The sequence below is a fragment of the Diadema setosum genome, chromosome 18 (assembly GCF_964275005.1).
Source record: "Diadema setosum chromosome 18, eeDiaSeto1, whole genome shotgun sequence".
Taxonomy (NCBI): Eukaryota; Metazoa; Echinodermata; class Echinoidea; order Diadematoida; family Diadematidae; genus Diadema; species Diadema setosum.
In genome coordinates this window covers 5,112,422-5,256,600 of record NC_092702.1, presented here as the reverse complement: position 1 = coordinate 5,256,600, position 144,179 = coordinate 5,112,422, and the positions used below count along the sequence as shown (strand labels likewise).

General features: G+C 38.1%; 3 protein-coding genes across 3 annotated transcripts; all 3 read left to right on the top strand.

Annotated features, from left to right (window-relative positions):
* The first annotated feature begins 30,737 nt into the window (after nucleotides 1-30,737).
* On the top strand, nucleotides 30,738-32,831 carry LOC140241946 (uncharacterized). The gene has a single exon (XM_072321693.1). The coding sequence runs from the start codon at nucleotides 30,738-30,740 to the stop codon at nucleotides 32,829-32,831; it is 2,094 nt and encodes a 697-aa protein (XP_072177794.1).
* Nucleotides 32,832-58,956: 26,125 nt separating this feature from the next.
* Nucleotides 58,957-130,477, top strand: LOC140241945 (solute carrier family 28 member 3-like). Its single transcript, XM_072321692.1, has 11 exons — nucleotides 58,957-59,085; nucleotides 97,019-97,117; nucleotides 100,921-101,204; nucleotides 109,993-110,149; nucleotides 113,606-113,800; nucleotides 122,050-122,211; nucleotides 122,865-123,121; nucleotides 124,460-124,628; nucleotides 126,778-126,936; nucleotides 127,629-127,809; nucleotides 130,368-130,477. The coding sequence occupies exons 1-11, from the start codon at nucleotides 58,957-58,959 to the stop codon at nucleotides 130,475-130,477; spliced, it is 1,902 nt and encodes a 633-aa protein (XP_072177793.1).
* A 9,911-nt stretch (nucleotides 130,478-140,388) lies between these two features.
* Nucleotides 140,389-142,821, top strand: LOC140242083 (retinol dehydrogenase 8-like). The gene is made up of 4 exons (XM_072321842.1): nucleotides 140,389-140,653; nucleotides 140,982-141,161; nucleotides 142,049-142,142; nucleotides 142,509-142,821. The coding sequence occupies exons 1-4, from the start codon at nucleotides 140,389-140,391 to the stop codon at nucleotides 142,819-142,821; spliced, it is 852 nt and encodes a 283-aa protein (XP_072177943.1).
* Nucleotides 142,822-144,179: the final 1,358 nt, after the last annotated feature.

The window sequence follows — 144,179 nt, the reverse complement described above, 5'->3', positions numbered from 1 at the left end:
TCCAGAAAGCGATTTAGCTGTCACCTCCCTATACTCTTCCATTCGACCTTTTCACCTCTCGTTTCCGAAAGCACTCTCAACTATTGAGAGGCTGCCGTCCCCAGATGACGTTTCCATGACAACGACGAACGTCCGCAAATGGATGAGCGGCAAGGACTATGGGGGCTTATCCGGAACAGTGTGTCGTATGCCACTACTGCTCCAAGGAAAAGGCTTAAGCCACTTCCGCCTTTCACCCTCAGGTATCCGGTTTGGGAGTGGCGATTTCCAAGACTCGCGTATACCCACTCGCATCCCAACGTTTCTCTTTCTCGAGAGTTTATTGTTTGATCCATTCATCTATTTACATGTTTATCTACCAATGTATCTGCTGATCTATTGATCTTTCTGTCTACATACATCTTCCCGTTGTCTCTTTACTCAGCCAGGTCCCTGAACTTCTTACACGAATGTCAACAGAGTGGGCCTATACATTTCTTTTAAATCTATTACTACGTTTTCCGTAGTGTAGTGTGATCAATAAGCGATCATTTATTTTTTTTCAATACACTGAATATTATAGCCTCTTAGATCGAACATGGCTCATTCAAAGAAAGAAACATTTTACAGCACGGCACCTCTTAGTGCGAGAAGGGTTAAGCGCAGTCTGACACATGATGCATGATGATACGTTCTATTCTGACAGAAAGACATTAGTATGCAAAATAAGGGGCACTCGGGCACAAGGCCATAGTGAGAAAGCAATGCAACACAATTTAAGGCAAACACGAAAGAATGTGATAGCCTCTGATGTTAATATCACTGCCTTTTTTGTCTCGTTTTAGCGCACATTTAAGCTTCTCTTAACAATACAATACCTGCCTTTCAATGTCAATTTGAGAAATTATGGCGTACAGTCTCAACTTAAACTTCAAGACATCATAGCTGTCGCTGTGTTACTGTCACTGTATCGGTGTGTGCAGAGTTCCGAAAAGATTGAAGAGCGTTGAGAGGTACCTAGTAATTTTGCCTCGCCGAATATACATCGCGCGTTATCAACTTTTCTGGGAAATGTGAAATCGATATTGATTCACCATCGTGTTTTGAGGTCGCCATGACAACAGGAGTGAATCCGCCAAATGACCTTGAACGGGTATACATACTTTAAACAAACCGCAAACATGACAATTTTTAGAGGGGGAAGAGCCAACTCGTTGAGACCCCACCCCCCACTCCTAATGAGGTGACAAAATGTATTATGCAAAGTGACATTGACGCAAATTGATGAGACAGAAGCTTCAAAACGGCATACACATTGAACTGGGTGAAATAATCGTTCCCTTGAATATGAAGCTGTAAACATGGAGTTCCAAGGTCTAATATGTAACGATGCTTGGCAGAAGTAATGTTCTCCTATATATAGACTATTGATTATACAGACTCCATGAATTTTTCACACAATGTCATCAGGCTTATGAAAAGGCGGGATTGGAAATCACTGCCTTTTTGAGAATGAGCCATAAAAGCTGACTCGTTGGATAACAACCTATAAATACATCTCAAGATCCCGGGCGTCGCTACCGCATCGAACGCATACGCAATAAAATAAGCCGATCGGTTTACCGCAAAAGTCACGTTAAGCCACAGAACATGACAACTTTGCATTGACTTGACAGAGTCGCATGAGGACGCAGCTCTGAATTACAATTATTCTCTGCTACTCCAACGGTAGAATCGAGCTATTTACTGTCCACGTGAACAAAGTAGGGAGCTTTATTTCAACAAGTGTGTGTGCCACTTTCTCAACATGACGTTTAATCAAGGAAGAGTCCACTGCGTTATATTCAAATAGTAGAATATATCGATAAAGGTTTGCTTACTCCCGTTAGCAAGTACGTGTACGTTTCTATGTCAAGTACATCCATTCACTGTTGCCTCGGCCTTCATGACCGTGATAGCGGTCTCATCCTGGGTAAGGAGGGAAAAAACGATAGGCCTATGCGGAGTTTATACTTGCACGTCTTTGTAAATACTTCTCAAGAAATGGGAAGAAAGTCGTGCAATATGGTAATAACACGAGCAATAATGATAATAATGAATTATGGTCTTTATCCAGGGAAGCCTCTCCAGTGTTATTACTGCTCTATCAGAGGGCCCTGCCATTATCACCAACATAGTGTTGCCAATTACCTCATTTGTACAACTGAGTCGAGAGGAACATGGTGGGTTAAAAAAAGTCTTGTCCAAGGGCGTAAGCACCTGGACTGGATTCGAACTCAGATCCTCCGATGGAAAGACAAGTCGACAAACCGGGAGTCTTATCCGCTGTGCCATGTGTGCAAGTGAACGTGCTCATTAGTTGGAGTGAAATGTGTATGTGTCCCACTGTGATTGTCGGTGTTTATTGTGTTTTGACAAAAGCGTTTCCCTCACGACCAGAATGTGATATGTACAGTATAATAGAAGCTGGTAACAATTCCGGGGGTGTCGAAGCGGGCCGCGCGGGACATGCTCGTTTATTGCTTTAAAGGACAAGTCCACTCAATAGATATGGTAAAGTCAAAGTGTAATCAAATCGGTCAAAGGATAAAAGAAAACAGTTATATCGGTCATTACATCATTACGTATAGCTCAATGGTTAAAGGCGCTGTCTCTGGCGCCAGAGACGTAAGTTTGGACAAGTGCAAGTTCGAACCCCACAGGATGCAGAGCCAATGACACAATGATCTTACCAATATCCCATTGATCCTCATGCAAGATACTTTGGCTCCATCATTATGGTGGTGGTGGTGGTGGTGTTGGGGGTAATAACATTTTTCTTTATAATTTTTTTGACTAACACTAAGATTTATCAGCAACTGAGTCACGGTTATGTCAATTCTGAGTTGAAAAGAAAAATTAAATCATGCGATATGAAAGGGAACATCGTCGGTCATATACATGTGTTCATAATCAGTATGATTAAAAGTCTAACAGCTTAATAGAAGGGATTCACTTGTGAAAGAAATAAGTTGTGCAGAAATCTTATCCAAGCAAGAAGATAAGACCCCCCCCCCCCCCAAAAAAAAGAGATAGTTGAGCTAAAGACATTTTCCGAACATGCTGATAACAAACACGTAAATTCTCCATTTTGAACAGTGTGTTTATTTCTTGATGTACATGAGTAGGTTAAAGGGATATAGGAAAGGGATGGGATCTTCTTCATTGGGATCACGCAAACAAGGGCAAATCATAAGTTTGACTGCGCCGTGGTATGACATTTTCTATCAGCAAATTAGATATCCGCCATCTTCCCATTCGACCTTAGAATGAACTCCCCCTGTCGAAATCATGCCAAGCTTTTAGTCTGGAAAACACAGTGACCCTTATCTCTTTGCTCTCGAGCCAACTCGTTTTCAGAACAAACGCTCTATCGGCGACAGATGCCGAAAATCACCATTTCCCTTTCCATGCTCGCGGCTCGGTTGGGCAGTCGTCCCGGGGTACATGGATATGGCTAGTTTGGTTCTCCAGACGATGAGTTTGCGTTGATGGTGACATTGCCGGCAGCATGCTAACGGGGAGCGTCTGAGGTGAAAAGACTAGGAGGCAAGTGATGGAGAACGGCGCGAATGGCGCAGCACCCTCCCTCCTTCCTCCAACATTCCCGCGAAACGAAAGTGCACCCAAGTCCAAGGACAAGGACGGCTCTCGGAAGGCGCCAAGTTGAGAGAGAGAGTGGAAGAGAGAGGAGAAAAGCGGAGATCGGTGCATGCGATGGTCGCTTCAATCACCCCATTTACCGGTAGGGAATCGTGAATTCCGCAATCCCTTATTTAAAGTTATTTTCCCCTTCGGTTAAAGCGCACGCTTATATGTAAAGAGGCAGGACTCAGCAGTGGAGATGGTCTCTTCTCCATAAAGCAATGGGCGTATGTGGGCGTATGTTGGGTCAGATACAGCACTAATTGGTAAAAACAGGTCAGAAATTACGAGGAGGGAAGATGGAGGAGGAGGACACAAAAGAGGGACCAGAGGGGTGGGAAGCTCACCCCTCTGGGGTAACACTCGGAGCAGGGAGATGGAAGAAAGACTTCCACCTCCCTGCTCGGAGGAGTGAAAGAACTGTCTGAAAGGTGGAGAGATGTATAGTGACCGTGGGTCAGACGGAGGTGATGGTGATGCGATTAGTAAAATGAAGAGGACCAGACCAGGCGAAGGCCCAAAGCTGGAGAAAAAAAAATGGAGCTGTATGCCAAGGTGAAACTTTGCCAAGCATCTAACCTCGACAGTGACATACCACATCCAAGATATTTAATATGAGTTATGAAAACGAGGGCACATACAATGGTGCCCACGAGGAACGCAGCACGAGCAAAGGGTGAAAAGGTTGAATCGAACGGGGACACAGTGAAACTTGGTCATCGAGCGAAAGAAAATGACTGACGAGAGATGACAGACAGAAGACGCGGTTGGAAATCGTAGACAATTAGCGAAACAAAGGGGAGAAGATATCAAGGATACTTGGCAACTACAGTTGCTCTGCCGAGCTAGGAGTGCTAATACAAACACAGGCCGAGAACATTCGCTATTAATGTCGAATTAAGCGACATGTCAAACAGGGTGGCAAGGGGGTTTGAAGGTTGCGAGTCCAACATCGTTAACGAGGATCAGAGCGGGGAATACGGAGGATGGGAAGATACCGGGGATGTGGAGGTTTTAATTAACTTAGCAAGTGACCTGGTAAACGAGAGGGAGAGTGCGGAGATTGGCTGGGTGGGAGTTGGCGGGGGGGGGGGGGGGTGACGTGAAAGAGTGATTTTGTAGACCGGATGGTGAAATCATGCAGCTCCAAGATTTTATCATATAGAGCTAAAACTCCATGGTAAGGTCCAACAGCAGAAGTTGTGGTAGAAGTTGCTGTGAAGTTGTGGTGGGATTAGCGGAAATTAGATTGCCAAGTGATCACTTAAAGAAGAAAACACAGTAATAATGGAAGCAGTGATGTTGGTGTGTCTTCCTCCCATCTGTTAGCAGGTTGTGCAACTCATGTTGTAGATGCAGCAGCCACTATGGTAATGACGATTATAGCAGTAGCAGTGGAACTTTGAAATACCTAGCTGCATTTTAGAGTGTAGCTTGCAAGAACAGTAGATACAACAGCACTGGAGTTTGTTGCAAGTATCAGCGTCACAAGAATAGAAAGTATTGAGAACAGCAGTTGAGGAGCAGCAGTCACAGAAGTGGTAGCAACAGGGTTCAAGAGAGGAGGGTTCATCTGGAATTAATTGTTCTCTTTATGATAAGATAAGAATATTAGGGTAGCGGTATACTGTTTAACAATGTTTCCATTTGCAAATTCGACATTGCACGGTCTACCAGAGTATATGGGGCTATGGCACTTTAAAAAGTATAACTTTAAAAAGTATACGGTTGAACGCCGAGTGGACGCTCAATGATTCATGAAGCGCACATCTGTGAGTGTACCATACCAATAGATAGTAGTGTTTGAATAAACCATTTAGTAAACAGTTTATTAGGCATGGTGATATTTGCTCATAGATCTCCGATAGTGACAACGTAATGCCCCAAACTTTTGTATGCTGGAGTCTATTTGATTGCGGTTTCTTTTGCTCATTACGAAGAATTTGAACACCATCACACAGTTCAGTCGGCAATATGAAAGAGTGCCTTTAATGGAACGCTTGTCACGAAAATGAATACGAGGGGAAATATTACGGATGCAACAAACCCAAACAGAAAGAACCGTAATTGTTGTCAAGCAGGCAATAGAAAGTGGTCGCTGTGGTCGATTTGTTGTTAGTTGTTATTGCTCTTGTTGTTAGTTGTTGTTGTTGTTGTTGTTGTTGTTGTTGTTGATGGTAATGTTGTGGTTGTTGTAGTTGTAGTTGTAGTTGTTGTTGTTGTTGTTGTTGTTGTTGTTGTTGCTATCAATCATTGAAAACATGGGTAATAGAGAGAAAGCGTGAACTTCTGACATTTCTCGTGAGAGCTGTCACGGTGCCAGTATAGAAGATGGCCGCAGATTTTGATAGCGCTGGATGAAATGGAGCACCGCTTCCGCTCGCAGGGCACAAACGGAAGGGGCATCAATGCGCAAGGTTAGCTTTGATGCAGGACTGCCAACAGAGATGGGTAGGGTCTCCGGGAAAAGGGGGGAAAAAGCAATAAAAGTGGTCTTTGCTCCATGGATAACACTGATATTGAAAATGTCAATTTTCCCTTAGTAGAATCTTCCACAAAGCTGCTGTTAATACCTTCGGAATCAAACAACCTCTGTGGCTTTACGCAAACATATCTCATTTAGATTTGCAAATCAATATGTTGTAATGGTTTTGGCCCTGTAGATCACAATTCATTTCTTCAATACTGAACGGTGCCGTCATAGCGTACTGGAATTGATTTCATTTTCCGTGGGCCCTAAGGACATCCACAGTTGATACCTCCTGATGTCGATTCGTAAGAAGCAATAATTTCCTTAGAAAAAGAAACACACACACACACACACACACACACACACACACACTTAAAAACAAAAATTAACACAAAACATGCTCCCCACTAGCAGAGTGTAAATTGAAGGTTGCGAACGTCGATTCAAAGGCGAAGTACATGATGTTTGCTGCCCGCTACGGTACGACAGAGCTTGGGGGAAGTGTGTTGAAACATACGTTGTCAGCTACCTTAAATCGAATCGAACGCGATGGCCTTTAACGCTCATGCACACCTTGTCGGATACTAATTGACATAGTGGGCTATAACTCAGAAGTTTACCAAGGTGTTGAACGGCACAGGTCTCGAGGATATTTTTGTTTTTAACGAACCTCTATTTCATCAATCAAGCACGCGTATGGTTAATATATCTTCGTGTTTTTCATCATGGTGTGTCTAATGATCTTACATGGAGTTATGTCACTCGTGCGTACCGGAAATCGACAATTTATTTCAACCTGTGTGCATGTGTGTGTCTGTGTGTGTGTGTGTGCGTGTGTGTGTCGGTGTGTGTGTGTGTCTGTGTCCGTATGTATGAAGACGGATCAACTGTTTTAAATATTGTGCGTTTTTGTTCCTTCACACAAGAGTGATGGTTTACAAGCGACTTTACTTTCAATTGCAAAGAAAACCACAAGATTGTCTTTAATCTGGCAAATATCACCGTATATGTTTCTTATAAGCCTCTGAGTAATCTTTAATGGGAAGTCAGAAGTTGGATCTAAATCAGCAAAATCAATATAATTTTGAAATAATTCGATTTATTTAACGGAATCAATCCACGATGAGAAAGCTGCCACACAGGTATTCCACCAAGCAGCACTGACCGCATGCTGGCGCTATTCACTTTGTGGTCATTGTCTTGCAATGTAAGCGACCCTGTGGTACCACAATGTGTTGGCTAACTGGATCAGAAGTTGCGACCATGTCCTGTAATGTTAATATCCCTAATCTAGCAGAATTGTTACATTCTAATATGGTTTATACACCAGGCGTCATTTCATCATGTTTTGAGATCAATTCATGATTGGAAGATATGTTTCTGCTGGACATAATTATCATTATTAATTATTCTCTGTTCATGATTCCGTTGACACGCCACATTCGATTGACTTTTCGTAGCTTTGTATCTTGACATTACCATAGCCATTACTTTTTGTACAATTTAGTTCGACACCCGGTGAATGGGCAAATGATGTTCGTTATTCCGAAAATTCGTTAATCCGAAAATGAAATAAGGATCGTGTACTCCGAAGGTTCCGAAACACATAATTTCCTATGCCTAGATTTTGGATTATCCCAAAAGAAGGGTGTCGTTAATTCGAATATATTTGTGGCGGTAGTCTGCGGGCTCGTTATTCCGAAAATGCAAAGAAGATGCGCACATACGAACATTAGGAATTACGAACCTTATTCCGTTTTCGGATTAACGGACCTTCGGAATAAAACCTTTGGAATAACGAACTTATATAGAGTATTGATATTGTGTTGATGTTATGATGTAAAAAGGAATGTCCCTGATTTGTTATTTTGTGTTTGTTGAACTGTTATAGTTTGTCATTCTGTTGCAGGGCCCCCTAGGATAACAGTGTTTAAACCACTGATGGGGCTACCCTGGGTAAAGAAAACTGAATAAATAAATAAATAAATAAATAAATAAATAAAACGAACTGTAACCGAATGGGCATCCAAACGTTTTGCTTTGTCGGTGCGTGTTTTGAGTTGTAGCAAGCCAACCCACTTTGAACCCCGTTGTGATTCAAGGGGGGGGGGGGGGTATCCCTGTAACGTACTTGGAAGTCATTTCACGCTTTCCTGCCCGGTCGTTTATACGAAAATGATGTATCAGACAATACCACGCAGATATCACCAGGATGTATCACTAAATGGCAGATATTATTCTAAGTGAAAAAAAGTAGTCTAAACGTCTGAATATCCCGCATGTCGCGACCCTTCGTTGTTTTCGAGTGATGGTATTAGGTTTCAGCAGAAACAGAATTACCATGACCATCTTTAACTACGCAAACGATATTTAGTTCCAGAGAAGAAATGTGTCATTATCTCATTACGTATTTCCTTGAAGAGGCACCCCATGGTACCCTATGACCATAACAAACTGGACAACCGGTTTCAAAAACAACTATCGACAACACCTCGGACCTGTCGGAGTCACACAGTGAAAACCCATGTACTAATCATCCAAGCCAGAGCTGCAAGGGCTTTTGCACTTATACGAAGAAAGCTTGGGAACTGTGATCAGAAACAAAACATATAGACATACAAGCCCGAGCTGGAATGCTATGACCCATGGCTTATGAGCGACACATGGAACCCTTATACGCAAGTCAGATGACCTTTGTCCTTGACTACGAGAGGAAAGAGTGTGACCGCCATGCTGGCACCCCTTGGGTGAGACACTCTACAACATCGACGTCTGCTCAGACAATGCAATTACTTTTTTTTTTTAAATCTATCACAGGCGTCTGTGGTTACAAAATGCTCTTTTGCTTATTCCGAAAATGAAGCAAAGTTTGTTATTCCGAAGGTTCGTTAATCCAAAAACGAAAAAAAAAAAGAAGAAGAAGAAGAAGAAGAAGAAGAAAGGTTTGTAATCGCGGAAGATTGTTAGTAAGCATCTCACTTTTTTTCTCATTTTCCAATTTAATAATGAACCTCATTTCATTTTCATTTTCATTTCATTTCATTTATTTTCGGAATAACGACGGTTTTGGGACATCTCTTCTAGCCTCTTTGTTCGTCTAATCAAGCATACCATGATAATATCAGCAGTTGAGCTCATCCTTGGTAGGCCTACTTGATATTTGATGAGGTAAGTCCTGTCGCAAGCTCCAAGAAGCTGTACTGTATGGGATGAACTACACAATGTGTCGTGGGGAGGTGCCACGGTGATTATGACCTCTATTTACAATGCTAGAGTGTGCGTTGTGAGGGTAATCATTTGGTAATAATGCGAATGCATCCGTCTTTTAAGAATGAGAGATCCAGGAGAAGGCTTCAAAGCTGAAATACATGTAGTGGGTAGAGCAGCCATTCTGAATGTCAGGATGTCAGGTTGTCAGGATGGTGGGATGCACGATTTGACCAGGTGGGCGGTTCCAGATCCGAATTGTTCTTAGGAAGAATGCGTACTTGAATGTATCTATACGGATGCCTTCGGTATGGCGAACTTCAGGTCATGATCCTTCGATCCTTGCATGTTAGGTTGCAGGGGTAACTGTTGAAGGCCCTGGGTCAACGGACGAGGACAATTCGAGTCGACAGCCGCCATTTTGATTTATCATAAGTCGCTTGGTATCGTCAAAAAAGAGCTCATCGGTCTGTACCCGGCTTTTTCGCCCGTCCCCATTCATGTAGGGCCTACTGTGGATAAAATCAAGAGTGACATAGCTGGCATTTCAAACAGAGAGTGCTAAAGATACCTTCATTGGCGTAAATAAACACCGGTTATTCAATGTTTACGTATAGCCATGATACAAACAAACAAAACATGAGCGTACACATTCGAACTCACGAAACCCTGATAGCTAGGCCGAGCTTCCGCCCGAATAACTGACGATGCTTTTGATCTCTCATAGCAGCGGGCACTGCGTAATTCATCAAAATTAATGATTCTTGGAAGAGTAAGGATGGACGTAGTAAGAAGCTGGAAGGGAGTGTCCCGTCCCACCTCCCTGATCGAATACATGATTCCAGATGACGAGCGTGGTAAAATCGTAGCAATCAGAACACACACGGGCAATGCTGTCGATTCGATCGTTACCATGCTTACTGTGTACTGAGACAAGCCGGGGATGTTTTATGTTAAGTGTCTCTGATCTGTGCATAAAAGTGAACAAGTCTGAGCCCCACCCATCACTTTTTCGTACGAAAGATTTAAATCTAGAATTTTTGGCAATACAAGAGAAGAAAAGGCCATACAAACCTCGTAAAATCTACTCCGGTGTGATGATGAGGGTGAAAGGATGAATACTTCTACAACAAAGGATGCGCTCGAGCGCTCAAAAGCGAACCAAAGCGAACTTAACCAAAGCGTACCGTACCGAACTGTGCCAGATGGGAAGCTTTCGAGCGCTCCTCTGGCACGGGTACGGTACGGTACAGTTCGCTCGAACGTACCCTTATAACCTCATCTAGAGGCTGGTCGCGTTTTTGTTTTTGCTTTTGTTTTCAGTCTATAGTTTAGGGAAACTTTATTTGTTTCGGCGTATAAGATTCAGAAAACACGTGTAGTTTCGAAGTGTTAAAACGGTATTTTTGGATCTCTCAGCGGACTTTGCAAGATTCCAGAATGGAGTGGAATAAGTTGGTCTAAAACACGGAAGACACTGAATGTTTCGTGCATTTTTATGAAAATTGTCAGTTTTTATTTTTTGACACGTGTGTCTACGGAGAATCATTTCCACAGATGTGCGGTTTTGTACTAAACATCCGTAACTGAAGGAGAGTGTTCCTTTAAGCTTGTAGATGTTGTCCACGATCTGACGCAATGGCTACATGCGCTGTTCCCAGGGAAAGTTTAATTACGAGGTATACTGCACGCTGTCGAGACGGTAATTGGCCGAAAGATTAACGCTGCTGTATGACATTTCGAAAATATGAAATATTATTTAGACGACTCTAAAGCTCTCTAATGAGTTGTGGAGTTGTTTTTATCGTGAAATAATGGGGAGATGGAATCCCTGGATCAGTATCAACAGCGTGCCCTGTTTATCCGTTGCTATTTTTAACGCATATTATGACAACTTACTCTGGTCGTTATTTTTCTCGACGGCGCTGTGGGCATAGATTTATTGCAAAACGACCATTAATGAAATATCGACAAAATCAACTGATATATTGATTCACGTACATCGTGTATTCCACAAAGTATTTCCCTCAGATAAAATCCTCGACACATACTGGTACGAACGAGTGTTGCATTTTTTTTTTAATTTAATAGTCTTAACAAAGGGAAATGCATGTCGAAATTTAAAAACGTTAAATCAAATTGTAGTATACCTGGCAACTTGTATTGTATGAACAAGGACTGACACCATGAAGTGTAATGTGAAAAACTAGAGTGAAAACTTCGAGTACTTTGTTGTGCGTATGATTTTATCACAGATCTAAGTTAACATAGATTGGCATTGCACTATTAGTATTCACAATTCAGCTGCTTATCTTTTAACTCGTGTTACCATAATAATTATATGTGAGAATCTTTTGCTGGAAAATGCATGGTGCATGCCATTACGAAATCAAGTTTCAGCTTTACACGCAGCGTAGTGATACGTTGAAATCAAGGGTTGGAACATCGACAAGTAATCTTAACGTTGTAGAAGAATAAATCAGCGACTACTTGAGGCGATTAAAATCATCATGACTGTATATAAATTATGATTACAGGAAGGATATTCTCCGTATAACACGGCAAAGAGAAGGAAAGAAAGGACAAATATAGAGCGAAAAAATGGAAATATAAACATAAATTTAGCCAATTTATGCTTTGTATAATTTTGGCATTGTATAATGTTTTCTCTGTGCTATTTCCGTGTGAAATGTGAAAATGAATTGAAATTGAAATTGAACTGTAATCTAACTGACACAATCATGGCGGCACGCAAAACATTGGAGCTCGGGATACGAGAAAGGGGAAGGGAAGTTCAAGGCTCCTACCGAATCGTCACCTCGCTATCAATCAACGCACCATAAATTACTTAATCAATTGCGCAGAGTGTGGCATTGGGCGAGTGAAGCCTTTTAAAAGCCTTTCTGTTTGCTTGTTTGTTTGTTTGTTTGTTTGTTTAATATCCGCTTGTCTTTTCGTCGAGTATATTAAAGATTGCGGTTTCATTCGGTTTGTTAATAAATTGCAATAATTCCGTACCATGGACCAAGTCATTTGCATAATTAGATCTGTAGATGAACATAATGGGTGGATTATACATAATGGGTGGATTTGAGGGACAAGTGGCAACCGTGTGTCAAAAATAGACATCTTTTTGAAAGTCTATTTCAACACAACTTCACAAGTGAAAATTTAACTGAAATTCTCTCTCCGGAAGCATACTCAAATGACGTCATCGATATGGCTACCGCGATAACCATTGACAGTTAATGAGACTTGCAGAAAGTCGCAAGCCCTGTTACAAACCTGACCTGACCATATGTTAATAAATTTTCAAGTTGGCACAACTGTATGCCAAAAACCCGTGACGTCTTTACAGTCATCATCATGCAAAATCTGACTTCCAAAAAATAAGTCGTTGCCATGGTAACATTACTCGAATACACTCTTTTGGGAAAATTGTGTGCAAAATATTGACCTAAACTTCAAAATAAGTGTGAAGAAATGTTAATCCGTCTATAATTGCAAGCATTTTTTAAGTACTGGAGTGTGAAATGCAAAAGCTCATTTTCAGGCATTTCCATACCAATACCACTCTTAATGATGATAATAATCATCACTGTGGGAGTGGATATGTGATTCAAAGATTCTAGAGGGCGTTGTTGCATGAACCCAGGCTGACACATCTGCCATCCATCCGGACATCTGAATAAATAATTAATAAAATGGTGCCAACAGAATTGTTATGACGTACAAAAAAGAAAAAAAAATGCCAGTCCAAGTTTGTCTCTTGATTTGGCTGTGTCCCTGGCTGGTTCCGCCAACCAGGTGCGGATCCATTAATAGACATAGTTTGCTTGCTAGCTATAGCCAGATGAGTGTAAATACGTGATCGACTTTGATTGACAGTTAACTGGCTTAATACATCGTCCATCTTCATAATGAAGATTGCGGAGAGCATTACGTCATCAACAGCGCCCTCTTGAATCCCAGGTCCGTGTACCTTTAATATGCGCTCCTATGTCAAAGATGATAGAAACATCGCATTTTCCGTTGTTTCTGCTGCTCAAGTTTTATGTTGCCATAAAGACAGGGCTAGCGGCCCTGTAACATTACTATAATTCAGGGGGAAAGGAGATATCACAGTTTTCAAGACCTACCTCGGAAGTTGTATCACACGCGATAAAATGAATACTTTTCTCAAAAATGTAATTTCCGAGTAAAGAATATTGCACATAATAAAGGGTTAAGGTGAAATAGGCGCTTTTAGGCAGCCATTTTGAGCAGGTTCCCGAAGATGAATTTCCAGTGCATTTTATGTGAGATACTGTCAGGGCCTACAGTTTAAAAAAATAAAACATCTCGAAATTTGGTTGTTATACGACAGTTGCCACTTTGATCACTTTAAAGCCACATTTTGGCCATCATCAACTGGCCTATAACACTATAAAAGATCAAATATCAATCACTTCATGATCACTACAACTGTCCTTTTCACGGCTATTTTGTATTTTTAGTTATCATCATATTTCAAGTTATACCCAACAAGGAATCGTTGATATTAGATTTCTTATTGTCTGTCATTCTCATGTCTTCGTCATTATAGTTTCACCATGCAACCATTCACATATAGGCCCTAAATAAATAAATATATATATATATATATATATATATATATATATATATACATACGTATAATTCTTCCTTCATCATTTCAAGTCTATATCATTATTGTCCTATTTTCAAATACATCGTCATCACCTACCATTACTTCTGAAACAATACTTCAGTTTTTGCTTCCAAGCATCTTTTTCTTTTTATTGTCTACCTCATGTTCCACGTTTTGTCCAATTTTGATCTCGAGAGAGAAGTAGGCCTACTACATGAAATAGTCAATTTGAGACGGAGATGAAAAATATCAGCAAATATGAATTATGAATAATGTATAGTATGAGGAACCTGCGGAAAAAAAACAAACAAACCAGAAGCTTTTAGAATGTAAGCTTCAAAGTGATTTAATTTGGTACAATATGTTAATGACGAAGAATGACGGAACACACAAAAACATAAAAACGTCGATAATGTAATAAAGTTACGTAATGCAAAAAAAAAAAAAAAAGAGAGAAAGAAGTATCATACAGAGTTCACCATGTAACCTAAGGAAACAAAACTTGGTAACAATGTCGTCAAAGAGTACTTTTCTTTTCTTTGTTTTTCCCCGCAAAGCCATCTCTCTTTTGTCCTTCGCGTCTTTCCTTTGTCTTTTCATTCCCTGGGGGAAACAGACCTTTGTGCGACGTAACAAACAAAGACATAAATCTCACTCGTAAAAGTCATTATATCCTCCAGGAGGCATTTATAAATTCCAACTATCATCATTTAAGGGCAGTACAACCAAGGAGAATAACAACCCAACAAAAGTGTTATGATATGCAGTATGAAAAAAGAACAAAACAGAATACAGTGCTTCAGTGAGAACTTTAAGATATCAAACGAATAAATCAAACCGGCAGTGCGTTAGATTTGACGCATATTGATGGCAAGAATAATGTTCCATTGTCTTTTATTGCTGCGTGTGTTTGAAGGGCTTTACTTTGTTACCGTAATCACTTTGGTCTCCTATTGGCTGCCTGCTATTCTAAAAATTGCCTTCAAAAAATGCCAAGGTATCAGTAACTCCTTGAAAGATGACAGGACGGTAAAATTATGTTCCCCCGTCGGAGAAGACACTTTCAATTTCTCTCAGTCAAACAGTGCGTTGTTCGGCTATAGTTGCTATTTTGAACTCTGAAAAAAATAATAAAACAGCAACGATAGATAATGGTCCATTGTGTAGCTAAGTGGGGAGGTCATAGAAAGTTCACAACACCCAAGATGACTTTGCGTGTGTGTGTGTGGGGGGGGGGGGGGAGGGTTCATGTCAGTGCGTGTGTTTGCGTGCGTGAGTGTCTTTCAGGCAAATGACTGAGATTGCTCTAATGCTCCTTTTTGTTTCGTTTTTTGTTTTTTTTTTTGTCGAAACATAATGAGAACGCGATGCTGTGTAATGACTTTTCAAAAAGGGGTACTTCTCATTCGCTTTCATTTTCGTATTCTTTTTCTTCAATTTTGAGTCATCATAATCAACACTGCAAACAGCTGAAAGATATTCGTGTTGTACATGTTTGATTTGATTTGATTTGATTTGAAATTGATTTATTCATTTTCTGTGTGTCATTGATTTACAATGTCTTATTTTTAGCAAAGCCATCGCACAATATAATTATCATATGCTACACAATACACACCATGGGTATTTCTTACAATTTCAACAAGTCATAGACACATATCATAGTTTAACAGACTAGTAGTATAATTATCATGTTGTAAATAACCTGAACGCGAAGTATTACCCCTCCCTTATTTTCATAAAACGTATAATTCTATCCGTGCCTGTAGATGCGAAGCACCGTAAAAGAAGATTAAAGTGTAAGTGGCACTATCTTTTATAGAAAGGTATGGGAGATATTCTTACATATTCTTACATTTACTTTGCGACTGCGCCAAAAGTCGAGCATTTCTTGCAGTGAAGACTGAAGAGAAAGAAGGGGAGATCGTGACACATGAAAATTCAGGTGTATAACATTTTGCCTTAGATATTTTTCCTCGATTACTTCGTTGTGTTGTTGTTATGTCATTATAATTCAAAATAATGTGTTTTTTCGCATATTTTATTCTGAAGGAAATAAAATAAACGAAATAGAACGATTTTTTTTTTTCAGATCCCCATAGAAATCGCGTATGTAATCCCTGAGATTATTATAACATTTAGACTGACTGCAAACCCACCCTTGAATAAGATTCTGAAAATGCGGCGGAACATAGAGAAGTGATATCGATGTCTTTACATTATTTTTTGACAAGGAGAATTAGTTAAAGATATCCTTATGTTGTCTATCTGTTCTGATATAATTGCATATATTTCTATAGCCATATGTTTTCTTTGTTTTGAATTATAATCTGATGATTTTGATGATGTTTTTGTCAAGCAATATGTATTGTAACTGTTTTGTCATAAAATATGAGAAATGGACTCAATTCAATTTAATGAAATTCGATAACTGAAGGTGTAGTATCCCCTCCCCATAAAACAATACCTGCATAAATCACGATATCATTTCGGTTAGTGATATCATTTTTATCTCTTTAATATCTCCGTGACGGAGATACACCAGATGTCCTCTTGGCATTAGCTCGTACAACCATGCGTCTCTCCATCGACGCACAGTCCCTTCCGTTGGAATAGTGGCGTTCCCTAAAAAAAGTTTTTTGACACCAAATGCGAAAGACTGTTGGTTTGAAATGATAGCAGTGAGTATGATGATAGTGATCATGACAGCAATGAGGATAATTCTCGTTGTGTGATTGTAATAGTAAACATGGCTAGACAATGATAAAGAGGTTTGTATGGTGGTCGGATTGATGATGATACAGTGCTCACCGCTTAATCGGGAGGGATCGGGAGACATGTGTTTTTTTTCTCCCGTTTAAGCGGTGCTCCCGCTCAAGCGGTGGCTGGTATCGGTCCGTGCAAACCACACAGCATGAAGCCCAGAATGTTGAATATTACACTTAACTATTATATGCACAGCTATTAAATCCTCTGATAACCACAACAAGTACACTTGCGCTACAACACGCAGACACAAAACAACAACCAAAAAGACACAGCAGTCTCATAATTTTGGCAGATACATTATCGGAACAAACCTTCATTCATTTGATCCACAAAATAATCCTTTAGACTTCACAGTACATTTACTTATGCATGATTTTGATGATGATAATGCTGTCAATGAAAGCACCTCCGATGATAGCTTATAACAATAAGACGTGGGAATGTCTTATTTCCTTTCCTTTTCCAGCGGTGAGGATTGAACAGAAAGAAAGGGGAAGAAAAGAGGGAAAGATGTTGTGAACATGTTTGTTTGTTTTTTAATCTTCTTGGAATGCAGACTATGTCTTGAACACGTCCTCAAAAATGAAATTACCATTCTTACTTTATGTCTAAGAGTGACGGTGAGTTAGCTCAGTCGGTAGCGCGTCTGCCTCACGATCCTAACAAGAACCCCTGTTCGATACTCGGCGTCCCACTGAGCAATGTTGAGTGTAATTATACCGTCCCCTCTAGTATGAGGCAGAACACTCTATCTCTCGGATAGGACATAAAATGGAGGTCCCGTGTGTGAGAGAGCAGGGAGGTGAGAGAAAACACCTCCCTGGAGAGAATCACAACTCATGCACATAAAAGATCCCACTTCATTTATTCATCGCAAAGAGTAGGGTGTTTAACCCGGTGAAGTGGTGCCGCCTTACATCCAACTCGACCCCATGGAAGACAAGCTATTGTGGCTGAATATGGGCTATCCAGCCATCTTCTTAGATGGAAAATGAAAGAAAGAAAGAAACAAACAAACAAACAAAGAATGAAACAAACAAACAAACAAACAAGACTTTGACTTGAATGATGTAGCACATTCCTCAACATCAGCTATCGCTCATGAATCTCTTAGCTCATTCCGCTTAAGGCCCTTAAAGATGATTGGCAATTAGAGTAACAAATCTACAGGGTAAACGTATAAGCACCGCCCCCTTGCAGCATCCAAGACATTTAAACGCATTTCCCGCGTAAAATCGCAGCACGTCCACGCATTGTAACCGCACCCACACACGCCCTTACACAACCAAACAGACGGGTACTTAGCTGGATTAGCCGCTATAGAAAGCACGGAAGAAGCAAAACTTTTCTCTCTGCATGCCCATGCACTAACTGGCAAATCTCACTTTCAAAAAAGATATCGATCGCGTTGATTTCGCGCGGGTTTCCTGGTGTGACCAAGCGCGGAACAGACGACACATGGAAGCCGTTATCGACATCGTGTTGAGGAAAAGTTCAATTTCAGGACGGCTTCTATACTCTTGAGTGCTCGACCCCCATTCACGTCTGCATCTGAGCGGATTTCAGCTGTCTTGCTCTCCTGACAGCAAATCATCCTACGATCCCAAGGCCTTGCGTGAGGTACTAATTCACCACTGGGATGCCATTATATTGGGGTCCCGGGGTAAAGATGACATTCATTAGATCCTACTCGAAAGAAAACTAGCATGACGCGAAATTTGTATTCCTTTTCTTCGTCTAGTTCTCGAAATCTGGTTTCTTTCAAAGATACAGAGACACATTTACCCGCTGATAATTGTTTAGAGGGCCCAAAAGAGACCCCACCAGGACAAGGGATCTTGGATAATTTTCGTTGCACTTTCGACGGAATGGTTGGAAAGGTGACAATTATTTAGACAAAGTACGCAAAGTGCACACACCTTGCCTTTCTCGAAAATCATAATCGTACACGTAACAAAAAAAAAAAGAAGAAAATTCGAAATAAATGCAACCACACAATGTGTACATTATTTTCTTCCCGTTTGTGTCAAAACATGAAATAGATACATTATGTGTGCGGTATGTATTCTTTAAAAAAAAAAAACAACTATAAAGCCTTTTTGATAGATAATTATTGCTTGGTGCAATATCATATGAATATATATATATATATATTTATTTATCTATTTATTTATTTATGTAGTAATATATATTATTTCAATTTCTAAAAATCTTCACTGGATGAGACAATGGTAATCTGTCACGCTCTACGGAGTGCCCAAACTTCGGCAATCTATATTCAATTCAATTCAATTCAATTATATTCATAGTTTAAGTATCTATAGTTTTAGTTAGCACTTATTTTTAGAAATACAAGATAACAAAATTAACTATGGGAACGAGGAATGATCAATATGAATGCCTGAAATATGTATAATTCTCTCTTTGAAGCAATGAACAGATAGTGAAAAAGGGTACCCATGCAGTTCACTATATCATTATAGTGTGGTTATATCAGTGATTTGATTTCTAATAATGAATTAATGTATTAATATATCAAAATACAGTTTATATTCATATACAATACATGTTAATGTACATAATAATGAAGATTTCAATGAAATGAATAGATTTCAATGAAATTAAATTCATGAATGAATTCAAGAAAAAATCAAATAAAAAAAATCAAATTATCTGTATTACAGAGAGACAGCCAAGCCCTAGAGAATGAAAGAAAGAAGAATAAAGAGAAGGGTTGTTAAAGAGATGGTAAAGTATTGGTGGAGATGAGAAATGGGCTTTTAACTTTTTGCGAGATACCAAGAAAACACTTATGATATAGTACAGAGCATACCATTCTAAGAGTAATTCAACGTTTATCAGATGAAAATCGGGTTTGGAATGACTGAAACATCCAAAAACAAAATAAAACAAAGCGATCGTAATAAAGTGTGGGTCCCACACTTTATTAGAATCGCTCTTATTTTTTTTTTTTTTTTGGATATCTCAGCCATTTCAAAACCAATTTTCATCAAATAAACGTTGAATTCCTCATGGAATTACATGCTCTTTCATAATTCATTAGAGGTTTCTCATTATCTCACCAAAAAAAAAAAATGTTAGAAACCTGAAATTAGGTCTCAACCAAAACTAAACAATCCCTTTAAGGCCACAAGAAATAAAGCGTGAGCCACGCAGCGAACCTTAGAATGCAACAATGGGGAAACGGCTGAACGAAAGCTCCTCAAACCTCCTATAACGATATAAAAAAGGACGCTAGCTGCACAAGATGCTTCATACAGCATCTTTAAGTGACCCATGCTTGACCTGTGTGACAAATATGATAGGAAATTGAACCAAGCGGGGAGGCGACTTACGAAGAAAGAACTTGAATTGTGTTCGCATCCACTAACTCGGATGATATTGCATGGTTTGGCGATGAATCACGATGGGAGATGATCTGTCGATTCGAAAATGCGGAAATAATTTTCCCCGAGTACCCCTTCGTCCCATCCTTGACTCCCACCAGATCTCCTGAGATGCTTTCTGGCAGCAATTTGACACTAGGCAAATTCAATATCACCACTTCTATTTGATAGGAAGGGAGATAGGATACTGAAAATTCGAATCTCTGTCGTTGTTTTGAATGTCGCCCTCTCCCGTAAACGGTGTGAGCAGTGCTTCGTTTCCTTGTCTAAAGGTCTTAACTTATACATGTATTACCTTAACATTTTGTGGCATGCGTTAAGTCAGCAAGTTGTTTTAAATTGACGTGATCCTTGCATGAGAATCCATCCCATGCAAGAAATGTGTCTTCAAATATTGAAGAATGACGGAGGGGCGAGTGAAATAGGTCGAAAGAAACGAGAAATGTTATCATTGGCGACGTCTACATAGATGTACACACAACTCATCTTGAATAGGCATAAAATAACACCTGCTCGTATTTGTTTCGTATTAATATTGGAATAAAGTCGAACATTCTAGTTCATCATTAGACCTATTTCAACTGATACATCCAAACAGTACTCAATAACTTTGTCCAATTGACTTTGTGTTACGTTCATGTATGAAAAAGAAGTGCAGAAATTAATTAATCAATCAATCGTTAGTGACTGTGTCCATAATAAATTATTTCAAAGTCGAAGTTCAAAGTTCAAGTTTATTTTCATTTCCATAAATAAACAGAGAAAACGCTATACAATGCATAAGCAGAACATATTTGTAATGATAAAAATTACAAAACGTAAATTAACAAAATAAGTGTGATAGTGACAAACAAAATGAAGAAAACAATTGTATATATATATGAAGAGTTTGTTCGCAAAAACCGATAAGTCCATATTTGCCAAATGAAGATATTTGCGATTAAAGGTCAAGAAAAATAAAGAGAATAATAAGAAAATTTTTGTTTCTTTTGACCATAACTTCAAAAATATACCTTTATATGTAGTGACAATTATATCATTTAAAAGGTACTATTTTGTACTTTATCACAGAGACCGTACTTCAAAATCTTCAAAAATGAACTTATCTGTTTTTGCAATCAAACTCTTCATATATATATATGTATATATATATATGTATATATATATATATATATATATATATATATATATATATGCATAGTACAGATTAAATATGGATGGGAATAGAAATGGAGGGTCCAACTAGAAAAAAAAAGCTTGTACGATGTGGAACCCTCAGAAAATACATTAGAGAACGGAAATCAATTAATTAACGCTTAACTTATCCATTAATATTAATGTATTGATTTCGTGACTCTGAAGTCATTTTTGCTTTTGAATTCTTAATCAATTCCTCTTATAGAAGGACAGTATCAAAATGAGTGCATTTCTTTCATCTTGGGAAGTAGTTGTACCTGGTAGTACAACAGGTATTCTGAACATTACTTAATCTACAGTTATCTCCATCATGATTCATAACACACCCATTGTAGTAACCATGGTAACAGCGGGAACCAATAGAAATGAAACAAAATAACAAAACCATTCGAGGCTTCTCCATGAGGACGCAGCAGAATGCATACTGTCATGTGCTTCCTGCACCTTCTTTCATTTTGATGCGCCCAATGTTACTGAGGGTATAGTCTCTTTACTGCTCAAGAACCAGCTGATTTATTGACCCTGCCAGTCAACACTTTATATCAAGACGTGCATCGTCTTTGGACGTTACACCGGACAGGATTCGAACCCGTAACCACCTGTGTGATGAATCAAGAGTCTTATCTATATACTATACCACAAAGAAACAATGTCACATGACACGTACTCAACGACCTGCACGACACTGGATTTTAATCTTGTGATGCACACACACACCGAAGAAAAATATTCTTCCTCGATATGTGTCTTGAAGTGAAATAAACCTTTTTTTTTCCATCACATCGTCCTGAAAGGTGATTAGATCATGTATTCATCCCTCACGTTCATTGACAACAACAAGAAAAAAAAAGACTTAGGCTGTTACAATTCCTACCCTTCAGTACTTTTGTTCCTTTATTTTGAAGGTACGTCACTCATTATTATACGATCATTCGCAGCTACGTATGACTGAATTGCAGATCCATACTGCTCTTCCGAATGAGATAAAGTTGCAACAATTGTGCAGAAGTGAACCACAGAGGGCGTAGTGTCACTTACTCCTGAGAAGGAAACTGGAGTAACTAATACACATAGTCGGTTTCTCTGTTGGAAACCTTCGCAGTGTGCAGCAAAAATCCCGAGTCTGCCAACGCACTAGAAAAATCTATTCTATTTTGTCCTTCAAAAATTCTCTTTACCTTGGGTGAAATACCTTTGCAGGCTTAACCTTATTTCTGTCTTTCTTTCTTTCTTCTCCCCGCTGCCTTTCACACAGCAGGTACCACAGAGAGCCGATAGTGAAAAAGTTAGAAACAGGAATGTAGAGTTGGTGTTAAGGTTTATTTAATTTCATTATTGATTGCGCATTGTTGAAGCTATGCGGGCGCAATCAATGCCACTCAAAAGATGGGAAGCAAAGATTTAACTCTCGAGTTTTGTTTTGGACTTCTGTTCTTCTTTTTTTCCTTTTTTTTTTTTGGCTAGCCTTGTGTATACTGCAATTTTGCATCATTATGCAACGTCCTGTTGATAGCTTTCGCTTCCGTGCGTCTGCGCTATATTTACTATTTACTATTATCAATTTCCACAAACAAATAGGTAGCGCCTAAACACAAGCAAAGAAAAACTAGCAGCAAAAAAAAAAAAAAAACAAACAAACAAAACAAACAAAAATCCCAGTAAAACTAACAAGAGATCGAATGAATCTAAGCCCAAAGAAAATATCAAATAGCTGTTATCAAGAAATCGTAATGAAATTATGGGAGGCTTCCAACAATCTATACTTGCCGTCTTGTCAAGACTCTCTGTGCAGCTGCTATTTTTGTTTTGTTTTGCTTTGTTTTTGTTTTGTTTTGTTTTGTTTTGTTTTGTTTGTTTGTTTGTTTGTTAGGTTTTTTTTTTTGGGGGGGGGGGGTGAAATTCATCAAATTTTCACTACAGAACGCATTTACAATGATATTAGCTGGACATTATTCTTGTACTGCAATAGGATTATGATAACCCTCCCCCTCCCCTTTCGTCTGAAGCACTGGTTTGTTTGTTTGTTTGTTTGTTTGTTTTTTTTTGGGGGGGGGTTGGGGTATTTATTTATTTTTCATTCATTTTAGATTTTCTGTGGTTCTGGTCATCCACTGAAATATATCGTATCACAGTCCGTGTGTTGGTCTACTATCAGGTCAGTATTAGACGTGTCGGGCGTGATTCGACGGGGCAAACCCGTCCGATGAAGGGACTTAGTAAATGATGTTCTTGGCCCGTTTGAGAACAGAAACACAGTTCAGTTGTGACTACTCCTACTACGACGCAGCATTATGTGACGTCATAATTAAGCGACATGCCAGTAAGTTGTTGTTATCATTATTGTTGGTGTTTGTATTAGGTGGGATAGCATGTGCATTCTTTTTCTCTACTCTCCACTTTTTCATACAAAACCAAAATCTCAAACTAAAAAATAAGCTGCAAATGATAGTACATGAAATAGTACCATTACAAATCATGATGCATGCACTACTACTGATGATAATCATGTCGAAAACAATGCTAGTGATAATGACAATAATAATAATGATAATAAAAGGGACATCTTTTCAGTGAGAAACACAAATGAATTTAGCTATAATCATTCAATTTAGATCCTGCTCCCTCGTTCATTAAAAATATTTCACATAGTTTTAACCAAGGAGGTAGCCTAGTCCTAGTACCTTTGTCATTGGTTTTAACTCTGATGCAGGCTTATAACGCGTATAAAAGGAACAACAATTATGATTACATGCAAGAATCGATAGAGATGACCGATTCATTTTCAAGAGTAACTTTAAATTCATTTCGATTTTTAAAAACGAATTTCCTCTTCCTACAGCATCGATTTTACGAAAGAGATATACAGAGCAGACCCCGGGGAAGAGGTTGCCTACCTCGGCTCTCGGCAATAATGGGCCTAGGTAATCTTGCCACTGTCCTAAAGTACACAATAGGTACTGAAGATTTGCATATTACGTCATCGCGGCTGATAATTGAAGACGGGCGACCAAGAAGCACTTGCAAGAAAGCTTCTCCACGCACCGATGATCAGCAAGACGGAACGAAACCTTCCTCAATAGGTAGGTTATGACGTGTTGTACAGGTATTTCAGAAAGGAAGAAAAATGGCGCTCTCGCTCTATTTCTCTCTTAAAGTAGACAACATTTAAAGAGGAAATCGTCGTCGCTACAATCTTCGTTGTTCCGCATCTGAATGTCTTCATGATCATGGAGCAATTCGTGGTGTCAAAATGTATTCCCTTACCGCATTTGCTTTGGAGAAATACAAATCAGTTGATGAGGCCAACACCAGTAATGTGTTACTGTTTCTACAGCCACAACGCTCCGGTATATACTGTCTGATATATACCAGTTAGTGTGTATATACTCTTGAGGCTCCATGCGGCTGAAGAGGTTGGTTTGTTTGTGGTACGTATGCTTTTTAGTTACATGGTTCTCTTGATTATAATCTCGCCTCTTTAAATTAGGAAAACAGCAATTATGAATTTAGAGATTCAGGTAAGAATGCTTCTTTCAAAGTTGGTTGATGGCAATTTGAGAGTAATTTGAAAATATTCTATTTCTTCATATGCTTGGCCAAATGAACTACAATTAAGGACTTTTCGAGGGTATTTATGATTCTCTTTGAAGAACCGCAGTCCTATACTCAATAGTCATTCCGTCCATTTGCTGAATGTTATTGCCTTTAAGAAATGAAAATTAATTTCGATGCACTGTGCATAATATTGTGTGTATGTGTGTGAGTGTGCGTGTGTGTGTGTGCGTGTGTGTGTGCGTGTGTAGTTTGATAATCTGCAAAATAATGCTAGGAACAATTAAGCTGTGTTGTTCATAAACATGTTTACGTATACGGATCTTCTGCGAATTGTGATCCCTATCTTAGTCATGAATAGATAAGTCCATTAAATAAAAGGAAACATAAACTCTGAGGTTATCGATTTCTGATATATCAGTCAACACACTTGAACCCTGGTATTTCACATTTTTGTTTGTTTATCTGTTATCTGCAAATGGCGAATACTTTATAATAATGATAATGATAATAATAATAATAATGATAATAATAATAATAATAATAATAATAATAATAATAATAATAATAATAATAATAATAATAATAATAATAATAATAATAACACCTAAACAGGTAGGAGACACGCTGAGAGACAGCCGAACTCTATTGCTGAGTTATAGGAGAGGAATTTAGTGTTGAGGGTAGACGTTTCTTGGTTTGAAGTTTCCTCAAGTACCTGCCGTCAGGAGTCGAGAGGGTTCTTTAGTCCGTGTTGCGTGAGAACGAACACGTGTGTCCACAAGCAATATGTATCTAAGATAACAGGTGCTCATGAATCAATGCGGTCAACTGATATACTGGCAGCCACTTGTAATATTTCTTTACCTAAATGACCTCATAATTACGATGCACAAGTGAACGAAAGTCTCAGCCAGCTCTCAAAGAAATGATGAAAAGGGGCTATTAGTTTTTAGGTGTCATTAAAATCAACACGCTTGCATGGATTTCATCTGTGGCAAAACTGCTGGAACGGGTCATTTTAGACGTCACATGTATTCCATCTAAACTTGTAAATATCGCGGGTCTAGGCAGATTTCTCTTCTCAGTTACAGAGGCATCATTTGCACATGGAACAAAAACCCAGCTCTACTGCTTCAAAATATTTCTATAATGTGAGTCAGGGATAGAAACAACCTATGTAAAAATTTGAATCAGTATACAATTTAGTACTGTTAAATATACAAAATGTGGACACTAGTTATAATAAAAATGTTTCTAAATTGTCTACAGATATGGTTTAGTGAGAAAAATAGTGATGTCTCCTAATATTTTAGGCTTCATCGCTTTTTTTTTTTTTTTTTTTTTGCATGGTAGGCTGTTTTGCGATACAACTGACCTACACCGTACACATATGCATGCATCAAATGCAATACTTCAACATTTTTTTTTTAAATCACTGCTCCCAATGGTAAACTGTACCCTTAAAGCAGAAACATATCCAGACATCTTGTAAATGATGTGACTTCCCGTTTCCCATGAGAAACATACTTCGGCAATGCACTCATTCTGTATGTTAAGTACAACTGCAGGCAACATTTCACTAATTTAAGATTATCGAAAAAAGTAGTGTCATATCATAACTATTGTTAATCGCTTTCTTGCTAATTGTTTTGAAGCATTTACAGATACTATGACATGTATAAGATTTTATATGCGTTTATCGAATCAAGAGCTCAAGAAAATACTAGTAATTTACGAAAACCATAGTTACTGGATGAAAGAGATAAGGGACACTCCAAAGGATCAAAACACGAATCAAAGCACGATGTTCCTTTGAATATACTGGAGAAGTGTATTGAGCGTAACCATCAATTTTATCCACTAAAGAGAATGACGTCTATTCGCACAATACAATGCACTCCCTCCATAACGAAGTCCTCACGACTGGTGGTTTTCTTTCGTTATATCGAAATTTCGTTTTAACCAAACAGCACAGTGTATAAAGATAATCATATTTATAGATGATAATTTTGGGACTTGAATTTTGGATTTGTTCACGAGAATTTCGTTATAACCGTGTTCGTTATAACGGGAGGACACTGTATTAGCGACCATTCTGATTGATTTTTGGGGTAACTACAGTGTATGTAAACGAATTGAGGATCAGCTATGTGGCGAAAAACACGCGAAGATATTTCTCTTTAATGTTTTACTTTTGGGAAGTTACACACTTATTTTACATAAATCATCCGTGTATATACGTTGTAGCATAGCAATGGGTCATCGAGAAACGGTGACCAAGAAAACAAAACTCGTGTCTGTTTATCTTATCAGGGCTGACTTCTTAGTTTCCCAGTTTATCAAAGAAGCGGGACTAATCTCAAAGTCCGTTTACCGTTATGTACAGTGTAGGTTTATATTCAATCTGTACGGCCAAACGGTCTGTATTTGCATAAATAATTATTAAGGTGACTCAATTAGCTGTAGATTAAGAGAGGTAAAGCTCTCTGAACTCGAAGGAGATTATCTTCGAAGTCCATAGCTCGAAAACGCTTCTGTCAGCTTGAGCTTTAGCTGTACTGCACCCCAAAAAGGCAGGTCAGCATCGTGATCAAAATCACACAATTCCGTGTACACCTGCAATGCGATGCGGGAAACATTAATATTATTCATCCAATAGCCTTGGATTGGCACAGGACTCGCTTCATACAAACTTAGAAACAGGTTTCTTGATAATTCATTATACTCTACGTCTGCTACGTAACCATTGACAGTAACATTAAAAATGACGATGATGATAATGTAGATGATTGATAGCACCATTATCATTATCATTATCATATTGTTTGGAATTTTGGAAGAAAACTTAGATTAATTTTTATTCTTCTCAATCACGTTTCTTAAATCACACTGGCCAGTCCCGGTCCGGGAATAGTGCCTGGTCGAACTTTGCTAAAGTCTATGATACATGGGTGAGCATTTTGCAGTCTTATCGGATTGACCTCTCGAACACGGGATTGAGGAGGTTAAACTTAGTTTGACCCTGTGATCATATCCGTATGGTGTGTGTACATGAGTATGGATAATCCTGAATGCATAGGCGTGTGGACAGTTGCGTGTCTGATTGATGAAGTCAGTTGTATGGTACGGAATGTAGTTCGCACCTACAGCAGTCGGAGACCATTTGGAGACTCATGTTAATAATACGCGTTTTAGAAACAAGTTACAGAAGCGAGTTCTTTTTAAAGTGGGTGGAGCCCCTCTATGCTTGGTTAAAGGGATCGTACAGTTTTGGTTGAGACCTAATTTCAGGTTTCTACCATTTTTTGGTGAGATAATGAGAAACCTCTTATGAAATATGAAAGAGCATGTAATTCTATGAGGAATTCAACGTTTATTTGATGAAAGTTGATTTTGTAATGGCTGAGATATCCAAAAAAGAGCGATTCTAATGAAGTCTGGGACCCACAGTTTATTACGATTGCTTAGTTTTACTTTGTTTTTGGATGTTTCAGTCATTCCAAACCCGATTTTCATCAAATAAACTTTGAATTCCTCTTAAAATGGTATGTTCTGTACTACATCATAAGTGTTTTCTTGGTATCTTGCAAAATGTTAAAAGCCCAATTCTCATCTCCACCAATACTGTACCATCCCTTTAATCCTTTGTGTGCTTTGAGTGCCGATTGGCACAGAAAAAAAAAATCATAGCGTTGTACAAAGTCCCTGGCTCAGAAAGGGTTAGCTTGTTACTGCGTAGCTTCCAAGGAGACCAATCAACATTTTCTAAGAAATCCATGTCCATTAGAAAAGGACAGCCCTTGCTGATGAGAATCAAATTATTCAAAAACACTTGAAATCCGGAAATGAACGCTTGCAATATTCATCATTGTATAATGCGATCCCTCTGAAATTTAACACTGTATCATCACCTTCGTCGATAAGAACGTGTGTTGATAAAGAGCCAGAGTTCACTCATCGCAAAAGCTGTTCTAAGAGTCGGTGCCATCATCTTAATATAACATTTGTAAATGTAAGACCGCGAAAGAAGCATACGATACCATTCATGAACTTGTCCCCCGTCTTCCACAAATATGAATAGAAAATCTGACTTTTCTAAATACAACTGTGAAATCTTTTAAGTTTTTTTTTTAATAGTAAATAACGCAAATCAGTCCTAAACAAACGGCGGTAAAATGTGAACAGGAAAGTTGATTGGTCCTTTTAAGTCACAAGTTTCTTATTCCCAAGAACACACATACACGCGTGGACGCATTTCATATTTATTAGATTAAAGCGCTAAGGTTTCTATATATTCAATCTACACACAGAACAGAACTTGACAGAGACAGCAAACAAAAACATAAGAAACCGTTTGATTTTACCTTCCAATTAGCGATCTTAAAAAGTTGCTACGTGATTGGAATTTCATCCCATTAAAACTATAAGAAGAAGTGACCTTAATTCTCTGAGACAGAAAGTCATCTTCAGAGAGAAATAAAGAAGGTCCTATTTTTTTGGTTGGTTTTGTTGAAAACGTCCTTGGTGATAGATAAACCTTTTCCTATGGATATAGTTGTGTTGTTATGCAAAATCTTCCTTATAGTAAAGTTGTCAGCCTCACTCTAGCCATGTTATGCAAAATCTTCCTTATAGTAAAGTTGTCAGCCCCACTCTAGCCCTTCTATACGACTTTGCACAGAAGAAGAAGGAGAAGAATGAAAAACCAATAGCTTCAATCAACCCAATTAATCACACAAAGAACGGAACAAAAATATTCACAACGAACCAGCCGAAATGCTGGCTGGGCAAATTCATTTCGTAGGTACTCGTTTGCGTGCTGTTTAAAATTCATACTACCCACAAACTCTCTCAGGGACAGTAATCCGAGTGAAAAGCTGAAGTGATAATTTTGTCAAGGAAATAACAACAAATGATCTTTGAAACTTACAAACAAACATGATTTACTGCTTCATTGCGATATTAAAGGACTGGATTATTACTACTAAATGCTTGTCCCACGATGTGATAGCGGCATGTCTGCGCCCAAGTCTCTGTTTTAATTGCTGTATGAAGGGCAGTGTAGAGTCACGTATCTCACGCTTAATTCAATATTGACGTATGCTAGATTGGCCATTTTCGAAAGATACTTTATCAATTCTGGTGAATTAGAGTCAGATGATACGTGTGATGAGCTACAGTCATTAATGAATACATTATTCCAAGAGATAGATCATGCATGTATGTCTGTGCTTGAGTACCCTATGTGTTTCCAACCTGTTAGTGATACTAATACGTTTTATGTAGAATAATCATAAACATTAAACATCCCACAATCCGCATGATTTATCTACCACTTATGCATACCTTAATAGGAATAGAATTTGCCTTTTAAAGAAAACATGTTCAAACAAGAGAATTAGAATCATCAAAAGTATGTATTCGTTGATTGTAGCTATGCTACTATTTTTAAGTTATTGTGCTCTTTCTTGTATTGTATGTACTCCCAACTACATCATGTACATGCTACGTCTCTAAGATGACAATTACCTTGCTTTTTAAAGTACCTGTTTTTATGATGTCTATACCCTGCGACCGGATAGTGTTCAAGCGATTTACAATCCAATCTAATTACTAGGACTTAATGATATTGTTTCATCAATAATGATAATGACACTTACAATTAACGTCTTGCTTGTCAATGTCTTTTCAGATGGGACATTCCAAGTAATTGCGACAGGTGTCAGAAATCAGAGGTACTGAGACCACTCAGCGGAACTGGTGGATACCACTAGACGGAACTGATACCACTTGGCGGAACTGATACCACTTGGATGCCAGCATGATTCTCAAGAGGAATGTCCTCCACACCCTCATTTTGCTCCTTGTGTGCATATACGCAGCCAAAGTCTTCGTGGTGATGTCCTACTTGGACTCATCCAAGGAGGGTCTTATGGGTCAGGGTCGACTCCATGGGGACAAGGTTGTCGGGTCCAAAGGCGCGGATCCAATCGCCAACCCTGGTGTAAGGTCGATCCTACAAGAGAGCCGAAAATTTGTCGTAGCGGAGAACTCGGACTTGGTAAAGGATGACGGAAAGCCAGATACTGAGCCGAAGCTAGAGGCCGATGCCGCTGGTGGTGTGAAGGAGGGTGAGGGCGTCGACGAGAAGGAGGGTGATGACTTTGCGGGGATGAACGCAGACCTGTTCGCGGAAGTCCTGAAGCAACAGTACGACCACTCAGCAAAGTGTTCCGACGAGAGCCTGTTCCTTCTCCTCCTCATTGCTTCCCATCCCGAGAATCTGAACTTCCGCATGACCATTCGCGAAACATGGGCGAATGCGCCGGATGCGGAGACGCAGGGAGTTCTCGCCATGTTCACCATGGGTCGACCGAGGGATCGCCCCGAGCTCGAGAAGACTATCGCCGAAGAAAATGATCGTTATGACGACATTTTACAGGGTAACTTTGTGGAGGATTTCAGGAATTCGTCTCTGAAAACACTGAGCAGCCTGAAGTGGGTCACATCACATTGCTCTTCCGCTAAGTTTGTGTTTATGGGAGATGACCACATGTACTTAAATCTCGACAAGCTGGTCAAATCTCTGAGGGCAATTCGTGGCCAGGAAGGTAACCATGGCATGTGGCGTGGAAGAGTCAGGACATCATCAAAAGCCGTAAGGGAGGAGAGCAGTAAATATTACGTGTCGGAACGTGTATTTGATCGGCCTGTCTATCCTCCTTTTTGTACGCTAGATGCTGGGTTTGTCCTCTCCATGCCTGCCGTCCATGAGCTCTACCGAGAATCGTTCGACAGATCGATAGTTCCATTTGGAGATGTGCATATCGGGATCGTCGCTGATGAATTAAAGTGGAGTATTATCGAAGATGATCTATTCAGCTTCCACGATTACGAAGGGGATACGTGTGAACTAAGCAAATTTGTGACACTGAGAGGATTCAACACTCCAGAGAACATACGAGATGCTTTCGACAAGCTCCACAATGAGACATTCCTGAGGGAATGCCCCGATCCTGATTTAAACCTCGTTCTTTCTATCAAGGCAAACAACAAGCCGTACATAGATTCCGTGCTGAAGATGGTCCATGATCATCCTAGATTTTGCTTCGATGAACTCGGACGACCGAAAAAGATATTTGTGCTAAACCTAATCAGCTCGCTCCCCCGCCATTTTGAATCCCGTCAGGCCATACGAGAGACATGGGGCAGCCAGGAAGAAGTGAATGGAGAGCGAATCAAGACCCTCTTTTTGATGGGTCTGACCCAGCAGGACACAGAGGAGATCCAGAAAGAGGTCCAGAAGGAGGATGATGAATATGGTGACATCATCCAGGCGGGATTCAGGGAATCCTTCCATAACCTGACCCTCAAAGTCGTCCTAGGGCTTAAGTGGGTATCGGAAAACTGCAGACATGCCAACTACATCTATAAAGGCGACGATGACATGTTCGTCAACTTCCCAAACATCATCAATTATCTCAAAAAGGAGAGGAGCTCTGGCAAAGCCATGACCAAGTTTTTCCTTGGCTCCGTACTCTTTCGAAGCGTGCGCATCAATCGTAAAGACTCCAAGTACTTTGTTCCTGAAAAGTTTTACAGCGGCAGGTACTTCCCGCCCTATTGCTCGGGTGGAGGGTACATTCTGTCGTCTGACACTATGGGGCCGATGTACGAGCAAGCCCTGAACACCACGTTCATACCGATCGACGACGCCTACCAGGGAATCCTCGCGAAGAAGGTGGGCGTGGTCCCCGTCTACAATGGCGGGTTTAAAAACTGGGGGGAGAAGAGCGACACCTGTTCCCTGAGAAACGAGGACCTGATGACCATTCATGGTTTCAAGGACCCGATCTCAATGTACGCAGTCTGGAGGAACTTCACCGACTTCTCTGTTCAGTGTGACGCTAGGTGACATAGCATTCCTGGGCGCGTCCATTCCTAAGTATTTCCACGAGATCAGAAAGAATGCTATTCGCCTGTAGTATATAAAAAAGTCCCAATCACTCTTCTTGATTTCAATAGAAAGTGTTTTTCTTGTTTCTTTTTTTTTTCCAATTAGTCGTGGCTGATATAGAAAATTTAATCACCTACCATGTCAGGCCCCGTCTCAAACTTACATAATCAGATTTTATGTGAACTGCTTTGACATCATGACAATGGTGGACGGTATTCACATTAGCAGCACTATGACTGATACCAAAGTCAACATCGATACAAAATGGAGCTGGTCACGTCTTTATAAACAAGCGCAAACTGTCAAAGAAACTATACGTTGCTATATGTTTACAACAATATCCAGAGCGTAAAACGCGTTTCCGCCTACCTGTTTATATGTTTGTATACATATTGCTATCAGTGGCTTTTGATTGCACTGTTTGACTACAGTACTGTATCACAGATCTGTGTGACATTCAGTAATACTTTCCTAACAGCACTAAGTACTTAAAAAGTAGTTTGCCGTCACATGAGGCTTGGCATTCATTTATCAGTATTACACTACAATTCACTTTGATCATGGATCGAGGCTTTATTTGTGCTATCTTCAAAAACCTTGCCTCTTTTTAAAACACAATTATTGATGTTAATAAAAAAAAAAAAGACGTGGCAACGTGAAGCGAGGAACAATTTGAAGACGTACAAATTAGAGATCTACCAGTGGAGGGGTAAAGTAATAACATCTATGACAATATACTGGATGTATAGACCGTTGATGTTGCCAGAACATGGTATATTTTGCTCGTAAAGTCACAAGGCCTACTGCAAATGAATCTGTCAATAGGGTTGACATTTTCCGCTTTCAGGCAGTGCGTATGGTGATCAACCTTTATAACAACCAGCGCTTTGATAGTGTCAAACGTATCTTCTGTTACACACTCCAGGAATTAGTTTAGTTCAATCTGCTTCCCAACGGAAGCGACATTAAGGCAATATTGCATCACAGTTCCGCGCTCCAGTCACCTCTCAGTGTCGTGGAAAAGGATAAAAGTTTCTCGCATGGTAACAGCATGGCGTCCCAAAAGAAAGTGATCGTTCTACGTGTACAGTCTGTATCATAGAGGCTTTACTTCATTACAGTGTATTGTCCTTGCCACGTGCTCTTGCTCTCTTTTTCCTTTAATACTCATAGAGTGCCAACAGAGAGCGGTCTACAAGTGTGACATAATGTACCTAACTTTGAATATCCTCTGTTAAGTACCTGTAACGCGATATTTATCTATCTTTCTTCAGTTTCTATGTAATGTGCATTTACTAATATGTATTGTCTGTAATGTTTGCAAGTGCATTGACACTGTGTCATTCCTAAGGTATACAACCTAAAAGCTGATGAACATGAAAGATCAGACCATTTCATATACAATCATGCAATAACTCATAATAATACAGCAAGGTCTCTTTGTTCAGGTTATGCCAGTGGTATTGTTAGCTCCACTGTTTGGTGGAGGGCATTCTGATATCCGCTGGGCCGTTTTCGGAGAAGAAGGTTCAACGGAGAATGTTGTTTCTTAAAACTTAAAAGCTTTAAAACTTAACCAAACTTCATGAGGTGTGAATATGGAAAAGAGTTTGCATTGCTCTTTACCTCTGTTTACCTCTTTTTGTAATGTTCCAGTTTCGAAGGAAATACAAAGTGGCCTTTGCTGGACGGAATGGTCCACTCAAATAATTATTTATTGAACCTTCGAAAATGTTGCCCCGTCTGGTTTTTACATTCTTTGTATATATGATTAGAAACATCGATATGATATGATAAAATTTATGACAGTCACGTCAGGAGATTTTGTTTTGAAAGCTGTGTGAACAATTTTATGTGAATCATCGTAACGACGACGGGCTCTTCAACTACATACATGTACGTCTAGTTATTTTAAGACGACGGCTTCTAGAATTCACAGGTGTACATGTACTAGAATTGACCGGGTTGAGGTGGGATCTTTTTAAAACGATTGATGTTGTCTACACAATTTAGGTGTTCAAGGTAGACTGTTTGGGTCTAACCTATTATCTGCTCTTACACATTCCATCTCTTACACTAACAGCGGATAAAGTGACATCTAAAATGCATTGTGATGATTACGTTTAACAAAATGTGCTCAAATGGTCACTTTTTAAAATCAATATATCGCTGACACTTTACTAAGTGACCCTAGAGCTGTTGTTTTTTTCAGGACTGGAGGAGTTTCGAGATAAGTATTGTGCTGGAACACAAAACTTGATAGTGAACTTTGTTTAATGTTTCTTTTTTGTTTTTTGTGTTTTGTTTTACTCTGGATCAGTGTGATTGCCCTGAAATAATTAATTTAGCCACACATGTACTCAAAAGGATTGTTTTAAATAGTTTTTTTTTTCTTAAAAAATAGTATCGTGTGTAATTTATGTTCGATTTCCGTTATCATTACAAGTACATTTATTATCTTATATACGCCAACTTTTTACTGATATAATTTTGAAGAAAATGTCATCCTTGTTTTCTTCATATCTCTTTCTTACAGGGTGTTTTGTTTTTGCTTGTTTTCATTCATCGTAATTTATGTTATGTGGTACTTGCAAATGATATCGTGTTCTTGTTTTATTGATGTTTTTACCATTTTCATAGCCTTAAGGCATAAGAGGTCTGAATTTTCAATTTTGGTTCAAAGTGCTAGAAAAAAAAAATCATCTACCTGAGAGCATTTGTAATTATGAACCGGAGGGAGAACGCTTCTGGAATTGTCCTGTTCTTTCAAGCAATGTTACATTACGAACAACAGCAGAGCTAAACACAAATACGCCTAAGAGTCGAATCGTAATAGCGCCACCAATTGTTGCTTGTCTGCCCTTGAGTGATTTAGACCAAAGCTTTACAAACAGTGTCCTGTCGTTTTAAACATGATAGACGATTCATTATGAACTTGGACGTAAACCTACAGTGAATAAAACGATCGATGGTGACGTAAACTTAATTTAAAACAATAATGATGTGAAGAAAAATGGTACTTGAGGGACTAGATTTTGTATTTGATACATTTGTTGCTGAAATTGCCCTCTATATTTTCACAGGAGAAACATGCATGTAGCGTAAGAATTAGATAGAAATAAAATGATTACGTTGTGCGCAATTGATTGAGAGTCAACGCGCTTTTTTGCTATGGACACATGTGGTTATGATGTAGCGATGATATTTGTGTACTTTCAAAAAAGAAACGGTACAGTGTAATAACATTTTTCTCTCCTAAGTAATGAATTGTTTTATCTATACTTACTAGTACCTTTCTTCTCCTCTCTCTCTCTTTGTGTGTGTATATATATATATATATATATATATATATATATATATACATACACAAAAACACATAACATATTATGTACATACAGTATGTATATACATGTAATATATATATATATATATATATATATATACATACACAAAAACACATAACATATTATGTACATACAGTATGTATATACATGTAATATATATATATATATATATATATACACACAAACACAAAATGATATGTACATACAGTATGTATAACATGTATCATATATATATATATATATATATATATACATATACAAACACAAACACACACAGATATGTACCTACAGTATGTATATACATGTATTATATGTATGTATATATATATATATATATATATATATATATATATATAAAGAAAAAGATATAGATAAGGTTTTGCCTTTTCAAGATTGGAAAGATAAAATAAAACCTGGAAAAGTGACAAATAAGGTTACGTGTTAAAAGAAATGATAAAGAAGTTAAAGAGTAAGCACAGGGGAGTGAGAAAGATAAAATAGAGAGGAGGAGGAGGGGCAGGCAGGGAGGGGCAGGCAGGGAGGGGCAGGCGGAGAGGGGCAGGCAGGGAGGGGCAGGCAGGGAGGGGCAGGTATCAAAGCAGAATGAAACAGACAAAAAAAAATTGCAATGACTGGGGTGACAAAAAGTGAGATAGTAGGAGGGAGAAGGAGAAAGTAAACTGATTGAAGGATGAGAAAATTGTATGATTACGAAAATGCAGTTAAGAGAAATGTAAGTTTTGGAATCACATGATAATGCAACAGACTAATGTTCATGTTGTTTATGTACGCAGACAATCTTGATCTTTCGTGATCATACATCTGTATTTCTTTAAGTATATTGCTGTACTAAGTAAACGTATTTATATTAAGATATCATTTTGTAAAATCTCTTTACGATGAGGTAAAAGGAGTCTGGAGGTATTTTTGTCTGTGCCCTATGTCTCTCGCCTGCTTATCCAAGGTGACAACCTCTAGGCGTGTTGCATGTTACATTGTTTATCAACGTCATAAAGAATGTCGAACAAAAGAATAAATGACAGAAGCAAGTGCCGGTGTAGAAATAGAATAGATTAATGAATTGATGAATGTATTGTGTGTGTGCGTGTGTGAGTACGTGCGTAGTGGGTGCTTGCATGCTCTGGTGAGAATAATATAGTAAAGCATGAACATTCTAATGCCGATAGTGTGTGTGTCTGCTAGAATTTGTGTGTGTGCGTGCGTGTGCGTGTGTGTGTTTTTTTATGTTGTTTTTATGAAATGACTGGTTTGAAGGTTAATTTGGAAAAAACAAAAATATTGTGGATAGGAAAAGACAGGGATAGGGTAGGGGATCCTTCGTTTGGTAATTTGGTGAAAGAGGTGAAGATATTGGGGGTTTATTTTTCGACAGATTTGAAATTGAGAGAAGAAATGAATTATAAAGAGATACTTATTAAAATAAAAAGATTATTAAGTTGGTGGAAACAAAGAGATTTATCTTTGATGGGTAAGATTCATTTGCTTAAAACACACGCATTATCTAAATTGATCATCGTCAATTGTTGTTCATTCGTGGGTATTTGCAGAGGTTAAAAAGATTTGTTTTGAATTTTTATGGAAAGGAAAAGATCGTATTAAAAGGGTTATTTTGTATCAAGATTATGGAGAAGGGGGACTTAGAATGATGAATTTTGAGTTGTTTGTTAAAGCTCAAAGAGTAATGTGGGTGAAAAGACTTTCGTGGAGAAAAGAATATGACCTGGAAAAAGTATTTTAAATATGTTTTTAGGTCAGTAGGTGGTAATTTGATTTTTCAGTGTAATTTTGAAATGAATAAGCTTTCTTTGGAAGTTCCGGAATCTTATAAAGAGATTTTACAAGACGTGGCAAGATTTGGGAAGTTTGAGAGACTTAGAAGAGGGGTTTATGAATCAAACAGTATTCAATAATAGATTTTTTTATTGAAAGGTAAAATGATATACAATGAAAATTTATTTAGGAAAAATATTTATAGATTATGTCATTATTTTAATGGAAAAGGTATACGGCCGATTATTTATTTTTAAAAAGCAGGGTTATGTAGTGAGGAGATTGAATATGTTTGGAGGATTTGTAATGTAATTTTGAAAAGTGGACGGTTTAGTTTATCCTGGGTCAGCAATAAAACTTTTCAAGTGTATGATATTTGGTTAAAATTACATGGAAAAGAAATTAGGATAGATTTACACGCATTTTGTAACGGATTTGCAACATTTATATACATTGGAAGTACGAGATCAACAGAGTAATTTTGTCTTCTCCTCAAAAGTAACCCAAGATATTTTTCTTCGACCCAGAGTCACAACTCCTATCCCAAAGCTTAGAGAATTTCAGTTTAAACTTCTTCATGGTGCACTTTATACAAAAGTTAATCTGTTGAGATTTGGGTTTGTTTCGGATTATCTCTGTTCTTTCTGCAAAAAGAGCACTGAGACATATTCACATTTATTTGGGGAGTGTATTAAATTGCAGGGTTTGTGGCAAATTATTATTCAGAAATTTAAAGTGGGAATATATATATGAGGTATACCGAGGATGATAATCCTATGCGATTACCTTTTTCTGTTTTGAATTTGCCGTACATGTATCTGCGAGTTATTGTCATATCGTTGTCGGGTTTTGTTTTGTTTTGTTTTTTTCCTCGTCTCTATTGCTTCTACCATTTCCACATCACTTCCATATTATGAGTAGGAAGTATTTTATTGTATGAGAAACAAATGGCAATTTATATTGCAAAGTTATTCAAGTGTGAATAAAACCTGAAACCTAAGGGCTGAAGGCACGGGGGGGGGGGGGGGGAGGGGTGAATGTTGGCGTTGTGTGGGGATGTGTGTGTGCATGTGTGTCTGTTGCCTCGCAAATGGCCTTGTTTGTTTGTTTTTTTTTTCTCTGAGAGAAACAGTGAAATATGCCCCGTTTTGTGTTTTAAGCAAATGATCTATTATGTTTTGCGGGCTTGTGCGAGAATGTGTATTAAAAAAAAAAAAAAAAAAAGCGGATTTCGTTTCCTTGGTGTAGAGAGTTACAATGCAAGATTTGATATTAGTTTCCACAATGGTGGTGATACTGCATTTTGTCTTTATGTAGTGTAAGATTGACGTTGTTGTGTACAATGTTTGTGTAAAAGCAGTTTGTCTTTGTATTAATGTTTTGTTTTGTTTCTGTGAACATTTCTGTTTCTATGATATGAAATGGTATGAAATTCGAATAAAGAACTAGACTTGGAATTTGTCAACACTGAAAAAAAAAAGTGTGTGTGTGTTTGCACAGGGAGGTGGGAAGAGCCATCTCCCTGGTGTGTATGTGCATGTGAGTTTATGCTTGTATGCATACAAGAGGAGAGCGATAAGCAGATGGACAAAATGCCGGAAAGATGTTCAACGCACATTCACAGACATATAAAGTAGATGAAGACATCCCACAGGATACATACAACTCCCGCGGATGTTAACAAAACAGAGCGTGTTTATTGTGTGCTGTAGTAAATAGACCACCTTTGCGCCCCTCATGGCCCAATGAAAATTCAGGCTCGAAGTGCCTGCGGAAATGAAAGGCGGATTAAATGAAGATGGAGTAACCAGTTGCACGGGGGACCCCTGCTCCTTCGGCAATATCATGTTGGACATTGCGAGGAAATCGTGTCGCTCATAATATAATACAAGACTACATTCCCAGGCCGATGGAAGGCTTCCACAACATAAGGGGGTGTCAGGGATAACGACACTCCCTGTAACTTTAAACACAAAACGCACACCATAACCACAAAATCGTAGTGCTGGTAATGATCTTATTGATTGTAGTAATAATGATTATTATGAAGAAATGAAGACCAAGGAAGGAAAAGTAAAGAAATGCGATGATGATAATTATAGTCTTATAATCTATACCACCGACATCAACATTACGTCAATAACAATAACAACGTAAAAATAATTTCATTTTATTTATTTTTCATTTCCAAAAAACAAAAACAAAAACAAGTTACAAAATCATAAACAAAGCGTTGTTGTCTGAATACAAAGTTGATTAAGCATTTACAGCAGCACGTGAATTGGTGATATAATAATGATAACGAAACAAACTTTAAACATAGACATAAAGAATTACAAACCTTGTAATAGTATTCAACTATACCAAAAGAATGAATGCAAATAAACGAAAGGAAGTAACAGCAGAAAGGGAGTAGCAGTTGAAAGTATAGGCTGACTATATTGGTTACCATGACAACGAGAGCCGGAGTGTCTTCCACATGCTGGTATTGAGGAGAGTAATGCATGGATGAGTATTCGTCCATCTCCCAATTTGTTCAAATCATCGACGTATTCAGAGCGTGTGATCTTGTCTTGGTGCATCCACCCAAGGAGCTACTACAGACATGTCTGTAGTAGCTCCTTGATTCACCCTATACCGTCCGATCGGACTGCATGGGGGTAAATTGTGTATTTGCATTATGTTGAGTTCGGCTAAACAAGTGCGAATGCGATAGAGCAATTTATCTGCATTCTATGACACTTTCCATGTTCCACTGGCATGTACGGTATTCGAGGTGATTTGATAAAAGTTGAGAGCATATCTTATCTCTTATTGATAGACAAATACATCTATACAGTATGTCATCATGCATTATCACGTGTAATGTCGTAGGGACAAGAAGGCGAAGAAATGCTTAATCATTTTTTTTTTCTTTGTAACAATTAAGGTAAATTGTAACACATGAAATGCAGTAGCAGTGGTCCTATTCATCGAATTATTTGATATGCTTAAAAGTTTCATGAGCAAATCAAGTTTTCTTTCAGGTGATAGTACAGTGTCTTGTTATTACTCTGTCTCTCATTTCTATGTACAATTTTTGTATATTTTATAATCGATAAATTGAGTCGAAAATAGAATCTGAAATTGTCTGCATATTTCAGGGTACTTGTCCAGGTTATGTCGTTGAAAGAATTGAGTTTGCAATGTTCTTGTTTCGCAATACGATAGTATTGACAAAAAAAAAAATGTATAGGTACATTCTTCCGTTCCACTCCACCTATGGACATCCGCAGTTACATCGACACCTCGTTTTGTTTTTGCTATCAAACATCTTAGTTTTCGCCCTTTGGCTATTTTGAGCTCATCACATTCAGCATCCTGTTCCTCCCATGCACCCTCCCCCTTTGCTTCCCGCTCCCATGTCCGCCCCTTCCACGATCGTCCCCTCACGCGCCCCGGCATACCCTCTCCCTGTCCCGCTGCACAACTAAATCAGAGAGTTGTTGATTCCGACTTCTCAACGGAAGAAAGGTCACCCAAGTTCCCCCCTTGATGTGTATAAGGTCTGACGATGTAATGATTTTAATGCTCTGGAAAGCAGCTAAGCGTCCCAACGAGGGGAAGGAATTTTCTCCTCACAACCATCTCATCGGGAGGAGAGGGAGAGAAAAAAAAACAACAACAACAACATGAAAGTTGAATTTGGACGTGAAAAAGTGACAACGGAGTGAAAAAGCAGAATGCAGGAAAATGTATTAGGAGAGCATTCTATCCTTGTTGTCATCATGTCCACTTTGAGACCACTGCATTGCATTTTGATGTTTTTTTTTGTTTTTTTTTTTGTTGCTTCGAAAAGTTGAGGGGGAAACTTAAGAATGATGTGAACAGATTTTATTTCTTTCCCGGGCTTCGATTAAGGAACCATTGAAAACGCAGCCACAGCTTGGAGATTGAGACACACTGCAGTCTTCTGAAAGAGAAAACAGACAGTGATCGAAAAGACGAAAAGCCAATGAAATTTCCAGATCATGTGAGAACAACATCTTGAAGAAGAAGCAGTGCTTATAGGTGAGGAGTAACATTGTGCCCGGCGTGGAAATAGAGAGCATCTGCCAAATTTGTTTATCTTTTTCTCTTCCCCCCTTTCTATCTATCTATCTATCTATCTATCTATCTATCTATCTATCTATCTATCTATCTATCTATCTACTATCTATCTATCTATCTATCTATCTGTCTACCAAGCTATCTATCTATCTATCTATCTATCTATCTATCTATCTATCTATCTATCTACCAATATATATATATATACCTATCTATCTATCTATCTATCTATCTATCTATCTATCTATCTATCTATCTATCTATCTATCTATCTATCTACTATCTATCTATCTATCTATCTATCTGTCTACCAAGCTATCTATCTATCTATCTATCTATCTATCTATCTATCTATCTATCTATCTACCAATATATATATATATATACCTATCTATCTATCTATCTATCTATCTATCTATCTATCTATCTATCTATCTATCTATCTATCGACCAATCTATCTTTCTTTCTTTCTTATGTTCTTATCTTATTATGTTCTTTATCTCTGTTTTATATCCATGGTCGTACAGTGATGATCTCATTCCGTTTTCTGGGCCCTGTTGCATAAAAGTTGAGATCAAACATAAGTCAGAAAATCAAACATAAATCTCAAAATCTCTCAATTCTGATTGGCTGTTACGTGACACACATTTGAATTTCTGACTTAAGTTTGATTGCATCTCTTTATGCAATAGGGTCGAAAGTCCCATAGATGTCCCCCTGTTGTGAGTGGCGATGTCTCTGAAAACTATGTTCCAAAATGTTCCTGGGGTATACACTCCAAATACGGCCATGTGAACCCTGGGGTACACTTTAGGACAATAATGAGATCACTGTTCGTCGCAAAGAAAATTGCCGCCTCTTGAAACTATCGCACATGACTGGAGCCGTTCGCAATCTTCCAGACCATCGGTTATCGGTTGCTTCGGCAGTTCGGAGGGCGTTATGCGGAATTGGGGATGGCCGGTGTACTATAGATACCGAACAAGCACCCCTGTGATCGACAAGGATTCCGACCATTCGCCAGCCTGGAGAAGGAAGATGTGGGAGGACGTCATGGATGAATGTTGGATGGAAGTCCAGGTCTGAAAAGACACACGTCCTGGTTGCTCTTTTCCTTCTTCTTTTTTTATCACAGCAGAATCAAGATTATTATTTTTTTTTTTCGAGATGGAGGTGGACGAAGTGCGGGTGCGAATGAGTCGGAGGGGGAGGGAGAGGTCGATGGACATCAATTCCCAGGACTCGAGTGGCGATTTCAGCGATGTCATGAGCAACGACACGAAAAACACAGACATTGATGACATGGTTGCCATAGAAATGGAACAAAACAGAGAGGGAGACAAAGCAATGACAGGGAATCCAAAGGAAACGGAAGCCCAGGTGAGTACCGGCATACACTTTCCTTTGCGCTCATGGGCACAGCGTGTAGAAATCGGGTCGACAACCCACTTTTTTAAAATCATCATCATCATTTTGTAACTATGGAAAGATTTTCTATGGTCTGCGTTACAGTAGTCTGGCATCGGGATTTTTTAGTAGTCAATAAATCAAATATAACTGTTAGCATTTTAAGGTGACTTAAAACAGACATCGTACGGATTGCTTTCTAAAAAGCATTTAACCATTTCTTTAATGGCCACGTGAAGTTAATTAAGATTAGATTTTACTATTGAAAATGAAACTATAACAATTCTTCTGCCTGACTTGGTTGACCACATGGGCACACAGGTGCACACACTGCATTATGTCAACGTGTCTTACATGTCATCTCTCATCTCTCCGTGCAATGCCACATTTGTTAACACAGTGTGAATGAAATTGCTGAACGTTGATGTATATAATTGCAAAGCATGTCCTACAAAGAATAAATCAAATCAAATCAAAATCAAATGAAATCATTATCAAGAAGAAAAAGGAGAATAGGGTCAACAACCAAGATTCAAAGAGTAAATTTTATATAGTATAAATTTCATACTCACACTCACTATCGTGAACTTCTTTAAAGAAAAATACAAATTGAAACACTTGCATCAATCTTCTTGTCATTTGTGGATATATCAAATGGGATATTTGTCTTGGAGATCGAATATATGGAGCTTACAATACCCCCTGTGTGTGTCTCTCTCTCTCTCACTCAGTCGATTTCTCTCCGCTGATTTAAGGGTCCCTTCATCCTTTATGGATTATTTTCTATCTTCCCCTTATCTCTTTGAGTCCTGCGATGAACTTTATTTCTTTGTCCCCTATTGAGAATTATCAATAAATGGGCAGTACAGCATACATCTTAGTGGAATTCCCTCATGATAAATAATATGAGCTCGTTTCCATGGAAACTAGCTCTAAAAATAAATTCGTCTGTCTGGCCGCCTGTCGGCGAGAGCTTCTGAAAAAAAAAAAAAAGCTGGCTTCCTCAAATGTCAGAGATTATTCGTCCATCCGTTTTCAGTCTGATCAAGGTACTTTCCGAAAAGCTGTGGTTTTTTTTTTTTTGGTGTGTTTTTGTTTTGAGTCAGACAAAATGAAGTTTTTGCCATATGCCGTCCTTTTGAGAATAAAGACGGCGCTTGACTGTAGGAATAATGAAACTGGCAGTTGGTGACGATGTACTACGTTACGAATCCTATATCAATCGTATATCACTTAGTACTACTTACATGACTTAGCAATGAATTACGCTTAATCCAAGACAGATTTTTTAGATACATGAGTAATAGATGATTCATCGACGGAAATCCCACAGATCTGTCTACTACTAGTATCATGCCAGACACATGAAATTTCCCAACTGTAGAATGACATCCAGTAGAAAGCAAACAAACAAACAAACAAACAAAAACAAGCAAACAAACAAACAATTCATCACAAATCAAAACATCACATTGCGACAACAAAACATAGTTGTCGCAATGTGATGCCAGAATGACTCTGTTTTTTTTCTTTTCTTTTGTTTTCGAAAAGTATGACATGATGTATGTTTTGCCCACTTTTTTGTTTGTTCTCTTTAAGGCTGTTGTATCCTAAAGCTATATGCTTATTTGACGACAGTCTTTTGCATTCACATTCTTAATATATGCGCCATAATTCAGTCAGATCATTTGATTCACTATATCCCGAGTGGTTCCCAAATGACATGTTCTCTTATTCTTTTCTTTAATCTGTACATGTATATCTCAGTTATGTTCAGATGTACACACTGTATGTTTTATTGTAATTGATTATAAAAAGAAATGGCTGAACATATATATATATATATATATATATATATATATATATATATATATATATATATATATATATATATAAATCATATATGTATAATATATATATATATATATATATATATATATATATATATATATATATATATATATACATATATATATATATATATATATATATATATATATATATATATATATATATATATATATATAACCTGTAAAGCAGCGCAGGTTAGATTGGAATAGTTCTCATGTTTTGATTTCAAATTGTAATTTTTCTCCACCATATATGTTTGTTGCCAAGTTTTAAGGGTAGCTTCTTTCGTGTGTGCGTGTGTGTGTCCAGTCAAAAGCCTCATAAGAAACCTCAGACACGTCAGAGCTAGAAGACTTTTTTGAATAATCAAATATGCTCGGCTGAAAGCAAAACAAAGGAATATGCACCTGCTTTTAATATCCCCGCAGGAAAAAAAAAAAAAAAAAAAAAAAAAAACACTTCCCCGGGAAGTCTTGTTTGAAACAAGCGTCTCCCTCCATCAGGTGGGGATGGAGTTGTCAAGGAATTTCACCCCCTTCAAACTCAGGTAAACTATGTACCTACCGTCAGACTGGCAGACGCGGTTTTTTCCCCCTTGAAATCACTTTGTGTTCATGTTCTGATTATTCTTCGATGAGTTCCGGACAGGACCATTTTGATCGCAGGTGTAAAACCTTGCACAACACCACATGAAGCGACATCCGGTGATGACAGTCTGGGCTAAAATAGCCCCTTCGGAGCAACCTCCTGCCACTTAGGAAATTAAAAAAAAAAGGCGAGCAATCGCAATCGGAAGAAATTGTCGGGGGCGTGGGGTTGTGCCTTTTTTACACTCGACCTTTGAGTGATCGATTTTGTTTCATAAGACCTTTGATAAACTTGTCAAGAATCACGTGTTATGGCATGCGCTTATAGGCTGATGTTCGTTATTCGGAAGAATCGTTAATCCGAAAATGAAACAAGGTTTTTGATTCCGAAAGTCCGTTATTCCAGAGGTTCATTAATCAGAAAATGAACGAAGGTTCTTATAATTATTCGAAAATGAAAAAAAAAAAAAATTGCGTACTGACGAATATTTGGAAATACGGATTTTATTTCGTGGTTTTTTTTTTTGTTTTGTTTTTTTTTGTTTTGTTTTGTTTTGTTTTTTTTTCATTAATGAGTCTTCTGAATAACAATCTTTCGGAATAACGAACTTTATTTCATTTTGGGATAAATGAACCTTGGGAACAATGTAATTGTAACCCTTCTTCTAACGTTCGTACTCCAGACCCACCCTCTCTTCATCTATCCTTCTTTCCTCTCCCTCCTTCTCTCTCTCTCTCTCTCTCTCTCTCTCTCTCTCTCTCTCTCTGTCCTATCCTGAAAGCTATTTTCTGATTGTTCTCTTCTGTTCCTGGGTAGGCCCCTTTTAAGTTTATGTTGAGACATTCATAATTATTACATTATGTGTAATGTTCAAAGACTGACATCTGGCGCGATTGCAAACTAATCAGTAACTTCAGAAAGCGATCTCGTACATAATACACTTCAAAAAAGTATTTCAATTCCATTTTTTTTTATATTTACGACATTTTAATATTCTCTTCTTGGACTGCTTATACTGCCATTGTCATATAAGCAATTATGTCTTTAGTGTGTTGTATTTTCTTTTGATTAATCATCTAGTACAAAAGCAGTTTGGTCTTAAAAATTGTTGAAAAATTTCGATGATTAAAAAGTGCAAAATAATAAATGTGTCTTATGGAAGCCCTTCATTTATTCATATGTTAATTCATTCATCTGTTTATTTGTCACTTAACCAAGCTATCGAATTCAAAGTACATGAATCTATTTACCTTTGAAATCTACAAATGAAAAATATCTATTGTTCAATAAGTACATTGTTACAACAATAATGTTCATTCAATCGTGTATTCATTCAGTCAGTCACACATTCATTCTATTATCTTATCCCAGGACAAAATTCTGAATTGTATTGTGTCCTGATTCGAGACAGCATCAACTTTCATTTGTCGGTCACAAACACGTATTATTTTCTATTCGTCCACGTGTTTGTATATCTTCCTGTCTACACGGACCACTGATCCCTAGCAAATATCCCTTTCCTATATAAAGAGATCAGTGACGCGGACAGGAATTAAAGACAAATCAGTTCAAAATAATTTCCCATTATTTCTTACTGCAATTAGTGATTAGATCTTAAACTTGTTATTGCTACTGAAGTTTGTGTGTGTGTGTGTGTGTGTGTGTGTGTGTGTGTGTGCGCGTGTGTGTGTGTGTGCGTGTGTGTGTGTGTGTGTGCGTGTGTGTGTGTGTGTGTGTGTGTGTTTTATTAGGGAATCAAACAAGATCACAGTGTATGCATGAAATTCAAATGACTGCAAAACAAAGCCACTGAACAATAATTACTATAAACGAATAAATTAACATATTGTTGCCATACATCTAAAAGAAATAGCAAAAATCGAAGGTAGTTGAGGATGGTCTTATTCAAGAGTGAGACCTATTAGAGATGTTATTGGTGATGAAGTCGTATAGGTTCACCGCTTTATAATAATTTTATGCAGTCACCCAAAGAGCCGCTCCATGAGGTAACGGTGAATCAACGGAATGGGCAAAGGGCGCCAGCTACCGCTCAGCTGTTCGGGGGAAGAGTACATTCTTACTACATTTAAGTTTCACCGTGACGCCAATTCAAGGGGAAAAAAAAATCATGTGGCTACAAACAAACAAATAGAAAAGCCAGAATTTCTTTAAATAGGAGAAGTAAAGGGAAATGCTGCAGCTCTTTCAAGATCCTTGCATTTACACGGAATTGATATTTCAGTGATGATAGGCTTATGACTTAATGATAATAATATTATGCAAATCAAATGAAATGATGATATCAGAGCCCCATAACAAGTCCTCCACTGCCCTATTCAAAATATTCACTGTAGTTATTTTTGACATTAAACAGAAATAATTTAAGAAAATCTGTGTGAGGTAATGGATGATTTTTTGCTTTATAATGAACGGGATGCTCATAAGACCATAATAATGATCGCCCCTTCTTTTATCATCTATCACTACATCACTACATCTATCACTCTTACATAAAAATGTGAGGAACGTAAAGCAACCTTTCTTGCTCATTTTATTGTTGAATTTTGACTAAATTTCGTCATTCTGTTCGTTCAGCTTTGTGATAGGCATGTATGGAATGAGTACTGTTTATCCCTTTAAACGTTGACAACATGCGGGTTTTGCGGGTTGTCATCCTCAACATACTTAGCATGAACAACTACAGAGCATAGATTGGAAGACGATCACGTCCACCAAAATACCACAATACATACCAAGAGCTGATTCATTGCATCCGCGGAGCATTTCATCCAGTCGGCAGATGACTGAGTAGGAGTGGTAGCTTAAAGGGGAAATATTCAGTCCCAAAATAAGAAAGAGTAAAATATCATGAGTAAACGGTAAAATTTTGATCGAAATCGAACGGTAAACGGTAAAATTTTGATCGAAATCGGGTGAAAAATAAGGAAGTTATGACACTTTGAAGTTTCGCTAATTTTTCAGGAAACAGTTCTTGAACGGTCAATATGAATATGCAAATGGCAAAGTGAGCATGCCATACCCTCACAACTTGCCATAATATAGTTTGTACATAAAATTTTGGAATTTCCAGTTTTTCATTCAAACGCAATTATGTCCAAGGCTCAAATCCTGATATACCTAACTGATCACTATTCTGAAGTTATTCAACCAGGAATAACATCATGTTTTAGACTTCAATGACAGAAACATTGAATTTTCGTCATTTTTTGTACACGATCAATGGAAAATTGTGAGGGCATGACATGGTCAGCTCACTCATTTGCATATTCATATCCACTGTACGAGAACTGTTTTCCAGAAATACGCAAAATTTCATGACTTCCTTATTTTTCATCCGATTTCAGTCAAAATTTTACCATTGAATTCGAAAGATTTTACTCTTATTTATCAGACTAAGTTAGTTTTGGACCGGATTTCCCCTTTAAAGAAACCCTTCTTTCTTAGAGTTGTATATTGTCTTAGTTGATCGTCATCATTGTATGTCTTTGTCATTAACGCATCGTCAAAACGGGTGCACGTCACGAGACCGACACCCACGAGTCATACAGCCCACGAGTCATACAGCCCACGAGTCATACAGCTCACAAGTCATACAGCCCATGAGTTATACAGCTCACGAGTCATACAGCCCATTAGTTCGACACTAAGCTAACAAGGCCCACGATACCGACACAGTAAGCCCCGTGTTGTATCTGTCGAACTCGTGGGCTGTTTTTACCTAGTGTCGAACTCATGGGCTGTATGAATCGTGAGCTGTGTGACTCATGGACCTGTTTTCAATATCGAACTCGTGGGCTGTATGACTCGTGGGTGTCGGTCTAGTGGGATGACCCCGTCAAGACGAGCAATCATGATCAAAGTGATCCAATATCAGACCAGTGTTACGACCACACAGGGAAACGATGCACACAGACACTCAATATAATGATGATGATGATGATAGTCCCGTAGAAGGAAATAGCGGCATGCTGCGTGATGGGGGATACCCTAAATATCTATTACTTGGAAGCTTGAACGGAAGCAATGTAATGAAAACGCTCTTTATTTCACTGAAACAAAAAGTGTCCGTGATAAACTGGTGTTATCTTGTCATCTATTACCATGCACACTTCCTATTCGCATTTTCTGCGGGTACGATGAAAAGGATTTTTTTTTTTTTTTTTTTTTTTTTTTTTTTTTTTTTTTTACGAGACATGATGATGTCCATCAAGTCATTTTCTATGAAAATTATAGGCTACGCTACTCACTTGGATGTCTAGAGAAATAACAGCGTAATCTCATATGACCAGTAGAAAGCACGTCATTCATTATTGTCGGGGCAGTCTCTTTACTGCTTCTTATAAACAATCCTGTGGCAGAGATTTGTGCATGCCTATCTTGTATGTAACGGGAATATCAAATTTTAACAATATGTTTAAACCTACATTATCATTTTAGTTCTACTTACCGACACAATACAGCAACATGTGTACATTAAACTTAAAAGAAAATGAAAAAAAAAAAGACTCAGACGAACCGCATGACATGAGTTTCGTCAAGATGTGACAAAGAACGAGAAAAAGTTTTGGAATTTCAAAGTTTAACGTGCTTTGCAGGTGACGGTGAAAATGGCTGCGATTAGATTATGCAAATCATAGGTGATGACGTCATCACCTGACAATTCTCATATTTTGATTTTTGCACCAAAATAGAGGTATCATGAACATTATGTGTCTGCTGATGATTCAGCAACTACAAGCACTCTCCTTTACGTCATCATGGCTGAAAGTTATAACAACTCAACAACAAAGAAAACGCAGGGGAAAAAAGGAAAGTAAGTATGAGTCAAACAATACAAAGTTTCCTTTCTTAGTATATTTAAAAGAAAAGAAGTTTCGTTAAAATTAGTGTGCCTTTATAGGTCAAAGAGAGAATTGTGTAGAACTGGCACCGCCTCATCTATGTAAGTAGTGTAATGACTAGTTGCTACCTACATCACTCTTTCAAAACTAAAATAACAACAACAACAGCAGCACCAAACAAAGCATTAGCAAAATATTTTAATACTCTAAGACTTTAATAATATTCATCTCTCGCTTGGTTTTAGATGAGATTTTGATGAAGCGCAACTTCTCTATATTTGCATGATTTAAATCGAGTCCTTAAAGTCAGCTTAAACGTGGCGCAGGAAAGCACTTGACGTTTGTTACTCGCTTGTAGAATAATAATCATCTATGTAGAAGAATGCTGCTAGCGTATCAAAGTAAGCAATAATGAAGTCGATATACCAAAATGGTGACATTTTCTTGTCGATTCAAGATAAAATAAACTGATGATAGTTTAAAGTAGGCCTAATGTTCAGGTAAACAAAACGAGACGCACTTTCATTATATCTGTTTTCCAGCATTCTTTATACTCTCTCGCTTCACTTTCGAATTCACATTTTCCTGTAAAATGTACGCAGAAAATCCATATTTAAAGGGATGGTACAGTATTGGTGGAGATGAGAATTGAGCTTTTAACTTTTTGCGAGATAGCAAGAAAACACTTATGATATAGTACAGAGCATACCATTTTAAGAGGAATTCAAAGTTTATTTGATGAAAATCGGGTTTGGAATGACTGAAACATCCAAAAACAAAGTAAAACAAAGCGATCGTAATAAAGTGTGGGTCCCACGCTTTATTAGAATCGCTCTTTTTTGGATAATTATCTCAGCTATTTGAAAACCAATTTTCATCAAATAAACATTGAATTCCTCAAGAATTACATGCTCTTTCATATTTTATAAGAGGTTTCTCATTATCTCAACAAAAAAAAAATGTTAGAAACCTGAAATTAGGTCTCAACCAAAACTATACAATCCCTTTAAAGGTATTGTTTACCACTGGAAGCAGTGATTTAAAAAAAGGTTATGACTTATCACATTTGATGCATCGTATTGTGTAGTTTAGTTGTATCACAACACAACCTACCAAATAAAAAATTGCAAAAAAAAAAAAAACTATTAAGCTAAAAGGAGATATCACCATTTTCCTCAACCAAAACTGTAGACGGTTTATTCTAGAAACAATTTTATTACAACTATTGTTTACATTCTGTTTATTTTAACAATACTTAACATTGATTACACTAAATATCATTTTTACATTGGTTGTTTCTATCCGTTAGAGCTCTTTTGAAGCACTGCTTCATCTGCAAATGTTGAATAATGCCTTTAACTGTGACTGCTTATAACGCTCTTCCGTCTCCTTATCTGGACAAAATGGCGATTTTTTTTTCTTCTTCTTTTCCAGGGATGTGTAATGTCTTCGGACAGGGCGCGGGAAATCAAGTCGGAGGATAATGCCATGATCGATTGAGCTTGCACTTAGCGACTAATTCAACGAACACGCGATGAAACCTAGGGAACAAACTGCAGGGAAGAGAAATCGGGGGATTTTGTTCGGAAAGCCAAGGTTAGACTGGCTGGCTTTTATTGTCATCTGATTCGAGGAGACGGCCGCTCCTTCGATGTGATAACTTCGCATAAGTAGTAGTTCAAACTAGTTTATGTCTTCAGATCATGCAGTATTATGAGTGGGGTCATTGATTACCATTTGTGTGAAAAACAAATCCAAAATGAGGCTCTTTCCTTTTGTTGTGCATACTTACTTTTTATCTGATTGATTGTATTAAAAATATATATGATATTTTCTAACAAGAAAAACCTCTTCGATTGTAATTTAACAACCAGCTCTCATAGAAAAATAGGTCGAAATATTTATCGCGGTCTTTTGTTTAAGGCGTTTTCAAGTTCAGAAGGGGTGTTAGAATAATGCTGTGGACACCGTATTCCGCCCTACAGTTTGGATTCACAAACTGGGCCTTGAAAAATCACGTATATATTGATTCCCATTGCTTTGGAACCTGAGAACACAGCTAATGCAGTCATAAGGCTGTGTATCTTTACCCTTTTTGTGGTGAAAAAACGGGAATTTAGGGTCATTCCGTCGAAATTGCACAGAGAATCAATGAAGTAGAATTTACTATCAAATTCCATTGAACTGTGCATAAAATAATTACAATATTGTATTTGATAAAATATGAATATATGTATAATTTCGTCATGCATTGTATAATTGCAGCTCTCCAAGCCTACGATGGTAAGGGAGCCCCCCCCCCCCCCCAAAAAAAAAAAAAAATGTGCACGTGTAAATCAAAATGAGAGAATGATTCTTCAAACAACAAAGTCATAGATTTTGAATGGCGTAAGTTTATGAACATTCCGTTGAGTGTATAACGTGTAGGCCTATTCCGATTTGGCGACAGTCCTTACCACGCGAATTATGATGTCCCTTACGTTGCTTCTTTTTTGTTGAAGCAAACTTTTAAGGATATTTTGTTTACAATCTAGCATAATGATAAATGAATTTATAAAATGATTATGCTCAAAATGTCACGTCAAAAACTCTAATAAAGATAAAAGGGCAATTAGAAGGTATTCGTGATGTTCAAAATTGAATTGTCAAATCTTCCTACTCTTGTGTAAGATGTTGTTCAGATGTTTACCAATCTTTTGCATACAATATATTGTTTTTATTCAAATAGCTTTGTCTCGGGATAAATCATCTTTTTGTGAGGAATTCCTTCACTTATGACAAAAACCTCCTCCTTTTGAGGGTAGAAAGACAATGTCGTATGAATACACCTCGTCACGTTTTGATTAATCGAAAGAGAGTATGGAAGTTAGGCTAGCACTCATGAAGACAGCGAGACCCGACGAAGAAATTTCGTGTACGGAACTGGGAACAACACTGGAAATTCAATTGATCAAAAGTAGAAAGCTATGACAATGATCAAGGAATCATCAATAACTAAACGTATAATTTCGCTTCGTGAAACCTGTTGTCCATGCTTCTTGAAGCGGGATTTTTATCCGAGGCTGCATTTCCTTCCGCCGTATATATGCCGCTGCGGGTAATTGAGTGCATCGGTTCCGGCCAACGCCATGGCCTGATGGCAGCTCTCGGGGATCCAATCAAATTGAAATTAGATTGGCTCGCTTATGATTTGTCCGTTTTCATTAAACATTCGATTGAGCCGCTTCTTCTTTGATAGCAGCCGCGGGCGCACCTGGATGGGACAAGGGCTGGAGATCTGGGTCGGGGTGGGAAGGCGCCGTCACGCGGCGCAAACGGGGGCTGGGGGCTTGGGGATGGGGGCGGGGATGGGGAGTGAGGGGGGCGTTGCTATAGGAGCGCAGAATCTCACAAAAAGTATAGAAGGGGTCATCCGAACAGAGAGAGGGTGAACGGAAAGAAAAGCGGAGAGAGAGAGAGAGAGAGAGAGAGGGAGAGGAAAGTACTATTCAGGTGGAAAAATATGCGTAGTTGCTCTTCTGAAATCATAATTGTATTTTGCCAGCGGAGACTGCATGCGTTATCACCCCACGAATATACCGAGTCGTATATAAAACAGACTCCGCGATACGAAATGATTCACAGTTGAAAAAGACACACAGCTCAAATATCAGTGATTCATCCATGAACTGACTTAAAATGGCTGTCTGTTTGATACTTCTGTTTCATTGATAGATTTATCAAAGCACAGATTATGGCGCGCTGATCTGTAAGGTTCAGACCAAATCCTCAGAACAACCAAGTCCGAATATAGGAGACCTAAGGAAAAAGTCTTTATTTTCGAAAGAAAAGAAAAGGTAAAATGGTCATGTTTTAACATAATGTTCTAATCTGCACCCCTTTTCTTTTTTTTCTATGCATTGTGAAAAGGTGCATTTAAAATAACATTAATGTATTGCTACATAATCATTTTTTTTTTTTTTTGCATGAGAGGTATTAAAGCCCTTTGAACGCTGTGATAACAATGAACTTTAAGGAAGGACGCAATTTGTATCCCCACTTTCGAACAGGAACAAGAAGTGAATTAAACGAAGGAAAAGTACGTCTCTGGTCATGCCTTTCATTGTAATGTATTCTCGGTTATAGTTCGTTATTCCGAAGGTTTGTTTATCCAAAAATGAAATAAACTTCGTTATTCCGAAAGTTCACTAATCCAACGAAATAAGGTTCGTTGTTTCAAAGGTACATGATTCCGAAGGTTCGTTAGCTAGTAGGCCTATGTTACACACTTTCTTTTTATCTTTTGATTAACGAAGCTTATTTCATTTTCGAATAAAATGACATTCGAATGTAAAAGCTTTGTTTCGTTTTCGGAATTACGTACCTTCGGAACAACGAACCTTTGGAATAACGGCCACAAAGTTCGGATTAACGACCCTTTTTCATTTTCGGTTTGTTAAATGAACATCTTGGCATAAAGAACGTGTGTTTCGTATTAACGAACCTTCTGATTAACGAATCTTCGGAGTAACGAACATCATCCGTATTGTCGACCAATGTCAAAACAATATTATATGGGAAATGCGTCAGGATTTATGTCACTCGGACTTGCCACACTTAGATGAAAATAAATGGATATGTCAGGCATTTCACAGACCAGTTTCCTTAATGCTAAGTAAGTTCATCATTTGCACCAATTACCTTATAAAAAGTTGTCATATATTTTGATGATTTCGTCAGGTTTGTAATCACAATCCTATCTTGTGATGTACAAACCTGACAACCATAATGACCGTCTTTTATCAGAGTGTCACGCATAGCTAACACCGGAACACCGTCATATTCGCATAAGAGAGTGTTAGCCTTGTTCTTCAACTTCATCGTGACAATTTGATGTGATGCATGAATACGTTATCAGTTTTCTCTTAAGTGATATCTGAAAGTACAAATAGTCTTGGGAACATGATATACACCTCTATCCCCCCCCCCCCCTCAAAAAAAAATAAAGAAGAAGAAGGAGGAGGAGGAGGAGGAGGAGGAGGAGGAGGAGAAGAAGAAGAAGAAGAAGAAGAAGAAGAAGACGAAGTAGAAAAGACAAAAGAGATCATAAACGTGTTGATATACAGCGCATCGGGGCTGAAGAGGTCATAAAGGAAATAACCCAGGATATCATAAATTCAACAATTAAACCAGATTTCAACGAATGTTTTTATGCTTCATACTACTATAGTCTAAAAACATTGATCCAGTATCGAGCTTATTAAAGGCTTTGAGTGTGTATTTGCGTTCTTAAGACTGTAGTCTTGTCAAAGGCTTTCCCGCTATTGTTAAACGCTGACAGCATAAAACAAGAGTAAAACGAGTTAACGCCTATACGAGCGTGTCAGTGGGAAGGCCTTTTTAGATATGCAAATGTGATTACTATCTTCATAAGAAGGGAGGATATTTACCATTTGCAGATGAATAAAAAACCCTGCTTTAGTGCTTCAAAATAGTTTAAAAATGTGAGTCAGGGATAGAAACAACCGATGTAAAAATTTGGATCATCAGTATAATCAATGTTAAGTATTGTTGAATATACAATATATTGTGAACAATAGTTGCGATAAAAATGTTTCTAGACCAAACAGTCTACGGGTATGGTTTATTGAAAAAAAAATATCGATATCTCCTTATATTAACGTTTAGGCTTTATTGCGAAATCTTATATGGTAGGATTTTTGTGATACAACTGACCTATACTATGCATCAAATGTGATATCTCAGAACATTTTTATAATGAAATCGCTGCTCCCAATGGTAAACAATACCTTTAATGGGCATGCCACTCGCACTCGTTATTAATAGTGACCATGCTTTTTGTTTGGAACCCAGTGATTTAGGTTTCATTCCGATCAACAAAATTGCTACTTTTTTGTTTCTTCCGCCAATATTGAGTGTATGCAGATTTCTAGGTTTCTTCCCCTTTATCTGTATACAACTGTTCTTCAAAGTTCAATACTTGTACAGTATTTGATTCACGCTCCAGTTGAAGGTCTATATAATTATACATAACTTGATTTGTGTAACTCATGTGCATGATGTTCCATGTATTTTCATGATGGATAAATCCACCTAAACCTGCTGGGCACCTTTGAAAAAACTGTTTGCATAATTGAATAGATCACCTCGGTAGGGTAATCTAGAGAAAACAAACAAAACGAATAGATATAGATAAATTCGTTAATCGGGTGTTATTGCAAATTATAACGTACATAAGCTCCTTCAACCTGACCCCTGAAGAAATTCGCTCCAGTCTGGTAAAGTCCTCTTGCTGGTGGGGCTCGGGCCTCGCTGGTAGCTTGAGTCTATCTCCCACGACAACCCTCTTCTCTCTTCTCTTGCAAAATATTATAACGAGAGAGTCTCTGACAAAGACTATCCGGCAGACCGGAAACCCGCCGATACGCATTATTATCCTTGGCGTATACACTCCTTTATGCTCACATCCTATAAAGTTTGACAGGTAAACCGGCCTAGATAAATAACATATCGGTCCATGTGTATGGCATGGAGATAGAGCAGTTGTCTGCTGATGGTATGTTTGCATAGACCCTACATCGTTATTCTGTCTGAATCCGGCCTGACAACAGTCCTTCCTTTGCGCTTTGTTAGCTAAGTACACTCACTTGGTTTGACAGCAGTGGTATTTGACTTTTCGATTCACAATGTAGTATGAAATTGCTGGAGATTGTCCATGGTGGATTTTGTTTTAGCCTGTTTCTCCGTTTCTATGAAAAAAATCCCCCCCCCCCAAAAAAAAGAAAAAGAAAAAAAGACAGTGATGTTGCATTTTTAATGCAACATCGTAATGTTATTCTTTGGTTTTCTTTTCCATAAAATTGTGTTTCCATAATTATTGTATACATATCGAGTGATGTAAAGTGGTGATATGAATCCTTATCGAATTAATGATTGGCCGAGAGGTATCACGTGACCAGTCTTTTATTTTGTCTCAAGGCTCAATTTTTCTTTTCACCGGTCGATAGTGTACTAATGACCGGTGCTAACGACCGCTCGTCCCGTGACTTTAATAGAGGGGCAGCGGATAATGTTTTGAGTACGCGCTGCGCGCAGGAGGCGCAAAATTGCTCTTTGCGTGGTGCTGGCTTGATTATGATGCTGCGAAAATAGATATCATGGAAACTCGTGAATCATGGAATATTTTCTTCGTGCCTTCACTTATCGGTCATCGTCTGAACAGTATTCCTAGCAAACGTGATCTAAAGATGGGAGTGAGACTATGTTACACATGTTAATTCTTCGTTCCATAAAGAAAAAGAATATAATTATATATATATATATAATTATTTGGTCCACCTGCCCCTTTTATTATTGTTCTCTGCATTGTGTGAAATTGTATTCCATGTTGAACTTGACATTATCAAGTATCAAAATCAAGAAAACAGAACTGAGAGAAGTTTAATTAGATTAGAATTATATAGAGGTTAAAAAGGAGAGATATGCAAATTAAGTTCTCGTCTTTTTAAAGTGTGTTACATGAAGAAACACTTAAATCATTATTTTGCTATAACTACAAACCAACGAAAGCCCTTCCTTTACAGAATTTCTCTCTTAGATCCGTTTTTTTTTTTCCTATTCTCTTCCAACCAACCTAATTTGATTGATGGATTTCATAACTGCATTAATGAAATTTACGAAACTGTGTGGCTATATTTGGGAAAATCTTTGATACGTTTTCTGATGTGTTAATTGGAGAAAGAAAAAAGGTTGAAGAGCCATTAGTAAGAACTCTGATTAAACACTGGCCTGGATCATCCAGGGTATCTATGACACGCGCATGCGCAGAATGCACTTCTTTTCCTTATTCTTTGTTTTGTTTTGTTTTTGTTTTAGTTCCGCAGTCATAATATGACGAACAAACCAAAACAACGCACGGGTGGCACGCACGTGTCTACTGAAGCACATTACGATTGAAAACCCATCGTTTGGTACCCTACCCTACCTGCCAGTAGATACGTATAGCCGCCACGCAGAAACGGGTTAATCGCAGTTCAGGCAGTTTAGTGGTTAGAAAGTACCGTGTGGAGCGCAGTGGCTGTGTTCTGCAGTAGACTGCTCTTGCTTCTGAGCTGGTACTTGACGTGGAGTTGGATTTTTCTTGTGGTATAATGGGGTCGAAATACGTTCCCCATAAGGTGGAATACCACCAAAACTCGTGTGATTACGATCCAGTTAACTGTGTTATTGAGTTGGAGGGATCGGATAAGCTTCCGGACGGGAACATTCCCGACGCACAGGCAAGTATGTTTGTTATTCAACTTTCCTAAACGCTGTATAGCTCCACTTTAACACTACAGGACGGTACAGCCAAGAATAATGATGTAGGTAGGTTCATCTCTCCAAAACGTCGCTTAATGTATTTAAATGTGTTATGCGTGTTTCATCTCGATTAGCAAGCCGACATAGATTTTGAGCCCGAATTTCTCATAATGTACCACTGAATTCCTTATCCATCAGGCGTGCGTCTTCGTGAGTATTGTGTGTGCAGTGCGAATTAAATTTACTTGAACCAGTGAGGTTTCACTGCTCTGGTTCAACAGTTGTAAATAGCATCAGTTGACGAGTTGACTGACAAAATGACATCATCAAATTTCAGGCTTGCCTGATGCAGCAACTATAAATATATGGCATGATTCTAGGTAATTTCGATTTGCAAAAACTACATAGTAGGGCCTACTGGGACAATGAAGTAGACTATTAGTACAGTTACTACTACTAGTAACTGAACTAGACGGGTCTGTTTTGTTTCTAGCTATGCATAGATCCTCAATGAATACAAATTCAACACGCAAATCAACTGGGGTATTATTCAGCACAAGATTGCTAAATACCCCATGTAGGAACCACTTATGTGCACAATCATCGCATTCATTCGCCTGATGTTGGAGCTATTGAAGTAAACTAACAAGCTTCCCCCATGTTTACTCGACCATGTAGACACAGTCACCAGGGTTGTGCTGATAACCTATGTCACGATGACTTGGTCTGTTGGACCAATGAACTGAAAGAAGGGTGGGGGGGGGGGGGAGGGGATCAATACAGAAAATATAAACATGATAGATAAATCCCATCATGCAAATGTTCCTAGGTTCTGTGGAATGGATTTCTGAGCCGGCATATTCATGCTCTATCTGCATGCTTTATATCAAAGCTCAACTGCCCCTATCCCAGATTTTGTTCAAGTTCTCAATGGTCTAGAAATGCAAATGTTTGTTTTTCAGCCAGAACATTTACAGTACCAGTACAGCAGGGAGTGAATTTCCTGTGCCTGTGAATCAGAACCTGCCATTGCATTGGCTGAAATAGAGAAGAAGAGAAAGGGGGGGGGGGGGGGTGGAGGTTTATCAAAAGGGTTCCAGCGAAATATGCACTGAAGGAGTCCATGATTTTTTGAATGAATGACATATGAATGTATGTGTGTGTGTGTGTAATGACCTGCTTTGATTTGATTTGATACTGAAGGTAAAGCCAAGCATGTCCATGAAGCAAGCCTGACTAATTTTGCTGGATATCATCAATTCCATACCGTCAAAGAAGAGAATGTAAAATATGACACAAGAATAACAAAACAAAAGTTTGAACTGCAGCAGGTTGAGAAATGTAAATTATGTTTTTACAAGTTAAAGAAAGCACTTTTGCCACTTCCCTATGATTTTGATAATCTGTTAATCATCTCATAAACATAATTTTCTTTCAATATGATCAAATGGCAGATGTTCTTTATTGAATGAAAGGACAGTTGAGGTATTTGTACTGTTCTCTGTCTTATAGTCAAATTTTATATTTTCAAGAGGTTCCCAGATTTATTAGCCTTTCAGCCCTTTTGCCTCCAGGCTGATAGTGTAAAAAGTAGAATGACTTTTCCCTTAGCCCATTATGCACGTAACTCAACTTGTTAAGGTTTCTCATCAGCATTCAGTTTATTCCTCCAAACTTGGCCAATTCACAAAGTTGGCAAGCCCACCCAGGTGTAGCAAAGGGCCTCAGTTCAACAGGAAGGCCATGGTAGCACAATAGGGATAAGGATTTAGATAAACTTCTTTTCATTAACAAATTATTATTGGCAGACATCTGTGCCAATCGGGGAAGAGAGAATTTAAAGGTCCAGTTTACCTTTGGGAGCAGTGATTTAAAAGATGTTCAAGATATCACTTTTGATGCATATATGTGTAAAGTCAATTGTATCACAAAACATCCTACTGTGTAAAAAAAAAAAAAAAAAATGGGAATAAAGCCTAGAATTTGAATACGGAGATATTACTATTTTTCTCAGAAAGCCATAACTGTAGACAGTTTAGTCTAGAAACATTTTTATTATAACTATTGTTCACATTGTGTATATATTTAACAATACTTAAAGGGGAAGGCTAGTAACTGATCAGTGGGAATCAGTGGAAATGCTGGGAGATGATTGTTCCAATCCTTATGGGATTCATTCAAGAGTTCATTGTATATCTAGTGTGTGAAAATGATTTGCTTCAGAACGGTCTCATATTCGAGTAATGTGCAGATTAATGCTCCGTCACTGACCAGGGATGCTAACCTGGAAGCATTAAACTGCACATTACTTGAATATGAGACCATTATGAAGCAAATCATTTTCACACAACAATAGATATACAATGAACTCTTGAATGAATCCCATAAGGATTGGAACAATCATCTCCCAGCATTTCCACTGATTCCCACTGATCAGTTACTAGCCTTCCCCTTTAACATTAATTATACTGGTTCAAATTTTCAGATTGGTTGTTTCTATCCCTAGCTCACATTTCATAACTATTTTGAAACACTAAAGCTGGGTTTTTGTTTCATCCTCAAATGGTAAATAATGCCTTTAAGCATGTGTGCCAGTTGGCAAACAAAGCACACAGTATGGATGAACTTATATGGAGTTTTGACAGAACCATCGACATACATGTACAATGTATCTTTGGTGATCAGAATTATGGAACATCAATTAGCTTGCTTCCAATTAGGGATTTTACTTTACCAGTGATGAACTTTTTTGGGGGAAATATGCAGTTCCCTGATAGCAATGAGTTGACAGTTAATTATTGACTTGTTTGGCTTCTACACTGAAGATCTAGAAATAGAAATGTTGCTCAGTCATGGAGAATGAAACATTGTCACATATCTGTACATGAAGAGGACATGATCAAGTGAACAAGCAAGCATGAAAACATCTTCTAACTTGAACAACCCCAAACTTGATGTGGGTCCCTGCGACCAGAATGATTAATGTTTGTTTATTAAAGAAAAGCTGTGATATATCAGTTGTGAGATTGACAAAACATTGGTCCTTCATAGCAGCTTTCAAACTATAGTTTGCAATTGTGCCATATGATTTCTCACTTCATATGAGACTTTCAGAAGAAAGAAGTTAACACTGTGCTTACATTTTTCTGAAGACTTCCCTCAAACTGTGCTCAGGCTTTTGGAGAATGCTGCAATGCGTACAGTAAGTCCGTGTTGATTTAAGTCATCATCAGATGTCTATTCATCTCTTTGAGTTAATGTTGTTGTTATGCAGTTGGCCTGTTTTCACTACTGAGCAAAGTTGTTACAGAATTTCATACAGTTTTCCGCAGTAGGGTAAGGATGAAGTATTAAATGAAGTTATGCATTTCTACCCCTTTCACTCCCCCCCCCCCCCACCCCACCCTGCAAGTAATATCAGTTTTATATCTTGATGCCCTGCTGGCCAGTGCAGCAGACAGCTACCAAATCTTGGAACAATTTCTTGAGTGCAGCAAATGCCTGTCAGTTTAGTGCTGAGATTTGAAGGGTGAAAAAAAAAATTAATTTGAATAGACATGAATTATCCAGGGGGTAGAGAAGCCCCCGCGTGGTTTCGCATTGGGTGAGAAAGGACATCACCATGAGGCATGAAATTTTGAATGGTGAGGTCAGTTCAACAAAGCATAGAAAATTGATATGAAAAAAAAGAGAAAATTCTAATTTCTTTTTTTTTTGGGGGGGGGGGGGTGGAGGGGGTATGGAGGTAAGAAGGTTGAGAGGAAACTTATTTCAGCTTTTCATGCCAAGCTTCTAAAGCCTGTAGAACAACAACCATCGATCAGAGTGTTCCCAGCGGTGGTACACCAGGCGGTGTGTGGGACCCTGAGTAACTTTGCCTTGCCCTCTTGACTCTCAATTATTGGATGTCGGTGGAAACATTTAGGAGAAATATGATTTTCTGTCAACTGTGAAGAAAAGCTCCTGTTGCGTCTTTCCTATTTTTTTGTTTTGTTTGTCTTTCTGCCTAGATCTGAAACAAAATTGGATGATAAATTTTATAAACTCTGAGTACCGGTACATGTTTATAAGAGATTTATATCTGTGGTTTGTACAGAAAACTCAGAAAGAGATATCAGGGTGAAATTGTGTTCTGGTGTTATGTTCTTCCATCCCTGATTTTTTTCTTGTTTTGGTCTTCTCTTTCATGATGCCTCTCCTCTAACTCTCTCCCTTCTAATCTTCCTTTGGTTTTTGTTCTTTTTTGTTCCTTTTTCCTTTCATTCTCCTTCTTCTACACTTTATTTCTTTTTTCTCTTTCTTCCTGATTATTTCATCTTTGACTCATACTCATGCCTAAGTGGAATAGAAATGGTTATTTTTGGTTAAGGTACAATGACATATGTGTACATATGGTGCTTGAAGTGTGCAATATGAAACACAAAGATAGCTATGTTTGACCATATGAACATAGATATCATAGTTGTATAACCTTTGAAACTATTACTTGACCCATTGTCCGAAGTTGTATGTTATATCTTTCTCCACTAATAAATTATATCTTTCTCCTTAAATAGAGAAAAATAAATTTAAAATGAGCCAGAATTCTGTAGCCTGATTGAATAGTGTGTATGACTTTTGGTTGTACGTGTCACAATCAATAATGGAAATGTCCAAGCATTGAACAGATTTCTGCATTACACCTACTTATTTTTACGTTTTTGCCTCGGGGATGCCAATCATTTCTTTTACTTGCCTCACCAAACAGCTGGTCCTGAACAACCCAGTTTTTGTGATCATTAACCTCAAGCTGCAATAGGTCACTGTATCAAAGTGAAAATGGATGTTGCCGGCAGTCCTGTCAGGAATAGTTTTATCTGTGGTACAAAGTTGTACATCTGCCATTTTCCTCTCAGATGCTTATTATGCAAGTTTTTTTCTTCAAGTGCAACCATCAGGCATATTGCCAGTGGTCCTCTGAGTATAGTTATCAGATTGGAACTCTTATTTTTTTTTTCTTTTAAGTGGGGGTAATACAAGAGGGAGACCACTGGTTGCTATTTCGGCTCAATAAATCTCGGCAGGGTTGAGGAATGGACTTGTGGCAGTTTCTTCCTCCAGCACTTTCTTCCGCCATCTCTTCCACACAGAGGAAGGGGAAAGAAGATAATAGGCTAATGGCCATCACTTATTGGTGGAATGGGCGATGCTGGGGCTTTGATGAAGACCTCGAATAAGACTGGCGGTGAACCCGCTGCCCTGGATGCTAATAAAGCTAAGATGGCATTTGACAGGCTAAATTTGATGATGATTGCACTGGCCTTCATCCTTGATCGAATTAAGACAGGAGCTGCCAGGGACGATGATCTTTGGCTCCTCACCTCCTTACCAGCATGTGGCCTTCCCTTGCTCTGTTGGAACCATGGTCTGTGGTAGGATGGTGGTTCGGAGGAGGTGGTGGGAGCATCCCTGGGTTAATTCGTGTCAGAGGTCTGTTACAGAACACAAGATACAGTCTTGGTGTGCACACGTTTAGTGAAGCCAGTACATGTGGTGCAGTTGAGAAGTGTAGTGGTTTCAGACTGAGTAATATTGGGTTTTGAAGATTTCCGGTAGACATGTCAGGAACTTTAGCTCTTCGTGTGCCATCTTTGTGTGACATTATTCTGAGATTGCAACACACAAACACTTACGGAAAATATTCTGTTTACATACAAAGCCATGTAACTTTATTAGAAATGTTTATAGATGCTAAAAATACAGTACAGCAAAGTTGTAGAGAAATTACAAGCTCTGCTCTGATGTAACTTTCTCATGACAAAGCTCTGGCTATGATGATTTCAGTGTACTGTGGCATATTGTAATTTATCAATCAGTTTGTACGTGAATGTGTGTTTTAACAAAATATGCGAAGTTGGAAAGCCGTCAGCTCGGACTAATCTGCTTATTGGTGCCATGGGTAGCAGTATTCATCACATGAATTTATGGCTAATCTGACCTGCAGTAAAGCATCGTCACAACAGCTTTTGTCCACATGGTCTATCCTGTTAATGCACAAACATAATTACGGTAAATGATTCTTTAAATTACCAGCTCCCACACTCTGGAATTCACTACCTCTTTATACAATTACTAGACTATCTTCCCTTGATTCTTTCAAGAAGACCCCGAAAACCTACTTGTTGAGTCACTGATTATTGCATTTCCTTTATATTTTATGTTAAGCTTAAATGGAGAATCAATAATTATCATACGCTTTATAAGGATGAAATGTTAATATAAATATTAGTGATATTTGCCATCATGATAGATGGAATAAAGTGGAAACCTGAGGAGGTTAGAAGAGCTGCCATCACAGCCATAAAACTTATATCATAATCTTATCAAATTATAAACATCTCAATTTGACTTTTGATTGCCTTGAAACTGAGTCTTGTGAGGGGAATTCTGTCAGTGTAACTGGATTTGAGTGCTGAAAGATGCCCCCATGTGTTTCAGTATTCAAATGTTCATCTGTGCAGACTTTAAGGGTACTGAATGAATATGACATACTGATACAATGTGTATCAGCATGTTATTTATTATTGTAGGATGGCGTATAATGTAATGTGTGTATATATATTTGACATAAAGAAATGTAGATGCCATGTACGGAATTTGCCATATGATCTCTTTGTATGTGTGTGTGTACCATGTGGTGCCCTACATGTATTTGCTGTTTGGATGACTGACATTCCAAAATATACTTGGAATTGTGCACGTTTCCATCAATCTGATTTGATTTTAATAGCAAATGTTGATATTGGAATTACAATCTGATTTGATTTTAATAGCAAATGTTGACATTGGAATATGTCCATGTACAGCTCTATGCATATTTTTCTTTAAAGTGGTTGATATATTGAGGATTTACCTCCTAATGAGAAATTTTGATGATAATAATTATCTTGGATTTGAAGTGTCTGCTCAAAGAGGGTTCACTCTCATCATGTTGACATATTTTTACAATTCAGATATAAGATATGTAGCCTCCTCTCATATAAATTATAGGCCTTACTGTAAAAGTGGAAATTTTTGCAGCATTTAAATTCATTTCGCGCAACCAGAAACTAGTATGAAAATAAAAGCACATTAATATTTTTGGTCGCCATATGTTCCAGTAGTTGATGTCTTCATTCTGTAGAATCAAAAACACACAAAACCAGGGGTCGCACTTAACTTTTTTTTTTTTAAATAGCCAGGCGGACTACTTAGAATCAATTTTGACACTGAAGCAATATTTTGGCTAGTCAGACGGACTAGTAACTTCAGAATTTTATGATTTTTAGCTAGTCCGACGTGATTTTGGGTGGCCAATGGCCAGCGGACCATCGCCAATTTTGAACCCTGAAAACCCTTCTTATCCTGCTGAGCACGAAAAATTAGTCGTGCAAAAATATCCACTTTTACAGTATCTGTTGGGTTTTTTTTTTTTGGGGGGGGGTGCCATTGTGTAAATGATACCTTGTGTGAAAAGGTTAAAAAAAAGAAGTTTTTGTAATGACCACAATAATGTCTGAGGTTGTAAAAAAATCAACAGGTAAAGACCTCTGTTTCATGTGAGGTTTTAAAGTACCTTAAGATGAATTAGGTCCCTCCCCCCCCCCTTGTGTTCGGCATCCAGATTCAATCAACTCATTCTTTTATCTAAAGTGCTAACGTTACATCCACTTAAATGGCATTTTTTGCATCTGTGCGTGTTGAACGTGGGTGAGTTGTCTTGTGCCGCTGCTGTAACAAATTGAGAGGGGAATGTGAAATTGGTTTTTTACAGGGGCTTGCATTACGGGATGTTCTCTTCTTTGGGGAGGATGGTGGGTGGGGGGGGGGGGAGGAGTTATTTGAGGCAGGCCCGTAGATCTAACGAGGAGATTGAGAACACCAAGATAAGGCCGCTGGAAGATGGATGATTACTCTCGAGTTATCGTACATCACCCACTGATGAGCACCGCATCCCTCCTCCAATGCCACTCCAAATTTGCCCATCTCAAAATATTGCATCCGTGATGATTACACTTTGTAATTTTCCAATAAAGAGAGAGGGGGGGGGGAGCTGTTTGCCTGCGTTGCTTCCACGCTGCTGATAATAACAGGTGTCTCTTAGAATCCAAAGTGCCTGTCACGCCACCAAGAAGGTGGGTTTTCAAAGTCGTTCATGGTACAGATTCACGGGTAAGCCGTGAAAGCAGGTGCTCCTCCTAATATCCTACTTGCCAGTCAGATTGCCGTATTCACCAGCCATGCCTAACTTGGTCAAGGATGTTATGGTGTGAGTGATTTGCCTCTACGTAATTAAAAAAATTGAAAGGATTTTACAAATCAGCACATCCCTTCCTACTTCTACACAGTTTCAAATAGATCCAGATAAGCTATATACATGTATACACTGTAGCTTGACATAGACATACTACTGATACATTGTACAACCTTTTTTTTTTTAAATTTAGGCATACTAGGCATCCTTTAGGCATATTACCAAAGCATGGGAATTTTTATGGGAATTCTATCTTACCGTTAAGTCCATTTTGAAATTTTGAAAGCTCATCAAATATGTGAATGGGCTGTCTCCTCAAAGCTTTCCATGGGTAGGTGTGTTGGGGAGGATGTGAAATATCAATGTGTATATTATTATTATTATTAGCAGTAGTAGTAGTGTATTATTATTGTTATTTGTTAATATAATTTTTACTGTTATTATTGTTATTATTATTATTATTATCAATATTATTATTATTATTATTATTATTATTATTATTATTATTATTATTATTATTATTATTATTATTATTGTCATTAAATTATTATTGGTTTATTACTTGACTTTTGTATTGCATACCAAGTAGATTGCACAAAGTCCCTTGTATCAAATTGCCTGTGTCGGAGTAGAATGAAATTTTCATCTTCAACTTCAACATCACCTTGCAGTTACTGTCAGCACAATCATTGTTCCTTCTTTGTTTTTTTACATCTTTCCCATGCCCATTTTGAGCTACTTGCAAGAAAAAATGTAATGTGATTATATGACATCAGAGTTAGTGGATGGGACTTAGGCTGATTGAAAAGAAAAAAGTGTTTTATAGTTCTTTAGAGCTATGATTGAATTTGATTTCATATGAAGATAGTGTTATATTAATGGCATTACTTGTATCACATTTGCACTGGTGCTTGAAGCATACATATATCTTGAATGTATGCTGACACCAGGCCCACTCCCGCACACCCCAAAATAATGTTTTAAGCTTGTTTCCTGCAACTTGATGTAAAAAGCGATAATTTTTATGTGTGGACACATAGAAATCACCGAGTGTCATGACGATGCAAAAATCAGCTCATCTTGATTTTTGCAAGACCCTCGCCTGCTATGATTTTCCTCCTGCAATGTGTGTGTGAACCGATAGCGGTAAAGAAAAGAGAAGTTTTTCCAATCCCATGATGCAGCTTGATACCTTGAGGCCATGTGAAGAGGGTGAGCACTGGGGTCATACTGGGCATGTGTAGTTCCGAGATTTGACCCATTGAAGACGGTTTTATTTTGCTATACACGCATTTCCCATAGACACCTGCACGAGTATACTCGGGACTCGTCCTCAACGTGTTAAAGTACTTGGCTTGTGACCTCGCGAGTTTTGTGGGATGTTTGCGAGCGACTATGTTTAAAGTTGAGTTTTGCAGCGTGATCCCAAACTGATAACATTTGTGTGTGAATGGGCCCAGCATCGCAAAGGCAGTAACTATCACTGTCCCAAATACCCAAAGGGTGTTGTCATTGCCCTCTGGACAAGTCATTAACGTCCTTTCAACTGTATACATGAGAACAAGGAGGAAAGGGGAAGACAGGTTTTGAAATCTTGTCCACCTCGCCAAGACATTAAACACCCCCACAAGCCATTAGCTTTCTAGGGATAGTGAAGATGCAAACAATTACTTGTAATGGTGTAGCGATATCAGATTTCAACCAATTGCAGTGGCACTTACGATTTGGGGCTGGCTAGCGGTAGAAATGAAAATGTGATACAATGGGTTAGTGGTTCTTCTAATAAGGGAAACAGTGAAGACAAAAAAATCAAAAATAAAAAAAGATGCCAGGTAACTACTGTAAATGCGAAAATATTTGCAGTACATGTACATTAATTTTCGTGTATTACGCACTACTTCTGGCCAGTATGAATTCTAAAGCCCATGAAAATATCTTCACAATTTTGTCTGCACATTCTGAATGGGTTGATGATTGCACACCACAATTCAAGATCCTGTGAATATGTTTTTGAGTCGCACAGCGTGAAAAATCAATCGTGAAAATATTGACATTTGCGGTAATTCTCAACTCTTCATGCTGATATCTCTATTCATTATGTTCTCATCTATTTGTCTTAGTGTATGTGATTTCCGAGTGCAGTGAAACCAAAGGTCAATAGCCTATTGTGTTTTTTATTATAGTGCAGCTAATCTGAGGACAAAGATGTGTTAAGCAAACATCAATGGTCAATGACTCACTGTAAACATAGTACAGTATGTGTTTTCGGAGTTATTTTCCTGGTCATTGTAACAGGAGTTAGTCTATTTTTTTTTTTTTTTTTGGGGGGGGTGTTTTAAATATATGAGCGACCATGTGTATTCTATACTTTGAGTGGCACTCTGGAAAATTAATCAAACAAATCATTTCCGGATTTAGTACAGCCCATGAGTACAGGCATGTACAATGTACAGGAATGCTTGTGGATAGATGTTTTAAACATTGGATGAGAAGGGACTGATGATGCCCTTCCATGCCATCTTTAATTCTCAAAAACTGTTGAAGACTAGATGGAAATGTATATGATACAGCAAAATCAGTTCATCCCCAACGGGTTGAAAGTAGATAATTTCAGAAGATGAAATGCCAAATTGAGAGCTTGTACAAGAAGCCTTAAAATAAGCTTTATTGAGTATAATTAGATAGTTGAAGATTTGGGGGATATAATGTGTGAGATTGTGTGTGAGATGTTGAGAAGTTCATTTTCCTCATTTTACATTTATAAAAAAAAAAAAAATCCTGCCTGTAACAACTAACTCTGACATAGTTTTACAGAATCAGAAGTCTCTTATAAAGATGTTTGGTGGAGGGAAGACTGATGAGGTACTGGCTAGATTATCAGAAGAATCTTTGCATCTGTAAACCTTTTTATCTTATCAGAAGAATCTTTGCATCTGTAAACCTTTTTATCTTTTTAATACCTTTGCATTTCTTGTACGCTTTTTTTTCATTTGCATATTACACCTTTGCATTTCTTATACCATTGCATTCCTTATGCCTTTGCATTACCTACAATACATCTTTGCATTCCTAACACCTATTCATCTTTCATACATGTGTGTTCATTACACCATTACATTTCTTACACCTCTGCATTATGTACACCTTTGCATTCCTTACACCAGTGCATTTCTCATACATTTTTGTTCATTCCACCATTACATTTGTTATACCATTGCATTACTTAAACCATTGCATTCCTAACACATTGGCATTTCTCATATTTTTGCAGACATAACACTTTACATTCCTTATGCCTTTGCATTCATTACACCATTGAATTCCTTACCCTTTGCATTTTTCATACATTTGCATCCCCATTGTACACCTTTTCATTCCTCACACCTAAAGTTGCATTCCTAACACCAGTGCATTTCTTATACCTCGCGTTCATTTCATCTTTGCATTCCGTATACCATTGCATTTCTATAAACACCATTGCATTCCTTACACCTGCCAACTGAATGTGATGATCCAGTCTTCCAGATACGCTATCTACTTTGTCTCTTCAGTTTTCACAAGTATTCTCACATTCCTCATTGTTTCTCATCAACATACATATTTGTAGTTAACTGTAACTTTAGTCCATCCTCAAAGTGGTCATTTTGTCTATCATTTATAAGGCAACCTTCTATTATCATCATACCGTACATTGATAATAAATTATTATGTAGTCTGTTTATCAGGCTGTTTCTCACCTCAGCACTGAGTATACTTCTAAATCAGAGGGGCTTTGTGTAACTTAACTGGAAATTAATGTTGTTTTGAGCTTACATCTTCATTAGCCATTACATGTAGCTTGCATTTTTTGTGGATTCAAATTGATTTTCAACACCAAACATAAATTTTCAGTGACCCAAAGTGACAGTGATTGATAGGTGAAGGTATTTAGAGTCCAATATTCCCCACAAGATTTACATGTAGGTCACTTCCATCCCACATTGCTCATGGCATTTATTCAGAGCATTTGCGTGTCAATACCTCACGAATCCAAGCTTCACTACAAATGTCAACTTTCAAGAGCTCTTCTGCTTTGTAGTACATACTGAATAATACAAGAACTTTTTACATAGGACTATTCATCCCGAACCTCCCTTAAACAAACAACAAAACAAAAATAAGTGATGATCCCCTTAGGTGATAAAGCATTTCTTTCACTTTTGTCACAGATAACACTGTATGTAGAACACAGCTTCATGTGTTGTTTTCATAAATAGTAGTGTGTGCCTGAAGCAAGATATTCGATCATGCTCATCTTTTCATATTCTTCATCTTCTGATCAGCAGTAGATGGTGAAGTAGTGGATTACAGTACGTGTCCACTGCCAGTTGCACTGAAGCTGCTTTCTACTGGTCTGTAATGTGTATGCATCACATTACGTATTTATGAAGTGTGTAGTGTTCTATTCTGGTACTCCTCATTTAATCTCTGTTGGTCCATACTTCATTCAATGTCAGGAATGCACCATCGTCCTCATCAGTCATTCCGTTTTGGTATCTGCTGGTATCTTCTGCCGGTATCTGAATCTCCTACCAACAAATACGCAGAGCTTGATGGGGGTTTGAATGGAGTTTGGTATTTATACCGCCGGTTCCTTCAGCAGGTTGAGAGGATCGGAATGCCAGTGGAGGAGGGGTGCAAACATCCTCCACCTTTACTTCAAGAGGGTGTGTGGGTGCATGTGTGTTTGTGTGTGTGTGTGTGTGTGTGTGTGTGTGTGTGTGTGTGTGTGTGTGTGTGTGTATGTGTCTATTTTTATGGAGGGGACAAAAGAAACCACAAAACTGTTAATGATAGACATTGTGCAGCAGTATATTTGTCTAGTGATGCAGCCTTTTTATGGTTTTCAACCTGCAGACACAGGATTTCTTCAGGGTCCTATTTCCATGACTGCTAGCTATTACATATTGAAAGTAGGAAATTGCAGCTACCATGGCAACAGCCAAGATTGCTTCTACAGTAAGAAGTCCTCTTGAGCTTTTGTCATAATAGCAGCACATGATTTTTGTGTCAGACTACATAATACAGGATCCATTAGATTTGAGAACATGATTTCTACTAAATGTTAAACAGGTGATCACTGTTATCAGAGGGAGGGAATAATAGCTATGAAATGTTTTATTTTCATTAGGGTACGAATGCTATAGAGGGAGGTTACACAACAGAGCTTGAAATCTTTTTTTAATTTGTAGTAACTATGCTGGCGTAGGTCGCCAATTTGTATAGGGCATGTCACAAGAGGCCTATTAACATTCATGAGTTATAGGTTTTTGAATTGCATTGCAAAAAAGAGACTTTTTTTTTTTTTCAGGCGTATGTGAATTAGCCTAGGGATTAATGCTATGATCTTTAGGCTGAAATGTAGCTCAGAGGGAACAGTTCATGCTCTTCGAAATTAAAGAGAAATGTGAGAATCTTGGGTCTCATGGTAGATTGAATAGATTGGAACATTTCAAATGTGAATTTGGTTTGTTTTGAGAGTATCCACAGAGGATCAATCCTAGGTTATTATTGAAAGAAAAAAATAAAGATAAAAAAATAAAGATTGGCACAGACTTGTGCTGCATTTCATTTCATTTTTTGAAATGTCCTTTTTTAATAATGTGTGCTTATTCCACAAATTACAACTCCAAAGAGTTACCAAGAAGCTTGATAGTCTGAACAGTTAATGTTCTTTTTAGTAGTACAAGTTTGTAGGTATGATAGCTCATCAATTAACACTTAATAGGTACCGACAATGACTGCATGCCGACCAATTTCATCATGTCCCTCTAAACATTAATGTGGCACATTAAGAGTTGATTAGAAACCTGTGTGCCTGTTAAGAGCCACTTAAAAGATATGTGCATATTTTGATTAAGTACAGAGTGTGCTCCTTTGCTAGTTGACATATAACAGCAGATAAGAGTCAGGTGTTATTGTCCCCCTCTTGGTCTTTCGCTGTGTAATTACTGTCAGCACCAGATCAGAGCCAGGTGAATTTTGTGAAACTGATGTGTAAAATTTTATCCCTCACCCCTTGCAACAGACCAAATCATCTCGCAATTGCAGAATTTGAAATTAAACATTAAATGGTATCACAATGCATCACCTATTTGGGACTTGTATTACCAGTACAGACATACTCTTCTGGTACTGTTTGTTGTACACATTGAAATTCTTTTCAAGTTTGAAATGCGCTATATAAGAATTTGTTATTATTATTATTATTATTACACTCAAATCAGATGCCAATGTTCTGTTCATCTGGCAACATACCTGTAACTACAGCATATAATAGAATTACACACAGGAAATAAAAAGGAAGTTAATGACACTTGCAGATCCCCCTCAAATATGTGTGTTAGATTTTGACATAGGAATGTATGACATGCATACATTGAAAATAGTAGGACTTTAAAAGCGAACATGTCCATGTTTTTATGATTTCTTTGTATATTCTCTAAAGGAAATAAATGAGAGATTTTTCTCTTTTATGGAGATTTACTACATCTAAGTGGCAGTGGATTAAATCCATATCATATTAATCATATCATGTCACATCTTGTCATATTGCACCTGAACCCATTAGGACATGCAATGTACTATAAAAGTGAGGATACCTCGGCCCCGTTTTATCATAAGATAAAATCGACTTTAAATTTCCTTACCACGCAGGGTGCCATAGACTTACAGTGAAAATCAACTATACAATCAATTTTAACTCTTCATAAAACAGGGCTCTGTAAGATTGCAACCATAAATAATATGCTTGTGCTTTTATTGTGATCTTAAATGCTGTATTTATGCCATTTTTCCAGTAGCATACAATAATCCATCCAAACTTCTCTTGCTGTTGTTGATTTTTTTTTTTTGCTATAAAGTTAGCAAGCCCACTCAGGTGTAGCAAAGTGGTGTAACTTAGAAACATCCATATTAAGCACAATGTATTGTATTATTATATTAAAGTGCCTCCGATCAACAAGAAGATCAAGGTGACACATTAAGAATTTAGGAGATTACGATGTAGGTAATCTCTATTAACTGACAATTAGTTTCCAGATATTTGTGCCAGTTGGATGAAGAAAGCATCCCAGTTTGCATGCCCATCTGCAAACAAAACACACCAAGGGTTAATTAAAATGAAAAACGTGTTTTAAGATCCTTCTTGTTATGAAAAGAAGCATCTCAAGGTATTCTTTCTCATGTAGCCTTATTCCAGTCTTTCTGTGTGAAAAATCTTAAATAATTCACTTACAATACTTAACTTTGATGAAAAGTTATGAAAAGAAGCATCTCATGGTATTCTTTCTCGTGTTGCCTTATTCCAGTCTTTCTGTTTGAAAAATCTTAAATAATTCACTTACAATGTAACTTTGATGTAAATAGAACATTGGACAATTAAAAAGGTGAGATGAGATTAATGCACTTCCTTTTCATGTTAAAGATGGAATTTGAATCTGTGTCAGAATTAGTGCAAATTTCTATGTCCCTTACATTAGGAAATGTGAACTACCGTAGACAATATGATATCAGCTGGCTGAGAACCAGAAGGCCACTATTGTGTTCTAAGATTTGAGCCAAAATATTTTCATGAAATGAAAAGATTATTTAATCAAAAGAGGGTAGACTCATAAGCATTGTTCCAAATATTTGGTAAATAGTTCCCTTGTGCTATTAGTTTTTACATTTTACTGAAAATGAAAATAATCTAAATTGACACAATAGTGTAGAAGACATCAATCTCTATAATGTAATACCAATACCCCCAAAATTATGTTAGCACCCTTCTGATTCTCAGCCCATGATATCTTGTAATTGCTGTATAGTTGCCATGGATGTAGATATGATCTCTTTTTGTATTTTACATCATATTATTCGATTTTTGTGTCCAGGCACTAAGCTTAATTTTCGTTAAGCTTTTTCCTCAGCCTTCAGTAATCCATACATCCAAACTTGACCTAGTTGTAAAGTTAGCAAGCCCACCCATTTGTAGCAATGTGCTTCAGTCCAACAGGGAGGCCATAGCAACACAAGAAGGATTAGCAGGCTTAGTTAATCCCAATTCGTTGACAATTAGTTCCAGACGTCTATGTGAATTGGCTAAGGAAACACCAAGCATGCATGCCAACTGATTGTCAACTGCATGTCAACTGAACTACATGTATATCTGATCCAATAGTGATATGCTGAAAGAGACATATGAAAGAGATTTCTTAAAACACTTTGAGAAAAATTAAACTTTGATCTGTGTGGGTGTACATGTAGATCTGTTCCAATTTCTATGTATGCAGTCACCTTCATGCAACCATACAAGGTCATAACTATCAATGGGACACTAGGTTAGATTATATTTACCTCCGCCAAGGAAGGAGGAGGTTGTTATGTGATCCTCAGCATTGGTTTGTCTGTTTACAAACTAACTCAAAAAGTTGTGTAGGGATTAAAATAAAACTTGCATAAAAAGTTGATATTGACACAAGGAACATCTCATTCAATTTTTGAGTGATCCGGGAATTGTTATGGATTTTTGGAGGATATTCATATTTTTGCATATAAAGGTCAACGAACTTGGGGTTCAAGCTGTGCTTATTGGAGATTTGTATGCACACTAAAACGCGTGCTCTGCTTGGGCAAGGCGCTTTGCTGTATGATGTAAACAAAATGCTTCTATTTGGGGAATTGCATGCGTGTAAGAGTAGAAATGAGTTGCTGGCTTTGCGAAGATCTGTGCTCTCCAAGTGCTTTTCTAGTTTCTTCTATTCCAAAAGTACTATTGTATGTGATTCTTGCCCGATTCCATTAAGTCATTAAAAAAAAAAATATTAAGGGATGATATAGTTTTGGTTGGGATGGGAAATCAGGGTTTGTTTGTTTTTTGTGAGATATTAGAAACCACTTATATGAAATAGTAAAGAACATAAAATTCTAAGAGGAATTTAAAGAGTATTAACCTGCTGAAGACAAGTCCCGAGAATACTTAGGGAGGTGTCTATGGGAAATGCATGTTTTAGCAAAATCCGTCTGTCTTCAATGGATTAAGACCTCTTTGTTTTTGAATATCTCAGCCATTTCAAAACTGATTTTTATGAAATAAACTTTTGATTCCTCTTAGAATTGTATGCAGTTTAATATTTGATATAAGAAGTGGTTTCTAGTTATCTCCAAGTGTTAAAACCTGAATTCCTATCTCAACCAAAAGTATACCTAAGAGGAATTCTCCTCTGAACAGTCCATACATGTCAGCAAAAATTACCAGGGTGAAAGTGCCAGTACTGAAACATTCTCTGATTTTTCCCATGTAGGCATGTTGTTTGGAGAGTTCCTGTGAAAAATCTATAATCTTTCTCGCTTCAACAGATATGTTCACCTCCTGCAACCCCCATCCATCCATCTTATCTTTTTCTTTTGCACTGACTGTGTCCATTTGACATGTTTCCATGACAACTACATTGATTGCCCTTTACTTTCCAGATCCTCTATGTGAGGTACAACTGTAATGCTGTTTAATCTTTGCCTTAGTCTTTATATTTCCTTTCTTCTCTCTCTCTCTCTCTTTCTGTCACTGTCTACCTCTTTTTCTGTGGGGGGGGGGGGGGGTGCTGATTTAAGAAATGGTCTTTGGCTCGATGACAAGAAGAGAACATCTTTTTAGGGCAAGGCCACGAGGTAATGAAGGTTGTCAAATATTGGAGATTGCTGCAGTTCGGAAGGAAAAAAAAAAGAGTTGAACCATGTCAACCCCCACGGAAATGAATGCATGACTGCTCAGACCTGCATCTGTACCTGTATGCAGGAAATAACAAACTTGCAATGATGATGAGAGTAGAAGCATACAGTAACTTGTGCCTTCTTATCTCATGGAAGTCTACTATACCGTATGTCAAAAAAAATTACAACGGTACCCTCCACAATGATAGCTTTAAGAATAGTGAATCAATCCAAATCCAATTTCAGGGTATGAAACTATAACTCATTGCCAACATCTTACAGAAACCCCATTCACTTTGCTTCAATGGTTAAAAAGAAATGAGGAATTTTGTAGAGGATATCGGGAATCTCTTCCCTCCAAGTTTTGTCTATTGCATTCACACACAAGATCATCAAAGTGCTAAACTTGGATGAATCAGACTCATGACATGCTTTACAGCAATCCACATTTCTCTGTGACCGCTTAACCAAATCGGATGGGGTTTTCTGCAAAATAGAGCTAAGATGTTATATTTTAAGACCCTGAAGTAACATTTAGACAGTTTAATCATATTGGGTGTTATTGAGGCGAAAATCTGATTGTAATTTTTTTTTGGGGCATACTGTATAGCTCACCATTTTTCAGCTTAGATGGGAATTGCAATATAAAATCTCAATGGGTGCTGTTTGATGCAGTTAACGTAGCCCAGTGCAATCCAACCAAAGAAAAGTCCTGACTATCCCTTTCACAGATATGAATGATCAAACTTTCACAGAACTCGTCTTTGGCTGCATTTATCTAGCCTGAGAAAAAATAAATCATGTTTTCGAACATGGTTTGAAATGCGATTCACAGGGTGCCGCATTTATCTAACCATCATAATCTTGATTCGAGTGATATCACTGCGCAGCTGCTTTCCATAGTTCGTCCCAGGAAGTAAAGAGTCAACTGTGTACCACCAAACATGCCTTCATCATTCACATACAAGTAATGGGTGGAAAACACCAATGGCGTTTGCTTTTCTCCACAACTGGAAACAGCTGGGGTTGACCGTAAAGGCATCTACCCATTTGCAGATGAAACAAAAACTCAGCATTAGTGCTTCAAAAATGTTCTTAACCCGTTGAGGACGAGTCCCGAGTATACTCGGGCAAGGGTCTATGGGAAATGCGTGTTGTAGCAAAATTAAACCGTCCTCAACGGGTTAAATGTGAGTTAGTGCTTCAAAATAGTTCTAAAATGTGAGTTAAGGATAGAAACAATCAATGTAAAATTTTGAACCAGTATAATCAAAGTTAAGTATTGTTAAATATGCAAAATGGGAACAATAGTTATAATAAAAATGTTTCCAGACTAAACTGTCTACAGTCATGGTTTAATGAGAAAAAATGTGATATCTCCTTGTATTTTAGGCTTTATTGCAAAAATGTTATATGGTAGGATATTTTGTGATACCACTGACATACACATATGCATCAAAAGTGATATCTTGAACATTTTTTAAATCACTGCTCCCAAAGGTAAACAGGACCTTTAAGATACTGTATATGCCGAATATTTCGCGAGGTTTTTATTTTCGCGAATTTCGCGAGTCGGGTGCTATTCGCGAAATTAAAAACATGCGAAAATATTGACTCTGATCCCGATGTGGACATGACGTATGCGTGTACATTTCTCCGTTCAGCGCAGGACTCCACGATCACGAATTTAACCACTCGCGAAAGCGTCGGGAATTCCCGGTTCGCGAAAATTTAGACTCGCGAAATATATGGTGTATACAGTAGAAACATGTTTCAAAATGACATAGCGTTTATCTACTCGCAGAAAGGCGATTGTGGTTTCATGCATTTCAGAATGCCATTTGAATGGCGTTTCAAATCGGCATTTCTAGAAACGTTTGAAAACACATTTTCATTTATCCAATGCCTGAGGATGCCTCAAACACATTTAGGATCAGGATTCTGCCTCAGAAAACTTTTACCTGCTTAGATAAATGCACCCAGAATCAGTCAGGCCTGATTCCTTGCCTTATGTTTGGTGTCAGATGAAGCCTCGGTGTGTTAAATAGTTTTATGATTTTGCCTGACATGTGATTTTGGAGATCTTGATGAATCATTGACCATGATGGATAGTCTTAGTATTTGCTTTGAGAGTTCTTAACGTATGGTAAATAACATAACATTTTTTTTTCTCTCTCTGTGAGGGTAGGTCAAACCAGTGGTTCTGAACCTTGAAGACTGGTAGGGCCTACCAACAAACAAAATGGGGGCGTGTCAAAAAACAACTTATAACTGATGGACCAGCATGTTGTACTGGCATGATACAGGAATCAGGATAGATGAGTATTGCTGCTGTGTGTGTGTCTGTATGTGTGTGTGTCTGTGTGTGTGTGTGTGTGTGTGGATAGCCTTATTTCCAGACCTTGTTAGGTGAAGAGAAATTAAAACAAATCGAAGTTATTTAGAGTAAATCTAATAGGCCAGCTAAAGTAAAGATTCGGTAGACTTTGCATGGCTACTTCTAAGTGTGTATTTGGTCATGATAATTTTATTGAGTCCATGAACAAGGTGTCCTATAGTTGCCGGAACAAACCTTCATTGACGCAAATGCAAATTTCCTCCCCATCGCATTTCAGGTTACCACCTTATATATCTCAGAAATGTGTTGATGTTTCAAAGGGTTAACCCAGTCGGCAATCAAAAATCAATTCCAAGACCATGATCTCTGATTTTTATTTATTTATTTGTTTATTTTTTTTTTGGGGGGGGGGGGACGGGAGGGGGGAGGGGAGGGGAGAGGGTTATAAGAGGAATATCCAACAACAAACTTGCAACCTAGATTTTCAGGGTAGGGAAGGAGCCAAGAGAGGTCCCAGGAAGAACATTATACAGGGCTGGCTGGCCTATCCTTCCTCGCTGGCATCAACCTCTGTTATCAGATGTTGGCCAAATAAGTATGTTGTCCTTGTGGAAAGTTTTGATTTCTAGAACTGAGCGATAGGCAAACGGAAGCTATTTCCCATTCCAATAGTGGTATAACCTCCCCTAAAAGCCCACAGCTGTGTCTGTCCTCACTCTGATCCTGTACGATCACTTTCTAGGCGTCTACTCGATTGCGCTCACTTGTTCCATAGGCCCTATGTGTGGGGAGTCAGACCCGCAGCTGTTGAGCCAGAACCATTTTTTTTTTTTCTTGAGCTGATGTGTGATAGAGTAGAGGAGTTGTAATGGAGCTAGCTTGGGGGGGAAGTTCGCTGATCTGTGTTGTGCTTCGCACCAGAAGGGAAAAAGTGAAATGGGATTGGCAATGTACCAAATGACACTCTGGAGCGGGGCTCGCTGCTTGCTGGCTGTCCTGAAAGGGTAATTCCTGCCAAGTTTGTTTGGGTTATTGAACACCTTGTGAGAGAGAGTTTGACATCATAGTGGACAGAGCCATGACGACAACGACGGAGGGAAAGGGCCAAGATCTGGCGAAGGTGAATGGCGTACAGGATGCGAGTGTCGGCGTGGAGCTTGATCTGCTTGAGCCCGGGATAGAGGACATGCAGGTTGGCCACTTTTTGATTTGTTAGATGGCACGAAGGGGCAAAGTATCCCCCCAGATCCCTGCCAGCAGATTAACATGCACTTTTTCAGTCCAACAATTATGTCGAGATCGTGGACCTATATTCATTGTCCGTAGACTGAGGTAGTGTTATCGTTCACTTCCATGTTTGCATGCCTGGCAACTCGCTGCGCTATGCACACAGTGCCGATTGTGATACAAAACACTTTTAGTTTGTTTGACACACACACCCAGCAAGTTTTTTGTTGCTAGTTTCCATGGTGATTTACCCTTTGACTACATGTATGTGATATATATTACAGTAATGTGATACTTCAGACAGAATGTTTGCTGGAGACTTCTATTGCTCCATAGTGAAAATTTGACCTATTATGGTTTGGAGACTGGCTGCAAAACTCAATATTAGATCTTATTCACAACGTGGAAGCTAATTTACAATGATTTTTTTTTTTTTTTTTTTAATCCAGTTTCAGGCATATCGATTGCAAATGTCAAGCCTATTGTCAAGCTATGGTATGTTCATGTATTACGTACATTTATCTGTAGGTAGGACCCTACTTGATTGTGTGCTGTTTATGTTTGTTTGAGTTTAATCCATATGAGGTTGTGGGGAGCTATCAGTGGGCCTAGTAACAGTGTACCGGTAACACTAACTATCGATGAGCAATCCTAAATTCATATGAATTGAATCATGCTGTATAAAATGGTACTATGCTTTTACCTACATGGTTCATTATAATGATGTCAGGTGCATGGTTGCCAGAGGTAAATGTCAGAGGTCAAAAGTCATGGGAAATTGAACACTGATATAGGTCCTTCTTTTGATTACATTCACACTTATGATTGATGTACCGTAGACAAGCTCACCCAAATATGTGGATTGAAAGACTGCAGCAATATTGATAGAACACGTCTGTGAAGGTTTGAGGAAAATCAGGCAATTCTTTGAAAAGTTTTACAAATTCATTAAAAAAAAAAGTTTCAGTGTCATCCTGCAGTGACGTCACAAACCGTTGTAGTCTTCTCATGTGGCAATGGCAGCACTGAAACTTTAAAAAATTCATCATTTTTGAATGGATTGTGGGATTTTGTTCCAACTTTCACTGATGTCTTTGGGTGAACTTGTCCTATAAAATATGTTGTTATACTTCTGCCTCTGCCATTTTCAACCCCCCCCCCCCTTATCTCTGACCTTATTGTCTCCAACCCTATTACTTCTGACATTACCTCTGGCATTTTATTTTTCAGCACTGACAATTTGACCACCAACACTTACGTCTCTGATATATTTTATGGAGCACTGATTGAACAATACTGTAAATGCAAAATAGATGAGTTACAGATTGTGAATCTGAGTTTGTAATTTCACTTGTTTACTAATTTTTTGCTATTCATTTCTTTCTTTTATGTTTTATCTGTTGGGTTCATGAAGTCAAAATGTTGTGCCTCCATAATAGAAGAGCATTGCTATTGTAGATCTTTTCTCCCAGAATGATAGGAAACGCAGTGGTAAAGTTACATAGCTGACAAGAAAGATACACCTTGCCTTTACTTACCATGCCAGTGTGATACCAGCACAAAAGTCATTTCAATCCTGCTGTGCTGTGTAAAAAAGGTCACATTACAGGGCAGCAAGGCATGACAAGATTTGTTATGAAATCCGGGATGTGTGAAGGAGAGTAGAGTATCTAATGATCCATTTTTTTTTTTTGTATGATGCGACTACAAACCCCATTTAGTTTTGACACACACACACTACTGGTCAGTTCACCCAACCCTGTGAGGAACTACACATTCGGAATATAACATGTGTGACTATTAAAGATCAGTTTGGTCTGTGATAATGCAAAACTTGTTATGGTACTTTCTGGAGATGAATTTTCCATGATAGTATCTCTGCATCATCACCAAAAAGCCCACAGCATACACAGAATGATATTCTGCCCATGGGAGAACATTAGAAATACAAGGAAGTGCCGTTCTCATTGCAAAAATTTTGAAATTTGGGTTGTGTCTTTTTGATTCATCATTGTCGCTGAAATAAATTTAAAAACTTGGGTCACAATTATTTGCATAGAGCTGACTTGGGCATGTACATGATTAATGGTAGGGCCTCGGCTTGTACTACGTTGCAATGCCAATGCAATAAGCGTGGCACCCCTCAGCTGGTAGAAATAGCAAGGAGCGACACAAGCGGTGCATTGTGGGATATGTAAAATTTTGACATTTTTTGTGGTTCCATTATCACTGTACAACTTGGTGTGTATAGATCTGCAAAAAGCTGCACTATTAGTACACAGGTGTGGTGCAATTTGGATTGTGACCTAAGTCGCGCAAAATAACACAATCCTGATCATGACCTTAAACAATGCTCGTGTGATATTTAATTGCAGTGAGAATGACACTGTAGTCTACTTCACTTTGTTGTGATCATGTTTATCCAACCAGTAGGTGGTATTTGACTTATCCATATAGAAAACAAAAATCAGAACATCGCTTTTAATCGGTGGGTATGGTGTCTGTGGCTTTTTTTTTTTTCTTTCTTTTCTGCTATTAATGTTATCCCCCGTCCTTTGCTCCTCTGAAGCAAACATGCGTGGTGTCTGTTCAGTCAATTGTGTTCTTTGTTCATTGTATTCTTGGTCCATGTGACCAAGCGTCGGAGAATGCTGGGCAAAATGAAAGTTCATTGGGTGTTTAATTTTAAGGGAAATTCTAGATTAGTCAAAAATACATCTAAAAAGAGAAAGTTGATATATTTTTTTCAAGCACAAGAAAGAAAATGCAAAATCAGATAGAAATAAAGGAAGTTAATGATATTGTGAAGTTTTGCTGTTTTTGTTCAAAATGGTTCTTCAACAGTTGATATGATGGTGCAATTGAGTTAGCTGATATGTGATCACCTCACAATTTTCTATTGGGTGTGAACGACATTAAAAAAAAATTGATGAAAATTAAAGTTTTTTACTATGAAGCTGTAAAAACATAATATAATTCCTCACTGAAGTTCAAGGTAATGATCCATCAGATATATATCAGGATTCAAAACCATAAGGCAGGGTTTAATTACATTTGACCCCCCCCCCCCCCCACCAAAGGGGGAAAAAAAAGAAGAAGAAAAAAAAATTTCAAGATTGGGTGTACAAACTATATGGTAAGTTGTAAGGCAGTGACATCTGGAACTCAGTCATTTGCATATTCATATTGACTGTTCAAGAAGTGTTTTGTAAATATCAGTGAAACTTCACAGTTTCATAACTTCTTAATTTTTATCCGATTGTGATCAAATTTTCACAGTTGTGCTGTAAGATATACTCTTTCTCATCTGACAAACTTTTATCTATGATTCCACTTTAACCCATTGAGGACAGACTGATTTTGCTGCAACACATATTTCCATAGACACATGCCCGAATATACTTGGGACTCATCCTCAATGGGTTAATAAAATGTAAATTGACAGATGGGCATGATTATTTAGAAAAAGAACAAACAAAATGAGAGACTGTAATAATCACAGAGAAAGTGGTAGTGCCCCTGACTGGTCTATTTGTAAAGAAGCTGTGCCCCTTATTCAGGGTGAATTTAGAGACTAGAAAAGCAAGAATTCAAACAATGGCTCGAATGTCATTAGACACAAATGAAAATTACCAAATTCTACAGTTACTCATGTCTTCATGAGAGATGGATATTGCATGGTTCCTTTCACATAATGCAAGTTCCATGAAAAAAACAGAACAAAACAAAACAAAACAGACAAGTCTTTCGTAGGCCTGCACAGGAATCTTTTTTAGATTTCCACTAGTGTATCAAATTTAATGGGAAGAAATTATTCTTGACATCAAATGACTTCAGATTTGTCATTATGTCACACTGAAACCTTTAAAAGTATAAAATAATTGTTGCTGTGAGAGATAAAGATGAAGGGAAAATGACATGTATTGTACATTCTGGGTGAAAACAGACAGGAGAGTTATTCAACTCTCTGCATGCCATATCAATTTCGTGTCCATTGATTTTTGTGTGAAATTTATGCACATTTGACTCATTGGCAGAGAAAGGGTTTATGGGCTCAAAAAATGGTCCAGCACCTGTGCTACGCAAATGAAAAGACATGGTAGTGGAGTGATTGCAGGAGAAGTGAAAATGAAGAGTTTGTTTGCAAAAACCGATAAGTCCATATTTGCCAAATGGAGATATTTGCGATAAAAATAAAGGTCGAGAAAAATAAAGAGAATAATAAGAAAATTATTGCTTCTTTTGACCATAACTTCAAAAATATACCTTTATATGAAGTGACCAATGTATCATTTAAAAGGTATTATTTTGTACTTTATGACAGAGATCATACTTCAAAATCTTCAAAAATGGACTTATCGGTTTTTGCAAACAAACCCTTCAAATATTCATGTTTCTCTAGATGGTAACATGATATTTGCTCCTGCGACAATTGCTCCAGTCTCATTTTTTCCGAGGACATAGGGTAGGGTTGTGGTAGCTAGGGTTTTAGGTTTAGTTTGATGTGAGGATTAGGATGAGGGTTAGGGTTATGTTTGTGGGTAGAATTTATGTTTGGCTTTAATGGTGTGCAGATATTTCATATGAGCAATTGTCGCAGGAGCAAATGTCATTAAACCCTCTTGGCATTGCTACCAAAATGTTGTCCATTGAGAAAAGCAAACCGCCAGATCTTCCAAAGGGCATGATTAATTTTAGTCATATCTGCAATGTTTTGCTCTGCTCTGACCTACCAGGACCAACCCTCAGATTATTAAAACTGAAAGTACAGTTCTGATATCACTGTTATTACAATGTATATATATATATAGATGAAAACAAAACCGAAAACAACAGCAGATGTAATATGCTTTGCTGTCATTCCCAATGACAATAAAAGAAAATCTGGTGCTTGCCTGTAGAATTTCATTTTGGCAGTATTGGTAGTGCTTGGACAAAGAAGGGTTTAATATGACTTGTACATATGTGTCTTTCCCCGATGGAATTTTCCCCAAGATTAATTCAAATTGATGTCAAATAGCATTTAAGGAAGAGTGCATTAGCTCCGGCACTGGAGAGGTGGGGGTCTGTCCATACAAATTGCTGCATTTCTCTGTTTCGTCTAGTGCATTATGCTTTCATGTCGTCTAGAATCAGCGCATTCTGCACGGGTTGCCTGTACGTCAATAAAAACAGAACTACTCTTAGTCATTTGGAATACATATTGAAGTGACATGATTTTAACAGACAAGGACAGCAAAGAAAGAAGGGGGTGGGGGCGAACAGCAGACTCCAGTAGAGCACTCTCTTCTCTAAAATGAAGGAAAGATATACAAGTAGGAAAAAAAAAAAACCAGGACAGTACAGCTCTGTCGTAGTACCTAGATATTGATTGTACTCTCACTAGCTGTCAATCCGCTTGAATTAAGACGCAAAAGCTGTCGGCAAGTTGCATCCTACGTTTGATTCCTTGTGGTATTGCTCGTAAAGCGGTCGAGAATTAAAGGTTAAGAGTGCCGAGTATTGGGATCTGGGCAAAGCAAAAATCTTCCTTCCCCAAAGTAGGTGAGAGTAGGAATTCCCTTTATTACCTGTGGACCTAGATGTCCTTTTCTTTTTTCTTCCTGGTAAATGGGCAGTCTAATTTCATAGAGAAGAATGTTCCTGAAAACTTCTTTTTATTTTTTTTTGGAAAGGTGCATAGAGAGCCTTCTGAACATGCAGCATAAAATTTCCCTTTCGTCTAGAGTTCATATCAAGGACATTTCCCTTTGTGTAGTGTCACCAACAAGAATATTCCTTGTGTAGTGTTAACCATCAAGGATATTCCCCATGTATAGTGTTACCATTAAGGATAGTCCTTGTGCTTAGTGTTACCATGTAGGATATTCCCCATGTATAGTCTTACACAAACAAATTGATCTGTTTCTTTTTAAAGATTTTGGAATGTACATGATACCAGAGTGTGTCCAGAATGTGCGAGTGGTGTTTGCTGCTACAAAACACTTTTTTTCTTTTTTTTTTTGCACAGCACTGATTTATAAGTTTTAGTGTTCAGGTTTCCTAATTGGATATGCCTTGTTTGGTTTGGTGCTTTTCACCTGGCGTTAAAAACATGACAAGAAAATTTAGTACCAGCCACTGTACAGTGGTATCATATTCACTTTCACAGACTGCTGAAAGGTAAAGTACTTAATGTAGAATAAAGAGAGAGAAGCTTTGATCTAGGGTGTGATGCTTGACATTGGGGTCAGAGGTCAAAAGATGAGGTCATGATATGCCAAGATGTTCATGCCGTGGGAATTAATCTTTAATGCAGGCAGAGATTTTGAAAATGGATCATCCCTGGTTACAATTTGACAGGATTGTCTAAATTTGAGCTATGGGGATATCGTGTTTATTGTTTTTGAGAAGTGAAAGGGTGGATTGGAATGGGATGTGGTCGTGTGTGAAATGGTTTGTATTGATGCTATTTTTTACATCTGTTTCATCTTTGTCTGAGTTTGTTTATTTGCTTTAGAGGGAATACGCTATGTAGTATGTGACAGAAGTGCAATTTTGTATGCTATGAATAGATTTCTACTACCAATGCAGTATCCCTTTTCAAACGAATTCAGAATTCTTTATTCATTACACTTTATTGTGCATTTTCCCATCGGGAGCTGGGTCTAGTGATAAGTGTACATGTATACACCGCTTTATTGCACGCATGTAATCTATGAGATATTTCAATGTTTAATTGGCACGGCAACAATAGGCCAGCATTGCAATTGAATTACAATCACTTGATCTGGCTTGCATGACATATTTTCAAGGGATACTTTCACCTTACATCAACATCGATGAAATGAGTTGATATAGGGAGAAGTGTGACCCCCTCAAGGTTTTGACCCAGATCCAGGGCTTGAGGTACTGGAGGTATCACTTTACTGGCATGGTGAAAGCTGCTTCCCTCAAAACTAACAGGGTGTTCAGATGCCAAAATTTTATACTAGAACGGTATAGCTACACCAAAACGATTTAGCTATACGATGAATTTATAAGTCTGAAAGCTGACTAACAAAACGATGTACATTGTATAACGAAATGACTTATTGCAAAATGAGGGTCAGAGCATTGTTTCGAATCAGAACTCAATAACGAATCAGCATTCCATCATGTCCATTGTGCGTATGCCGACCACAGTTATAACTGGGCAGACAAAAGGTGACCCTATACCTGTCACTCATGACCATAACAGCATGCACATTGAAAAACTTCACACCTAAACGATGTTTTCCAGAGCCATCAGGATTAGTGTCTGAACAGTCTGTCGGCTATATATAGTGATTCTTTGTACGTTTCTGTATCGTGTTTTGGTGTAAACTGGCTTGCGTCTGAACAGGGTAAGACCACAGAGAACCCATCATGGATGGCCTTAAACACGAGCCCCTGTGGTAAAAGAAAGTTGACAGATGATATGTGTCAAAACATTTGAGGGTCAGAGTTCAAAGCAATCACACCTCAAATGATAATGGATACCCCAAATGGCAAGAGTCAGTGTAGCTGCAGATATATCATGTTATGAATAAGAAGAGTTAATCATATGGTGAATTGCAGGTAACACATTTTATTTTCTTCAGGTACAGGTGATGATTAATGAGATGGACAGTGAGAATGATGATATCTTGCAACTGTACCATTTGATACTGCACTGCAAGTAACCGTGTCTAATGTGTATTGATTCTTCAAGATTTTGTGTGACAGGTCAGAAAAATAATGCTAATAGATTGTTAACAGTTATTGTTGATGACAATCACAATCTTTGTTTCTCTGGTTTCAACTTCAATAAATTGCTCAATGCAATGTTTGGATACTTTCTTTCTTACATTTTACAAGGACCAAGCTGAAGAGTAGATGTTTGTATTGCACACTTGGTATGCTTCAGGAAAAGACTTCAGGAGCAGCTTCAAAAATCTAATAGATTGTTGTAATCAAACTCTGAAAGTTTGAAGCCATTATTGTGGCTGCCATGGCAACAGCTTAGATGATCCCAGCATGATTTGTTAGTGTTTGATCTTTACCATAGTTACAGATGTGGCAGATGTGAGCTGTGTTGTTTGATTGCTTTGAGCTGGATATTAATCATTGCAACGGTCCATGTACGACACAGTGTGGTTACATGAGTTTACATTTGAAATATATCATAGAAATGTGTAGGAAATGTATAGTGTATAGTGATTTCTTCAAAAAAATTTTTTTTTCTTGGTGAGTTTATGTTCAGAGGCAAAAAACAACAACAACCTATTTTCATTCAGTAACTTGGAGAAGTCAGTTACCATTAGTATACATTTTGTGGAATAGGTTACATTGTAGTGTGTTCATGAGTGGCATGATGGCAGAGAACGGTAGAGCTTTTTTTATATCCTCCTAATTCAAGGATAAAATCGTCCTATCCTTTCGGAGAGGAGAAATGTGTTTGTACTATCAAGTTGATGACACTGTGCAGCTTTGAAGTGGCTGACAAAAAATAGAAGGAAGATTGATGATAATGAACTGTAAGAAGTGACGTGTAACCAGGGAGTGTACTGTTAATACTGTGTGGAATTTAGGAACATCAAACACTCCAAGATGCGCAAACTGCCCGAGGTGTAATAATGTGCTTGATGGAAGCACTGTGCACAGAGGATACAAAGCGGCACACGATGGACTGGATCTCTACTTCCTTGCGGTCACTCACACGCGAAGAAGGACGTGAAATGTCAGCGAGCAAGTGATTGCATATTATGACGCTCTAGATTCCATCATCATGTCCCATTTAGGCACGTTTTACCAAATCTGTCTGACATTTTACTCAATCGTTTGCCTGCCCCACGTCAATCTGTGGCGACTATTTTTGGACGCTGCCAGAATCTCGGAGCGAGTGGGTGTATCGCATTAAAGCCATTAGTGCAAGAATCGTGTTCGTCTGATTTCTTTGATTAGGAGCGGGGAAATTGAATAAATGTCAACGTCCAAAAACATTACAGAGGTCTGCCAGCCATTTCCCCATGTCTTCTTATGTATTGTTCCTCGTCTTTTAGTAAGCCCAGGCTTAACAGCTTGTAGCCTTCAAGGCAACATAATCTAGATAAAGAATGACAAGAATAGCGATCAAAATCAGGATTGGCAGAGCGAGGCGGTAAGAATTGGAACATTAGACTTAATCTTAAAAAGCAGAAGGGGGGAAAAATGAAAAGAATACAGGAAGAAATTTATGTTGGCAGGATTTTTTGATAATGCTGAAAAAAAAAGGGGGGGTAGGGGCTGGGTGAATGTGTGGACATACAAAAAAGATGATGAATCTGAGTAGGTAGCCAAGGGTAAGGTCATACCCTCAGGCAATTGTTTGAAAGATGGAAAGAGGGGGTAAGGCAGAAGGGCACAGCGGAGCACCATGGTGTTTATACCAAACATCAACCCAAGTGCACGTGGGAAGAATAGGGGGAGGGGGGATGTTTGCCTACCGGTGTGAAGCAGGATTTAGTTGGGAGTACTCAAAAATTATTCCAGCTGCAAGAGGTGCCGGAGGAAGTTCAGCGTGACACCTGCATGTCGGAACTACTGGTCCTCGGTCTCGTGTAAGAACATCAGTTCCTCCTGCTGTTGCTTGGTGGAAGAATAGAGATGCAGTCAGTACTTCGCAAGGGAGGAGTAAAATAATCCAGGAAATAGAATGTTGTGAGAGGCAGCAAGCACTTAATGTGAAGCTAGTGGGGAATGGGAAAGAAATAAAGAGATAGAATGGTATTAGGACCAATAATACGAAGGGATGACATGTTGCCAAGAACAAAGTAGATTTCCATGACAACGGGATGCAGGTGTATGTAGTGCACCCCGGCAAGAAACTGTCCACTTTTTCTGAGGCTGCCATGAAAGCTTTCATTCATTCATTTGCTCTGCACAAGCTGGGCCTTGTTGTTTTTGTTGCAAACTCGCACAACCAAGCTTGCCCTTTTTGTAAGGTAAACCACTAAACAGTTTTAGATATGTGTGGGTGGTATGAGGTATTTTCTGCCAATTTTTACATCTGTAACATTCATCTCTCCCATACATCAGCGATTCAATCTCACAAGTGATTTAGTTGTAAATGTGAAAGATTTAAGACTACCTCTCACTGTTTTGTCATCTGTTCACTTTTGAGTTTCTGCAGTCATGAGCTTTTCAAAATGCACAGCTTAGAAATACCTGCTCTTCAGCAAAGACCAATTGAAGAGTTTGTTTGCAAAAACCGATAAGTCCATATTTGCCAAATGGAGATATTTGCGATTAAAGTTCAAGAAAAATAAAGAGAATAATAAGAAAATTTTTGCTTCTTTTGACCATAACTTAAAAAATATACCTTTAGCTGTATATCATTTAAAAGGTATTATTTTGTACTTTATGACAGAGATCGTACTTCAAAATCTTCAAAAATGGACTTATCGGTTTTTGCAAACAAACCCTTCAATTAGCTTTCACAGAACATTTACATAAAGAGGGTGTACAGATGACCGTTACTACACTTTAAACTTGTATGTTGACCATTGATTTCAACAATTGTCAGTAGCACACTGCAACATTGATGTATAAAGTCTCCCTAATAAAGAAGTGTGGTAACCATGACAACAGAAAGCTCTTGCAACATCCCTTCAATTCCTCATCACTCATAAAGGTTCAGTTAAATGGAGGATAATATGCATAAAATACATTTGTAGGAAAATAGTGCAGTTTCCAGTATTCATATGATTATCATATATACTCTTCTGCCCATGCAGCTTCTGCTAAGATTAAGGAGTACACGTATGTAATGGCAACAAACGTGTATGAATATCACTTTCTTGAGTCGTTGCAAAGCAAAATGGTACTATTTGTGATCATGCGTCACAAAACCAACGAAAGGTCGCACCCCTTTATTTTACGTGATGATTCAAAAAAGGTGAAATGGATCAACCAAGTCAATCTTGAGTTTTTCATATTTTCTGAAAGAGCTATCCTTCTACATTAGTCTCTAGTTTGGGATCATAATATGAATGGGAAAGTGTGTTTTCACCAGTTTTTCTACAACCCTATTTTTTTTTTTTGGGGGGGGGGGAAGTAGAATGATCAGGTATATCTTAGAGGCCCCTTTTAATTTCTTGAAATCCTTTGCACACTTTTCACTTTCAAGTCTAATAACTTTTGAAAGGATAATGCTACTGCTTTGAAAGTGGGCATTAATCATGGACAGAATGTGTTGATAGAACTTGCTTAATTTCAGCTTAATCTGATAATCCCTTCATTGCTACTGCTCCGGTGGTTTACATCTTGTGTTTTGTCCCTTTCATCGCACAGCTAGCATGGCTTGGTAAAAGGTTAAACGCTTGAATACACCCTGTACTTCAGAGCCTCTTTTCTCAGTTCACACTTTTCCAGAGTGTGTGCTTTCTTTCCAGTATTTAGATATGTTAGGGGAGTCCATTTAAATTGAGTAATACATCATTTTAACTTAGAGTCTGGTCTTTCAGAATCTGCCCGTAACTAAAAATCCATGTTTGGTGACTTTTTGTTGGTTTTGTGACCCTGCACCACAAAACACACAAAATGTCGCCAGACATGGATTTTTAGTTAAGGGCAGATTTTGAAAGAACAGACTCTAAGCTTTAAAATGATGTATAACTCAATTCAAATGGATTCTCCCAACCTATATAAATATTGGAAAGAAAGCACACACTCAGGAAAAGTGTGAACTGAGAAAAGAGGCTCTGAAGTACAGTGTGTATTCAAGCGCTTAACCCGTTGAGGACGACTCCCGAGTATACTCGGGCAAGCGTCTATGGGAAATGCGTGTTGTAGCAAAATCAAACCGTCCTCAACAGGTTAATCTTTACCAAGCCGTGCTGCCTGTGCGATGAATGGGACAAAAAACAGGAAGTAAACCACCGGAGTAACAACAATGAAGGGATTATCAAATTGAGCTGAAATTGAGCATGCCTTATTAACACACTCTGTCCATAATTAATGCCAACTTTCAAAGCAGTAGCGTCATCCTTTTAAAAGTTATTGGAGTTAAAAGTGAAGAGTGTGTACAAGGTTTCTCATAAATAAGAATTAGACTCTAAAGACACATCTTATCACAATATTCTACCAAAAATATTCGAGATAAACTGCTAAAAAAAACCACACACTTTCCTGACTGTTTTATGATCCCAAATTTTAACATAATGTAGAAGAAGACTTGCTCTTTCAGAAAATATGGAAAAGTCAAGATCGGCTAGGTTGACCCATTTCACCTATTTTCAGTCCTCACGCAAAATCAGTATGTGTGACTATTTGTTCGTTTTGTGATGCATGGTCACTTTTGTGGAAAATGGGGGGGGGGGTAGGCTTACACATTGGGTACAAGCACTTCATTTTATGTATATTGCAGATTGTTCATTTCATGTAGACCATAAGCATACAGTGTACATGGTAAGGGGAGAGCTTTGAACTTGTATTGATGTACAATGTATATATATGTGTAACACAATAAACCAATTTGAGAGAAAATCCCACATATCTGGCAATTCTAGTTCTTAACCACAGATGGCATATTTGCAAGGCTGAAAGGCTAAAAGTTCACATCATCACATGCCACATTCTCAACTCCAGCCTGGTTTTTGTTGCCATGGTGATCAGCTGGTTTCTGTTGCCATGGCAATCGGCTGGTTTTCTCAGTCGGATTTTGCAACATGTCTGAATATAATCCCACGCTGTCAGGCAAAGTCATACATCATGAATAATATCTCTACTATAGTCAGGGATTTCAGAGACTACCCAAATTATTGGCAGGATTCCAGAACTGATTTGTATCCCTTTGGTTGCCAAGCACTACCAAAAGTGGGATTTGCGCTGACGCGAATTAGCGAAATGCAGATCTCAAGACTTTTGCCTGTGTAGACGTAAAGATCCCACTAAATAGAGCTATCAGCATCGTGATCCAAATCCCAATAAATCAAGAAATTTGAGACCACTATATCATATATGTATTTTTTTTTGAGGGGGGGGGGGGGTGGCACCAACATTTATAATGAAAAGGTTTTAGTGGCCTGAATAGGCAATCAGAGAAAAATAGTTACTGTCAAGCCCTGTACATGTGTTTGCAGTAGTCACACACACCTAAAATCAATTGTTTTTTAACATTTTTCATTGCGTTGCAAAAACCATTCATTCTGTGTGGACACAAGAACTTGTTCACTGTCATTATATGCATAGCGATGCAAAAATTGGTCTCGCTTGATTTAAAGATAAATTCTTCAAATAGTTTGTGTGAACGGCACCTAGGCAAACCATAGATTTTTTTTTTTTTTGTTGAATCTCACAATTCGACCTGCCACACTAGATTTGCATATGCAGACTACTGTACTTCAGCTGTTTAGAGGCTGTTGTCTATTAAAGTCAAGTGATTTGTGCATCGACAAAGGTCTCCTCCCTGTATTTAAAGATTTATCATGAAATATATATTATTCACCTGATTATGTACTGAGAACTCCTGTTTATATGTCCATGATTTGTGAATTTATTTGATATTGTCATACTTATTTGTGTTTTTTTTTTGTACAAATGGAGACTTACTGAAACTAATGAACTTACTGAACCTGAAACTTTGTGTCATTAGCTGGTCATTGTTAGCATGTGCAGTCTAGAGATTCATTTGCAGCTATTAAAGTAATTCTTTTGTTTTGTTCTGTTTAGTTTTGATGTATGTAAACAGGGACAATATAAACAAGATTTCCATATAGTGATGCCAAAACTGATGATTGCTGGGTGTGTATGAATGCATGGCAATGGTGGTGGAAGTGTCAAGCTCAGCATTTCCTCTTTAATCATGAGTTAAAGATTGAGCAATTAATTTGTGCCATGAATACTCTCCCAGAATCAAGCAAAACACAACTGGAAAACACCCTTCCGCACCAGGATCGGGCAAACGTGAAGCATTCAGACTCACAAAGCATTTTTTTTTTTCTGCTGATGAGATTGGCAAAAAGATGAGAAATGGGCTTATATACAAGCGTTGCACAAACAAGTGCTTTTGAACTGTGAAAGGTGAATAAAGTGATTCATACACCCAGCATGCATCCTGGTATTAGATATTACAGAATGATCACAATTGGTTAGTGTTGATGAACAGATATATGCATTTCCGCAGGGAAGAGAAAGAGAAACTGTATACATTTCCTATCTTAGAGATATACAGCAAAAAAGGTGATCTCTGTGGATGTGGTATATAAAATGATGAGGGAAGTGTTTTGTTGTGGTGTAACAATGGGAAACTAATTCTCAAACCACAGGATGGAATGAAACATCTAGTAGCCACGAACGAAAACGTGTGTGGGTGGTCATGCCTGTTTGTTTTCATTGTAGTAAAGAAGAGTTCAATGTTTCATACTGCATCAGATGTGGTGCCATGGTGCCATACCGCAAAACCGCCAGAGGAGTGGAGGTGTATCTAACTCATTTTGAGGGTCACAAGAGCAGAAATGAATTGGGGGGGGGGGGGGGGATAAAAGCTACAGTTGATATCAGTCAAAGTTACACTGTAAAATCAGAAATTTCCGCGTGCATTCTAATTTCGTGTGAGTCAAGATTTGCCAAATTAAAATGCACAAGAAAGTTCTCATTTACACTATATGCATTGGATGTCACTGACAATTTGCGAAAACTTCATGCTGCAAATACAGTTGTACATATTGCTTTACAAATATTTAAGAGCACATTATTATACGATGTAGGTGCTGAATTTTGAATTGCATGAAAGGAGAAAGTATCCCTCCGTCGCCGAGTTTACACCAATACTTGTTCCAGACACATGCTCTGAATGTCTGATTCTGCCTATGGTACAGTGTAATGTATGTTCGAGATGAAAAGAACACTAGGACTCCATGCATAGTCAGAGCATTTTAATATCATCAGGTGAGAACCAAAAGGGCGTTATCACATTTTTTTTTTTTTTTGGGGGGGGTATTTAGTTATTGGTGTCACACTGTAAAGCTTAATCTCCTCTACAGTTTGGTGTCAATTTTTAATTATTTTCTTTTTCAGTGAAATGTTGAAAATCAAAACCACAGTGGTGTTATTTTACCACATATTTGGAATAATGTCTATAAATCTACCCACTTTGCATTATTAAAAGAAAACTTTTTTTCATGAAAATTTATTGTTTCATTTTTATTTATGCTCAAATCTTAGAGTGCGATAGTGCCCTTCTGGTTCTTAGCCGATGATACATGCATCCACAGCTAGGATGGCAAACAGAAGATACATTGTATCTCAGCAGCTACCCTAAAAAAAAAAGAAGGAGAAAAAAAAAAGAGGAGTAAGAGATGAATGAGATCTGTGCTGGGGGAGGCGTGTTAAAAGATCATGATCAAAATGTCACTATCACATGTTTCAACCAACAGTTCAGATCAGATGCTTCCCAGCCCAACCCTCCATCAAAACTCTCTCACTCACTCGATATTCAGGGGTTTGCTTGCTCCACGGCTGACCTTTCTGGTCTCGTTCCAGATGTCCCGTTCACACAACCCTGAAATTAACGGTTTTGAAAAATGTATTTTTGCAATGCGATGCGAAAACCATCAATTCTTGTGTGTGGACAAAAAAAAAGAAGAAAAATAGAAAGTTTATAATATTGGTTTACAAACTGAGACTTAATGCATCTTTTTCAACCAACTTTGTCCCTGTCAACAAGGCACTTGCCCTGGAGTACAAATCAGCAAAATGTATTTAAAGGGATGGTATAGCATTGGTTGAGAGATGGGGGATTCAGATTTTAAGTTTTTGTGAGGTAATAAGAAGCCGCCAATGAAGTATTAAAGAGCATATAGTTCTCAGAGGAATTTAAAGTTTTTGTTTTAATGAAAATTGGTTTTGAAATGGCTGGGATATTCAAAAACAAAGTAAAACAAAGTGGGCTTAATAAGAATTGGGTCCCACCTTATAATAAGACCTCTTTTGGGGGGAAATCTCAGCTATTTCAGAATAACCAATTTTCATCAAATAAACTTTGACTTCCTCATAGAATTGCATGCTCTTTCATATTTCAGAAGATGTTTCTCATTATTTCATAAAGTAGTTGGAAACCTGAAGCCCCATCTCAATGAAAACTATACCATCCCTTTAGAATTAAGCTGGGCAAATACTGATGTGCATCGAGTAGAAACAGGTGAATTAAAAAGCTTATATATTACTGGTCCCCTGGAAGAAAATGTAGCTATTGATTTGAAATAATGAGGACGCTGGCCCTTTGACCATTGCCATATGTGTCCTTGACTTCTGTGGTACATCTGTGGGTGTGATTAACAAGACTCCTTTATATTCACTCTCCATTCATTTTCCACCTGTGCTGCAGGATGGTATCCCGGCCTCACCCACCAACACACACACCCTCACAAATGACGAAGATCCGGAGAAAGATGAACTGCCATACACCACAAATTGCTGCACAGAGGTGGGGATGAGAATAGATGTTGCCTGTACTTATCAGCATAATGAAAATATTACCTGTGTTGATGATAGCGAAAGTCACGATGATGATGATGATGATGATGATAATGATGATGTAATGTATTATTATTATGATACTGTTATATTTTTTTTATTGCCAATATCATATATTATAATTACTGTCTTCTTTAAAGAAATAAGAACTTCTTCCAAAAAGTACCCAGTTCTTGAATACTGTGTGATGATGATGTTACTGTAGTTATTTCTAGGATCATTTTCATATTTTCATCATCATCATCATATTATTATTATTGCTGTCATCATATCACTATTTGTAGAGTAATTGTAGTAGGAACAACAGATCGAACATTAGATTATTTTTTGTCCCTGGGTACGTGGTCAAACTCATGTGAATAGATGTTATGTCGCAAGTACTTGTATTTTTTTTTTTTTGATTGACAAGAAAAACTTGTTGAGCATCAAACATCTTTTTTTTTTTTTCTTGTAATATACACAAATTCGATCTCCAGAGTCTTATGTTATCATTTGGTATATAATAGCTTGTCACCATTTATTTCCAAAATTTCCCACAAACTGGTAAGAAAAGTTGCCACCAGGTACCACAGGTTTGGTCAATTCTGCTTGAAGTTTATAGATAAAAATGTATAAAGCAATCTTTAATGTGATAGGCTGATTAAAAACACCAGAGTAAAAAGCTAACATTAAATTGTTATGAGATTTAAACGTCTAAATATTCTTAATTTCTTTATATACCAAATTGTTCACTTTTGGCTAGATCATTTTGTTATATATATATTTTTTTACCAGTTTTAATGTCTGGAACCTTATCAGAGTTTTGTGGCAATGGTGTCATGATTATGTATCGATGACACATTAGAATCTGTTTGGGTACTGTGCACAGTATTTGTGGATATCATATCAGACTCGTAAGTAGGAATTTGGTTAATAGCAAGTCATCTGCACTCTTGTAATGATTCGCAGAAGTCAAGGGTAGCTATCAAACAAGCATAGATTTAAATCTGCTGATGAATGTTTTTATCTTTGTCCACTTTATGTGATTGCAACTTTGGAAGGGCTGAAGGAAGGAAGAAAGGAAGTAATGAGTGTGTCAGGGAGGCTAATGCCACAGCCAGATCTCATGAAAATGGTCATGTTGTCGCAATCCGTAGTCTTCCAATCATACCCGACTTCCAAGAGATACCAATCTACCTGCTTGCCCTGATGGATGCTAAGAGGGTTTAGTTTGCATTCCCATCCACCCACCCCTCAACTTTAATGAGAGCGCTGCGGCAACATTGACAGTCGATTTGACATATCGATCAGCAAGGCAGGCCCCCCCCCCCCCCCCCCCCCCGAGTTAGATTTCAGACTGTTAGCTTGGATGTTGTCGCTGTTATATAAGGAGCGATTGGTCACATACAAGTGCGAGAATTACGACACCTTTCCCGATAAGCATCAAATTTTATGCCTGATTTGATGTGCATCGGTGACAACACCTTTGCCGGCCGAGAGGTGATGGGTGGATTTGCCGAACATGAGACGCCAAACTCAACTGCCACAAGGTGCAATGCCTAGAATACCAACAATGCCCTGACAAAGCAAACACTTGTTCCGAAAGAGCATGTCTAATATTTGTGCAAAATAAGCAATCAACATGCGGGAAAAAAAAAATCAAAACTATCGTGGATTTGATTGACTACCCTTGAGTGAACGAAACTTATAGAAGTCCTTGTACTGTGAAACAATTAATACTCATGTGGGTGTATTGGATAAAAAATGTGTTTATGAGTGAGTTAACGATGCATGAATGAATCTTTTTGCAGATGTTTGTTTGCAGAGTTTGTTTTTTCAGAGTTATGTGTTTTCAGTGACTTCTGGGGCCCGTTGCATAAAAGTTACAATTATGGTAACTTTGCCATCCAATGGTAACTACCATGGCAACACTACTCAACAGCCATTCAAAATCAAGAATTCCATGGCAGTTACCATTGGATGGCAAAGTTACCATAATTGTAACTTTTATGCAACGGGCCCCTGAGGTGTGGCCATATATACATGTAGGCCTATTATATCATGGAGCTACGATATGGTGCCTATGCATGATAAACATTTTGAGCAAACAGGGTTAACATTTTCTTCATTCTTGAAGAAGGTTTCTGAAAACTTTACTCAGGACTTTAAATCAGTAACCTTCTCAGTATGATCTCATTAAAAAACAAATAAACAAAACAATTCAGTTGGAAACTCGCAAACTGCCACATTTGCCTGTGTTGCATGTGCTACACATTTGACACTCACAAACAGTTTTTGAGGCAGAAATGATTTCAGTGTCTCTTTCCTTGGCCAGTACTTTGAATACCCAGGGGATCTGCAGTTGACAAAAAAAAAAAGGAAAAAAATGATATGCAGTTGCTTTATCATTACAGAACTTCAGAGGCCTCTATCTTTAAACTGGGGCATATCATTTTAAGCGTCAACTAAATCACTTTCGTCTGTGAGCTCATGATTTGGGAATGAAAACTTCACACATTTTTAGCTTCATGAGTACTATGACCCTGTCAACTTTTACTGAGAATACTTGTCAAATTGTCCTTCTCTACGTTGCAAGAAACCAGTCCAGATAAAAGACAAGTAAAGAGATAGTTTCTTTCTTTTTTTCAGTACAGAGGGGAATATAGAGCAAAGGTTAGCATCCTGATTATTGTGGTATTTGGTTGGTCACGATGTTCTGCTCAGGTATGTCATAGGCCACTGCTTTTGAGATTCATAAATTTCCGCGTTTTTTTTAAACACTGAAGATTTTCTTGCCAACAACAGTTCACACTCGGCTGGGTAAGATGAATTTTGCATGTCATTAATTTTGTAGATGGTCACAATTGGGCAAACATTTGCACTTTAACATAGACAGCTCACATGCTACCATGTCTGTTATGAGTTTTGGCAGCACGTACAATACTCTGGTAGAAGGTAGCTGGTCCTCATTACAGCAAATACACTCTTGTTACAATTAATGAAAAAGGAAAACAATCATGCAAAAATTAACATATTTATTTTGCACTATTCTCATGTTGCACAAAATGCGTAAAAATTTTCACACCAAGAAAATATTTGCGACTGATTGACAAATTGCCTTACATCGACGTAAATAAGCACTGAATTGATCAGTGTTTTAGTAGTAGCCATGATAAAAGAAATCATGGGCGTATGGTATACTTGAGCAGGATTCGAACCTACAACATCCTGATCTCCGAACAGGTGTCATCTCCACTAGACCACCGAGCTTCCGCCCAACAGCAAGTGTTGGTTCTAATCCTTAAAGCATACAGCTGGTACTGTGTAATTTTATGAATCTGAATAATCATGTCAACTTGCTGATTTGAATATTCATAAGGACTAGTTAAAGAATGTAAAAAAAAAAATGTGAAATTTCAATATGTCGTATCTTCCTTATTTCCCATCTGATTTTAGTCATTTTTGTATCGTTTTGTAGGGAATAATTTTTTTCTTTCTCTTGAATTTTATTTATTTTGAGGGTAGATTTCCTCTTTAAGGTAGTGATGAACATCATACATGTACAACATGTAGACTGTCAAAAAAGGCAGATTTTATGACTGATGCAGGCTTGAAATATACAATGTATATGGGCCTATTCATGGGTGTCAGGATGTATTTGCAGCACATTTTGAAGAATGATATTACACCCCCTTCCTATCCAAACTCCTTTTCTCCACATTTTCCCATAATTCCTTTCTCTCATGCTTTGATTCTCGGCCGACACCTTACCAGAGAGTGGAGAGGGTGGAGAAGAACGTCGTCCACTTCTACCACGCCAACTACAACGTCATCCACTGGGCGGGCTACGTCACGCTCCTCCTCCTCTACCTGGTCTATCTCATCTACGTCCTCGCCCGAGACGTCTACACGGCGATGCCGCTCTTCATCCTCACCATGCTGCTGGTCACCATCCTGGGCTGGCGCTGGCTGTGGCGGCGCTATTCGGGCGAGATGCACACGCAGCTGGTCGGCTGGTCGCAGTCGCTGACCAAACAGCGGAAGGTCACGATAAAAGGGTGAGGACCAGACTGTCATGCTGCCAGTATACAGATTGTGAATGGTCAAGAGTGCGATAGTCAAGATTTTGCACGAGGTGAAAGGTAGAGGCGCTCTATTCGACGAGGCAAAACTGAGTTGAATAGTGAGCCTCATCTTTCACCGAATGTAAAATCTTGTTCCATTGCACGAGTAATGACCATACACTACAGTCAAACCTGCCTTTATAGCGGCCACCTGTCTATAGCGACCACCTGTCTATAGCGGCCACTGAAAAATCCCCCCAAGAGAAAAGCCCCCGTTAAAGACCCTGTGTACAGCGCCCACCTGTCTAACGTGGCCAGCGGCCACAAATTTTGTTTCCCGTGGTAGATTTTAACCCATCTACAGCGGCCAAAAACCCAATGGAGCCGTTGCCGTGCCGATAATTCAGGGTGTTTTTCTGCTTTGTAGCCGTCCGGACAACGTTCAGTGATTGCCACCGCTGCATTCATCCCTCATTCAGTCATAATAATGCACTATTGTTAAGCTTTCTTCACGATAGTACACATACAATGTACTACTGTGCAACAATTTTATATACACCGGCATGGTTAAATGCATGGAAACACACGGTGTGTGAGTACGTACACACATACATGTACATGTAAGGATACAACGATGATACATGTATGCACATGTAAGCAATGCACACAAAGTTGGATTACCTGTCTATAGCGCCCACCTGCCTATAACGGCCACTTTTTCCGTCTCCCTTGGGTGGTCGCTATATAGACAGGTTTGACTGTATTTGCTACATACGACACCTCTGATGTAGTCCATATGACACCTCAGATGTGGTCCACACAGATCCTTGCTTTTATCACAGAAATGGCAACCATTTTCCATGAAAGGTGATTGAGTAGCACAGTCACAATCAGCCATGTCCATGTACTGTATATGCTGTTATTTTCGCGTACAGATATTTTCGCGAATGACGAGGCCATAGACATTTTCGTGAGATGTTGTTTTCGTGAATTGACGCCGATGCTTACATTAATGCACTATTAACAGGGCGCTCGGAGACATTTTCGCGTGTTGTTAAATTCGCGATCCAACTGTGATTTGCAAAATTTGTGAAAATTAAACCCTTGCGAAAATAACAGCTTATGCAGTATATACATTGTACATATGCGAAACTTATAATTCGAAGTTGTTTATAAAATTGAGAGACAAAATATGTGCTTGTAAGTGCACTTGTAGTAATTGTTGAGTGTGCATGACAAATGTTTGTTCATTGTGACGTCAAAGCTGTGCAATGTCACAAAAACTCTGAGTCAGTTGGAAATTGGTGACATCAGCCTTGCGATATCCATTTTCCAAAATTGCGTGGCTGACAGAGACCGTGTGCAATAGTAATATTAACTGCATGTCAATCATGGCAATCAACCAGCCAGATACGTGTAGCTACTTTCTTTTTTCCTATAGCTGTTGTATAATACCTGTCAAAAGACGGCCAACATTATTTACTTTTGTTTTTTTTAAATAGATGGACATTCTCGTTCACAGAAAGCACCACACTAATTTCCCCTCTCTGCAGCTCAGCATCAGCATCCTGTTTATGTCTTCGATAGAGATGGTAAAGGCGCTATACCAGTATACAGCAAATCCTTTCACTTAAAATTTGCAAAAGCACATCCTGATCCTTTTTGACCCATATAGAAGTTTGCAATAAAGCACACTTAACCTCCCTCTTTAAAGACCAGAGCAATTCAATGACTTACGGTCAAGATTGATGAGAAATCTTTGACCAGTCCAAGCAATAGGATGCAATATATTTTGGATTTATAGCTTTGGAGGAAGGAATTATTCAAGTCATGAGTGGACAAGGATGTATTACAAGATTCCTGTTGTCACCAGTCTGATTGCTGTGTATAAATCAATGTGCAAACACACTGCAAAAAAAGTTACATCATGTACAAATTGCAATTATTGGGGTCGGTGAGTATTCTTGTACAGTATAGCAATTAGGGCATTCCGAGTGGCCCCAGTGCACACAACAAAACAGCATCTGAACTGTCAGTGTTGGCACCATCACACCTTTCTGATGCATGACATGAGTGCAGCATGATGGTGATTAAAGATAATATAAAGTTTTGGTACCTCAAAAGTTTCCCTGAATTTCCTTGTCTTAGTTTGTATTTCAGGTTAAAGTACTTTTCATAATAACTAACACTGTGAGACTAACTCGCCCCAAAGTGCTCTCATGTCTTAGTAATCATGCAATTAACTGCGACCAGCAGCCCCATACGCATAGCGTAATGGGGCTTCACATTGTAGCATTCAGGATCATGACAGATTTATTATCGCCAGTAAATATCAACTTAAAATCCAAAAATTTCTTCAATTTGAAGACTTACCAATCAAGTTGAAGTATTGAAAACAGGCTTCGGGCAACGTTTGGTTCTGCCAATAGTCCCTTTCTGTTCAAATTCATGACTGAATGTGACATGGTCGAGAGGACCTTGGGAGAGCTACATACACTGAATACTACGGCCAGCGCATGCACGCACACAAATATCTTATCTGTTCATGAATGTGAAATTTGTGCGCATGTGATGTGTTAGTTATATGAAAGGTACTTTAACCTGAAACACAAACTAAGACAAGGAAATTCAGGGAAACTTTTGAGGTACCAAAACTTTATATTATCTTTAAAACTAGAGAGACTTTTTATTACCAATGCTGTGCACTGGCACTGGTCTGTCAGTCCAGGGCCAGTATAAATCACTTTCGAACCACTAACTTTTGCAGGAATGGAACAGTAAAAAATTGAAATTGGTACCTACTGTTCCGACAGACAGGTTGGACTAGTAGGGGAAAAAATGGGTTTGTGTATAGCTCTGCTATAACATTATATCAATTCAACCATTTGCTGTTTGTCTGAATTGGTACATTTGAAAACTTATCTCTCCATTTTATGAGTAGCTTGAAATAGGGGAATTCCAAGAAGGGAAGGAAAGTCAAGAGTAAAGGGACTATAAAATGTATAATACTAACGTTGTCATATGATATTGTGTCTTCCTGTTGGAATAAATAACAAAAAGAAACACACCTCCTATTGTTTACTCCTGGGGTCTCCCCTTAGAACCAATTAGAGGATGATCTTGTTATGGTATTTATAAAAACTTGTGATAGGTACCCTTATTATCACTGACAATTTGTTAAAAAAAAAAATGCAAGTAGAAGATGGATGCTTTGTGGGTGCCAAGAGGAATCGGAAAAGTCACTGAATTCTGAGTCAGCTTGTTCCTCTTTCCAGTGTAGAACAGAAACAGGACACATCTGTTTATCCTGTGCCAGGGCAAAGTTTGTTAACATGTCTATTGCAGGAAAAGTAGAAATATTGTTTTTTCCACCAAAAATATGCCTTTTCATCCCTCAAAGTATAGCAATGCTGTTTTCAAAGTTGGCATCCCTGCTAACCTCATGAACAGTGGTTTCAACGAAATTAGAAACAGATTTGTCTACTGTAAACAACATTGAAAGCATAAAAAAAAAAAACCAGATACAATGTATGAAGCTCAAATTAATGAATTCTTGTTTCAAGTTGTTATTTATTGCAACTGATTGACAAAAGTGCCCTTTATCAACATAGATAAGTAACGATTATTCTGTTTGTCAATTAGACACAATATAAACAACTTGACACAAAAATTCAGTAATTTGAATAAATACACTCGTGCATGTACCTCCAGCATGCTGTGAGGGTTAGAACCAGCTCTTTCTGTTTGAAGAAAGTTCATTGGGCTAGTGGATACAAAGCCTGTCTGGTTATCAGGAGATTGTTGGTTAAAATCCAACACGAGCACTGTGCACTCCCGTTATAACAAACACCAGTGACGGTTATAATTAAATTCCGGTTACAACAAAGTGGAAATTCAGGCAGCAAAATTATCCACTCTATGTATTTTTATTGTTTAGTTTTTTCAGTAACAAAAGAAACTGCCCGTCGCGATGAATTTGTTATAATGGGAGTCCACTATATGTATGCCCATTATTGTATAACCATGGCTGCTACTGAAACACTGAACAAATGGTGTTTATTTTTTGTTGATGAAGGACGATTCGTCAATCGGTTGCAATAAGTATGAAGCTGCAGTTCATGGGATTTTTGAAGAGATTCCATGACAGAAGGAGCATTTCCACTGCTACCAAAAGATTCTTGCACATTCCAGTATGTGAGTGGAAACAGGATTTTTTTTTTTTTAAATCCTCATCAAGAGTGACTTTTTAGCTCACCTGCGAGCTATTGTGATCGTTCTTCATCCGTTGTGTGGCGTCAATTGTACTTAATTGTAATTTTCATCTTTTTTTTTGAGAATGCATGGTCAAATTTTCACCAAACTTGGCACATATTATCACTTGGGTGATGGAATATATCTTTTCTGAAATTGTAAACTGAAAGCTATGGTAATGCTATGTGTACTTCATGGAAGGTGGACTTGCAATACTCAGGTGAGCACAAGACTCCCCGGGTCTCTTGTTTTTTAACTTGGCAGTTTCATATTGGGTTTTGGTCATACAGCATGACATCTATCCTTTGCTCAGGGAATTTCCAGTGTATGCACATTCCCAGAACAAAAACAAAAGAAGGCGCAAAAACAAAATATGAATGGATTGTGTTTTTCCTGGGCATGTACATTTCCTGAAAAAAAAAACCTTGAATGATCATGGCTTTTCTGGCAGTTTGAATGGTACTTTATTTTTATTTATTTTTTGTCAGTGTAAATGTCTCTAGTATCTGAAATGTGATATATTACCAAAATTGTTTTTACTCATTTTGTTTAACTCTTTTATTTGCCATGGTGGAAACACCCTGTGTGCCACATTATTCTGAGACACCAACATTGTTATGCTTTGGGAAAATATTCTGTTTTTCAAATCCATGTAACTTTTATAGATTTCTGTTTAGCTTGACACGTAGTGAGAAAAATTGTAGAGAAAATGCCAAGCTTTGTTTTGATGTAAATTGTATGACAGATCTGTTATTGTTTTTCTTTGAAATGACCAGGAACTACATTATTGCAAAAAGGCATGACTTTTGCACACAAAATAGTGACAAAAATTTAGAATTTACACACAAATCCAGTAGAGAACACCGCTTGCTAGCCAATCACCACATAAAATGCAAGCTATGTGTGAGAGGAACGAAATCGTGAGAAACGTTTTCATTGTTTTATGGCATTTGGCATTTTATCGATCGGTTTAGGTGGTTTTGTGCATTTGAGCAGAATATGCGAAGTTGGCACACCGTCGACTGAGTCAGGCATGCGAACGTGGCACATAAAGAGTTAACTCATTGGGTGCTAAACACTGGCTGTTAGACACTGGATGTGCTAGATATTAAAATTTCAGACACAGATTATGTCTCAGAGGTGATGGCTGGAAAGTTGAATGATTTTATCATTTCACACTTTGATCTCAAAGTGCTCCAAAACAACTCATCATCTTGGCAAATCAACCAGACAAGTTTCGCAGATCTGTTCTTGGTATGAAGTAATGAGTATGTTTGCATGACCTTCTGTGCAGATAAGTTGTCTGTGCCAAAATATTTGAGAAAAATGACACTTCAGTGATATTGTGTCTACAAAACAAATGGAGAGATGGGCAACACCTGCATCACACAGAGTTGCCAATTTGTCTTCTTCTCTAAACTTTATCAATTCATAACTTTTTTGTGTGTTTTTTTATCTGATTCTTTCCTGAAATTTACACTGATCTGCTTCTCTTTTAAATTTCATACAAAGCGACATAATTTCATACAAAGCGACATAATTGTAACTAATTGGCAAATTGCCCTAAATCGACATAAATCATGTTTTATCAATCAGTTGCAATGAAAACATCTCGATGGAATCTCATGAATTTGAATAAAGTGACATAATACCACTTTTCCTTTATATCTTTGCGGGCAAGCATCCATATCCCACATCCTCACAGTGGCTTGTGGAGAAGATTGACATTTTGAAAGACATGCACATTGTTGACATCAAAGTTTTTTTTGTTTTTTTCTCTCTCTCTCTTTCTCTTATTCTATTTCTCTCTCTCTCCTTGTCTGACAGTATCTATTTTTAGGTCACAGCAGTTTGTACGTGATCAGATATTTTTTATTATTTGTTATCATGTTTGTGTTTATTGATGTAAACTGCAAATAGGATGCCAACACGGAAATGATAATGCAGTTTCATTTGCCCTGGGTAGTATTTCAATTGTTCAGGTTTAAGAGGAGTGAGAAGAGTTTCTTATGTCAATGAGTGCTCTGTGAATGAAAAACCTCAATACGCGTATATCCAGAAAGCGAGAGAGAAGAGAGAGAGTTTTTGAGTTTAAAAAAAAGTAGAGGTAGTTATTTTTATTTGTAAAGTGGTAAATCAGTGTGCGCAATGCTTTCTCAACATCTAATAGGATTATCTATGAATGGATGCAGCACAAGACTTCTGATTCCGTTGCCAAGAGTCCCAGATTACTGTAGAGCTCATCTAATATCGCAAGTGGAGAAGAACTGACAAGCTGTCTGTCTCCCTCGCTTGTCTTTATCAAATGAAAGACTTAAGGAGCTGGATGTTTAGGAGACCGGTCCTTTTCCTTTTAATGTCAGTCAGGGTCTAATGTTAGACATTAATGGCAGCGTGACTGAGACCTGGGACTAATTAGAGGAGTATTCCGACGTCCTGGGCAAAGAGATAATTGTGATTGCTCAGATGGCAGACTGGCATCCTGCGGAAATTGTTCCAAATTTAGGATGCATTCATTCTTGCATCCCCCATGTTTTGGGCTTTTAATAGAGATCTTTGTTCACTTTTTTTTTTGTGGGCTTTTTTTTTTTGTTTTGTTTTTTGGTGTATGTGTGTTTTATAAGGCATGCAATGTAGGGTACCTTTTTTCGACCTTTAATTTGCTGACAGAAGTTTTTTTTTTTCTATAGCTTTCTAATATGGGTACACACATGATGGAACATGAATGAGGTCAATGTGATGTTTTGTTTGATATTTACCATGGTTTTGTTGTTGTTGTTGTTTTTTTGTAAATGACACTTGCTATCCTTCATGCCAATCTTGTTTTTCAGTATGACTAGACCAGTTGGCAGTCAGCGATGGTTCAAATGACTCAAATTTTAAACCATTAAAGCAAATAATTGTAAAGTTACATTTCACTCACTTTAATATGTAATCTAGCTTGTTTTAATATGTTGACAAGCTCTCTTCAATGTTGAAAAGTGTTTGTTTTTTTCACTAAAATGTAAAGAGACTGTGGAGATGCCATTCATGACATTAACTCCTTACAACTTTAAGTCTCATTATGTCATATTTCTTAAATGACCTGTATCTGCTCATGCTTAGAATGCAACACTGAACTGGCTTTAATTCTGATAATGTTCAGCCTGATACCATACTCAGTTGGGATTTGTGAGAATTGATGTACAACAAATCAGTCTGAGGATTGTGAAATCATGAGACATTCTTTCTTTTTTTTTTCATTGACAAAGAGGTACAAACTTTTTTTTTAATCCAAAATGAGAAAATATGGCTTTGAAACAATTTTGCTATTTTGAAACCAAATTTTTTTTTCACCTTCAGAGTATGCTCATTTCATGTATCAGTACAGGGCTGCCAAGTCTTCCTATTTACTTTAATATTTATCTTGTCATATCCTGACAAAAGAATATAAAAGTCTCATTAATTTGGGAATAATTTGAGATGCATATGACACACAAGTTTCTCCCTGATTTTGATGGGTGAATGTTGGCAGCCTTGTAAGGATGGTGTAGTTTTGGTTCAGATGGGGATTCCAAATTCAACCAATTGCAAGATGATCAGAAACCACTTACATAAAATACTAGAGAGTATATACAATTCTAAGAGAAATTGAAAGTTTATTTGATGAAAATCATTTTTTGAAATGATTGAGTTATCCAAAAATAAAGTAAACAAAGTAGTCCTAATAAAAGGTGGGTCCCAACTTTTATTAGCATCTTTTGTTTTTAGATATTCTCAGCCATTTCAAGACCGATTTTCATTTTTTTAAAGCTGTTTGAAGGGGAAGGCTAGTAACTGAACAGTGGGAATGATTGTTGATGATTGTTCCAATCCTTGTGGGATTCATTTAAGAGTACATTATATATCTATTGTTGTGTGAAAATGATTTGCTTCAGAATGGTCTCATATTCTAGTAATGTGCAGTTTAATGTTTCCAGGTTAGCGTGCCTGGTCAGTGACGGGGCATTAATCTGCACATTACTTGAATATGAGACCGTTCTGAAGCAAATAATTTTCACACAACAGTAGATATATAATGTACTCTTAAATGAATCCCACAAGGATTGGAACAATCATCCCTCAGCATTCCTACTGATTGCCACTGATCGGTTACTAGCCATCCCCTTTAATTCCTCTTCGAATTATGTGCTCTATATCTCGCAAAAAGTTAAGACCTGAATCCCCATCTCAACCAAAACTATACCATCCCTATAATGTCGTAGTCAGAAGTTGATAGCCCTGTTAAACCTTTGATGATAGGCTGATTTTGCTATATTACACGTTTCCCGTAGACACCTGCTCGAGAATACTTAGAACTAGTTGTCAACAGATTAATGTGATCATGTTGCTTAAAATGTCACACATGTTACCCTTCTGTCTCTTTGCTTTTCGTGTTTGTTGCATTCACATAGCAATTATGCGGATGTGTCTCCACATTTTGTTGGTATATAATGTAATATAGTTATGTTTGCTTACTAATGTGCCCAACCTTTAATTTGCCCGATCTCAGGTCTTTATACATTGGCGTGAACCTGTTCCTCCTTGTTCTTGCGGCTGCAACAGGAGTGTTTGCGTCCATCGCTAAGGAGCCGCAGCGACTCATATCCGTTCTGGGGCTCATCTTCCTGCTCTTCGTCAGTGTCCTGGTGTCCAAATACCCAGGAAGGGTGAGTGACAGGATTCACAGGAGAATGAGATGGTGGATGTGAGTGAGGATGACATTGGTTTGCAGTGATGACGATGGAAAATTACCAAAAAAGACAATGACGATGAGGATGATAATAAAGTTTGGTAGAAATAAAAGATTGTGATGAGAACAATATTGCTGATGCTGGCAATGATGATGATGGTGACGATGATGATGACGATGATGATGACGATGATGACGATGACGACGACGATGATGATGATGGTCAACCATTTGATTTGCCAACTGGCCTATCATCTGGAAAGTACTACCAATGAGTAAATATGGCTGTTCCTGTTGGACTGACCAAATTGTTGCACCTGAGTGGGCTGTCTAGGAACCCGTTTACAGTGCGAGGCTTGGCCCGCGGCCGCGGCCGAGCCTGCCTTTATTTCAGTGTAAACGCACAAAAGGCCAAATGCGGGGCCGAAATTGGCCGCGCATTTGGCCACGCTCTGGAGGTGGTCTCGGCCTTTCCTCAGTGTAAACGCAAACTGGGCCAAATGCGCGGCCAATTTTAGTCTGGCTTCCAAACCCTCTGCCCGTACTATTTTGCTGTTCAGGATATTAACCCCCTCAACGTCAAAAACTAGTATAGTTTAAGGTGATTTTGTCCTACAAAGGATTTTTCCTTTGGCAAAGGCCTTTGCCCGAACGGCGACTTCGTCGCCACGGAATCCAGTTGGCAAAAGGTCTGAAAACCAGACTTTACCAAATTGCGTTTGTTTACAAGCAGAGCGCCACCACGACAAAATATTGAAAGGTTTGAATTAAAAGCGCGGCCGAGCCCGGCAGTGTAAATGGACAAAGTTGCGGGGCTCGGCCCCGCAATTGAGGCTGGGCTCGGCCGCGGCTCGGCCCAGCCCCGCACTGTAAACGGGGTCTATTATAATTATTATGAGGTGAGAATTCTCAAACAAGTGAGTAGATGAAGATGATAAAATTGAAGGTCCTTGTGATGATGGTGGTGATGATAATGGTGAACATGATGATGGTGATGATGACGATGATGACGGTGGTGATGATGGTGGTGATGATGGTGATCAAGATGCTAATGGTGAAGATACCAATGCTCCTGCTGGTGTTGATGATGATGATGATGATGATGATGATGATGATGATGATGATGATGATGATGATGATGAAGATACCAATGCTCCTGCTGGTGCTGACAGTGATGATGATGATGATGATGATGGTGATGATGGTTAGGGTGAGGAGGAGGAGGATAATGATGAAGATGATGAAGATGATGATGATCATGGTCAGCGAACTAGGGTGAAGATGCCACTGCCCCAGCCAATATTGACAATGATGATGATGGATAATGGTGGTGGTGACAATCATAATGATAGAGAGGATGATCATGATGATTGATGAAGATGGTGATAATCATAGTCAAGGAGCTAGGATGAAGATGACAATGCTCCTGCTGGCACACACGCTTGATTCTGCACTATTAGCACAGATGTGTGGAAACGAATTGTTAATGAATAGAGATTAGCTAATCTCCCAATTCCTATTGTGTCACGATGGCCCTCCTGTTGGATTGAGGCACACCCGAGTGGGATTGGTAACTGTACAACTACACCTGTAGATCCAGTTTGGATTGGGTTACTGTATGTTTAAAAAAAAAAATTGACAAAATCAATTGCATGCCTGGGCACATACATGTAGGGCCTGAAGGGTTAAATAATTGTGACTGTATTGAGAGGGATGAGAGGGATAAAAGGATGAGTAAATCAGATATGAATAACTTACATAGATCACATGCAGGGTGTCATGTTTCCACATCTATAGCCTTCATGAGCTAGTATAATACACCAGGAAGTGGAAAACATCTGTAGGAGACAAAACATCTTTTGAATAGAATGTAGCCTTGACATCAGATAAAAATCTAAGCTTGCCAAGCAGATTGTGTTGATGTCCCGTCCCCACCACCAGAGCTGAAGAAAATAAAACAAAGATTTCATGCCCACTGCAAATTCAATGCTTATTTTGTGTCTAGGGCAAAGGGCGGAAGTACATGTACAGTCCATGCATAGAAGTATTTCAATCTGCAATTCATTATTTCAGGACATAAAGTTCAACAGTGTACATTCACTTCCTCTGTTGAGGTATGGACCTTTAATCAAATATAACTGAATGTCCTAAACCACCAGAGATTCTCTTGATAAGGAATGATTCTGCTTCAGAAATGATTTCTGATTTTCAATTATTTTTTTTTTCAATGGCAGTTTTTTCGATGGCAGTTTACCTTGCAGGCATCTATGAGATACATACTAGTACTCTAGATTCATTTGAATCTTTTCTATTTGAAGTACACTTCCCCCCTCCCCCCTTTCATCAGAGATTTTACTGCAAATTAATGTGAACAAACTTGGGGGCATAGATGTAATCATGCACCCAGACATACAAAACATACAGAATAATGCTTTCATTTTACTTGACGTGATTTGACCCACTTCCACCTTCTTTGTGATTGGCACCTGCTTTTTCCACATCATCCTCTCTCCCTCAGTTCGACGTCACTGTTGGCGTAATAGGGAAACACACACACACACACACACACACTCACACACACATATACCTCCAGTAGGTTGGCATGTTTGTGGTCCCATTGTGCTCGAGATGCTCCAACTTGAGGTGGACTTTTTGTCATGAAAGAGGATACCCCAAGGCAGGGGCACTTGACTCTTGATTGTAATGTTGAACAGCAGAGTTCGTGATCTTTTAAAGCTGAATGCTGGCGGTGTAGCTATAAACCACAGCTTGAGTGCCTGGGTGCTTCGTCCCAACATGTTCAGAAATGATCAGAGTCAATCATAAGACTAAAAGATCAAGAGAGAAAAAGATTTAGAAACTGCCATTCTGCAGACGTGAAGATCATTTTTTTTTTCTTGTCTGTGCAGAGACCTATTTTTTTCTGTTCTAGGGAATTCATATGCTCATTGTTATTCCATGTGTAGAGAAGAGAGAATTTTGTTCAAATGAAGAGACACTTTGTTTAGTCTTTGTCAGTTTAAAGGATTCACTTTATTAGACTTGGGAGATCTTTGGCCCATTTAGATCCTCTTTCAAAGTGTCCTGTGTTGTTTATTTATGTAAAAAGGCAGAAAGCATATGGGCATGATTGCATGATTAATTTTTTGCACTGAGCGGCTCGAAAACATATTTGCAAGTTCTTGAATTCATGCTGAGCAATTGCATCATACTCGTATGTTTTCATCTACGTATTCACAGAAAAATCGTTCTGCCCAATCCATTTGGATGTACAGCCTGCACTGAAGCTATTGAGTACTGCACACACATGTGCTCGAATGAAAACCATTTGTACCTTTAAATGTTTGGTTCAGTGGTAGTGAAAGTTATCTCGCTTGGTGGCTTGTGGATACTAAAACTATATACCTCCCCCCTCCCCTCTTCTCATTCTCAGATAAGATGGAAGACCGTCTACTGGGGCATCTACCTCCAGCTCTTCCTGGGCATACTCATCCTGAGGACCAAGCCGGGCTTTACCACGTTCAACTGGCTGGGCACCAATGTGGAGATATTTCTCAACTACACCACCGCCGGGTCCGTCTTTGTCTTTGGCCCCGCCCCTCTGGAGCTCCACTCTTTTCTCTTTGTAGTAGGTATAACGTGTCAGGATGGCACATACCACTTGGGAGTGGTGTAAACCCTAACCACCCTTTCACTGAATTAGTTTTATCCTTTTGCTTCTATAAAATTACAGTTTTTTTTTTTTGTTTTCATGTTCTGAGCATTGGGTGAACAGTTTCCTCATCCATGGCACTGCAAACTGGTGGTTTCTCACATGAAGGCCCAAATTCACGAAGGGGGTTTAAAGGGAAGATAAACCCCAAGAACAATGTGGATTGAGTGAAAGCAGCAACATTAGAGGAACACATCAGTGAAAGTCTGAAGAAAATCGGACAATCGATGCAAAAGTTATGAATTTTTAAAGTTTTGATGTTGGAACTGCTGGATGAGGAGACTACTAGAGGTTATGACGTATGAGAGGACTACAATATCAAGAAAATATAAAGAAAATACTACAAAAATCCATTTTTCATGAAAATTACAAATTCCATCAACTTGATATTGACATATGTTAAGGGTAGCAATTATTCCCCCTGCTTTCTGAAAGCGGTTGGTCCACTGCTCTTTCATAATTCTAGAAAAGTGAATTTTTGTTGAATATCCTTTATATTTTCTTTGTATTGTTGTCCACTCATACGTCATATCCTCTAGTAGTCTCCTCATCCAGCGGTTCCAACACCAAAACTTTAAAAATTCATAACTTTTGCATCGATTGTCCGATTTTTCTCAAACTTTCACTGATGTGTTCTACTAATATTGCTGCTTTCACTCAATCCACATTGCTCTTTGGGTTTACCTTCCCTTTAACCATTCCATGCTAAATTCTGAAATACCCATAGACTTAATAGGCAGGCCACCAGATTCCCATACAGAACGGGTTAAATTTAGACCATGGTTCAAATTTAGTCTGTGGACTAAATAAGATAAGCGTGAAATGGGTATACATTTGACAGACACAATCTGTTATCTGCATTTAAACCAAAGAAATTACCATAAACCATATAGTCCAGGCTAGGCTCCATAGAAAATGCACCTAACCTTGTTTTTTGATATATACAATGTTTTTTGATGGTTTCTTGTCAATTCGAGGGTGCTGATTCCAAATCCGATTGATGCCACTCGCGTAACCTTGAGCATTTTCGGCAAAATGCAAAAATCCAAAATGGCCGCCAGATATGCTAATTTGGCCATGATAATCCCAGTTATGTCAATTTTATGACCAATTATTCCATCAAAGTTTTTTAAATTTTTGTTCCTTGAGTAATTCTACTTGCACATGCAAAAAATCTTTCATTTGAAGAGGTACATTTAGTATTTTAAGCTTATTTTCAATTCAAAATGGCCGCCACTCCTACACTCATGTACTATATGAATGGCAAAAAATATGCATAGAAATAGAAGACGAATTTTCAGTCACATACCTACGCTTTTATCAAATTTTGCATGTGCCATGCAAATCTCATGAGTGCCACTAGCAAAACAAGCAAACAAACAAGCAAACAAACGGAAAATGTATTGTTTTTAGGCTTATTATATTCTTCTTCATACAAAACTTCAAAATGGATGCCACCCACATACCCCTGCACAATATGAACGGCAAAGTGTTCATGGAAAAAAACAAATTTTCTTTTCTTTTTTTCTGTCACCCAGGTACACTGTTTCTCAATTTGTGTGCTGATTATAAATCAGAGGATTGTCACTAACAAAAGCTGTTTTATTCTTTGATGCAAACATCCAAATTTGCTACCGTCAATCTGAATTTTTCCCAAGAAATTTGGAAAAAACCCACCAAAGCTTGAATTGACGCCAACATCAACATCGTTTATCAGGAATTATTTGACATTAACAATTTGATAAAAGGCTGAATCCTAGATGATGACACAAATGAAATTTCCAATTACCTTTCCTGTTCTACATTATCTAAAAGCGATATCATACAAACTTTTCAGTCCCCTCACCAGAGAAAGAACATGAGGCAGGGGAAAGTGGAAAAAAGGGACCACCTCACTTCCTGTTGTCAAATCTCTGAAATGAAAACAAGGCCCAAAAGTTTTTCATGTTAACCTAGCTGAACTATATAAGGAAGATGTATTCTACCACCATTTTTTTTTTTCTGAGTGAATGTGTTTGCGTATATGATGTCAAGACAGACTCTGAGATCTGTACAGTGCTGCCTCATTCTGAAAGCAGTGTTTTAACAACTTCACACTGCTTGTCCTTAATCTTCAGCACTCAGAGACTACAACTCTCCAGCTTTCGACGGGAGATCTTCCGCCGAAAGCCCGTTTTGCGAAATCTCCCGTTCTCCCGCTTGAGATTTACTTTCTCCTGCCCTGGCTCTGTGTCTCCCACTTGAAATGATTTCTTACTTTGTGTGTTCGTATATTGAAAAATAAGCCTTAGATAGCACAAGAGAACACTAAGAACCCTATTAGAGCTTCCAGAGCTCAAGCGGGCCCTGGACCCCGGCCGCAGGGAACTTCGCGCTCGTGATAATATATGCGCTTCGCGCACATCAAGTTGGAGTCTCCCGTTTGCTAGGGGTTTCAGGCGGGAGAATCTCCAGATCAGAAGGTACTTGGGGTTGGAGTCTCTGAGCACTTGCAGATTCAGGATTGCTCTAGGTAACCAGACCAGCAGTGTTAGGACTCTGAATGATGGCCTCCTTAATGGTGGCTGTAAACTAACTCCACTAGAGCTCTTTTTACCATATACATGGTGACATAACATTCCCTTCACGTAGGAAGTTTGCAGATGATCTTGCCTTTATGTCTCGTAGAAAGTCCTTGGATGACATGAGCCGAGTACTGACCCATCTCAAGACAATAGAGAAGTTCTTCACTTTCTGGAGACTTTGCCCCAACCTTTATTAGATTATCATCCGACCCATGCCTTCCATCTTAGTAACCATCTTGCCAATGCTATGTTCAAGGTAGCCCTCTGTGGCAAGCCTTCCAAGCATAGGCTAAGGAAGTCTACCCTCCTTCACTGGCACTCGATCACTCTCTCTCACGCTGGAAGGAAAGGATGGCAAGTGTCACCAGTGCTGTCAACGCATACCCTGACCTTCCAAACATGATAGCATGGGGGCATTTCATGAAGCGTTTCGTCTGAAAAAATTGTCTGACAAATTTGCTCTCAGCCAATCAGATGCAAGGATTTTAGTAGCTTATAACAGTTAGTCAAAAAGAGAAGATCTAACAAAACGCTTCATGAAATGCCCCCTTGAACAACCTGCCATCAATGCGTCTGAAATCCCACAAGCCTAGATTTCCCTCCCGTAACTTGAAAGCTTTGACCCCAAAACCGGTTGGTGAAGATGCTGGTCTGATGTCATCTTTGACACCACCTAAGTTACCTACAACACTTGTCTCTGGCCTGGCAACAAAGCCATATGGCTTCAACGGGTGGTGATCAAGCAAGTCTTTATGTCTTCATTCTGTTTCTATGGCAAATAATCGCCCTCTGACCCCTGAGGAAGTGCTGAACATCACCAGATGTGGTTTCTATTAAAGCAATTGCAGGACTCATATGCATCTTTAGCCTGAAAATTCTGCAAATTTGGGGCTGATGTCACCTGCTGCCAAACATCCAATTAAAGGGTTCTTTAAAGACAATAAAAATTACAGTTTTAGTTTTAAGACAAGACTGAATGAGATCATGATGTCAAAGTGTATCTAATTATTATCAACACCTGGGAACTGTGAGAGAACTGAAAGAGGTATCTCACATTGCTCCTTGGTTGATGTTTAATGAATAGTTTGTACGGTATTGCGTTTAGACAGTTTCGTTTATGCCTTCACCAGTTTTTGTCGTTTTAAGTCAAGAAGAAAATCAAGTTTACTCTATAATATCAAGGCGGTACTTCTAAATTATATCATATCAAAGTGATGGAGGTTATGATCCATTTCAAACTCGCCTCCCCCCCCCCCCCCCCCCCCCCCCCGCCCCCCAACTCCTTGCTGGAAAAAAAAAATCTATAATGTAAAGGGTTTTTAGGTGTGTCGGAATGTCCGGTATGTTTTTGTCGGCAACCATATCTCTGCACTTACTGTATAGGATTTTCTGTACTTTGTTAATATGGTTATAGGGGAATGTATATTAAAAGCTTTGTTTTCTAGATTCCCTTCCATTTTTAACATTATTTGATAAATACCATGCATCTAGGCTTCTTAAGATATTGTGTTAGTATTACATTTTTATATTCAATCTGCGTGTAGAATATGACATTATATTGCTTTCTTGCGAGACGTTTAGTGAACTTATATTCGTTGTTGAGACAAAATGAAATAGATAAGAAATTGTGTTAAACATATAGTAAGGTTTATGAATATCAAATGCTGAAATATACATGTAGGCCCGTTATATTGTAAGTGACACCCAACATATTTGTATTACACATGCAACACTTTATGACAGCGTAGGTACGGGACTGGAAACACAGTAAATTTGTTCTATATTCCCATGCATTATGTTTTGCCATTCATATAGTACATAAGCATAGGAATGGCGGCCATTTTGATTAAAAATGAGCTTTAAATACTAAATGGACCTATATGAAATGAAAATTCTCTTGCAAATGCAGATGGAGTAACTCTAGGAACAGAAATGTACAAAGTTTGGTGGAATAATTTGTCATATAATGCGCATTATTATGTTTATCACGGCCGAATTAGCATATCTGGCGGCCATTTTGGATTTTTGCATTTTGCCGAAAATGCTCAAGGTTACGCGAGTGGCATCAATCGGATTTGGAATCAGCACCCTCGAATTGACAAGAAACCATCAAAAAACATTGTATATATCAAAAAACAAGGTTGGGTGCCTTCTAGCCTGGACTAATAGTCCAAATTTGAAACACCTTCATGAATTTGGCCCTAAGGGTTTTATCATGCATCTGCCTCACCTGTATACCACTTTGACAGCATGGTATATCTTCAGCAACATATGGTGGACTCTTTTATTTCACTGGTCAGAATGAAACCAGTGGACACCTTTTGTTGTTTTTTGTTTAATCTGAAAACTATACCAGTTAAATGTAATCAATAAGGCACATTGTAGTGATTTTCATGCTAATCACACATTAACTATTCTCTACTTTTATGAGGTCATTATTCCAACAGGAACAAAATTGAAATAGATAAGACCTGCTGGCTGCAAAAAAGTGCTGTGACATTGTACGACAAACCTACATTGTGAGAAGTCTGACTTCTGTAGTATAGCCCCACCATACCAGGGGATATTTACAACAGGATGTGTATGGACGGTCCTGACCTTCATGGGTCGACGAAAGCAAATTTGATAGCAAGCTCCTGCAAGTATGTGGTATGGTTTCACTATGCTATCAATCCGGATCATCTCTGCAGAGTTGTGGAGATTGCCAGTAGTGGCCAGGCTGGTAGTCATTGGCATGTATGATTGAGACACAAGTCAAAGGAGAGTTGGGGGGCTTGTGCAATTTGTGCTGACTACAGGTACAGGGTATCTCTACCAAACAAAACTAGCAACATATTGCCGAAAGTGCAACCAGAAAACATCATTTTAGTGCACCAATACATGACAGCACGGCTTTGATGGCTGTAAACTTGCATTTCCTTGTCATCAGGGCATCAGAACATTGTGTGTAAAAACAGTGGTGTAAACAGGTGCCAGTGGATGAGTAACTTGCCTGGTTTATATCTCTAGTATTCAACTATATGTCATTCAATTATGTTTGTTATATTTGATAAATTTTTAAAAAAATTTTTTTCTGTTGAGAAACTGAAGTTGAATGTATAGCAATCAATAGAAATCATCTCATAGCGGGACATACTTTCATATTTTGATTCCTAGGCATGTGTGTGTGTGTGTGTGATAATACTGTGAGTAATAATGTGAGTGTAATACGGTTCAGAGTTGTAACTTGTTGAGTGTACAATTTTGATTTATCCTCTTTCCCAAACAAGAGGCTTAAATTCCTAATGTAAACCTTTTTCTCAGATACACTAGATTTCATTTGTCAGAGCAACACTTTGAGTGAAATCGAGGGGAAAGGGGAAAACGTCACGTTCTGACCCTCACAATCTTACCTCCCGTGAATATTATGGCTGTAGGGGTATTTAACATCTTATAGCTGTGTGACTGAAATCATGATTTATTGACATTTAATCGTGATAACAGGGCAGAGTTGAATGTAATGTGTTATCAGCGAGTGTACCATATTTAGCAAAAAAAGAAGCACCTCAGATGAGAGCTCCTTGGGAATTCCACAACTTCCAAGTAACTTGTTTGTCAGAGTTTTGTTATCAGTACCAGCAAATTTGAGCTCGGTAGAGTCACATCTTGCCCCCCTTTCAGACGAGAGAGTTCTTGTATTGATATATGATGTATGGATATACGATGTGTGGATGTAGGATGTTTTTTTGTTTTTTTTTTTTTTACATCTGAATGCCCACATATTGATATGTTGTTTCAGTATAGGACATTTTTTGAAATTATTTTGTTCAATTATCCTAAAGCTATGTGACATTTTTTTGTGTGTATGCATCTGAAAGCTCTCATATTCATATGTTGTGTAAGTAGTCGGGGCTTGTGTGCAACATGCACCTAGGGCCCATCCTCTACTACAGATGAATCCAGCATGAAGTGTAAACACAAAAGTGCAAAGCTTGCACAAAGTTCGTACTGCGCAATGGAACGGAGAGACTCGTATATATTCATGAGCTTCCCATGAAAGTTCAACTAAACGTGAGGTCTGAATGCTCCCATACTAGTTTCAGATAACGGGGCTGCATGTGTCTGAATGGACTCGTATCAATACATTGTATATCCATACATCACATGTGTATACCAAAAGTTGGTTCATATGAAAGCGCTATTGCACCCACCCAACACGATGATGTCTTTGTACCCCACATCCCTGTAATATATCAACCCACACAAGATCAGCACCTAAAACAACTAACATTGACATCAAGTGTAGTCAGGTTGTCAATGCTAGTGAGAGAGATAAGGTTCACAGTGTAAATTAGACACTGTAGAGTTTGTTTTGATGTTTTGCTTCTTGAATCTCTTTGTGTTCCATAGTGTAAATCCCAAATCTGCAATGCATGAGCGCTCTTGGAAAACATTCTGTTTTTCAAAGCCATGTAATTTTTTACAGAAGAGTTCATGCCAGAAATGCAAAACAACAAAGTTGTAGACAAAAATTGCAAGTTCTCCTGTAATGTAAATATTATGATAAAGCTACGATGTATGGCTATAACTCTGTCACAGGACTGTGGCATATTGCGATTTATTGATCGGTTTGTGCACGGTTGTCTGTTTGAACAAAATGTGCATTTGAACAAAATATGCGAAGTTGGCAAGGTGAGTCAGGGGTGCAAACGGGGCACACAAAGAGATGGCAAAACATTTGTTTTTTTTTTTTATTGAGATGCCTCATCTTGACCTACATGTACTGTCTAATGTGTGACCTTGGCTGTATATGCTCTTTATATTCTATGATCTGATAGGCAGATAATAAAGCCATTTTCTCCAGAGGTACTGATCATGAAAGCATGAGATCATAAAGCAGAGGGGTGAAGACATTGGATATGACTTTTCTTCAATTTGTCTGTCTTCTGTGTGAAAAGGAGACAAACTCTGCCCTTGTACAGAGGGAGACAAATTGAAGAAAACTCATATCCAGATAGTGATCATCTTTGTATCCTCGATATGTGGCACATACGGTCAGCCTGTTTCAAACTATTGAATATTCCAAAGTCTTGAGTCTTCAGCCAAAAGTGTCTTTGCTGACTGAAGTCAGATCATATTTGATGGATTCATAACCCCTCATTCTTTTCAAAGATAGCTTGTACTAGCTGCCATTTATGCTGTTAAAATGTATCAAAACTGAATGTGATGTTAGTCAGAGAGTTGAAGCGGGCACTCTGGAGATTTCTAGGATTCAGAAGACTTGATGAATCTCCCAAAACAAAACACTATTCATCCCAAAAATATGCAGAAGATAAGAGGGTAAAACAAATAAATCAAACATGACATTGAAGGTTTGAATCACCTCTCTTAAGACCCCCTCTCTCTCCTCTATCTCCCTTTTGCTTCTCCTGTTCTGGCCAAATTTCGTTGGGTGAGAATGAGAAGGGCGTTAAGGTGCCTCAAACATGATGGCTATAGTGGCAACTGAATGCCCTTCTCATTCTCACCTGACAATTTTGTGTGAAGATGTCATGTGGTTTGAGAAAAGCATATATGCGTCACATCTTGACCAAAAGCATCGTCCTTCTGCCGTAAACCCAGGCTCTTCCGGTGATCATCTTCACCAGCTCCGTGTGTGCGCTCCTCTACTACTTTGGCATCATGCAAGTCATCATCAAGGCCTTGGCCTTCGTCATGCACTTCACCATGGCAACCTCGGGGGCGGAGTCATTTGCTGCAGCATCCAACATCTTTGTTGGCATGGTAAGAGCTGTACAGAGACAGACAAGTGTGTTTTCCTGTTATGATAACTGGGGAAATATTGAATATCCTGTTATTTTGACGAGAAAGACAAAAACAGGGGGCAAGTGGCGACTATAGTTTATGCTCAGTACAAAGAAGAGCAAGCATGCAATGTTCAAATGACATTGAAAAAATGCTTGAAATGATTTAAAGTCTGAAGGAAAATATGGATTTTTATGAAAATGAATGTCACAAACCTTATTAGCTGAGGTTAGGGTGTGCATGGAGACAATATATGAGAACATTTTGGGGGTCCTTGTAAAAAATGTAAGAAAAAAAAATCAAGCCCCATGTTTATTTGGAATTGATGTGGTGATAGTTGGCTAGGATTACAGATGGTCATCATTGACCTTAGAGTGACTTTAGACTGCTGTAAATCACTTCTATCAGACACTTTTGAATGTTTGTGACTGAAAATGGTTCGATGTCTGACAACGATAGTGTGTGCTCTGTATTCATAGTTCTAACATGTTGTAGATACAGATGTTGTTTGTTGGCTTTATTGCTTAATTCTTCTGACATTTGAAATGCATGACTTTATTTTCCGATGTGGAAAAAAAAAAAGGAATGAAGAAGTCTTATGTCAAGTGGTATTGCAAATTCCATTTCAACAGACCACTGCCCCTCTGGCCATCAAACCATACTTGAAGGATATGACCAACTCTGAGCTCCACTCAATGATGACGGGCGGCTTTGCCACCATCGCAGGCAACATGCTGGCCATCTACATCACCTTTGGCATCAGCCCCGCCCATCTCCTCTCCGCTTCCATCATCTCGGCCCCGGCGGCTCTGGCCGTCGCTAAGATCTTCTACCCGGAGACGAGGAGGCCCAAGACGGCGAGAGTCTTCAATGTGGAGGTTGAGAAAGTGTACGTCTGCAGGGGATGTAAAAAAAATGTCCATGACAGAGAAAGAGATAGATAAGGCAGTTTTAGGGGAATGATGATACAGCTTGTGGACTCCTTTTATAACAAACAGGGTTATAACAAAGCTCTTGTTACAACGAAGTAAAAATTCAGGTCCCAAAATTATTGTCTATATATCTTACAATGCTTTTTTGCTTGGGTCTAGGGCAATTACCCCCTGTGTAATTACCCGAGACCCTTCCCCTGACCCTAACCCTAATCCTAATCCTGAACCTAGTCCTGAAGCTAATCCTAACCCGAACCCAAACTCTAACCCTTAACCCCACCCTAACCCTAATCTGTAATCTAACCTTATCACTGACCAGTATTTAGCTGGAGAGTAATTGCCCTATTATGTTTTTGTTCAGCTATAAGGAATAAGTCATTTTTGGTCTTCGAGTTGCAAGAGTCGTGGTGATGTCTCTTCCAGTGAGATCATAGGCCCATAACTGGTGCACTATCCCTGCTGAATGGTTCAGCATTCAAATATTCAGGCAATCACTTTGAACAGTGGATTTGCCAATTGGCTGTCAGTGCAAAATATTTAATTCATGAGCTTCTTGGAACAGGACTGTGCTGTTTGGATGTGATTTTCTTTAACCAAACGCTTCTTGTGGTAGCAAAAATTTGGTAATTCAAAGACATATGTTGAGGAATTTGGACCAGATTCAAATAGTCTCTCTCAATAGGGTTTGACTCCATCTAGTGACTTGACTCTGTCCTACGTGATAATCATCTGCCCACTCTTCATGTGATTACTTCAGTGAGAGGGTCTTTGACAAAGACTAGTGGCTGCATAAGTTGCAGATAATCCTAAATGAGTTTTTAGCTCACCAGAGCCAAAGGCTCAAGTGACATGCAAACATGAGACCAAGGACACCATACTGCCTTCCCCCACAGGGGATGCCCCAAACCCCCAAATTAGAAAGTCTTAAAAAATCTTCTTTAAATTAGAAATACTGTGAGTAAATACATCAGGAAATCTACTTCCAAGTTTATGGTAGATCCAGGGTTTTTTACATATTGATCTTCCTTTTGGAAACTTAAGTCATATTTCCTACAAACTTGGCAGCTATCATCACCAATGTGATATGATTTTCACATGGTGACCCTCAAGCTTGCCACATTCTTTTTAGGGGAAAAAGTCGGCAAGATTGCATGGAAAGTGAACTTGCGATAATCAGGTAAGCATGAGACTCACCAGGTCTCTTCTTATGTTTCTCTCAAAGAAGTGATGCCAAAACACTTCCTTGGTTAACTCAACTTTTTATCTCCACCTCTTGTTTTGTGGGTGATGAGCAGACCAGAGAGGAATTGCTTGGAGGCGTTCTTCAACGGAGCTGCCGACGGCCTGAAAATCTGTGCCTACATCATCTGCAACATTCTGGCCTGCCTGGCCTTCCTAGCATTTGTCAACGCTGTCCTCCGGTGGCTTGGCACCATGGCTGGTGTGGAGAACCTCAGTTTCCAGGTATAAATGAGGACAGTGCTGATTCTGACGATGAAACTACTGAAGTGGCATTTAACATGTGACACAGCACATTGTACCCTTGGTACTATCATACCCGGGTTACAGTGTTTTGTGGCACCATCTTATGTTAGTAAGATGTACCGTTGCCCAATACCATGGAGGCTGCTAAATTTTAGCAGTCAGCAGTAATGATCCCAATGCCACTTCAGCCCTGTTATGACTTTCTTAAAACATGACTGTAATAGAATTAATAATACTTTTTTGTTGTTGCTCAGAATATATTATTACATTTTTTTTTTTTTTTACAGAAATGCACATCTGCCAAACCCTAAACTTTCCTTTGATTAGTGACTTTGGTTCCCTTCATTTCCAAAACCTGCTATTTGAATATCAGCCAACAAACAAATGAAAAGACTTTTGACATATTAAGCTCCAAACTTTACCTGCAATCAAATGCGTACAGGAAGAGCTAGGAAATCAAACATAATTAATTTTGGTCCATTCAAAACATTACATCTACATCTTCTACAACACTGGCAGGTCTTCCATTTCAGATTATTGGCAACCTTGGAATTTGGACAGCAGATTTAGCTATTTGAAGATACATGTATGATGCAGTTTTATAGATTATGTAGGTGTAGTGTTTGGAATTGACCAAATATGTTTGATCTCATAGCTCTTCCTGTACACACTCAATAAATTGCAGGCTAACTCCAGAGCTTAATATGTCAAAACTCTCTTTGTCTATTTTGTGGCTCTAATACTCAATAACAGGTTCTGGGAATAAAGGGAACCAAATCACATAATATCAAAGGAATGTTTATGGTTTGTCAGATGTGAAAATGTCATGATCAGGAAGTTAATGTAAAGTTTGTAACCCTCCATCTGAGATATCTCATACTGAATTTCTGTGAGTCATTTTTATGGATGACTAATTGTGTTTTTATTGAGTTACGGGACTGGTGTAATTATCCATATTCTCTCATTACCTCATGGAAGAACAGCAGTATCCTTATTGATACTGATGTTTTGGCAGTCTTTCTGTAATCGTGTATTGTATTTGTTCTCTTTTTATGTACGTTCTTTGTGTGCTCTGCATCTAGACTTAAGATTGCTTTGCTTTGTTCGTTATTATCAAGCACATCAGAAGCTTTTGCAGCGCAGAAGAATATATGTCTATAGGTTTTGCGCTTTATAAATTGATATTATTAATTATTAATTAATTATTACTCTACTTTTTAATTCTTGAATAAGGAAATAAATACAAATGTCAAGTGTCTCTGGTTTTGTATGGGAGGGTTACACGATCATTATGCAGCATCAGTCAAAAATTGGTGCATACCAATACATCCAATACTTCCGGAATATATGTGACCGTGCACCTCAAAACGAACATAAAGTCGCACACACTGATTTTGCGTGAGGACTGAAATTAAGTGAAATTGGTCAACCTAGCCGAACTTGACTTTTTCATATTTTCTGAAAGAGCGGGTCTTCTTTTACATTATGCTAAAATTTGGTATCATAAAACGGGCGGGAAAGTGTTTTTTTTTAGCAGTTTATTTAGAACATTTTTGGTAGAATAGTGTGACTAGGTGTGTCTTTAGAATCCCTTTTTCATTTCTGAAAAACCTTGTCCACACTCTTCACTTTCAACTCTTATAACTTTTGAAAGAATAGTGCTACTGCTTTGAAAGTTGGCATTGATTATGGACAGAATGAGTTAATGAGGCATGCTTAATTTCAGTTTAATCTGATAATCCCTTCATTGTTGTTACTCTGGTGGTTTACTTCCTGTTTTTTGTCCCATTCATCTGACAGCCAGCATGGTTTGGTAAAGATTATTAAAGTGCTTGAATAGACACTGTACTTCAGAGCCTCTTTTCTCAGTTCACACTTTTCCTGAATTTGTGCTTTCTTTCCAATATTTAGATAGGTTAGGAGAGTCCATTTGATTTGACTTATATGTCATTTTAAAGCTTAAAGTCTGCTCTTTCAGAAAATGGTCTTAACTAAAAATTCATGTCTGGCGACTTTTTGTTTGTTTTGAGGTGCAGGGTCACATATGAACAGTTGATGACGATGACTCTACTTTTAGTGAAAGTTGAAGGATAGACTCTCTAATTATTTTTTTGGATGTGATTTCTAGCTGATTTGTAGGTACCTTTTCTTCCCCCTGGCCTGGATCCTGGGCACCTCCGTGGAGGATTGTGGGCTGGTGGCAGAACTCATCGGAACGAAGACCTTTCTCAATGAGTTCATCGCATACTCGGACTTGTCAGAAAGAATAAAAGAAGGCACTGTCAGTGTGAGTTCTGTATGTGTGTTTGTCAGGCTTTGGGTGTGTGTTTGTTTGTGTGTGTGTATGATGTACTAACTTGAGTTTTGATGCAGTAATAATGAAGCAGCAACTCCTTCAAGTTTAGAATAATCTGGTTTGGGGTGATGTTAATTTATGCTGATAGCATTTTAAAGTTTATTTATTTATTTATTTATTTATTTATTTATTTATTTATTTCAATATTCTTTTAGCAGGGTAGCCCTTTCAGTTGGTTAACTGTTCTGGTAACTTGAAAAAGTTTTCAAGTAATAAGCAAACTCTTTGAGACAATATTTCATTCCATGCACTTATTACTGTATACGCTATTATTTTCACTTACAGATATATTTGCGAATGAGGAGGTCTCAAATATTTATGCGAGATGTTGTTTTTGCGAATTGGCACAGAGGCCTTCATAAGCGCACTATTGCCTTAGCACATTGCGACATTTTTGCGTGTTGTTAAATTCGCGGTTCAAATGTAATTCATGAAAATAACAGTTTATACAGTATGTGATCATATAGTAAAACTTCAGAATATGGACATTTTTAGATTCATTTGTATACAACAGAGTGAGATTTTAACAAACTAATTATGTTAGTAAGAATTTGAGATACGTGTAAGATGATGATGTGAGGCTAACCCTTGACCCCTTCTTCATCCGTCTTCCTACTCCCCAGGCGCGGACACAGGTGATAGCAACCTATGCCCTGTGTGGCTTCACCAACCTGGGTAGCTTGGGGGTGATGCTGGGTTCCATGGTACCCCTCATCCCAAGCAGGATGCCTGACGTGTCAAAGCTGGTCTTCAGAGCACTGGTGGCTGGAAGTGTGGCATGTCTACTGACATCATGTGTAGCAGGTGAGTCACCGGGAATCTTCCCTTCTTAATACCCACGCCAAGGAGGTTACATTATATTTTTGCTAGCATTGGTTTGCCTGTCTGTCTGTCTGTCTGTTTGTAAAATAACTCAAAAAGATGTGAATGGATGTGGATGATACAGTAAAAGTTAAGATTGACACAAGGAACAAATGATTAAACTTTGGTAGTAATCCAGACCACCATCTGGATCCAGGAGTTTGTTTGAATTTCTTGAAGGACTCTTCATTGTTGGCAAATAGGGCAAACAAACGAGGGAGTTTGAGCTGCGTGGATTTTCAGTTTGGATTCGTGGACTGAGTGCATACTGGAGGTACATGTAGTGAGACACTTTAAAGGTTTCTTTATCATCGGGAAATATGACCATTTTCAGCATGTGTGTATGGGTTGAAATGAGCTGTGTAGCAGAGGTCTGTGCTCTCTTGAGTACTTTTCTACTTGTGAACTTGTGAACGGATGTGTGTGCTCTGTGAGTGCTTTTCTAGAAGTGCTCTTATGTCATGTAATCCACCAAGCTCTGTGAAGATGCAACATTGCTTCATCAAACAGAAATTTAGGGAATATGGTGTTGTGGTGAATCTAACACAGACATCTCTGTTTAGTATTTTCAGCTTGTCGGTACAGGTTAAAACCTGAATTTTCACCAAAATCCTTTTGGTTGTTCAGAACTTTGCACTTTCCTCAAGCTTGAAAAAAAATAACAAAAAAACAACAACAAAAAAAACAAACAAACATATCGGCTATTTTGAGAGTGAGTGAAATTTTCACATTCTCCCCAAGCCAACCAGAGGAAGATTTCTGACCCGATCACTCATCCTTTTCCAAAATCTATTCTTACTCTTGAAATATTCCCTCTTCCCTACAAAGTGAGAGCTTTATGACTGTACCTCTCAGAAATCAACATACAAGAAATGACTTATATCTTAAGATGTCATATCCAATGCTTTTGTTGTGTATATTTCTCCGAAATCAATACTTTGTTACCCGCGGATGACCGCGTTATTACATTCATGTATGCATAGGTGGAAATGAGTTGCTGGCTTGGCGGAGGTGTGTGTTCTCTGAGTCCTTCCCAAGTTTGTAATAGTGCAGGTTTGGTAAGGAATGTGCAAAATTAGACTGATTTTGTTTGTATCATCGGGTATATATTTCTATCTCTTTCTTCTTCTCCAACCTTCTTATGTACAACTATGATTATAATGTATGTTATTCTATTCTCTTTATAATTATGTCCCTCTGCGCCTCAGAATAGGCCACTAGATCGATGGCGCATTACACATGCTGTACCTATTATTATTATTATTATTATTATTATTATTATCATATCCCAGTCTAGCTGTCGTCCCAATCCAGCTGTCATCCCAATCTAGCTCTCTTGCAGCTGCTATAGGGATTTGTTCATCAATCCTCAAGATTTGTTATCATCATCCTTGTTTTTGTCGAGCCCACCGGAGGTGCGGGGAGACTAAGGGATCGCCTGCGGCGTCTGTCCGTCCATCATCCGTCCGTCCATCGTCTGTCCATAATGCTTCAAAAACTTGAATAACTCTCTACTGAGGACTTCAATTTCAATCAAACTTGGAGGGAAGAGTGGTTATGCAAAGTTACACATTTTACCAAACATAAAGGTCACCTGAAGGTCAAAGGTCACAGGCAGGGGTCAATGAGCTTTAGGGCCCAATGTTAAGTTTTTACGGCGCGTTTCGATTACGGCTCATAACTTTTGATCCATATGTCCGTTTGTGACCAAACTTGGATGACAGATGTCCCTTGGGAATTTGAAGGTCACCACAAGGTCAAAGGTCACAGACAGGGGTCAACAAACTTTAAGTGCCCAATGTTATGTCTTTAGGGCACATTTTGTTTATGGCTCAAAACTTTTGATCCATAAGTCTGTTTGTGACCAAACATGGATGGTAGATGTCCCTTGGGGAGTTGAAGCTCACCACGAGGTCAAAGGTCACAGACAGGCGTCAATGAACTTTTAGGACCCAATCTTAAGTTTTTACACCGCGTTTCGATTATGGCTAATAACTTTTGATCCCTATTTCTGTTTGTGACCAAACCTCGATGGTAGATGTCCCTTGTGGATTTGAAGGTCATAACAAGGTTAAAGTTCACAGACAGGGGTCAGGGAACTTTTAGGGCCCTATGTTAAGTTTTTACGGCATGTTTCGATTATGGCTCGTAACTTTTGATCCCTTTGTCCGTTTGTGACCAAACTTGGATGGAAGAAGTCCCCTGGGAAGTTAAAGGTCATCACCAGGTCAAAGGTCACAGACAGGGGTCAACAAACTTTTAGGGCCCATTGTTAAGTTTTTATGGCACGTTTCGATTATGGTTCATAACTTTTAATCCATACGTCCGTTTGTGACAAAACTTGGCTGGTAAATGTCCTTGGGGAGTTGAAGGTCACCACAAGGTCAAAGCTCAGAGGCCGGGTCAATGAAATTCCGGGAGCTAGAAAAACATTGATTTCTTCTTCACGAATGGGCGAGACACATTTTGGCACTTACCTTGTTTTTTCTTTACTCTGACAGGATTCCTGTATGATTCAGAGAGGACGCTATTTGGAGGTGAGAGAGATCCATTAACGACGTTGTTTCCAAACGTGTCGACCCTGGCGACGACGATGACCCCGGTTAGCTAGAGGAGCCGGATGACCAGGCTTGTGAATCCTGCCATTTTGTTGTACTTTTGTCACACCTGGTCCTCTTCTTGCCACTCTGCAGTAGCCTCTGTCGGGGTGAAATATTCATCAGCTGATTAGAATTTGTTGGATGTGTCATTAGTTTTCCTCTTACAAGGTCTCCAATCGAAGGATCCCCTGTTTTTAGTTCTAGCGTTAACTTCTTTTTTTTTTTTTTAGTGGAGTGTGATAGTGTGAATGTTAAAGAGAGATTTAACACTGCAAATACTATAAGGTACTTTGTGAAGCATGTGTAGGTCTTGCTTTTTGTTCAAATGTGTAGGAAAAGAGCTTTTGGCTACCAGGTGTGAAGTGGAATATTGATTTGTTTTCAAGTCTACCTACCATTTCCCTCAACAAAAATTAGTCTGTTACTCTCTCACATGATATGTTTGGGGTGACTGATTTTACAAATGAATTGAGTCCATCTTGCAGTGTTGTCATTTTGTGTATTTTCATGTGATATACTTGTATCAATTTGAAATGAAATGAAATGAGATGAAATGAAATGAAATGAAATGAAATGAAATGAAATGAAATGAAATGAAATAAAATGAGATTTATTTACCAAACAAACAAACAAACAAACAAACATCGTCAACAAAGTCACAACAATTAATAGTTATAGTTTGGCAAAAAAGAACTGGCAATAGCGTGCAGGCTAGTCGAGGCCAGTCCTTTCAATGATATAGATTATAATATAACGTATTTACAATATTTACAGAAGAATTGTTATATGTACATAATTATTTACATGTTTTCATAGGGGATCATTGTTATATTGATAACAGATATTTTTGAATGATATCCGAAAAGCAATTTTGGAATGAGAAAAACATATCCATGGTAATGAAACACTAGAATGTTGTGATTTTTGTCCAAACTTGTTAGATTTTAACTCTGGAATTTCTGGGTTTTTTTTTTTTTCCTGCATGAGATACACACCTTTGATCTTTGTTTGTTTGTTGTTGTTTTTTTAGGAAATTTGAGGAAGTCATTCCAGCTCAAACTCATGAAGCCATTTTGAATATATTAATACAGTGTACAGTGAATGTTTTACATGGAAAATTTGGTAGGAAGTACCAAAAGGTAAAGCTGTAGTTAAACATCAGCTGTACAATATTTTGTGCAGCAGATTGATTTATAGCTTTGTCCATGAAGGTATTTGTTGTCTTTCTTAATGTTTTTTCTCTTTCTTTTTTTTTTTCCAATGTAGATCATGATATAAAGTGTGCATCCTATTTCAAGAACTACAATTTCATCACTTGAAAGATTTGAACTAAAATGAAAAGAGTTAAAGGGAAGGTAAACCCAAAGAGCAATGTGGATTGAGTGAAAGCAGCAACATTAGGAGAACACATCAGTGAAAGTTTGAGGAAAATCGGACAATCGATGCAAAAGTTATGACTTTTTAAAGTTTTGGTGATGGAACCGCTGGATGAGGAGACTACTAGAGGAAATGACGTATGAGTGGACAACGATACAAAGAAAATATAAAGGAAATTCAACAAAAATTCACTTTTCTAGAATTATGAAAGAGCAGTGGACCAACCGCTTTCAGAAAGCAGGGGGAATAATTGCTACCCTTAACATATGTCAATATCAAGTTGATGGAATTTGTAATTTTCATGAAAAATGGATTTTTGTAGTATTTTCTTTATATTTTCTTGGTATTGTTGTCCACTCATACGTCATAACCTCTAGTAGTCTCCTCATCCAGCGGTTCCAACACCAAAACTTTAAATATTCATAACTTTTGCATCGATTGTCCGATTTTCTTCAAACTTTCACTGATGTGTTCTATTAATGTTGCTGCTTTCACTCAATCCACATTGTTCTTGGGGTTTATCTTCCCTTTAATGTTCATTGTCACTGTGGCATGTTGTTTTGTGTGTGCAAGATGTGTTAGTTTGTTTGTTTGTTTGTTTGTTTTTTTTTTTTTTAAATCTAGAGACACAATGCACATCAGCCACTGTGGGATAAAACTCCTTTAAGTCTACCAGGATGAGAGGATACTGGTAATGTCTGCCCCATGTTCTTACCTTTTGTCAAAGTATGGATCCATGTAAATATGTACATTGGAAAGTAATTTTCAATTTTACACTTTTATGCAGAGCATGGTCAAATATTTAGCTTTTATATCTGTGATTATATCCCTGTGTGATGGCATCCTGTATACCTCTTGCGAATTGATTCTGTGATACATTTGCATAATATGTCCATGTAAATGTGGTTATCAAGAAACCTCCATGTATATATGCGTATCTTCATTGTATATTGTGTATAAATTCATATGTACAAAATATTTGAATGCTTGTTGAGTGTGAGTATGAGTTTGTACTATTATATATGATGTCACCCAGAGGGTTGTAGGGCGATACTGAGTGATATTTTCTGTATTTGTTGAGAAATTCATCTTTGCTCCACCACCCTTTTCTGTTCCTTGATGTGTTTAGGTCGGGAACATGAGGGGACTTAAAGTTTAAGTTCTGACACTGGTCCTGCCAAATTTTTTATTTGGTTCATCATTGTCTTGAGTAGAATTATGTACACATGTCACCATATGATAGAAATTCATTCATATTGAAAAATGATGTAAACATGATTAGGGAAAAATGTAAATTAACATTTCAGTTATACACAGTAACATCAATATTTTTGACCCATGCATGTGCCACAGACTTTTTGAAACTTAAGCAGCTCTCGCAAATAATTAATTAAATTTTTTTCTGCGCAGGCTTCAGACCTTTTATTTTGTATTTCCACTGTTATGTCAAATCTCGGTGCTTTTAATCCATTAGTGTTTTTGTTTTGTTTTTTATTCTCGTATCAAAGTTACAAATCTTTTAACTCAAGAAAAGCAGATGTTTTATAATCAATTGTTTTCTTCTATTTGTCAGTTCTACTGCCAGATTTACTCAATTCCATTTTTATCAACAAAAAATGTTGGAAGTATGTTTCCAGGCTTACTGAATAATTGTTGATAGATCTGTTTTTGTGGCACTTGTCATCAATTGTTTTCTTCTTTTTGTGAGTTCCAGTGCCAGATTTGCTCAATTCCATTTTGATCAACAAAAAATGTTGAAATATGTTCCCAGGCTTACCAAGTGATTGTTGATAAATCTGTTTTCCTGGCATTTATCTTCTGGAATTCAAATGAAAATTAGTAATACAGTCTCATATTTTGTTATATCACACCAACAAAATTGTGTCTCCATTTTTTTTTTTTTTTTCATTTAACTTTTTAAATCTAAATTTTGGTGGTGAAGTTTAATGTATGAGCTATTTTTGGGAGCCATATTTCACAGTTACTGTATGTATAATACACCTATGATCATGGGGTCATAATCCCAATGTAAAGTGCTTTTTGTCGTCATTATGCCTCCGCCATAAAGTGGTGCCGGAGGCATTATTTTCTTTTTTGCAATGTGCTCATTGTGGATTTAGAAGTTTGTTCAAGTATTTGAAGTAATCATCTTAAATTGTGTGTAAAGGTATACATTGTTTTTTTATTATTATTATTTTTTTTTTTTTGCCCTTTGACATTATACAGCCGAAACATATTCATGCACAATGTGTTTTGTTTTGTTTTTTTCCAGTGTGCTAAACATAATCATACATGATCAAGACAAACTCAGTTGTCCTAAATACTGTGGTCAGTACATGTTGAGAGAGCTGATAAGAGTTAAAAAGTACCTCTATGTGGCTGAAATGCTGAAATGTTTTTGTGTTTAACTGAGCTTTGTATGATTGTCTCGAGTTATAAGAATGTAGGACGTATGATATTTCAACTGTGGGGAAAAGAGAATCGAAGGAATAATTAATGTAGATTTACTCCTTATCATTGTAAAAGAAGATATACCTCTGTACTGTAACATTCCTGTCAACTTTGCACAAATCAAACAGGGTGTGGAAGAATGATGTCCATTTTCCATCCTTATTTATAGGGATATTAATCTTAATGTCCAGTGAAGATATTTCCCCGTACCAGTCTTTATGGACTATCTTATTTATCTATTTATTTATGCATTTATTTGTTTATTTGTGTTATTTTCATAGGGTTTCTCAATCGATGAGTTAAACACAGTTATTCTTGGAAGCCCTGCATGAACAACGTGCACATACATGCACAAACATTGGGACAATAATCTATTATTAAGAGAAACAATTACAACACAATATAAGATATTGTGATTCCAAAACATATAATATGATATGATATAATACAGTGGCGGATCCAGAGGGGAGCGCAACAGGCGCACGCCCCCTCTATTATTATTGTTAAAAAAAAGAAATAAAAAGGAAAAAATGAGATGAAACCCGGAAGTAGCACCAGAAATATTGTTTGCGCCCTCCCCCCCCCCCCCCCCCCTTTACGGAATTCCTGGATTTGCCCCTGTAATATGATATAATATAATATAACATAATGTAACATAAGATAATATGATATAATATGATATCATATATTAACACATTAAATCTGGTTTGTCCCACCCCCCCCCCCCACCCACTCTTAGAAGATTGCCCCCACCAAAATCATTGCCCTGGAAAAGGGGGGGGGGAAGAGGGGCAAAGGTTTATATCAGCTATATTTTGGCAGAGTAGAGTGCTCTCCAGAATTGGGCTGAAAAAGAATGTTTGGATATTGATTGATATGCTGATCCATTGGACAGCTCAAATATGTAAAAAGACTTGTTTTTCAGCATTAGTTCGGGCTCGAGTTACTCTGTATAAAGGCCCGTCAGGAACAGTAGATCTAGTCTCATGATTGTGAGTATCGCTAGCTTTCTTTAACAAGAATGTCTGGTTCTCGGGGTCTTCCCCATCCAGGGATTGGGTAAATCTATCGTGTTAGCCGTGCACAGTATATTGTCATGCAACTGTTGATGAACTCTGAGGGGCTCATGTGTGTATTAGAGACTAGTCTTCTTTTATTTCATTCTCTTATTCTGTGTGTTAGTGTGTAAGTTACATAAAAAACATGGTAATTTACAGAAATACATTATATTGTTACTACTGCAGTGATCTTTTAAAGTTGTGTCATGATTTTGACTTAATTTAAATCTGTCAGAGTGTGGTGAAAAGGCGTGAATTTATAAAATCGTTAGGGGGAAATTCTTTACCGTCAAGAGAAGCAGTCCTGGGTGTCAGAAGGGCAAAATGAGCAGAGTATGGTGTATGTCTATAAGGTTTGTATGTCACAAGATCATGCAAAACATTACCTTATGTAAAGTTTGATACCTGGAGGTCATGGTAGCTGGTGAATTTTGAGCTGTAATTTCTTTATTGATAATTATATGGTGTTTTCTTATACTACGGTAGTGTCAAACATTCAGTGTTTAACAATATCAACTTACTGTCGTAAGTTACAATGTCTGGTTGCGATGAAGAAGTTACAATGTGAGAATAGCAGAATATGTAGGTACTTAAAAGCCGCAGTTTTCTGAGAAAATCTGTGTTTTCATCTTTTTTATCCTGCTTTGAGTGTTTGGTACAGCAGACATCAGTATTTTGATTGACCTAAATTCAAACAATGAAAATTTAGATTAGAATATTTTAATTATATATTCTCCTTTTATTTTAGGCAAGATCAACATGTGAACCCGAGGTATTTTTGCGAAACCTTACCATGTGTTTTTTGATATCGAGTACATGTATATGAATTTGTATCATAAAAATAGCTCTATAATGTTTTACATTAAAATATCTAGCCGTATATGTGTGGAAGTGTTGATGAATGTTTGATATTGTATCTACAGTGTGAACAGAGGCTTGATATTTCTACAGTGTACTGGAATTGATATTAATAGAAATTGTACTTTTATAATAGTGATTCTTGTACTGTACTTCCTGTAGAAAGAAGAGAAAAGGGAGTCCCCACCTCCATATCCACATGTCGGCATCCTTCAAAATTTGTGACTACCGAGAAATTCAGAAAAAATAAATGTGATGTGAACTTTGATAAATTGAATAAATATCAGTCAAATCTGAATAGATTGTTTATGTGATACTTTCAAGGTGTATTATTATTATTGGTCGCAACCAGCAGTTGTCCAGTATGTGAATGAGGTGGAGGGATGATGTCATACCGCATACCTCATCTTAGAAATAATCTATTATGTAGTAAGTGAATAAATACGCTAGTGAGAAGAAATATGTAAATCATATGTTATCTAAATACCAACCAAAACTGTCTTTGATTTCTTCTTGAATACAGCAAGACTTGGTTCATCTTTTAAATCATCACGTAGTTGGTTCCCTAAAGCTTGGTCATGTATACTTATACACAAAAGTATTCTGGGTCAGGCTGGTGCGGAGTAAAGGTAAATGGAATTCATTAGATATTCTTGTCGGATACTATGAAAATTGACATTTCTACAAAATACATACTTTAGGCAACTCATTTTTTCAAAAAATCAAGCATGAATTGCCCTTAATGATATAAATATAAATTTTAATTACTATTCAATACAATTCGTCAGTGTAGCCACGTGGTTGTAAGTGAGATATAATTCTCAAAGCCTTTTTTTGTAACTAATACATTTTTATTTTTTTTAAATCAAGTATTGATAACTAAACACTAAACAAAAAGTAAGTTCCCCCTAAAACAAACATCAATATTTCATGAATCAGGAACCTTTGAGGAAATCTGAATACAGGATCATGTAGCTGTAGTTCTCGGCTACCTTTCATGTGAAATTCAGTGGATATCACTGGGTCACGCTTGAGTGAGCATGACTTGAAGTCAAAATGGTCACTTTTTGAAGTTCACAAGCCCAATTTTGCAACTTTGATTTGGTGATATCGGAACGAATTTCAATTTTCCAGGATAAAAAGACATGCAACGTATAAGTTATGTGCTTCTTATCTTACCATGTGACTTGTGCACAAAATTTCACGGTTGAGTGAACACGGGGTGAAAATTACCAAAATGGCCGATTTGACATGTTTCTCGTGGTAATTTCCATCAATTGAGATTGAATTCGTGTGTTGAACAGTTTTTACACACAATTCACGTAATTTCACGGTTGAATGAGCACATTAAAAACAAAGAAAAATAATAATTTAAATTGTGCTGTCAGTGTTGCGATAATTTTGCGCACTGAAATCAACTGTATGATGCTTTTTTATATTGTGCTAATACCCAAACGCATATCAGTGACCACCCGACATTTCAGTCATGCTTCAATAAGCACGTGAGGCTGGAAACCCTTTTTTAACCTACATAATGAAAAATTGGCAGTTTGGCCATAATCCCCATGGTAAGTTCATGTGAAGAGGAGGAATCTATGCTTTTGAAAGCTAACAATGGCTTTTGCATGCAATGTGGTTTATTTTACGGTTGAATGACCACATTATGAAACAATGATTTATCTTATTAAAACCATCCAGCAGGTGCTGCATTGATCTTCTGCATTTAAAATCAATTGAAAAACATTTCATTATTGCGTTTAGGACCGATATAAATGTTTAAGTGATCCTTGGCATTCCTTCAAGATTTTACACGTCAAAGGGCACATGGTGTCGGAAACCCTTCTTATAATCCATGGCTACCTTTGATTAAATATTGAAGTATTCGTGGGGAAATTGGTCTGCCTTTAGTTTGATGAAATCCCCTTGTTGGAGCAGAGATGAGAAATTATGCAAATTAAATCTTCGGGCCTTTGTTCTCGCTACTGAATACTAATTTTGGCAAGTTCTTTGTAAAGTCATGAAGTCATGCATTAATTCAAAGGGAAAATAAATGCAATCAATCATTGACATGGTATCAAATTTCACTTTTGTGCAACATCAATATCCTCCCGTGCTGCACATATGCACTGAGAGTCTGGAGACAGATATTGATTGTGGTGAGAAACATGTAGTGGCCTTTGTTGTTCATGTGGTGTTGACGATTGTGATGGTGATGATAGTTGTTTAAAATGTTGGTTGACTATTATGCGATCGTTATGGCTATATAACACAGATTGGGGAGCATCTGCACTCACTTTATAGGCTCTATCCACTAACACCGCTGCACAAGTCTTCAAAACCAACCAAATGTAAATCTTATGGGAATTTCAGCCTCGAAAATGGTTTTGACCTGCACACTTTGCTCATCTTATGTGCTCACTGAAGCATGTCACAATGTCATTTTTTATCGAAATGTTATCTTTTTCATTGAAATCAGAGTAATTTCCCAACAGATCAACTGAAACATAAAAAACAATGAATATTTCTTATTATATAGGGCAAAAAAAGGGTTTTCCAGCCCCACATGCTCATTGAAGTGTGACTAAAATGTCAGATGATCACTGTATGCACAGTGGTATTAAACGTAATACAAAAAGCATTAAAACAATTGATTTCAGTGCGCAAAATTATCGCAATTCTTACTGCACAATTCAAATTGTTATTTTTCTTTCTTTTTAATGTGCTCATTCAACCGTGAAATTACGTGAATTGTGTGTAAAAACTGTTCAACACACGAATTCAATCTCAATTGATAGAATTACTACGAGAAACATGTCAAATCCACCATTTTGGTAATTTTCACCCCGTGTTCACTCAACCGTGAAATTTTGTGCACAAGTCACATGGTACGATAAGAAGCACATAAATTGTACGTTGCATGCCTTTTTATCCTGGAAAATTGAAATTCGTTCCGATATCACCAAATCAAAGTTGCAAAATTGGGCTTGTGAACTTCAAAAAGTGACCATTTTGACTTTAAGTCATGCTCACTCAAGCGTGACCCAGTGATATCCACTGAATTTCACATGAAAGGTAGCCGAGAACTACAGCTACATGATCCTGTATTCAGATTTCCTCAGAGGTTCCCGATTTATAAATTACACAAGTTTGTTTTAGGGGGAACTTACTTTTTGTTTAGTGTTTTATTTTCCGAAGCAAGGAAACCATAGTTCAGATAAGGAAGTATGTGACTGTGAAGTATGGGTGGGGAAGAACTGCTTTAACTTATCGATAATACCAATATTCTGCGATTATGAACATGAAATTTCAAAGACTACTTACTGTCAACATAAACACCAAGAAATTTAACAGATGAAAACATTTCTAGAGGAGTGCAACTAAGGTCAGCTACCTGACTACACAACAACATACAATCATGTATACACAAAGGTTAGGGTGCTTTGCCACAGAAGTCATGATTTCATTATGACCACTAAAAAAGTCAGGGGTGCTGCACAGCACCCTAAACATCCCCTCTGCGAGGGGCCTGCTCCATAAAAGCTGCCGGTAAACATAATTTCAATTGAGACCAAAGGCCGTGTTTCCTTTAATCAATAAAATGCGCGTTTATTGTGGTGTTGTGGCGCTGCAATATTGAAGCTGCAAAAATTGCACAGACTTGCTACTGGTGCTATTTTACCCGATGTAATCTTCTTAACAACTATTTTGCGTGAACACCACATCAGGTAGACACGTTATATAGGTAAGTGTTCAAGCCTCAACCTTAGTGTGTCGGGTAAATGCTGTTTGGAAGTGCTGTATAGCGGGAAAATGTATGTTTTATAACGTATAGCATTCAATCCGAAAGATTGAAATGAAATCTCATGTTTACACCCGTAGAATGTATTACGTCTGCTCTGTTTGCCGCATTTCAAAGTTGTTTTTTCGTTAAACTAAATTTATCTGCTTTGCTTAGCCTATATCAAGCTATATCCATTTTCATGCTTCTCTATATACTACTGATTGTCCAGTTGAATACCGATGTTTTCCATGTCATGTTATAGTTGAGATGTAGTTCTAGATTTTGATTGTGATTTGGCTCTTTGTTTGTTTTTGTTTGTTTGGGTTTTTTTTTCTTTTGTAACTCTTCAATGAAAGAAATACTGTGACTGAGAGACCAGTGGGGCATTTTCGTCAACATGTCCCCTCAAATAGTACTCCTGACGGGTGGATCGTCCGGGATAGGGCTGGCCGTGGCGGAGCGGCTTGCCAAGGATTCTGAGAAGAGATTCCTAGTCACAGCGACTGTCATTTCCATGAGAGAAAAAGGCGATCTGGTGAACGCTCTCGGTGACGCGCTCGACTCGACAGCGTTCATCGAAGAACTAGACATCACCAACGATGACAGCATCGCTTCCGTTGTTGAGGGCGTGATCGCTAAACATGGCCGCATTGATATTCTGAGTGAGTTGCACTATAAGCAAAGATATAGATAGATAGATGACGATTATCACTAAATGATTTAAAGTACCATCTGAAATGCCGGAGAAATAATTGCTTCCTGCATCTAAACCTACAATACACACGATCACAATCGGTGATTTGGTGAAAATTATTGCATAAATAGTGCGTCGCAAGTACACATCTTGTTTCGGCTAAAGCTGATAACCGCGAAGACTTCCGAGCTTTAATCACTTACGTTGTGTTTAATGTGTTTACCGCTTTTTCTCTCAGTAATATTGTTTGCTTTGTTGTTCATGCTGTTGTTGTTTGTTTGTTTGGTTTCGCCCAGTGAATATTGCTGGTGTTCAAGTATTCGGCGTGGTTGATCAGATTTCGCGGGACCAAGTAGACCTCGCTTTTAACGTCAATACAATTGGAACCATTCGACTCACCCAGTCGGTGTTGCCGCACATGAAGCGTCGGATGGCGGGAAAAATCATTTCGGTTACGAGTGCATGCGGCTTGCATGGTTGGTATACCTCTTACGATGAATACTTACCTTATTCATCCTGCAAGGTGATCGTATCAATTTTCCACTGAAATATTCATGCAAAAAAGATAGAAACACATGGCAGAGATAATGTTGAGAAAAGTGTCAGAATTAAAGATGCCAGAGGTAAAAACTTCAGAAGTAAAATGCACATCTAAAATGTCAAATGTAAAAACTCCAGAGGTAAAACTTCAAATGGGGAAATGTCAGAATGTATAAACGTTAGAGGTAAAATGTAAGAGGTAAAAATGTCAGAGGTAAAAATTTCCGAAGTAAAAACTTCAGAGGTAAAAATATCAAAGGTAAAAATGTCAGAGGTAAAAACTTCAGAGGTAAAATGTCAGATGGAAAATGCCAGATGGAAAAAACGCCAGAGGTAAAATGTCAGATGGAAAAGCGTCAGATGTAGAAACGTCAGAGATAAAAATGTCAGAGGTAAAAATTTCCGAAGTAAAAACTTCAGAGGTAAAATGGCAGATGGATAATATCAGATGGAAAAACGATAGAGGTAAAATGTCAGATAGAAAAAACGTCAGATGTAAAAACGTCACAGGTAAAAATGTCAGAGGTAAAAATTTCCGAAGTAAAAACTTCAGAGGTAAAATGTCAGATGGATGATATCAGATGGAAAAACGATAGAGGTAAAATGTCAGATAGAAAAACGTCAAAATGTAAAAACGTCACAGGTACAAATTTCCGAAGTAAAAACTTCAGAAGTAAAAACGTCACAGGTAAAAATGTCAGAGGTAGTAATTCCCGAAGTAAAAACTTCAGAGATAAAAATATCAAAGGTAAAAGTGTCAGGGGGATAACATTTTACCGGATTCAGGCGTACTTGACAAATCCACAACTCTTATTCATTTCAGGGGCCATGCATGGAGAGCTCTACGCTGCTTCCAAGTTTGCTGTAGAAGGATTCTTTGAGTCATTCGCTCTCGTAGCGAGAGCCTACAATATTTGGTTAGTAACATCTCCGGAAACAGATATTCAAAGATTACTTTATCGTTATAAACATCTTAACAGTTAAAAGAAAGAGATAATTTAGGCATAATTGTCGGCAGAAAAATCAAAGCTCATTAAATGAAGATGATCACATTAGTTCTGAAGGACCAGTTCGTAAATATGTTACTGCTCACTAACTTGGGACTAGACAAACGAAAGTTAGTTGAAATTCAAACAACAATCACAACTTATAGTCCTAAAAGTCTCCAATAACAGTTTACATCATAAGTAATATCATCTGAGGCGTTAACCCAGGAATTTCAGTCAGAATTCACTGACTTTAATACCTGGGAAGTAACTTCTTCTTTTTTTTTTTAATCACAGGCCATGTGTGGTCGAACCAGCGCCTGTGGAAACACCTCTCTTGCACGGAATCGCCCAAAGTCTCCAGAAAGTGCGAACGGGAGAATCCGGTAGCGAGATCGACCAAGCGAAGGCGGCCAAAAACGGGGAAGTACTCGGGGGTGAAGGCAGCACAGTGTCGATGGAAGACGTAGTGGCAACGTTCATAAAGATCGTAGAAGATCCCAAACCCCCGTTGCGCCATCCAGTCTTTGGAGCTAAATGGGGAGGGCTGGATTTCTTCCGCGATCCAACTGCTGAGCAGTACATAGCTGCGATGAAGACTTCGGAATGATCGTCTAGCTTGATTTGTGCAAGTACGAATGTTCGCTGGATTTTTTTTTTTTTTTTTTAAATCTCGTTGGCTTATAATCATGTACCAGTCCTGTAAATGATTTTCATCAAGGATCTTTTTTTTTTCCCTCCATGTTTTGTGTATACAGTGTATTATTCTTGTGTTGTAAATACGGGTCCCTGTGTAAGAACAGTCAGATTTCGCAAATATGGCTGAACGGGCACTCCCCGTTTCTTTATACTGTATATGTATTCATTTTGCAAATTGTGTATGTTTTATCAGAAGACTGATATAAAAAAGAACAACAACAATAACAACAAAAGTAAGGAATTAAACCATTTTTAACGGGGGGGGGGGCACGTCGTCTGATTGCCTATTTTCATTGATTACGGAACTGAACTTGATATAGACGCTTGTTTATAACTTGTCATCTTCCTTGCAAAGCTAGTTCAAATGATTATCACATTTGCTTACTATATGTTCTTCAGTAGAAAATTTAAAGGAAAAATCTGTTGGCACCTACTGTAAGCGTTCTTGAGAAAAAAATGATATACGGGTCTACTTTAAGAACATCTATCGTTGAAATTCATTGCACAAACTATACGGTTTTGCTAAATATGCATAAGGGGCGATATGTTTTCAGCGATTAATAATGTCAGTTCCATATCTGTTTGGAGTTAACACTTGAAACTATGATTGTATGGGTATAACCCCTCCACCCCCCCCCCCCCCACTAGGAATATTCTTTTTATTTCATTCTGTTGTTTTCTTTTTCATATGATGCTCTTAACAGTTATTGTCATAAGTCATATTACTTATGTACATAGACACTTTATAGCCATATCTAATAAACAAGTAGTAAATATTGGAGTTACAACCCTTTAGATTAAAGGTCCTATAGTAATCAATGCGCACAGGCAGACACAATTTGTATTATCTCTTTTTATAGGTTGCTGTTGGGAGTGTTGTGTGTGTGTGCGCGCCCTAACTGTATATGTACGTGATGGGCTTAGAGTTTGAAGGCAAAATACTAATGAAATACACTAGATTTTCACAATACGTCCGAAAGTTCGTTATTCCGAAGGTTCGTTAGTCCGACAAAGTTCGTTAGTACGCATAATTATCCTTATCATTTCAATTTCATTTCATTTCGATAAAAATTATTCGATTTTCGGATGCCTGAAGATATTACGTAAAATAATGTAGTTTTATTTTCTCCGCCTCTGATTTGTGCGTTATACTTCTCCCCTTCTTGTTGAAATGAACGGTGATGCTTGATATATCTTCCAGGCAGTATTATCGTTGCTAGTTCTCAGAGAAATCAAACATCGCAAAGCGGTGTCCTTTAATGGTCGGGG

What these genes read in the sequence shown, in the direction of transcription:
- LOC140242083 (XM_072321842.1), top strand. Translation starts at nt 140,389, where the DNA reads ATGTCCCCTCAAATAGTACTCCTGACGGGTGGATCGTCCGGGATAGGG. An exon ending in TGGCCGCATTGATATTCTGA is followed by an intron (nt 140,654 to 140,981) that starts GTGAGTTGCACT and finishes GGTTTCGCCCAG; the next exon opens with TGAATATTGCTGGTGTTCAA. An exon ending in GCGAGAGCCTACAATATTTG is followed by an intron (nt 142,143 to 142,508) that starts GTTAGTAACATC and finishes TTTTAATCACAG; the next exon opens with GCCATGTGTGGTCGAACCAG.
- LOC140241945 (XM_072321692.1), top strand. Translation starts at nt 58,957, where the DNA reads ATGGGGTCGAAATACGTTCCCCATAAGGTGGAATACCACCAAAACTCG. An exon ending in TGTCCAAATACCCAGGAAGG is followed by an intron (nt 110,150 to 113,605) that starts GTGAGTGACAGG and finishes TCTCATTCTCAG; the next exon opens with ATAAGATGGAAGACCGTCTA. An exon ending in CCAACATCTTTGTTGGCATG is followed by an intron (nt 122,212 to 122,864) that starts GTAAGAGCTGTA and finishes CCATTTCAACAG; the next exon opens with ACCACTGCCCCTCTGGCCAT.
- LOC140241946 (XM_072321693.1), top strand. Translation starts at nt 30,738, where the DNA reads ATGATTCTCAAGAGGAATGTCCTCCACACCCTCATTTTGCTCCTTGTG.